This window comes from Schistocerca serialis, chromosome 6 (genome assembly GCF_023864345.2).
Source record: "Schistocerca serialis cubense isolate TAMUIC-IGC-003099 chromosome 6, iqSchSeri2.2, whole genome shotgun sequence".
NCBI lineage: Eukaryota > Metazoa > Arthropoda > Insecta > Orthoptera > Acrididae > Schistocerca > Schistocerca serialis.
Genome location: NC_064643.1, coordinates 596,585,097 through 596,729,275, shown reverse-complemented (window position 1 = coordinate 596,729,275; position 144,179 = coordinate 596,585,097). Strand labels below are relative to the sequence as shown.

At 40.7% G+C, this 144,179-nt stretch overlaps 1 protein-coding gene and 1 long non-coding RNA gene across 2 annotated transcripts; one reads left to right on the top strand and one right to left on the bottom strand.

Moving 5' to 3' along the window:
• Window positions 1-52,445: 52,445 nt before the first annotated feature.
• On the top strand, window positions 52,446-132,130 carry LOC126484371 (tubulin beta chain). The gene is made up of 6 exons (XM_050107848.1): window positions 52,446-52,502; window positions 52,582-52,690; window positions 53,332-53,687; window positions 53,940-54,139; window positions 115,233-115,485; window positions 131,762-132,130. The coding sequence occupies exons 1-6, from the start codon at window positions 52,446-52,448 to the stop codon at window positions 132,128-132,130; spliced, it is 1,344 nt and encodes a 447-aa protein (XP_049963805.1).
• On the bottom strand, window positions 78,807-86,929 carry LOC126484372 (uncharacterized). The gene is made up of 3 exons (XR_007587843.1): window positions 86,816-86,929; window positions 79,603-79,739; window positions 78,807-79,517 (listed from the first exon to the last, which is right to left on the bottom strand). It is a non-coding gene; the product is annotated as an uncharacterized LOC126484372 (long non-coding RNA).
• Window positions 132,131-144,179: the final 12,049 nt, after the last annotated feature.

Below are 144,179 nucleotides of genomic sequence, written 5' to 3'. Positions count from 1 at the left end.
ATAAGAGCAGATGCAGCTTTACTAAGGTAAGAATTTCAGTCTAATTAATGAACAGGGCCTAAGATCGACATTTCGATCTGTTTGTGTTTTCATTGTCACTGAGATTTTATTATCACTGAATTGACTTTCATTTTTTTGTGAGGAACTTATACTTGGGTCAGATTGCTAATTTTTGTTTAATTGTCATTGTCATTGAATTTATTTGCTGGGAGGTTACGTTAGGTTGTATTCTTGTTAACATTCAACTATTGTGTTTCAAAATTTCTCTGGGGAGCTTACACTTAGCTCAATGTGCATTAGCACCTTTAATATAATATCATTTTAAAAATTTCGGTGGGGAGGTTACACTTGGCGACACCCAGTCCAGGATCGAATTTCGTTGAGAGTCTTTTGAAAAACAGTCAGATATCTGCTCTTATTTGCTTAGATATAATTAGGATTTGGCGCAACGCTTTTACTAATCTTGTGACTTTCTTTCTACAGGTCAACGGCAATTCGTTGCTCTGTTGTATTTGTGTGTTGTTTTTGCATTGTGCTTATTTGTTTTGTGAATAATTGACTATTGTAAAAATGCCGCGAAAGACTGTGAATAGTGTATCGCGAGGTATTGTGAACGAAATAGGCGAATTAAATAACTTCACCAATAGTACTAGTGACACACAGTGTAATGATGACAATCCTGCGTTCACTGACAATCAATGCGTTCCAACCACTAATGATGACTTTTGCCTTAATGATGAACAAACGAACTCGATTGTGTCTTCTGTTGATTTGACGACAATCGATGACGCGGGACGCTCTATTGTAATGAGCGCTGCCCAGCCTAACACAACCGGTTTACTAAATTTACGTGATGAACACACAAATTTGTCTAATGAGAATGAACAGGATACACAAAGTACGACGGATTTATTTAATTCCGAAATAGTGTCTGACAGCGTACATCCGACTGATAATCCTTTTTGTAAATTGCAGAATGACCAAATGGTCACACAAAGCGCAACAATTGCAGGTACACCACTAAACAGCACTGAGAATAGAAATGCTAATTTTGGCTCGGATCAAATTATGGCACTATTGCTGCAACGAGTTAACCAAATTATTGAAAAACAAGACAACCTTAGTGAGGGTAACAAACAACAGAGTGAAGATCTCAAACAACTTAGTGAACAGATCAAACAACAGAACGAAAAACAAGACAAACTTAGTGAACAGGTCAAACAAGATAACGAAAAACTGAAACAACACTTAAATAAAAAATTAGACGACAATTCCAGACAGCTTAGTGAACAAATTAGAGCCGTTGCCGCGCAGTGCCATGACACTAAGGAACAGTTGCGCGTGGAAATTGAGGCTTGTTCAAAAAAAAGTAGCGAAGAAATTAGGTCTGTTGCTCAGGAATTAAGGGAAATGCAAACAGCCGCAACAGAAACACTTAGAGACGAAATTAATGGAGTCGCTAAAAAATGCTCTGAAAAAGCTACACAATTACGGGACGAGTTTAAAGCAATGACAGCAGAACTTTCGCGCACAATGGATGAAAAGATCGACGCGAAATTCGAACAGCAGAACACTCAGATTGACGAACGCTTTAATCTTCACATACAAAACAGTAATACGCGTTTCCGCAAATTTATTCAGGATCAAAATAAAGTCAAACGTCAAGTCATGGAAACAATCACTGCTCAGAGACAAGAAAACAAACGTAAAATGTTTGCGAAGGCAAAAACGTATGTAGACAATAATATTGCGACAGTGTCCGGTGAAATTAATACCATCAAACAGTCCAACACAGAATTACGTGACGAAATTTCGGATCTTAAATCGAAAACAGACACACACACAACCGATTTTCAAACAGTGACCGACAGACTCGAACAATTAGAACTAACACATGATTCAGATGTCGTCAAAGTTGACGTTAAAAAACTGAGCGAAACTACACGTAAGTTGCAAAAACAGATTAATGCGTCCGATTCTAAAACCGATGATCAGGCAAAAATACTGACTGAAAAATATGATGAATTAGCCAGTCGTATTGATGCTATTGAAAGTAATAATGATAATAAATCAGACGATACTGCATCGATTTCATTTAACCAAACACCTGAATTTCAAAATCTACAGCAGACAATTAATGAGATCGATTCAGCTAACAACACGTTACGTAGGAAGTTTCAAGTTTACAACAAGAAGTAACAGAAATGAAAAGTATTTCAGTTAATAACACATCACAGCAGACGCCACTTTGCGAACATTTGTCAGACTCGCGCAACGCGTTTAATGTGAGCAATTTACAGAGATTACACGACTTAAAATCTGAAAAGCTACGCAACTTGAAATCCGAAATGACACAGACGAACAGATCCTCACACAAACCTGAACGTGTTATCAAATTCAGTGACGAGAACGTTGATTATAAGCAATTTGCATTTGTAAGAAAATGTAAGGAATTTAATAATGGCAGAACACAGATACACGATTTGCACTGTATACGACAATTTATTTTTGTACTTTCACCGCTATTACCTGTAATGGAGAAACTAGCTTTGAACCTGATGCGACAATTTGCTATTGTATTTTCATCAGCATTACCTATTATGCAGAAACTGGAATTAGCAAGAATACAGCGATTTACTTTTGGAATTTTACCGCTATTGCTTGCAACGCAAAAGCTAAAATTTATTTGCAGTGCGTAAAAGACCTCAGGGGATTCATTACGCTTTAATGAATATGTGCCGTAGCGTGCATAGGGCCCCGAGCTGTAGTAGTGCTGTTTCATCTTTAGTTTTCTGCACTGCTGCCTTCTCTTCTACTATCCTTTATATCTATCAAAACTGCTCTTTAACTATTGCTCTATCTAGAACTAAGAAAAATGACTAAAGAAAACCCGATATGACAAATTTTTACCGAAAGTGACAATTTTCATTAGGCACACCAGAACTACCACGAGAATATTAATAACAGGTAAAAATCGTAATCAGTATGTGTAAAATTAACAGCAAATGCATTTTTTGGTAACAATAGACGTTTTTCACTACAACAGCATGAAAGTCAGCCGCTTAGCATACCTAACCAACAATGCAGTCTACAAGGTCAACCAAACTTTAATGTTCCGCCGCGTGCACGTATAGTCCCTGATCCAACAAATAGTAACGCACGGCAGCAAGGAAACAACTACGTACAGAGAAGACAGTATTTCAATTCCTATCGCAATACACCGTATAGGAATGACTATTACGGCAGACGTAAAAATAATGAGAACAATTTTCAGCATACATCTAACAACAGTCGGTCATACCAACAGCAGAATTATCCGCAAGAACCTATTCTCATGAATGAACCCGACAGTAGGTATCATCCAGAGCGTAATACGTCTGGAAGAAGTAATAGAACTGTTCAAATAGTAGAAATGCCACAGCATCCTCCTGATAACAATAACACGTCAGATAGAATCTGACTAGATACTGTACAGGTCGCATCTTCCAGTAACACGAGCACTACTTTAGACACGCAGAATGTTGTTCACGAAAATGTAATTACTTTTGACGACATACGAGACACTCTTTTACAGGAAAGACCAGTCGTTCAGAAAACCATTTCACATCCTGTTATCGAAATTAAAATTGGTTCATCGAAATTCTCAGCAGTAATTGATTCCGGCTCACCTATATCAGTAATAAATGAAGAAACTTTTAACGAGTGCAACAAAGAGAATACGTATCCTACATTACCATTAGGCAAAATGAAAGTAAAAGGAGCAGTGTCGAGTAAAGGTGCAGACGTTATATTACAGACGCATTTATCATTTTGTATTGGAGGTCATACTTTCCACTCAAATTTTTGGATTGTTCCTTTATTGACAACAGACGTCATTTTAGGTACGAATTTTCTCGTACAACACGACGCAGTAGTTGATTTTCGGAATTCTTATTTAATGTTGAAGGATGAAAATATACAATTTGCTATAGAATTTCAGCACTCACTATCTGCGGAAGAGCAAACAATTAATCGCACAGAGGTCATTTCCGTGTCACGTAACATAGACTGTAATCCCACATTGTTCACGGATACGTATGTGCACAACTATAACACTCCAGACGAAGCTGACTACAACGTAATACAGATGATTTCTGATAAGGTTAAAGAGAGCAGTGCAAATACAGACGACGAACGCACGCAGCTACACGAAATTCTTTTACAGCAAGCTCCAGTTTTCGACAACATTCCTGGTACTATGTCCGGCTTTATGTATGAATTTCAAGTGAAACAGCACGACACATTTAAAGCAAAGCATTATCCCATTCCATACATCCACAGAGAACAGGTTAAAAAAGAATTGCAGGATATGCTTGATCAAGGAAACATATTGTTAAGAAAAAAGATGGCTCACTTCGCCTTGTACTTGATTCACGTCACATTAATGACATTATTATTAATGAAACAGATCGACCACAGACACTAGAGGAACTTCTACAGAAATTTCACGGTACAGCTATTTATTCCACATTAGATTTGAAATCGGGATGTTGGCAAATTCAGCTTCATCCGAACTGTAGAAAATATACAGCTTTTCTCTGTTTTGGCGACTGTTATCAATTTTGTAAATTACCATTCGGCTTAACTATTTCTTCTGCAGCTTTTATTCGCGGTTTGAACACAATACTTCCGACAGAACTTAAAGACAGAATTACTACGTACGTAGACGATATTCTTATTGCAGAAGCTAACTGGTCTGAACACAATCTGATTCTTGAACAACTGTTACAAACTTTTCGTGCACAAGGACTTACAGTTAATCTTAGTAAATCGCACTTTGGGAAAACTTCTATAAAATTTCTTGGACACGTAATTTCAGCAGAAGGCATTGCGCCAGATCCGGAAAAACTTCAAGCTCTACGTGACATTACTATTCCTACGACGAAGAAGCAATTACGCAGTTTTTTGGGCTTAATTAACTTTTTTCGTAAATTTATTCATCACTCTACTTTAGACACACCCAGATTATGCCAATTAACAGGTAAAAACACTATTTGGTCATGGGATAAGCAAGCACATTCTGAATTCATGAACCTGAAACATGCTTTGTTGAATGCTCCACTTTTATCGCACCCAGATCTTACTAGAAATTTTTCCATTGCCACCGACAGTTCCAATACCGCTTTAGGCGTACACATTTTCCAGGAAATTGAAGAAGATGGCTCAACAGTAATTAAAAACATCGCATTTGCAAGTCGCATTTTGTCACCTGCTGAACGAAATTATTCCGTTACAGAATTGGGAACATTATGTGTTGTATGGGCTTTTACGAGATTTCGGCACTTTCTTTATGGCAGACATACTACCGTTTACACAGACCATAGAGCCATACAATTTTTGCTTTCAGCTAAATTTACTCACGACAGATTAAGCAGATGGAAACTTTATTTACAGGAAATTAATTTTACAATAGTTCACATTCCCGGCACACAAAATGTTATAGCAGACGCACTATCGCGTTCTCTCAGCAACAATCAGCAAGACGTAGCAACCAACTTCTGCAAAGCAAATTTCAGTGTCATGTACATTCAACAAGTTGCATTTGAAAACTTTATTTCGTCGGCATTACAGGACATAGCACAAGAACAAAATAAAGACAACGTGTGGAAAGAAATTAAACACCTTTGGCAAGATAGGAATAATGTTACGATTAGAAACCATTACACTGTGCGCAATGACATTCTGTTTCGCCGCTCTTATCCTGACAGCAACAACTGGTTATTATGCATTCCTGACGAACTGGTTAACAAATTAATCTGGTACACTCATTTAAGTTACGCACATTACGGAGCAAGAAAATGTTTTCTTATACTGAGGCAGAACTGTTATTTTACCAACATGGAGAAACGTATACGACGAGTTTTAGCGTCTTGTAAAATTTGCCAGAAAGCTAAGTCAGACACCACTTCACATATTCCTCCTTTATATCCCATTGTACCTGTTAAATTAAGACATATGGCCGCAGTAGACATTTTTGGTCCAATTCCGAGAACTAACAGAGGTTTTTGCTACATATTTGTCGCTGTTGAGCTCACTTCAAAATTTGTTACTTTCACTCCGTTACGCAAAGCTACTGCTAAGGCCGTTTCGAAAGCATTTGTAAAACATTTTCTATTTCATGTAGGGCATGTGTTGAAAGTAATTTCTGACAATGGATCACAATTTCGTTCTGCTACATGGACGCGTATGTTACCAGCTAGAAAAATTTCTCCGATTTATATATCCAAGTACCATGCTTCTTCGAACCCCTGTGAAAGATTAATGAAAGAAATTGGCAAGCTGTGTAGAATATACTGCCACAAAAGACATATTGATTGGGACACACACATATTCTCATTCCAAGATGTAATTAATTCCATTCCAAATGAATCCACTATGCTATCTCCGTCTGTTATACTGAAAAACGTTGAACCACCAAACAAAATTAAAGAGTTAGTAAACTTCCCTACCTGTCGTCGACTAAGACACCACGAAATAATTGACATTGCGCTGAACAACATCAAACGTGCCGCAGAGCGCCGGAGAAGACAGCAAAAACACGTTTGTACACGCCGCGACTTTCACGTTGGACAGAAGATATTAGTGCGTACACACTATTTATCCAGCAGAATAAAAGGTAAGTGCAGTAAATTTGAACTTCTATACGCAGGACCATATCGGATTCGCAGCATTCCTCATCCCAATGTGGTACACGTCGAAACTTTGAGAACCAGAAAATCGAAAGGCAGCCACCATTGGTCAAATATTAAACCCTTTATTGAATGAAGACACTTTATGATTCAACACACTATGATGCCATTTACTAATCTTTATGACCACTTATGCAATTATATTCACATGACTAATTACTGATGATTATCGTCTTTTTTTCTTGGCAAGTGCCCGGCAAGGTAAGGCTAGCAGGTCGCTCTTCTTGTCGTTACACATCAGGCCGTGCACATTTTCCATTTTTTTTGTGTGTATGATTGTATTCCAGTTTTGTTTGTATGCACTGTGAAATAGTTAAGATATAACACACACCAGCTGACTTTGACATTTTTGTTGCCCTATGACATCTCAAGATCGTGACTGTTTTACATTTTTTGCTGCTGCATTGTATTATTCTCTGTACATTTTTGCCTTTGAACACTGTCTATGCTTTTGACATATTACGTTTTCTGTCATGTTATGCTGTATGGTTAATTGTGTCACCATTAACCAGTCATTATTTAATGGGTATATGATTTAAATGTAATACATTAATCTCTGTTCATCAATTTCAGAAAGAAATGATGCGTGTAAGAAATAAATTCAACAGAAATGGGAATTTCACTTACAGAATGATCAAAAGAAGATGCAATAACTTTATGAGGAAGAGTAAATGGATCAGGATTAACAAGCATTAACAAGAATATACTATACTCATCGTAGAATAGCAGTCTTAACTAATTTTTTCTTTCAGAATACAAGGTGATTGATGCAGGCTGTCAGACAGAACTACACATCTTAGTTTTAGTGATGAAATATGCTAGAGATAAGGAATAGTTGTGTAATGAGTAATGAAGTGATTTTTTGCAGATGATAATGAATGCTGATGAATAATGATGAAGAATATGCTACTATGAATAATGAAGTTTTTCTTTACAGGTGATGATGATAATGGAGTTTTGATGATATGGATAATGAAGTTTTCTTTGCAGATGAGGATAATGTTGAAGTTATATTTAGGCTATGTAGTTATTTAAGCATTTGTTGCAGTTCGTTTTGACAGCAGGTGTTATATTGCACAGTATAATGACTGAAGATTTTGGAAAGGACAGCTATGGAACACATTTTTATACACATTTCACTACCTGTTAATTCGAAGTTCACTACTTTTAAGCATAAAATGCATTTCTCTTTTCAGCTTAATAATCCATTTTTATATATTTTTTGCAGGAGAAATTATTTATGAGATTAATGTGCTATAAGCATTTGTTCATTAAATCTATGAATGTGGTTACATATACTCTACTTGTTTCATAATCTTGCCACAGCTGACTTATGAGGAATGACGTTACACATTTTTCATTTATACCAATAACCCAGAAGCAAATTCTTCTCTCTTGCTTTCCCCTATAATTACCCTAAGCAATGCATTGCTAACAAAAAAAATGTAATACCAGTCCCAAATAATGTTACTAGTTTAAGATAATTCTGAATAATACTGATCAGCTCTGAATAGTATGTCACTTCAGTAATGACTTCTTAATGATATAAAAAAAATATATAAAATAATGCTTTGTAACGGGCAAATAACTGCCACTGTTTATTGTAATGACACTACTTATAATGCCCATGATTATTAATGCTATGACTGTAATTAACTGATTTTTAATCATGACTTCTTAATGGTGTGTATCACCAGTTTCAAATAATGCTACTCATTTAAGAAAGTTCTGAATAATACTGAATGATGAACAATGTTTTATACTATTCAATACTTACTGGCCACTGAGTGCCAATAATTAATCTAATTAAATGAATTATGACCTTTCATGTTTTGGTAACTGGCCAATGAGTGCCAGTAATTAATGTCACTAAATGAATTATGTTAATAATTATGCCATTAATTAGCTCCTGTTTTCAATTATGACTTTTCATGTTCTATAACTGGCCACTGAGTGCCAATAATTAATGTCACTAAATGACTTATGTTATTAATTATGCCATTAATTAGCTCTTGTTTTCAATGTTGACTTTTCATGTTTTGGTAAATGGCCAATGAGTGCCAATAATTTGTATCACTCAATGTATTATGTTAATGCTAGGCCAATAATTGACTCTCCTTTACAATTAAGACTTCTGATGAACATTATTCTGTCATACTAAATATGCTTTGTAACTGGCCAAGGACTGCCACTGTTTATTGTAATACGATTACCCATGATGCCAATAATTTAATTTTATGAACATTATTCTGTAATACTACATACTTGGTACAGAAATGTTCAATAACTGGGCTATGAATGCCGCAAACTACTACTGTAATTCTCAATGAAGCCTATTATGTGACTTAATGTCCTTCACCTTATGAGCTAACTACCCTGAATTACTGCAATGTCCATTTGTCCTGTCCATCCTCATGATCATGGAGCACTATATTTGGTTTTTGCACTAATTATGCGTTGGTGTGCCTTGTAAGAGCGTCGTGTTGACACGACATGCTGTCCACCGCCGTGAGCGATGAAGACGTTATTATGGTCCCACTGTTTGGTGTACCTAATGTATTGCCAAAATGAAAACATGGAATATTACTACGACAGTTCAGCGTCTTGGCTACGCTGATAAATTCTGATGGGAAAAGAACTTCAAATTGTGTCACTTGGTGTTGTACTTCTGTGGAAAGATATGGACTTTCAGAACAGCTGTGTGCTATCTAAAGTGCTACAACCATGATGCAATCCTTCCCTTTCCTATCCTAATAGTGAAAATCATTTTTTTGCTAACATCATTTATGTTCATGGGCTATACATTTTTTTTCGATTTGCTGAACTCCAGTGCGAGTACACTTATGTCACTTGTCGACATGATTTTTTTGCCATTATGTTTATTTGTTGTGAAAATGCTAAAGACATTTTTTCGATTTGTTCTGAAGTACAGTATATGTGCACTCTTGTCTTTTATATTGTATATACATTTTTATTTTGATGATATGTTGTGAACTACAGTGCATGTGCACTTATGTTATGTGTTAATATGTTTTCTACTGAACTTCAGTGCCTGTGCACTTTTCTCATCTTTCAATATGATTTGTACTCATTCTGTATGTTCAATACTTCAGTGCGTATGCACTTATGTCATTTGTTACTCATTGTATATACATTTCGTCATTTGCTGATATGTTCTGAACTGCAGTGCATGTGCACTCATGTCACTTGTCAACATGATTTTCTGCCATTCTGTTTATTTGTTCTGAAAATGCTAAAGAATTTTTTCAGTGTGTGTGCACTTTGTTATCTGTCAAATAATTTGTATATACATTTTTCTGATCTGCGAATATGTTTTGTACTCACATTTTGTCTTTGTCTGAAATGTTTTGTACTCGGTGCATGTGCACAACATTTGATTCATGTACTACATCCAAATATTCTGTAAATTGTCGAAGTTGATTAATTAAAGAAAAAAATTTTGCCGCGCTTGGCAAGTCCAAATGACTCACCATCGCTGCCAAATTTTTGCCCCCCCAGTGGAGGGTTATGAAACACGTATGTTGTGTGGCGGCGATGGCGAGGCATTGCAGAGTCTCTGACCAAAGAGCCATTTATCAAGGCTAGCCTGCGCTTGACCGCACGAGAGTTGCGAGCGGTACTCTGTGAGTAGTAGTCGTGCAGTACAGTTGCGAGCAGTAGCAGTAGGGCAGTGCAGTCTGTCGGTAGTAGCAGCCCAGTGCAGTTGTGTGTGACGAGTCGGTGAGCATCGACGTGGCACTCTGGTCAAGATTCAGGATGAGGTATATTATTTTTAAATGCGCTCAGCTAATAATGTAAATTAACTGTAACTAATTTGTGCAACAATCGCCCCAATAATAATTTTGGTTTTCAAAGCAATTTTTTTACAAAGAATTCTTTAATGAAACAAATATTCCCTTGATATTCCTTAAAGAAAAGCTTCCCTTAAATTCAAAATTTTTGCAATCAATTTCCTCCAAGCTATGGCAAAAATAAATAAGAGCAGATGCAGCTTTACTAAGGTAAGAATTTCAGTCTAATTAATGAACAGGGCCTAAGATCGACATTTCGATCTGTTTGTGTTTTCATTGTCACTGAGATTTTATTATCACTTAATTGACTTTCATTTTTTTGTGAGGAACTTATACTTGGGTCAGATTGCTAATTTTTGTTTAATTGTCATTGTCATTGAATTTATTTGCTGGGAGGTTACGTTAGGTTGTATTCTTGTTAACATTCAACTATTGTGTTTCAAAATTTCTCTGGGGAGCTTACACTTAGCTCAATGTGCATTAGCACATTTAATGTAATATCATTTTAAAAATTTCGGTGGGGAGGTTACAGGAGTACATCATCGTATGGTAGTGAAACATAGACTGTGGGAAAACCGGAACAGAAGAGAATCTAAATTTATGAGATGCGGTGCTACAGACTAATGTTGAAAACTGGGTGCATCAATGAGGTAAGGAATGAGGAGATGCTCTGCAGGATCGGCGAGGAATGAATATATCACAAACACTGACGGGACAGGATGGTAGGACACCTGATACGACATCAGGGAATAACTTCCATGGTACTGGAGAGAGCTGTAAAGGATAAAAACTGTAGAGGAAGACAAAGATTGGAATACACCCAACAAATAATTGAGGATGTAGGTTTGCAAGTGCTACTCTGAGATGAAGAGATTGGCATAGAGAAATTCATGATGGCTCACATCAAACCAGTCAGTTGACAGATGGCTCAGAAAACGTAAATCATGTTGTGAATTCTGTGGTCACTGCAGAAAATCTATTTGAAACCTCATCGGCGTAGGACGTTGCCTAGTTGTCCACTGACGCCCTTCACATGTGGCAGGTGCACTAACAGAACCTTCTCTTTCTTTATTTTTTTTTTGCCCTTAGTCGCCTATCTTGTAATGTTGTTGTTATAACCATTGATGGGAAATTTGTGGTATAACTCCCAGGCCAAGAGACTCATCACTAATGTTCCCATGCCTCCTAGTATTTATGGAGTACCTGAGCTACGTAAGGAGGGTTACACACTGAGGCCTATAGTGAACGGAATCGACCCACCTACCTATTATGCAGACATCTAGCATCTGAATTGCGCCGTCTTGTGGGACAAACAGACTTCTATCTCAAAGGTTCTTCCTGCTTTGTTCAACTGATGAAGGAAGAGCAACGGATACAGCCAACTGACATTATGGATAGTTTCAATATCAAGTCTCTCTTTACCAATACACCTACAGAAGAGACCAGTCAATCCTACAGGAACAGATCCCACCTGAGATTTGTGATTTGGTGCTCATATGCCCGTCAACATTGCACTTCACCTGGCTGGGAAAATACGAGGGTTTTTCAGAAAGTAATGCACCGCATTTTTTTCTGAGCCGTAAACAATGCTATGAATGCGAAACGTTACATATGTATTATTTGAAGTCTCCTGAGTGAGCGCGCCAAGTTTCCGTCACTTCCGACAGATAGCGCAGCTGCAGGACAGTTTCAAAATAGCGTCTGTAGGTGATGTACATTACTAGCAACGTGCTGTCATTGAATTTTTCACTGCAGAGAAAGAAACTGAGGGCAATATTCACAAACCCTTGTGCAAAGTCTATGGAGCATGTGCTGTCGACAGACGTTCAGTTAGTTGCTGGGCACGGAGGGTGAGAACATTAGATGGCGGTTCTGTGGAGCTCCACAATTTGCAGCGGTTGAGACCATCCATGGTCGTCACGCCTGTCACATCTGATCTAGCCCACTCGGACTTCCACTTGTTTGGGCCATTAAAGGATTCCATTCGTGGAGGAAATTTTAAGGATGATGAGGAGATGATTCACGCAGTGAAGCACAGGTTCCGCCACCAGGACAAGGATTGGTACCTACAGGGTGTACTTGTTTTGCGCTGGAGGAAAACCATAGAATGGGATAGAGATTACGTGGAAAAATAGAGGATGTAGATAAAACACAATTTTTCGTGTGTGTAATTCTCATTAAGTTCAATAAAGATCTGTTGAAGAAAAAAATTTGGGGCATTACTTTCTGGGCAGCCCTCATATTACAAGAAAGTAGATGGAGTGGCAATGGTCTCCACCCTTTCCCCAGTCGCTGAAGACAACTTCATGGAAGCTTTTGGACAAACGGCCGTAGCTTCTGTACCCCTATACTCCTGTTGCTGGCTACAGTATGTAGGCGACATATTCGTTGTCTGGCAACATGGGGAGACAGGGCTGGGATGCTTCCTTCAGCATTTAAACAGTCTGCTTAAGAAAATACAGTTCATCCTCGAAAGTGAAAACAACAATTTTTTTTCATTTTTGACATTGAGGTATAGAGAACTGGTGATGTTACACTGGGATACAAAGTGTACCAGAAGCCAACCCACACAAATCGATACCTGTTCATGGGGAACTACCATCACCCAACTCAGAAGTATTCAGTTTTGCACACACTGACAGCCCATTCCTACTGGGCACTAACAATATCAAAGAACAATTGAGGGAAGTGCACCACACATTTCGCGCCAACGTTTATGGCAACAACATTACAAGAAAGCCGACCGAGCTCAACCGAAATGAAAGAGAAAAGAGGACAAGGAAGAGAAGCTTCTGCTAGTGCACTTACCATATGCGAAGTGCGTCAGTGAACTGCTGAGAGGTTTCAAATCGGTTTTCCGCAGCAGCTACAGGATCCACAACATGATAGGTCCCACGAAGGGTGCAGTCAGCAAAGTAAACACTGCAAGAGCATATGAACTGCATTGTGAGTGTGGACCTACTTACAGATGGGGACTGGAAGACCGGTTAGCACACGAGTAGCAGAACATGAATGTTATATGCGATTAGCACAGCGTTATAAATCGGCGGCAGCAGAGCACTATCTTATTCCAGGAAGCCCATGTGCTAGTGGGAGAGGCGTTGAGGTCCTTATTGCCGAGAGTACCATGCAACAGCCAAATCCACATCCGGGGCAAAATTCCTTGCAAAGCGGCTTCCAATTGCCTCCCTTGGCACCGTCGATGTGTTCCGTGCAACGGCTAGCCACTGATTGCGGGCGCTAAAGACTACACTGTTGAGCGCCCATAACACCATATCCATCCATCCACTGACTGCGTACTGTTCCCACCAAGTAGCCGCCCAGTTCGACCGCCAAAACCACCTTTTACATCGCGCCGAGCCACTTCCGTTGCGGAGGGACTTCCCCACAGCTTTCACGTTTTACAATGCAAGTGCCCTAAGCATGAACCAGCTTCCCATATACAATGCTTTCCTTCTAAATATACACATATTATAAAATTTCATTATTTTAAACATAATTTAGCTTTTTCCATATATACATTACAATACTTTAAATTTTCTGTGACAAATCAATGACCTTAATCAACAAAGAATACACACTTTGTAATTACAGATGCACAGTTACATAATATAAACCTACTTCTAATCGATATAAGTGTTACAACACCAATGTGAATAGTCATTTTGTCACCATTTCTCCCGACAATTTTGGAACTTCTGATGGAATGATATCTGTCCCTTCTGCCTTATTTAACAGCACATCTCCCAAAGCTCTTCTGAATTGTGATTCTAATACTTGATCCTATATCTCTTCTATATCGTTTCCTGTTTCTTCTTCTATCACGTTATCAGACAAGTTTTCCCCTCATAGAGGCCTACAATGTACTCTTTTCACCCATCTTCTCTCTCCTCTGCTGGCCGCTGGTGGTCGAGCAGTTCTAGGCGCTTCAGTCTGGAACGTGGCGACCGCTACGGTCGCAGGTTCGAATCCTGCCTCAGGTATGTATGTGTGTGATGTCCTTAGGTTAGTTAGGTTTAAGTAGTTCTAAGTTCTTGGGGACTGATGACCTGAGATGTTAAGTCCCATTGTGCTCAGAGCCATTTGAACCATTTTTTTCCTCTCTCCTCTGAATGTAACTGTGGAGTTCCCATGGCAATCTTAATGGTACCGCCCTTGCTTTTAATTTGACCGAAGGTTGTTTTGACTTTTCTATATGCCTCTGAGTCAATCCTTCCGACCATCACTACTTCTTTTTCGATTTCTTCATCTCTTTCATGGAGCCATTTCGCCTTCGCTTCCCTGCAGCTCTTATTTATTCCATTCCTGAGCGTCTTGTATTTCTACATCTACATCAATACTCTGCAAATCACGTTTAAGTGCCTGGCAGAGGGTTCATCGAACCACATCACAATTCTCTATTATTCCAATCTTGTATAGTGCGCGGAAAGAATGAATACCTACATCTTTCCATACGAGCTCTGATTTCCCTCATTTTATCGTGGTGATCGTTCCTCCCTATGTAGGTCGGTGTCAACAAAACATTTTCGCATTCGGCGGAGAAAGTTGGTGATTGGAATTTCGTGAGAAGATTCCGTCGCAACGAAAAACGCCGTATGTCCAGCCCAAATTCTGTATCATTTCTGTGACACTCTCTCCCATATTTCGCGATAGTACAAAACGTGCTCCCTTTCTTTGAAGTTTTTCGATGTACTCCGTCAGTTGTATCTGGTAAGGATTCCACACCGCGCAGCAGTAATCAAAAAGAGGACGAAAAAGCGTAGTCTAGGCAGTCTCTACAGTGGGTCTGTTACATTTTCTAAGTGTCCTGCAAATAAAAAGCAATCTTTGGTTAGCCTCCCCCACAACTTTTTCTATGTGTTCTTTCCAATTTAAGTTGTTCGTAAATGTCACACCTAGGTATTTAGATGAATCTAAAAAGATTAGACTGATTTATCGTGTTACCGAAGTTTAACGAGTTCCTTTTAGCACTCATGTGGATGACCTCACTCTTTTCGTTATTTAGGGTCAACTGCCACTTTTCGCACCATTCAGATATTTTTTCTAAATCGTTGTGCAGTTTGTTTTGATCTTCTGATGACTTTATTAGTCGATAAACGACAGCATCATCTGCAAACAACCGAAGACAGCTGCTCACATTGTTTCCCAAATTGTTTATATAGATAAGGAACAGCAAAGGACCTATAACACTACCTTGGGGAATGCCAGAAATCACTTCTGTTTTACTCGATGACTTTCCGTCAATTACTACGAACTGTGACCTCTCTGACAGGAAATCACAAATCCAGTCACAAAACTGAGACGATATTCCATAAACACACAATTTCACTACGAGCCGCTTGTGCGGTACAGTGTTAAAAACCTTCCGGAAATCCAGAAATACGGAATCGATCAGAAGCCCTCGTCAATAGCACTCAGCACTTCACGTAAATAAAGAGCTAGTTGTGTTTTACAGGAACGATATTTTCTAAACCCATGCTGACTGTGTCTCAATAGACAGTTTTCTTGAGGTAATTCATAATGTTCGAACACAATAGATGTTCCAAAATCCTGCTGCATATCGACGTTAACGATATGGGCCTGTAATTTTGTGGATTACTCCTACTACCTTTCTTGAATACTGGTGTGACCTGTGCAACTTTCCAGTCTTTGGGTACGGATCTGTCGTCGAGCGAACGGTTGTATATGTTTGTTAAGTATGGAGCTAATGCATCAGCATACTCCGAAAGGAAGCTAATTGGTATACAGTCTGGACCAGAAGACTTACTTTTATTAAGTGATTTAAGTTGCTTCACTACTTCGAGGATATTTACTTCTATGTTGCTCATGTTGGCAGCTGTTCTCGATTCAAATTCTCGAATATTTACTTCCTCTTCTTTTTTGAAGACATTTCGGAAGGCTGTGTTTAGTAACTCTGTTTTGCAAGCACTGTCTTCGATAGTATCTCCATTGCTGTCGCGCAGAGAAGACATTGATTGTTTCTTGCCGCTAACATACTTCACATACGACCAGAATATCTTTGGATTTTCTGCCAGGATTCGAGACAAAGTTTCGTTGTAGAAACTGTTACAGCATATCACATTGAAGTCCGCGCCAAATTTTGAGCTTCTGTAAAAGATCGCCAATCTTGGAATGTTTGTTTCGTTGTTTCTGCAACACTGTTCTAACCCATTTTGTGTACCAAGGAGGATCAGCTCCGTCGTTTGTTAATTTATTTGGTATAAATCTCTCAGTTGCTGCCGATACCATTTCTTTGAATTGAAGCCACACCTGGTCTGCACTTATATTATTAATTAGGAATGAGTGGAGACTGTCTCTCAGGAATGCGTCAAGTGAATTTTTATCTGCTTTTTTGAATAGGTGTATTTTCGCTTATTTTTCGAGGATTTGGGGATTACAATATTCAGTCTTACTACGACAACCCTGTGTTCACTAGTCCTTGAATCGGTATTGATGTTCGTTATTAACTCAGGATTATTTGTTGCTAAGAGCTCAAGTGTGTTTTCACAACCGTTTACTATTCGCGTGGGCTCATGAACTAACTGCTCGAAATAATTTTCAGAGAATGCGTTTAGCACTATTTCGGATGATTTTTTATGCGTACCTCCGGAATTGAACATGTATTTTCGCCAACATATCGAGGGTAAATTAACGTCACCACCAACTATTATCGTTTGAAATCAAACTCAAGTTTTCTTTGAACCTTTCAGCAACTGTATCATCTGAATCGGGAGGTCGGTAAAAGGATCCAATTATTATTTTATTCCGTTGCCAACAATGACCTCTACCCATACTAACTCACAAGAAGTATCTACTTCAATTTCGCGACAAGTTAAACTACTTCTGACAGCAGTAAACACGCCACCGCCAACCGTGTTTAGCCTATCCTTTCGGAACACACCAGGAACCGCGGTGTTGGCCGTCGAATGGCGCTAGCTGCGCAGCATTTGTGCACCGCCGCCGTCAGTGTCAGCCAGTTTGCCGTGGCATACGGAGCTCCATCGCAGTCTTTAACACTGGTAGCATGCCGCGACAGTGCCGCGACAGTGTGAACCGTATGTGCAGTTGACGGACTTTGAGCGAGGGCGTATAGTGGGCATGCGGGAGGCCGGGTGGACGTACCGCCGAATTGCTCAACACGTGGGGCGTGAGGTCTCCACAGTACATCGATATTGTCGCCAGTGGTCGGCGGAAGGTGCACGTGCCCGTCGACCTTGGACCGGACCGCAGCGACGCACGGATGCACGCCAAGACCGTAGGATCCTACGCAGTGCCGTAGGGGACCGCACCGCCACTTCCCAGCAAATTAGGGACACTGTTACTCCTGGGGTATCGGCGAGGACCATTCGCAACCGTCTCCATGAAGCTGGGCTATGGTCCCGCACACCGTTAGGCCGTCTTCCGCTCACGCCCCAACATCGTGCAGCCCGCCTCCAGTGGTGTCGCGACAGGCGTGAATGGAGGGACGAATGGAGACGTGTCGTCTTCAGCGATGAGAGTCGCTTCTGCCTTGGTGCCAATGTTGGTCGTATGCGTGTTTGGCGCCGTGCAGGTGAGCGCCGAAATCAGGACTGCATACGACCGAGGCACACAGGGCCAACACCCGGCATCATGGTGTGGGGAACGATCTCCTACACTGGCCGTACACCGCTGGTGATCGTCGAGGGGACACTGAATAGTGCACGGTACATCCAAACCGTCATCGAACCCATCGTTCTACCATTCCTAGACCGGCAAGGGAACTTGCTGTTCCAACAGGGCAATGCACGTCCGCATGTATCCCGTGCCACCCAACGTGCTCTAGAAGGTGTAAGTCAACTACCCTGGCCAGCAAGATCTCCGGATCTGTCCCCCATTGAGCATGTTTGGGACTGGATGAAGCGGCGTCTCACGCGGTCTGCACGTCCAGCACGAACGCTGGTCCAACTGAGGCGCCAGGTGGAAATGGTATGGCAAGCCGTTCCACAGGACTACATCCAGCATCTCTACGATCGTCTCCATGGAGAATAGCAGCCTGCATTGCTGCGAAAGGTGGATATACACTGTACTAGTGCCGACATTGTGCATGCTCAGTTGCCTGTGTCTATGTGCCTGTGGTTCTGTCAGTGTGATCATGTGATGTATCTGACCCCAGGAATGTGTCAATAAAGTTTCCCATTCCTGGGACAATGAATTCACGGTGTTCTTATTTCAATTTCCAGGAGTGTATTTACAGCTCGTACAAAATAGATACGTGTTGGAAAGTTTTACTGACCTTCATAGTAGTCACCAGCATTGTGTATAACCCGTTGCCAGCGATGCGGAAGCTGTAGGATACTCTTAGCAGAGTCAGTTGTGTTGACAGTTCGAGCGGTGCGATCCATTGCCCAACGAATTTGTAGCAGTTCTGAAGGGAATGCCGTGAACTGTGCAGTAGGTGGAGTGCAGTGCAGTAGGTGGTATTGCACTTAGCAGCCCCATCAGTCAAACAAATCAGTAACAGCTTGCACTGTACGTGCTTGAGCATTGTCCTGCATGCTGGTCATGGGTTGTGTTCCAAAAATGAACAGCATAGAGACAAAAGTGATGACACTTTCTGCTGGACCTGATCATTTTGCAGGACAATGCTCAAGCCCATACAGCTCAAACTGTTACTGATTTGTTTGACTGAATGGGCTGCGAAGTGCTATACTACCTACTGCACTCCCCTGACTTAAGCCGTCGTGAGCTCCACTCGATTTCTAAAATAAAGGAAACACTTCACGACATTTGCTTCAGAACTACTACAAATTCATCGGACAATAACCGCGCAGCTGGAACTGTCAACACAACTGACACTGCTATGAGTTTCCGACGACTTCCGCATCGCTGGCAACGGGTTATACGCAATGCTGGTGACTACTTTGAAGGTCAGTAAGACTTTGAAACACGTATCTATTTTATACGAGCTGTAAATAAATAGTTGCCACTATTAATGTTCCAACCCTCGTATTAGCTCTTCATGTCCCTTTACGTACTGAATTACCCGTTCAATATCCTCATTTATTTTCTCTATCCCTTCATCTCCTTGCGACGGCATGTGTACCTGAACTATCATTGACGGAGTTGATTTGCGGTTGATTCTGAAGACAACAACTGTATCGCTAAACTGTACACAGTAAAACGCTCTCTGCCCTACCTTCCTATTCATAACGAATCCTATTCCCATTATACCTTTTTCTGCTGTTGTTGATATTACCCTGAACTCGTCTGACCAGAAATCGTTCGCTTCACTGACCCTCATTATATCTAGATTGGACCTTAGCATTTCCTTTTTACGATTTTCTAGCTTCCCCAACACGTTCAGGCTTCTGACATTCCACGCCCCGACTGTCTTTAATGCAGTGACTTCCATTGCTTCAGCATCCTCATGCCATTGATCGTTGCTGATTCTTCCGCCTTTAGCGGCAGTTACCCACCCCAACGGCAAGAGAGTGCTGGCCGCGCCTGCGCCCTCTCTGACAAGGCCCTTCGCTGAATGAGGATAACTTCTTATCCTGGAACTGTTCGATCACCACTGCTGATGATTTGTATTCAAAATTTAAGCAGTGGCACGGTTCGAATCTGGGGCGAGAACGTTTTAATCACTAATCAAAGATACTACCCCTAAACCTCGGGTTCCACAAAATGATAGGTTTTATCAAGGTTGCAGTCAACAAATTAAACACAGCAGGAGTATATGAATTGCACTGCGAGAGCGGAGCTTCCTACAGAGGGGAGACAGAGTGGCGAGTTAGCATACGAGTAGCAAAACATAACCGCTAAGAATAAATCGGCGACAGCGGAACTCTACGGTGACTGTGGGCAACCCATCTTATTCTAGGAAGGCCGTCTGGTCGAGCCAACGCAAAGTTCGAGAGGCGATTGAAATTATTAAGCAGCCGGACAACATGAATAGAGAGGTAGGCTACAAACTTCGGCGTCCTGGCTGCCGGCTACTCTGTTGGACGGGGTCCGAGCGGTCGCGGGGCAGATGCCTCACTGGGCACGGAGACGACAGCCTGATCAAACAGCTGCAGGGGAACTGTCAGTGCATTTCCGCGCACACCAGGCAGCAGACGTGCCCACCGCAACCCGTGTACTGATCTGCAGATGGTCGCCAATTACTATCAAGTCGGCTAGCCCACAAATAGCTTCTTTCCCACCCTCTCCCTTTCCTTATGACTAGTCTTTTATATTCTATGACCAGGAAAGTTTCACAAATATGATCGTCGGCAATAAACAGAGCCACCTGCCCTCCACCAAAATAAGTCTTTCCGTAAGAAAGGGCATTGTAATACGGTCGAAACGTTGGTCTTACAGCTTATAGTTAAAGTATTTTATACAATGAAGAGGTACTACACACAGGAGAATTTTAATCATCATGACACCAGCCGCAGAAGAGTACGTAGTTAGGTTTTAATACTCTTTCCGATATAGCGCCTATGTATTTAATCTAATTTTGCTAGTAATTTCACTTTCGACTTCGTCATGTGCCAAGAGGCGTCTTTTGAACGTCTTGTGTTCATAAATGCTCTAAAGAGACAAAGGAACTGGTACACATGCCTAACATCGTGTAGGACCCCGGCGAGCACGCAGAAGTGCCACCAGACGACGTGACATGGACTTGACTAAAGTCTGAAGTAGTGTTGGAGAGAATTGACACCATGGACCGTGCAGGGCTGTCCATAAATCTGTTATAGTACGAGGGGGTCGAGATCTCTTCTGAACAGCACGTTACAAGGCATCCCAGATATGCTCAATAATGTTTTTGTTTGGGGAATTTGGTGGGCAGCGGAAGTGTTTAAACTCAGAAGAGTGTTTCTGGAGCCTCTCTGTAGCAATTCTGCAAGTGTGGGGTGTCGAATTGTCCTACTGGAATTGCCCAAGTCCATTGGAACGCACAATGGACATGAATGGATGCAGGTGACCAGAGAGGATGCTTACGTACGTGTCACTTGCCAGAGTCGTATCTAGACGTATCAGGGGTCCCATATCACTCCAACTGCACACGCCCCACACCATTACAGAGCCTACACCAGCTACAATAGTCCCCTGCTTATATGTAGGATCCATGGATTCTTGAAGTTGTCTCCATACCCGTACGCGTCCATCCGCTCGATACAATTTGAAACGAGACTAGTCCGACCACGCAACATGTTTCCAGTCATCAGCAGTTCAATGTCGGTGTTGATGGGCCCAGGCGAGGTGTAAAGCTTTGTGTGGTGCAGTCATCAAGGGTACACGAGTGGGTCTTCGGCTCCGAAAGCCCATATCAATGATGTATCGTTGAATGGTTCGCACGCTGACACTCTTTGATGGCTCAACACTGAAATCTGCAGCAATCTCCTGTCACGTTGAACGATTCTCTTCAGTCTTTGTTGGTCCCGTTCTTGCAAGATATGTTTCCGGCCGCAGCGATGTCGGAGATTTGATGTTTTACCCGATTCCTGATATTCACGGTACACTCGTGAAATGGTCGCACGGGAAAATCCCCCCTTCATCGCTACCTCGGACATACTGTATCCCACCACTCGTGCGCCGACTATAGCCCCGCGTTCAAACTTACTTAAATCCTGATAGCCTGCCATTGTAGGAGCAGTAACCGATCTAACAATTGCGCCAGACACTAGTTGTCTTATATAGGCATTACCGACCGCAGTGCCATATTCCGCCTGTTTACATATCTCTGTATTTGAATATGCATGCCTATACAAGTTTCTTTGGCGCTTCAGTGTACGTCTGATTAGTGTTTATTCTCTCTTAAATATGTCGCAAAAGTGTGATAATATTCTTTCCAATACATCGCTTGTTTAATTAACTGTACCTGGTCAATGTTTTCGTTATCTACCTGGACACGTAATGGCAGGTGATTATAGTGGGACACGTGTACCTGTATGTGCTAGCTTTGGGCTGTCACATGAGGCGAGAACAGGTCACTAGCTACTCTTGCGTGTGTAATACCTTCAGTTCTCTCCATCATGTTTGCCATCCGTATAGGACAGAATAAGTCATTTCTCCGCGAACATGTGAGGTAATTAAGTAATGCGTCTGTCCCTCATTATATTCTTTCTCGTGTCCCCACATGGGATGTTTGGTCACTTCCTGATAATAATATTGTGTTCTCTGCTGTTTAATTAATCATTTTAAGACTAATAATTAAGATGGAAATTTGATGGCGCCGCACAAGAGGCGCAACAATAATGAGTCCGCTCGGGAGCGTGTATCTCAGCTAATCAACGTACAGCGACGCGCGCTCCAGACAGTCAGGCTTACTGTTTTTCGTTTGCACGAATAATCTGTAACATATAATACTGGATTATTAGATGATAGTTCTTCGAGCCTTGAAGTTGTTTACCTCCTCTTCTTCTTTGAAGACAATTTTACGGCGTCCGGCTTGTTCTGCTTAAATTTATTGCTTCTCCGAAGTATTACAGATACCGGTGATACAGACAGATAGATCAGGTGAAATAAGGAACTAGTAAATGAAGTTGAGTTCGTACTATGAGAATTAATGTATTTCATGTTATTAGTGAACTAAACAGAAATCCACGACCTCTCTCTATCTTCGACAGGAAAAGACAGACGGTACAAGATCGATGAAATAACAGATAGGAGTTTTTGCAAAACGTAAGATAATTAATGTTCTTCTTCTTTTCCCGCTAGCTCCGCAGGCTTGATGCTGCAGGTATACCGCGTTTTAATCTTTGTCGTATACTACTTAGGCGAATAAATGGATAAAAATAGATAGAAAAAATAAAACATATACTCATATAAGTGAACCAGCATAAGTTCCAACAAAGTTCCTTTCCAATATGTCGCTAACTGATGAATCAATTTCCTGTATGTCTCTATGTCGCGTTTGAATTACAGTTCATGTAAATCGAATTATAGTGCCGAAGTGTGCATCATCAGTTAAAATAAACGTTAATATGAATTCATCCCTGTTTTATTGCGAATTCTAACAACAACATTCCCCTTCTTAATCGTCTTTGGGTTCGGCCCCGGTAGCTGAGTGGTCAGCGTGACGGAATGTCAATCCCAAGGTTCCGGGTTCGATTCCCGGCTGGGTCGGAGATTTTCTCTGCTCAGGGACTGGCTGTTGTGTTGTCCTAATCATCATCATTTCATCCCCATCGACGGGCAGGTCGCCGAAATGGCGTCAAATCGAAAGACCTGCACCAGGCGAACGGTCTACCCGACGGGAGGCCTTAGCCACACGGCATTTCATTTCATCGACTTTGGGAATAAGACTACTGTGGTTTGCTTCCTACTGGCGCAAGTCAGGGCTTCTAATTAAAACAAACAGCAAGCAGGCTGCTTGCAAATTATAACAAGAGTTCATGCTACTGCGCATTATTAATGAGTTGTCACGAAGCAGTTCTCGATCATTGTTGCCACCAGCCAAACCTCCCCATAAGATTACGATTTTTGACGAGGCCAGCCAGCATCATGTGACCGTAAGATTTGTACTTGAAGTGATCAGTGACTTAAATTGTAAACCACAATGACTCTTGAAAACAATAATTTTCCTATACAATACTGTTTTTTATCAGTGCATACTGTATGTAATATTATTGACCTACATCATTATTACTTGGGATATAATCCTGATTCCATGATTTCTAGTTGACATGGCTAAGTATCATAAATATGTAACAAAATTTAATTGAATTTTTCAAATCTTGTTCCGTTGAAAAATTCATGAATAAGTGAGGCCCAGATTTTAATGCCCTAAAAACAGCGAAATATGTAAGCATTTATGACGTAATACGCATATAAAATGTGATTTTACATATTTTTTAAAAAACATTCTTGTTAATTTTTTATGTATTGTAATGCAAAATTCACTTCTGAACAAATTCTGAGTGTAGTTCTTACTTTTGGCAGTATTTAAAACTAACTAACTACTACTTATTTTTTAATGGTTTTGCAAACGTCTGCATGTGTCTGAAATTAACACGAATTACAATGAAAACAATAACACCTATCAAAACAATAAAACCATATTTTTACTACTGTTCTCCACTTGTTTAAGGTATTCCAGATCAGTTAACATGTCCTGGTAGTCTTTAGTTTCTTCAGAGTTGCATTGAGTCACAAGGTATATTTTCAGGGTTTCCGTCTTCAAATTCTACGATTGTCTCTGAGGATAGTTTTGTGCCTGGAAAAGCTCCTTTCCAAGTCACAGGAACATACTTGAAGGTGGCGAGGCCTCTGCATGCCAGCACTGGTTGTCTTCAAGTGTTGTGGCATTCCCAGAATGACTGTCACTAACTTTGCACATTGTAGAATATCCAGGATTCCGCTGGAGAACACTTTGCACTTTGTTGTTCATTTTCTCGGATATATGACAACGAGCTCGAGATAACTCACTCTACGCATATTGCACAGTATTCAGGGCATCACACAGTTGAGTTCCAGCAGCTTCTAGTTCTGTGCTGGCTTTTAATACCAGTGAAAAGCTGGCGTTGATGTACACCAAGTTTCCAGAGAAGGTGTATGTAATGACTTCTTTCAAGGGGTTAGCACACTGGACTCGCATTCGGGAGGACGACGGTTCAATCCCGCGTCCGGCCATCCTGATTTAGGTTTTCCGTGATTTCCCTAAATCGCTCCAGGCAAATGCCGGGATGGCTCCTTTGAAAGGGCACGGCCGACTTCCTTCCCCGTCCTTCCCTAAGCCAGTGATTTCTTTCATAGTTTTGATAGCATTTGATTCATCGCTTTCAAGTTCACAAAAGATTGCCTTGATTTTGGTTTAGTTGATGCAGTAATACTCAGTAGCATTAAGCTAAGAAACCCATCATGTAAGAAATGTAAGAACAGGCTGAGGAGAGGAGAGAGAGACAGAGAACATGCTTGTTTGCTGAACTACTGCACACGCAGCGGAGGTTTCACGTAGATGCTCTTGCCACAGGAAATTAATTTTTCCACATCAGTGTAGTCTGATTGTACCTCTTCTGCAACTCAATGTAACGCATGTGCAAGCGAGTGACGTACACCATAGTGGGGTAGAGAGTCTGATTTAGCCATGTGTGAGCACCATTTGTTACTTCCAGAAAAACGTTATCTCCATTCACAGCATCTCGCCACAGTAGCTTCATAGAGTTGTGAAACAAAATGACAGTTGTCGAGTTGTTTACTCTCTCGAAAACTTCACACGTAAGGAGGAACGTTTCTCCAGTTCCGTCTACTTTTAGAACACCAACAACATTTGCAATATGATGCCCATCCACATCGTCGGTTTCATCTATGGACACCCAGACATTATGGTCAGCAACACCAATTCGTATTTTGTTGAGCACCTCCTCGTGGGATGAATATTTCTTTCTCAATGTAGATTCTTCACGCAACTGGTTGTGTCGTGTTGTGTCCTCCAAGAACAGTCTTAAGTGTGGATTCTTCTGCTTCTCCAAAGTGGTGCTGCGAGACACCACCGTCTCACACAACTCCTCGAAGGATGATTGCATAGTTGAAGAGGGACGTATCTGCTCAAATAACAGCCTTTGTCGGCTGTAATTTTCAGCACTTCTCTTCACACAGTTGCTGTGTTTCGGTATTACAGTGTTATTGCATATTAAAGCGCTTTCTTGCACTAACTTCAAAAAACACATAGTTCACAAAATAATATTTACCCGTCTGCGAACTGCTCTGCAAAATCATGATTAATGATTATGCTGTTGGAGCACTTTGCTTTCGGAATATTGAACCAGTTTGTATTAAAACTGAACAGTATGACGACTTATGCGATGTTTATTGCGTTGGAAGCCGCCTTTATTGGCTTTGAGAGCGTTTCCTCGACACCGCACAACATTGTCTTACGTCATGGAAACGACTAATGTGTTATTCTGCTTGTCTACTGTAGGTCTGATAAATAAAGCTTTGCAGTAATTGTTGTGTTTATTTGGGACAATCTCATTAGAGACAGTGTCGTGTGAGCAACATTCTCGCGTTTTTATTCTTGTGTCCTTAAAGATGAGGCAAATACGTGCATTTCTGTCAAAAGTTGCCTGAAATATGACTTATTCGTAAAAATATATAAATATGACTTCATATGCACAAAAAAATACTTTTTCTACATTACAATACCTAGATTTGTGCATAAATTGTCGTAATATTCCCCCTGACGCTCAAGAGAGAAATATGAGTTGTTAAAACCTGGGCGCTAGTAATAAGTTAACTAACAGCCAGATTGCTAGTAACAAGACTTTATCCGAATATTATTTTATTTGAAAGTAATTACTCGTATTTTATTTTATTTGAATTGTGGCACTAGATAAGTTAAATATTAAAAGAAGGTTGCATTTGCTCCTGTATCATTATGTGTTGATTGCTTTGTGTACAGTATTTCAGCAATGTTTCAACTGTTGCTATTTCATAGCTATTTTCAGTGCTTTGAGAGTTTTATTTTTCTTTTCTGCTTAATTCATCCAAAATAAATTTGTCACATTACGTGCCAGTATAATGTAGTGTATATGTGTTGTAGTGTTCAAGGGCATTTCGATGTTCCAGTTCTCAGTATGTTTTGTGTTTCGGAATGTTCTGTCAAAATAATTGAACAGAGTGATTCAGGCATACTAAATTCGTTAATCTCAGGAAATATTTGCATCAGCAATTTTGATATGAAGTCATGCAATCGAATTATAGCAAAATCTTAGATTACACACGCCACTGCAGTAATGAACAGAATTTGCAATGAAGTTTGCTCATGTGGACTGGCAATCATATTATTTCAAAATTATCCAAGTTCATCTCAAACAATGAAATTATTCAGCCACCGCAAATATTTATTTCCATGAAATATCAGTACCAACGTTAACTGTTTTATTCATTAATAATTCCTCAACAAAAGCTTTGTAGGTGGGTGAGCTGTTAATGCCATTCTCATCAGTGAGTTGCATATATTTCACCATTTCGATCTGACGTTGTTCAGAAGCAACAGTGGTTCTAAAACTGTTTGTACGCGATCACATGGCAAGTGGTTTAACCGATCAGAATGTGGGGATATTACAGTTCTTTTCCAAGACTAACAATTATGCAAAGAGGAATTGCAGTTGAATTTAACAGTATGAGCACTGCAATAATACGTTTCTTCCAAATCACGTTTTCATCAGCACGTACACCAAAAAACTGTGAGCATTCTACCCTGTTTTCTGACTCTCGTTTAGGTGCTACGTCAATATTGTTGATGTGACTATATTCCTCGTACTGAACTGAAGCTAGTTTGTTTTTCTTAAAATTTAGGGTGAGTCAATTTTCAGGGAAGCGCTTAATAATTCTTCGATAAATATCATTAACTATATTCTTCCTTTGATTCATCGCTAAAAGGGTTTATTATAACGCTGGTTTCATCTGCAAAAAGTACCGATTCTGCTGGATAAGTGGAAATTCATTCACATAAATTTGTGGCTTAATGCAACAACAACGAATGTCAGTTTTCATGAATTTGAGGTACATTATGTAATCGTCTAAGAAAGTTATCAAGTTTTAGGTCTAATTGTAGGAATAACCAAAATATAACATGGCTTCCAGAAAACCAATGTCACATCATAACCACGGAAGTACTCATGCAATAATAACGAATGTATACGTTGGTGAAGGTTTCTTCTATGTTTTTCACTGTCAACTTTTCTTAATGTAACTCTACAATGCCCTCAGTGATGAGGTTTTGACTTGCCATTGCTTATACTTTGACTTCAGCTTGTCATTGTTTAGTCCCTGACTGACAGTACAATAATGGTACAGTTTTATTTAGAGGAAGACATATTGGAGAGGTTATCAGACATTCTTTAAGTAAACAACGTGGTAAGGGCATAATTTTCAATCTTGTATGAGGTAAATTATCGGTGTTATGAGTTAGATTGTAATAACCTCATTAACTATGAGTCTCTTCAGTTCTGTTTTACTATATGTTGGACATCTGGTTTGAAAATGACTCATTACTTTAAAGGTTTTGATATTCCTGGTGATTTTTTCTATAAGCACTCCTTACAGCAAATTACCACTGTTGATACGAATTACCATCTATGTCTGAAAATGATGCAACTAATCTAACAAAAGAAAAAGAATTAAAGCCCAAGTCAAATGCAAAACAATTGCACAACACAACTTCATCAGAAGCTGCTAGTTCTGCTTGTTCACTGTCAACAGACATTGTGTCTGAATATAGTCCAACAGCAAGTTCTGATCCTCCTGATTTTGCGATTTTAGCGTGCAGCAGTAAATAACGTAAGAGAAATCGATGTATACCGAAACTAATGGCAATGCTGAGGGTAAGTTACCAGCTGATGGAACAGCAGGGTAAAATCTTCAAGTTTACAGGGAAGAGAGCGTCTAAATCAGCAAAATGGGCCTCTACTATTCGAGAAACGCCCAGAGTATAGGGAAAGAAATACATTTCGACAGCAGGAGTACAACAGCCAGATAAGGGATAGAAACTACTGTGTAAATGTTGAAGACAATGCTTTGAGAAATTTTATGAACAAGAACAGGAAAACATTTTTATGGAATTGTATAAAGCACCAAGCGGGGAGCCAATTCAACAAATAACATGATCCACACAAGAATACTCTAAGAGAACTGTTTGGTTAAGAGAAAGGAATACAGCATGTACCAGCAGAACCCACTTTCCAAGTAAATACTTGTTGCAAAAATATAGCATGGAAACAATATATTAAAACACATAAGCATTGACCTTTACATAAGTTCATTGTTGAATACAAGTGCAGTAGTAATTGTGATATTCCTCATGAAGACACTAGAGGCAGACATGGAAAACAAATATGTATGTCAAGGAAGGAAAACAAAGAATTGTGAATCACGTAGCCATGTTTCCTGTTTGCTGTAATTATTATTCAGAATCACATGTAGAAAAGAAATACTTAAATTGTGACTTATCTTAATCTAAGAACTTGTTATCAGTCAATTCAGGTTGCAACGGTACTTTCGCGTTCTCGTCAATACGGTACCAGAACGTTTAAGTTCTACCACTGTAAAGACGGAAGATCCGCGATTCGGAATGTCAGAACTATGCAGTAAGTAGTGGCAGGAACACCACCACAAAATCACGCAGAACTAACACTCCAAACCATCGACTCTCGGAGAGAGATTTTAACCGTGTTCAACCTAATGGTAAAGTATCGAACAATTTTTCTCCGAATCATACAGTTTGGGGAAAAGCAATGAGAATAACTGCTTTTGGAAACCTTTTATCAGACAAAGCCTGTTATAACAATAAACTCTTTCGCTTAATAAAACGGCCGCCAGAGCAAATCGGGCACAGTGTCTACACGAAAAGATGAAGTCAATTTTCGACACTGAATAAATAACTACTTTCACTTACTATGGTCACTTGGGAGTAAGTAATATTAATCCCACTTTCTGTTACTTATGGAATTTATCACTATACTTCAGTAACTATTTAAAGAAGACACACATATGTTTCAACAAGAATACAAAAAAAATATTAAACTTATAGCTATGATTCATATGACCAAAACTATTATTTAACTAGACTAAATTTCATTTATTCAGGACTGTTATTTGTTAACGTTTTACTAACACCAATATTTCTCTGGGTTTCTTTGAAATGGAGAAGCAACATGAACAGTTACTGTTAAGATTGTTTTAGTTAAACAATTATGTTACTTTACTTTCAGAAATGCTATTGAAAACTTATCCTCATGGCCACGCAAAGGGCAGTGGGCGAACAAGCGTACTGTAACCTACTTCCTTTGTTTTCGGATTGCATTTCGTTAGGATTCTTCCAATGAATCTCAGTCTGGCATCTGCTTTACCAACGATCAACTTTATATGATCATTCCATTTTAAATCACCCCTAATGCGTACTCCCAGATAATTTATGGAATTAACTGCTTCCAGTTGCTGACCTGCTATTTTGTAGCTAAATGATAAGGGATCTATCTTTCTATGTATTCGCAGCACATTACACTTGTCTACATTGAGATTCAGTTGCCATTCCCTGCACCATGCGTCAACTCGTTGTAGATCCTCCTGCACTTCAGTACAATTTCCCATTGTTACAACCTCTCGATATACCACAACATCATCCGCAAAAAGCCTCAGTGAACTTCCGACGTCATCCACCAGGTCATTTATGTATATTGTGAATAGCAACGGTCCTACGACACTCCCCTGCGGGACACCTGAAATCACTCTTACTTCGGAAGACTTCTCTCCATTGAGAATGACGAGCTGCGTTCTGTTATCTAGGAACTCTTCAATCCAATCACACAATTGGTCTGATAGTACATATGCTCTTACTTTGTTCATTAAACGACTGTGGGGAATAGTATCGAACGCCTTGCGGAAGTCAAGAAACACGGAATCTACCTGTGAACCCGTGTCTATGGCCCTCTGAGTGTCGTGGACGAATAGCGAGCACGAGCTGGGTTTCACACGACCGTCTTTTTCGAAACCCATGCTGATTCCTACAGAGTAGATTTCTAGTCTCCAGAAAAGTTATTATACTCGAACATAATACGTGTTCCAAAATTCTGCAACTGATCGACGTTAGAGATATAGGTCTATAGTTCTGCACATCTGTTCGACGTCCCTTCTTGAAAACGGGGATGACCTGTGCCCTTTTCCAATCCTTTGGAACGCTAAGCTCTTCTAGAGACCTACGGTACACCGCTGCAAGAAGGGGGGCAAGTTCCTTCGCGTACTCGGTGTAAAATCGAACTGGTATCCCATTAGGTCCAGCAGCGTTTCCTCTTTTGAGCGATTTTAATTGTTTCTCTATCCCTCTGTCGTCTATTTCGATATCTACCATTTTGTCATCTGTGCGACAATCTAGAGAAGGAACTATAGTGTAGTCTTCATCTGTGAAACAGCTTTGGGAAAAGACATTTAGTATTCCGGCCTTTAGTCTGTCATCCTCTGTTTCAGTACCATTTTGGTCACAGAGTGTCTGGACATTTTGTTTTGATCCACCTACCGCTTTGACATAAGACCAACATTTCTTAGGATTTTCTGCCAAGTCAGGGTGCGCCGGAAAGACTTGGAAGCAGCGCCGGCTCGCCGAACTGCTGTCAGTTGGTTGTCGGCTGCCAACTCAAGTGGTGACGTCGTGTTTCTGCGTGCATGGCCAAACCTGTAGGATACCACCACACGCGATATACGCCTTCCTTTCAAAGCAAATACATGACAGGGAATCGATCCTCAAATACTGCTGATGTTAATAAATAATTAATTTCCAGTCATGTTATTGTGATGTAGGGAATATAAGGTGGATGAGGTAGCTACACTCCTGGAAATTGAAATAAGAACACCGTGAATTCATTGTCCCAGGAAGGGGAAACTTTATTGACACATTCCTGGGGTCAGATACATCACATGATCACACTGACAGAACCACAGGCACATAGACACAGGCAACAGAGCATGCACAATGTCGGCACTAGTACAGTGTATATCCACCTTTCGCAGCAATGCAGGCTGCTATTCTCTCATGGAGACGATCGTAGAGATGCTGGATGTAGTCCTGTGGAACGGCTTGCCATGCCATTTCCACCTGGCGCTTCAGTTGGACCAGCGTTCGTGCTGGACGTGCAGACCGCGTGAGACGACGCTTCATCCAGTCCCAAACATGCTCAATGGGGGACAGATCCGGAGATCTTGCTGGCCAGGGTAGTTGACTTACACCTTCTAGAGCACGTTGGGTGGCACGGGATACATGCGGACGTGCATTGTCCTGTTGGAACAGCAAGTTCCCTTGCCGGTCTAGGAATGGTAGAACGATGGGTTCGATGACGGTTTGGATGTACCGTGCACTTTTCAGTGTCCCCTCGACGATCACCAGTGGTGTACGGCCAGTGTAGGAAATCGCTCCCCACACCATGATGCCGGGTGTTGGCCCTGTGTGCCCCGTCGTATGCAGTCCTGATTGTGGCGCTCACCTGCACGGCGCCAAACACGCATACGACCATCATTGGCACCAAGGCAGAAGCGACTCTCATCGCTGAAGACGACACGTCTCCATTCGTCCCTCCATTCACGCTTGTCGCGACACCACTGGAGGCGGGCTGCACGATGTTGGGGCGTGAGCGGAAGACGGCCTAACGGTGTGCGGGACCGTAGCCCAGCTTCATGGAGACGGTTGCGAATGGTCCTCGCCGATACCCCAGGAGTAACAGTGTCCCTAATTTGCTGGGAAGTGGCGGTGCGGTCCCCTATGGCACTGCGTAGGATCCTACGGTCTTGGCGTGCATCCGTGCGTCGCTGCGGTCCGGTCCCAGGTCGACGGGCACGTGCACCTTCCGCCGACCACTGGCGACAACATCGATGTACTGTGGAGACCTCACGCCCCACGTGTTGAGCAATTCGGCGGTACGTCCACCCGGCCTCCCGCATGCCCACTATACGCCCTCGCTCAAAGTCCGTCAACTGCACATACGGTTCACGTCCACGCTGTCGCGGCATGCTACCAGTGTTAAAGACTGCGATGGAGCTCCGTAGGCCACGGCAAACTGGCTGACACTGACGGCGGCGGTGCACAAATGCTGCGCAGCTAGCGCCATTCGACGGCCAACACTGCGGTTCCTGGTGTGTCCGCTGTGCCGTGCGTGTGATCATTGCTTGTACAGCCCTCTCGCAGTGTCCGGAGCAAGTATGGTGGGTCTGACACACCGGTGTCAATGTGTTCTTTTTTCCATTTCCAGGAGTGTATTTCACACACTTACAAATTGACGATGTCACAAAACTAATTGCAGGTTGAATCGAAATATACTTTAAAGAGGATCACTGCATGCAAAGAAAGAGAGAGAGAGTGGGTGCGGGAGCTATAGTTTGCTTTGCAGATGACACAGGAACTAGCATGGGATATTTCATTAGGTCATGAACTCTAAACTGCCCTAGACTTCCTGATACACTTTCTTGAGGTACACTTCACGAACTACATCAGGAGTTATTAAATCTGGTGTGGAATATCGCATCTTGAAGATGTCACAAATGTTGCTTCAGGAGATGTGCCACAGGAAATATTAATTAAATCGTTAATATAGGCGTTTAAACAATTTGCTTGACACAGTTTAAAACTACTCGAAATAAAAAAGATTGACACAGCACAGTAGTGTGCTTGCATTAACAACAGTGTTATGTTTTTGACGAGAAATTTCTCTCAATAATCCAAACATAATATTATTCGACGTCACGAATGGAAGCAGAGATGTGTGAAATGATATTTGGAATTCCAAATTTCGACATGAATTTATACCGTCATGGTTATGGAAATTCCGACCACTGTAAGTCAGCTAAGAGTATTTTCTTTTTTTTAGGGCCATAGAATTTATAATTGGTTCTCTCCACTGTATCAGGAAGAAGAAGGAGGGAAGGAAGGGTCCATCGCATGACAGGATAGTAACAATACAACGACAAATACCTCTACAAGTCAGAGCCCACTGTAATGTATTGAAGAGCACTAAACACGACGCACTTAAATCGTGGTCCAGTCCGTAGTACACTACTGGCCATTAAAATTGCCACAACACGAAGATGACGTGCTACAGACGCGAAATTTAACCGACAGGAAGAAGATGCTGTGACATGCAAATGATTAGCTTTTCAGAGCATTCACACTAGGCTGGCGCCGGTGGCGACACCTAAAACGTGCTGACATGAAAGTTTGCAACCGATTTCTCATACACAAACAGCAGTTGACCGGCGTTGCCTGGTGAAACGTTGTTGTTTTGCCTCGTGTAAGGAGGAGAAATGTGTACCATCACGTTTCTGACTTTGATAATTTTTTTTGGGTTGTTTGGGGAAGGAGACCAGACAGCGAGGTCATCGGTCTCATCGAATTAGGGAAGGATGGGGAAGGAAGTCGGCCGTGCCCTTTCAAAGGAACCATCCCAGCATTTGCCTGGAGCGACTTAGGGAAATCACGGAAAACCTAAATAAGGATGGCCGGACGCGGGATTGAACCGTCGTCCTCCCGAATGCGAGTCCAGTGTCTAACCACTGCACCTCCTCGCTCGGTGACTTTGATAAAGGTCGGATTGTAGCCTATCGCGACTGCGGTTTATCGTATAGCGACACTGCTGCTCGCGTTGGTCGAGATCCAATGACTGTTAGTAGAATATGGAATCTGTGGGTTCAGGAGGGTAATACGAAAAGCCATGCTGGATCCCAACGGCCTCGTATCACTAGCAGTCGAGATGAGAGGGATCTTATCCGCATGGCTGTAAAGGATCGTGCAGCCACGTCTCGACCCCTGAGTCAACAAATGGAGACGTTTGCAAGACAAGAACCATCTGCACGAACAGTTCGACGACGTTTGCAGCAGCATGGACTATCAGCTCGGAGACCATGGCTGCGGTTACCCCTGACGCTGCATCACAGACAGGAGCGCCTGCGATGGTGTACTCAACAACGAACCTGGGTGCACGAATGGCAAAACGTCACTTTTTCGGATGAATCCAGGTTCTGTTTACAGCATCATGATGGTCGCATCTGTGAACGCACATTGGAAACGTGTATTCGTCCTCGCCATACTGGTCTATCACCTGGGGTAATGGTATGGGGTGCCATTGGTTACACGTCTCCGTCACCTCTTGTTCGCATTGACGGCACTTTGAACAGTGGACGTTACGTTTTAGATGTGTTACGACCCGTGACTCTACACTTCGTTCGATCCCTGCGAAACCCTACATTTCAGCAGGATAATGGACGATCGCATGTTGCAGGTCCTGTATGGGCCTTTCTGGAGACAGAAAATGTTCGACTGCTGCCCTGGCCAGCACATTCTCCAGAACTCTCACCAATTGAAAACGTCTGGTCAATGGTGGCCGAGCAACTGGCTCGTCACAATACGCCTGTCACTACTCTTGACGAACTGTGGTATCGTATTGAAGCTGCATGGGCAGCTGTACCTGTACACGTCATCCAAGCTCTGTTTGACTCAATGCCCAGGCGTATCAAGGCCGTTATTACGGCCAGAGGTGGTTGTTGTGGGTACTGATATCTCAGGATCTATGCACCCAAATTGCGTGAAAATGTAATCACATGTCAGTTCTAGTATACTATATTTATCCAACGAATACCCGTTTATCATCTGTATTTCTTCTTGGTGTAGCAATTTTAATGGCCAGTAGTGTAATAAGTTGTCATAGCTACATGTCAGAGGTCTCTATCAATGGAGAATTTGACGTTGCGATTGAGTTTTTAAAGCACTATAGGCTTCCTAAATTGCTTCTCTCCACTACATTCGGAAGGAGGAAGGCCTGTTGCATGATGGGATAGAGACAACAGCATATACCACTGCAAGACAGAGTCCTCTGTGATGTATTGAGAAGCACTAATCGCGACACACTTTAACCACGATCCAGTCCACAGCAGTAGTTGCCAACGTCGGAGAAACAATCGCACATCCCACTCACTTATGTCCCGAGGTCAACTTGCAGTGCACCAACCACCTCATACGCCGCCAGGGCCAACGCTCAGAGATGGGTGAAAACTACTGCCATGATCACAGCCGCATGGTTGGACGCACATGTATGCCAGGCCAGAGTGCCCACCTGCAGCCATGGAGGGGATCCAGAGAAGATTGGGGTGGTAGGAATTCGGATGTTATCAATATGTCCAGCGCAACCACCCAACATTTTGAACTTTCTCTCAGATGACACACACGTCACTTCTGTTGCACTCGCCCAGGACATTGGTCACTCAGATAGCCCCTGCTGCCATGGGCAAGATTAGACACGTGAGTACATTCTTTGCACCTAACCGTCTGCCACAGACAGAGCTAATACAGCAACTGTTGGTTAGCTGACACCGCAAGGATGCGGTTGGCAGAGAATACAGAGAAGTACATTGTAAATACCGTTTGTTACGGTTTAAAACACCTAAACTGTCCTGCACAGTTTCAAACAAGCGATCCATTCTGTAGTTGTATACTGCAGTCACCCCAGCTAGGACACTTTATAAAAATTTGTAAGGCGATTACCGATAGCTTCGGGGGTTACTCTTGGGCCTGTGATACGACATATACAGGGTGTATCATAATTAATGACGTGAACGCATACAGTTCAAAGTACCCGATACTAGAAGCAAAAAAGTCTCAGTAAACATAGGGTCGAAAATGCAGAGCTACGAGCGATTTTTGATATTCGATGCTGTGAAACAGATCTTTTCTACTGCAAGCTCTTCGCTTTCCATATTTTGTGAAGTGGCAGTAAGGACCAAAAAAAGAATAAAATGTTCAGTTAAAATGTACTCTAAAATCATACCTTAAAAGTTATGAGCATTTGTTCATTAGAAGAGTTATGTTTCAAAGTAGCGAAGATAAAAAAGTGCTCATAGCTCTTAACCTATGCGTTTAGAGCACATGTTAGCTGGACATTTTTTTCTTTTTTTGGTCCATACTGCCACTTCCTAAAACATGGAAAGCAAAGAGCTTTCAGTAGAAGAGATTTGTTTCACAATATTGAAGATGAAAAATTGCTTGTAGCTCTTAAGGTACGCATTCTCGAGCCTTTGTTTACTGAGATTTTTTTGCTTCTAGAGTTTGTGTACTTTCAACTGCATACGTTTACGCCATTAATTATGATACATACTGTATAAATCTATTACTCTACATTTGGTGGTCATCCACGTTAAACATTGCTGTTGGCAAAAAAAAATTGTTTGCCTGGTTCCCAGTGCTTCCATGTGAACTTTTTCTCATATTCCTCTTGCTGTCATATACTCGTTCCCATTTACAAGAACTGTCCTGCACCAGGCAGAAGACCTGTAATGACTCCCTCAATTTCCCCGCATTTCTGCGTATTTTCCCTCAACTTAAACGTATTTTCCCTCAACTTAAACGTATTTTCTGTCATTTTTCGTAATTTTGTTGATTTTATGTCACTTTTGCCCATGCGATCATGACACCGCTTATTCTAAAATTGCTTGTACTAAATCTAGTACAGTTGCCAACACCTAGGGAAAATCCACTATTTTCCTGGTTGGACGGGAGAGTATAGCACTCTACTCGAATGCATCCAGTCACCTCCAACCACATATTCTACAGTTGCAGTGCAACTGTGGATATGAACTTAGTGTTCAGGTATGAATCTGCCATGCATTATATCTGGAATGATGTTGGGATGCGGGTCCACAAAATACCACAAGCAGGATAGGGTTCGAAAGGGGATCAACAATGCATTACGTCCAGAGATGTGTTCTGTGATCGAGCTGGATCCTCCAGTGGGAAGACTGGGTCATGGGAGCAGTCCGAAACAACATTTTACTGTATGTCTACTGAGGTAATAGTGATACATGCAGGTTGACTGCTGCCTTTGATGCTTTCCTGGAAAAGAGAGCCATCTGCCTCTAAACTTAAGATGATCAGCGTTAAAGGACGATAGAAAGTAGCTGGAGTGATCGGTTGAGATGGAGAGAGAGGGAGATGATGCTGCAGGTCATTTATCATACATTTAAGCATTGTTCTCTCGGGTTATATCAGTTTTGCAGTATAACCTGCGATCAAGTAGTACACAACTGCTTGTTCTGTGCGTGACTTCGAGCAATGTCATATACACACCTTAAGAGTAGGCGAAATAGCAATACTATCCCGCACATGAGCAGTACAGCCTAATATCAGACCATGACTTCTGTGTGCAAGAGAAAGGTTGCCAGAGTAAGCTATGGTAAAATCCTTACATCTCCTTTGGCCACTGATCGTGGTGTTTATTTCCTTGTAAGATATTGCTGTTTCTTTGTATGCACTTTCATCTGTCGACGATCATTTTATTGGGCTGTTGTGAACATATCATAATTTACGAACCGTAATCGGGCTTGAACTTCGTAAACAGCAGGCGTCATGCACCTCTGGAAGCCTATGTAGTGCTTGTGTTACAAAGAATCGACGTTTCCTTTCGTGTGCAAGGTAGAATTTTTGTCACTTTACAGTTTGTGACCACAGTTTATCATAGAGAAACTTGCATGGAGAATGTATGCCATGCGCTGGGAATATGTTTCTTAGAATGGAATATTAGAACCATGTAGCCTTAGGAATGCATGTGTTCATGTTCCACGATCATCTCTCTCTTACTATTACCTTCTTGGTTCTGACCCCAGGCACTAGATCAACACTTCTGAATTGAAAACGCAGTTGATTTTCGTAAAATGCTTCAAACTACGTCTGTCTGGATTCCCATCATGCATAAACCACACCTGTTACATGATCACAACACTCTCATATCTACTATACACCGATGAGAGGTGCTAACCTCCTTAAGATGCCCACAATCGGAGAGAACTTGTGTACCTAGATGGGCGCCGTGAGTAAGACTGGTGCAGAACCGTCTTAGCTGAACAGCAGTTATGGACTCGGCTCGCTCTGTTCCTTCATCAGATATCGAATGTAGCACGTATAGTAGCCTCCTACTTGTGATCAGCTGCAAATTAAATCGATAACGGTGTTGTGGGAAGAGTTGGTCAAAGACAAGGCGATCTTTCAATCTCTAACTTCATCCTAAGAATCCGAGAATGCTCTGTGACTCCCATCCGCATAGGGAAAGATAGGCAATCCTAATCGTAAATTACGCACTAAGATAGAAGTCCTAGAAATATGTAGATCAGTATGCTGCCTGATACACTTTGGTGTATATATATATTCGATAATTAACCATGAATGGTTGTACTGCGCAGTCATCTACATTCGCAATTTAGTACACGGTGCTCGCAAAGTAGTGGAGGGAGTACGTATGTGTTTGGATAGGGTCCGCCTTTGGCAAAACACAATTTTGTTTTTTAACCCAAACATGTTTCACTGCAGTTGCAGCATCTTCAGTGGGTTTTTATTTTATGGCTGTTAAAGATAAACAATGTTCTTTACTGTTTGTATACATCTAACTATTAGTTTTTAAATCGTAATTACATATATGTGAAAAAACACATAAAATTATGAATTCATACCTTTTTACCACAGGGTGTGGTTTTACTGATGTGTTGTGTTTCTACAGTGACTGTTTTGTTCCACAGTTTGGGTTAAAAAACAAAATTGTATTTTGCTAAAGGCAGACCCTATCCAAAAACATACGTATTGTTAAAACAAACACGGAAAAAAAGAGCTTCAACCCCAAGATGATTAGTGGAGGGACGTTTAGCGGTGATACAGAAATTGGCAATCATGCTGCCGCATCATTTGTTGGTGTTGAAATTACGGAAAAACTGGTAAAATTTCTAAAATTGATCGCATTGTCAATTTTGGTGCTTATTACGGTACATCAGTGGTGTCTTTTCCATCTCATCCGTCCATTGGTACACTGTTGATTACCACATAATGATCGGACTGACATCACTTGTTTGAGATGGAGAGATAGTCTTAGTGGGAGCAAAACCCTCCTGGGATGGCCTGCATCGAAACAGCGATTTGTGCACGACTGCAGTTGACGGATCAATCGAAATGAGATACCTAGACAGAATACCTAGACACCGGCTACCACGTCACTGTGAAAGATGGCTTTAAATGTAGAGGTCATCAATCATACTCGGACAGCTTTTTGGAAATGCCCCACAATGCCGCAAACCTCTTCCAGTTTCCATATGTCGCGAAATCTTCCAAATCTTTTATCAATGATAAATACCGCCTCTGTCTTTTATTTTAATCGTCCTGCGTGTTGTGGAAGCAGTAGTAGCATTATTTACACCATGCAATGTCTAGTTTTCTGTGAGAGTCCATGGGTCGAGATGTGTTAATGTCGATTTAGCAGCTTGACACAGACCTCGAAGTCATGGTGGAAAAAACAAAATGATGACAGTGTATGCAGCTGTAGTCATACACCGCTTGAATGTCTTACAACAGAAAAAACGATGTATCCAGCAACAACACAGGGACTCTCTCTTGCGATTGATAGGCTATGGGATATGGTCCTCCTACAGTAAAGGTGATGAAATTTTACACTGGTCTGTGGAAACGACTTTGATCATGAGCCACCTGCTCCAATGAAGCACTTACCTGTATATTTAGTAGGATCACCACATATAGTCAATGCCGACACGCAGCTGGTATTTGTTTTCGACATTTCGGAAGACAGGGACATGGTACTATCTTATGAAATTCTCTAGCAGATAATTTTTCCGCTATCAGTGACTCTTGTGTGTGCCTGTAGAACCAAGACCGCCTTTTGTGCAGGGTAACGTTAACATAATCGTTGTGATTGTGTTTTTAATAGCCACTGTCCTTACGCAAAATGCATGTTGCCAGCGGTAGAAACCTTCTGTGGTCAGCTTCAAATGTCTGTTCTCAATAGCGTTCCTTGAAAAGAACATTGTCACCCCCAGGGATTCCGATTTGAGCTATCTGCTGAGTGTAACCCGACTGCTGGAAAAAAAATTACTCGCCACGCAAAGGGTCTCTCGTGATCAATTTAATTAATTAGTAGTCTATTAATTTGATATCAATAATGTGTTGCCTGGCGGGTGGAAGTGATGGCTAGGGTACAACAGAAATGATTCTTGACTGGGATTCGTAATCAGGCGCTGTTTTTTTTTTTTTTTTTTTTTCGTTGCAGCGATATCTTTAGAAGAAATTTCAATCTCTCGTCTACGCAGGGGAGACGACGATCGTAATAAAATCAGATGTATTACCGAATTCATAAAGTGATATTTGCAACTGCTCTGTACTGTTACCTTAAGGGACTTCGTATGTGACGAGACATTTGATTACCTTAAGGGAGTTCCAAAGCACTCCGCCATGAGCCAAAAATGAGTTTAATATTCTAGTCCTGTGATGCAGGACATAATAGATATTAAGTTGATTAGAACATACTTTTTTACATGATGAGAAAATACTTAGAGGAAATGTAGCCTGTATCATATTGTTACAGGATTTTCACAAAAAATGTGTTCAAATGTGTGTGAAATCCTATGGGACTTAACTGCTAAGGTTATCAGTCCCTAAGCTTACACACGACTTAACCCTAAATTATCCTAAAGACAAACACACACACCCATGCCCGAGGGAGGACTCGAACCTCCTCCGGGACCAGCCGCACAGTCCATGACTGCAGCGCCTTAGATCGCTTGGCTGTTGTTCGGAAAGAATAGTCTAAGGGACAATCGAAGAATGACTAAAGTAATGAGAAGTAACAGAAATGAGGCAAGCGAGAAACTTAACATCTGAATAGGGGATCACAAAGTAGGCGACGTCAAGAATTTCTGCTACCTAGACAGCAAAATAACGCGTCATGGTCGCAGCAAGGACATAAAAATCAGACTAGCACTAGCAAAAAGGGCATTCCTGGCCAAGAGAAGTCTATTGGTATTAAACATAGGCCTTAATTTGAGGAATAAATTTCTGAGAATGTACGTTTGGAGTACAGCATTGTATGGCGGTGAATCATTGACTATGGGCAAATCGAAACAAGAGAATCGAAGCTACAGAAGAATATTGAAAATTAGGTAAGGAATGAGGAGGTTCTCCGCAGAATTGGCGGGGAAAGGAATATATGGAAAACACTGACAAGAAGAAGGGACATGATGGTAGAACGTCTGTTAAGACATTGGAGAATAACCTCTAAGGTACTGGATGGAGCTGTAGAGGGTAACAACTAAAGACGAAGGCAGAGATTGGAATACATTCAGCAAATAATTGAGGACGTAGGTTGCAAATGCTGCTCTGAGTTAAAGAGGTGGCGCAGGAGAAGAATTCGTGGCAGGCCGCATCAAACTATAATCCGTTCATCATAAGAATAAACCTGATGTAAACACACAAACGCGATGATTGGTCAGAAGCCGTAGCACACATACACTGGTGTCGTTACGCCCATGGAAGTAGGTCCTACTTATGTATTAGATATCTTATTACTAAGTTACGTTAAATAAAACTTTAAGATATTCAAATGTATTAACAGCTATCAATGTTTTTCTTAATCACGCTTTAGCCACGTATTTTATATTTCAAAAATCGTATGCAGTCACAGCCTCTGCAGCGTTGTACTCTGATTGTCGCGCTGTTAATGTGCAGTATGAAAATGGCTGAGGCTGCTTTCTGTTTCGTAGTGAAACACGCGCGTGCAACACAGTTAAAAAGTGCCGAGAAACAGGCTGTTCTTATCGTTTCTCATAAATTTATGGAGATCATCGATTTTGAAGTTTTCCTGGTGGTGTATACACTGAAATTAATTTTGAAAACCACATTGAAGTTGTAGCGCAGTTGGTAGTGTAATGGACGGTAACTTTCACGTGGGTATTCGCGCGTTGATTCAAATCCCTCCCGTATCACTTCTACATCTACATCCATACTCCGCAAGCCACCTGACGGTGTGTGGCGGAGGGTACCCTGAGTACCTCTATCGGTTCTCCCTTCTATTCCAGTCTCGTATTGTACGTGGAAAGAAGGATTGTCGGTGTGCTTCTGTGTGGGCTCTAATCTCTCTGATTTTATCCTCATGGTATCTTCGCGAGATATACGTAGGAGGGAGCAATATACTGCTTGGCTCTTCGGTGAAGGTGTGTTCTCGAAACTTTAACAAAAGCCCGTACCGAGCTACTGAGCGTCTCTCCTGCAGAGTCTTCCTCTGGAGTTTATCTATCATCTCCGTAACGCTTTCGCGATTACTAAATGATCCTGTAACGAAGCGCGCTGCTCTCTGTGTTGGATCTTCTCTATCTCTTCTATCAACCCTATCTGGTACGGATCCCACACTGCTGAGCAGTATTCAAGCAGTGGGCGAACAAGCGTACTGTAACCTACTTCCTTTGTTTTCGGATTGCATTTCCTTAGGACTCTTCCAATGAATCTCAGTCTGGCATCTGCTTTACCGACGATCAACTTTATATGATCATTCCATCTTAAATCACTCCTAATGCGTACTCCCAGACAATTTATGGAATTAACTGCTTCCAGTTGCTGACCTGCTACTTTGTAGCTAAATGATAAGGGATCTATCTTTCTATGTATTCGCAGCACATTACACTTGTCTACATTGCGATTCAATTGCCATTCCCTGCACCATGCGTCAATTCGCTGCAGATCCTCCTGCATTTCAGTACAATTTTCCATTGTTACAACCTCTCGATACACCACAGCATCATCTGCAAAAAGCCTCAGTGAACTTCCGATGTCATCCACCAGGTCATTTATGTATATTGTGAATAGCAACGGTCCTACGACACTCCCCTGCGGGACACCTGAAATCACTCTTACTTCGGAAGACTTCTCTCCATTGAGAATGACATGCTGCGTTCTGTTATCTATGAACTCCTCAATCCAATCACACAATTGGTCTGATAGTCCATATGCTCTTACTTTGTTCATTAAACGACTGTAAGGAACTGTATCGAACGCCTTGCGGAAGTCAAGAAACACGGCATCTACCTGTGAACCCGTGTCTATGGCCCTCTGAGTCTCGTGGACGAATAGCGCGAGCTGGGTTTCACACGACCGTCTTTTTCGTAACCCATGCTGATTCCTACAGAGTAAATTTCTAGTCTCCAGAAAAGTCATTATACTCGAACATAATACATGTTCCAAAATTCTACAACTGATCGACGTTAGAGATATACGTCTATAGTTCTGCATATCTGTTCGACGTCCCTTATTGAAACGAGGATGATCTGTGCACTTTTCCAATCCTTTGAAACGCTACGCTCTTCTAGAGACCTACGGTACACCGCTGCAAGAAGGGGGGCCAGTTCCTTCGCGTACTCGGTGTAAAATCGAACTGGTATCTCATCAGGTCCAGCGGCCTTTCCTCTTTTGAGCGATTTTTATTGTTTCTCTATCCCTCTGTCGTCTATTTCGATATCTACCATTTTGTCGTCTGTGCGACAATCTAGACAAGGAACTACAGTGCAGTCTTCCTCTGTGAAACAGCTTTGGAAAAAGACATTTAGTATTTCGGCCTTTAGTCTGTCATCCTCTGTTTCAGTACCATTTTGGTCACAGAGTGTCTGGACATTTTGTTTTGATCCACCTACCGCTTTGACATAAGACCAAAATTTCTTAGGACTTTCTGCCAAGTCAGTACATAGAACTTTACTTTCGAATTCATTGAACGCCTCTCGCATAGCCCTCCTCACACTACATTTCGCTTCGCGTAATTTTTGTTTATCTGCAAGGCTTTGGCTATGTTTATGTTTGCTGTGAAGTTCCCTTTGCTTCCGCAGCAGTTTTCTAACTCAGTTGTTGTACCACGGTGGCTCTTTTCCATATCTTACGATCTTGCTTGGCACATACTCATCTAACGCATATTGTACGATGGTTTTGAACTTTGTCCACTGATCCTCAACACTATCTGTACTTGAGACAAAACTTTTGTGTTGAGCCGTCAGGTACTCTGTAATCTGCTTTTTGTCACTTTTGCTAAACAGAAAAATCTTCCTACCTTTTTTAATATTTCTATTTACTGTTGAAATCATCGATGCCGTAACCGCTTCATGATCGCTGATTCCCTGTTCTGCGTTAACTGTTTCAAACAGTTCGGGTCTGTTTGTCACCAGAAGGTCTAATATGTTATCGCCACGAGTCGGTTCTCTGTTTAACTGCTCAAGGTAGTTTTCAGATAAAGCACTTAAAAAAATTTCACTGGATTCTTTGTCCCTGCCACCCATTATGAACGTTTGAGTCTCCCAGTCTATATCTGGCAAATTAAAATCTCCAACCAGAACTATAACATCTACTCGAAATATTTTCCAAATTATCCTTCAGGTGCTCAGCCACAACTGCTGCTGAGCCAGGGGGCCTATACAGACATCTAATTACCATGTCTGAGCCTGCTTTAACCGTGACCTTCACCCAAATCATTTCACATTTCGGATCTCCGTCAATTTCCTTTGATACTATTGCACTTCTTATCGCTATAAACACACCTCCCCCTTCACTGTCCAGCCTGTCTCTGCGGTATACATTCCAATCTGAGTTTAGGATTTCATTACGTTTACGTCTGGTTTTAGCCAACTTTCTGTCCCTAGTACTGTACGGGCGTTGTGACCGTTTATTAATGAGAGCAGTTCTGGGACCTTTCTATAGACGCTCCTGCAGTTTACTATTAGCACATTAATATTGTTATTCCCTGTTGCATTTTGTCTACTCCTATCCCGCCGCGTCTCAGGAGGCGTCTTGTCGGGCCTAGGGAGGGAATTCCGATAGCGGAGGTCGAGAAATTTGCACCCCAGCTCTCTGCAGAATCGTCTGAGCCTCTGGTTTAAGCCTTCCACTCGGCTCCAAACCAGAGGACCGCGATCGGTTCTGGGAACGATACTACAAATAGTTAGCTCTGATTCCACCCCGCGAGCGAGGCTTTCCGCCTTCACCAATTCCACCAACCGCCTGTACGAACTGAGGATGACCTCTGAACCCAGACGGCAGGAGTCATTGGTACCGACATGAGCAACAATTTGCAGTCGGGTGCACCCAGTGCTCTCTATCGCCGCCGGTAGTGCCTCCTCCACATCTCGGATGAGACCCCCCGGCAAGCAGACAGAGTGAACACTGGCCTTCTTCCCCGACCTTTCCGCTATTTCCCTAAGGGGCTCCATCACTCGCCTAACGTTGGAGCTCCCAATAACTAATAAACCCCTCCCCCCGTGTGCCTGCTCGGACCTTGCTGAAGGAGCGGCCACATGTCCACTCACAGGCAGAGCGGGCGATGCCACACGGCCAGCCTCCACATTTACCCTCCGTCTCGTGCGCCGCGAACGCCGCTGAACCCGCCACTCCCCTTGGGGAGAGGGTGGCCCAACCGCGGCCGGTACCCGCGAAGATGTCTCGACAGCAGGGACAGTGGGTGAAGCATGTAACACCTGGGATGTACCTTACGACGCACCAGACCCCCCACTGCCGCTACACTCCGAGGCAGCAGCCTTAAGACGGCTGACCGCGGCCATCAACACGCTCAGCTGTTCGCGAACAGTGGCCAGCTCCTCCTGCGTCCGTACACAGCAGTCACACATCCTATCCATCCTAAGGAATCAATTTACTGAACAGAGTTAATCAACTTTTAACTAGACTGCTAATTCACTAAAGGCGGCTGATTATTGACTAAACTGCGATTGCTAGCCACTTCTTGTAGAAAACAATGAAAATAGCAAAAAATGGTTCAAATGGCTCTGAGCACTATGGGACTTAACAGCTGTGGTCATCAGTCCCCTAGAACTTAGAACTACTTAAACCTAACTAACCTAAGGACATCACACACATCCATGCCCGAGGCAGGATTCGAACCTGCGACCGTAGCAGTCGCGCGGTTCCGGACTGCGCGCCTAGAACCGCGAGACCACCGCGGCCGGCTGAAAATAGCACTACCTGTCTCTGGACTGTATTGAAAACAAACACTAGCACTACTGGCACTATGGTTGACTAAAGGGACTCTCTCTGACTGTATTCAAAAAAACACGAAATCTATGGAACACTATTAATAGCTCTCGACAGTTAAAGCTTCCTAAAAGCAAAAACACAGGGAAGAAGAAGTGACAAGTAAGAAAAATACAGTTAATACTTAAATTAAGGTAGCTCGCTGCACAGCAGACGTGAAGCAGACGGCGGTTAGGACGACACTGACACTTGAAATACCTACATCTCGTAATTATAAAACTCACCATCATTATTATGAATAATGCACATCTTCTTGTATCTAATTACATGTTGGATGCTAAATTCCTGTTTCCATTTCAAATACAAATTCTTAATTATCCATGGTGTATGAAAGTTGTTTAATCTAAGGAAACATAACAATTTAATTTTTGAGGCAAAAATGAAAAACCAAATCTTCTTTGTCTGGACTATGTCCATCGTCTTATACCACAGAGGTAGATAAATATCGTAGAAACATGGAAAACAATCATTTTCACAGCATCGAGCACATCATGCAAATGCTACATTTTTACATTTGCTACTGTACCATTATAATATGAACCCAACAGAACTGCTCTGGAGCCAAGCTACTGGATTTGGCCCGAGAGGTAAACAGACTTAAACTGCCAGACGTACTGGATCTAACGCGCGCAACTTTTTCACACGTCACTGCCGAACGCTGGCGTGGTATAGAACGGCTCGTCATAAAAGAAGAGAAAATGCTGCGCCTGGTTGGCTTCATGGATTCTCTTGTTGATAGGCTCGTTATCAACGTAGCAGGTGACACTTCCAGAGCTGCAATGTATTTCTCGGATTCGGATAAGGACGTAGCTAAGAGGTTACCAGACGACTGACTGAAAGTAATACCTTCAGTGGGTTCAATATTTAACTATTCGGTGAAATCCTTGAATACTCTCTTACGTAACACACGGCTTATGCAGAAAAATTACACTGAGGTTAAGTCAGGAATTTTCATCGTTCTTGTTTTTAGTCACAATAGTACGTTAGCTAAAACCGATAACGTGTTGCGGTTTTCGTCTAGTCGTCTAAGGAGCGTATTGTGGGAGATTTGCCGTGTATTATTTCATGCTGCTTAAAAATTAAATGATATTCGAAGCTGTATTGCTCCTCTGTTCGTCTCGTTTTTCGTGTGAACTGCAGCTGGCCACGCCATTGAGGGTAGCTATATCAGCTAACCGGCCAGTGCTAAGTTAAATGTGCCGGAAATGCGGTACCCCATATTATCGCTAAGTCGATGTGCTCGTAACGCACTGCACAAAACGTACCATTATTATCGTACTTGACAGTACATGCGACAGATTTGCTGCAGTCCCACTTGAATATGAAATCCAATGAGGATCCAGCAAACGCTGAAGAATAAATAGTGCAATGTTTTCATCATGTTTATTCTTATGATGAACGGATTATAGTCAGAAGACGGATGCAAACTAGTAATAATATTACCCAGGCCTTTACCTCATCGTCTGAAGCACGGCCACGAACATCGTAGTGCCATGCTCTTCAGGGCGATTTGCAAGTATGCAGATGTCGATGTAAACGGTGTCTATAAAATATGTCATTACTTTCTACCTTCTTCGGAGGGATGTAATTAATGCAGATTGCTTTCGTGTAGGGCTAATATTGTTCCAGATTCTTCCTTAAGCACATGTTGGTATTGCTTTCACAAGGGGGGGCATTCTTCCCTCAACAGTAATACTGTAAAATACAGAAAAATTTGTACTTCTAATAATTAGAAACACTCATATGCACCAATGGCGTCCCCTCTTTACTGGCCTCAGGAAGTGATAATTGTATTGTCTGTGATTCTGTACCAAGACCTTCCCCAAGAAACCAGGAGTCAGGGAGCAAATTCAGTTCCAGATGCAGGAAAGTTTAGATATCTTAAAATAAAGACTATCTAGCAAGAACGAAACTCAGTTAAAGTGATCCTCTTCAGTTTTTTAAATTCTTTGCATTGTTCACACTGTTAAAAAAAACGTTAATAGTAAAGCTCTACAACCAAGCTTAAAACTAAAACCACACACTCAATGTTGATATCTGTTGCAAAGATTCTGGTAGTACGTGTCCTCCATGGAGCTGTAATAGTATTTTCTTGGTTACTTTAACGCTAATTATCGCTGACGAAGCCTACTTTATTGTAAGTAACCGGTGGTGTACAAAGACACTTTATTCTCGACTGCTGGCACAGAACCATAGGCTTGACTCATGGGAGACCTTCTGCTGCCTCTAGTTTGACAAATTGTATCATGAGTGACAATGTCCTGCTGTCGCATATGTGAAGGCTCCTTTAAAAGGTACAACACACGTAACTGCAGACTTGACAAGCACGAATGATCTAATGTTTTACGCCAAGTCTGCTTGAGCATGTAGACGATAAATTTGCGCAAATTCAGGCCTTGTAGATGTTTGGTGGTAGGTTTGACTCCTAGTAGCTATTAAATAATCACGTAAAGCAAGGGTCGTATTTATTACTTTGTCAATGTGCCCTAGTTCCAAATGTAGAACGATCTGAAAAATCCTAAAGATAATTGTAAATATCCCAAAAACCTTCTCAATAATAAGCCTCAAATGAAAAGCATCATCTCCTATGCCTACACAGTTGTCGTGAGCTTTTGACGACTTCTGTCTCTCTGAAATGTTCAATGACACAAATGTCACCTAAAAAACTCTGTATTCTAAAAAGGACGTCCATCCGGTATCCTGTCATTTATACCGAAATCGAAAACAATAAATCTATCATTTACGTCTACAATTACTAGTAGAACCGTACTGCAACACGTGTGTAATTAAAATAAAATGAGCCACTAGCAGCTGGAGGAACTCATCATCATCATCATTAATCGATTTATCAGGGCCGAATGACGTCATCTCGTTTCTTCATTTATTTCTTAACTAACTGAACCTTCGAACAGACGTCTCCATCCACAGGGATCTTCAGTTCATCTACTTGCTGCTCTTCCTTGTGGCCTTCTGTTTTCAACTTCATCTTGCAAGTTGGTCTTTTCTAAAGTATCCCCTTCTCTTCTCAAAATGTGCCCAAGTTACTGGAAGTAGCTTTGACTGACGCGGGAAGATAAATTGTTGTGGTGCTACGTTATTCTACAACTGAAGCATTGGTTCTTCTTGCTGACCACGGTAAACGTAACATCTTCCTCCAAGACCACATCCAAATGACATCTATTCTGCTCTTGTCAATGGCTTTCATCGTCCAGGTCTCGCTGCCATATAAGCACACCGGGAACACCAATGACTCCACCAAGCGCGTCATCTGTCATTTTGGCTATTGCCCACTTCTGCCAAATCTTACTGAGCTTAACCATTGCAACTCGGCCAAGGACGATTCGTCGTTTGTTTTATATTATTTATCGCAATGCCCTTTTTCAATGATCAGAGTGCCTAGATAGGGCTATACACAATCATTCACTACCTTCAGATCCTTTAAGCAACTTGTAAGTTGGATTTCAACTAAACCTTGTCAATCAATAGCCATTAGTTTGGTCGTTCTTTTTCATGCTTATACCTAGACCGAAATTGAAACTGATAATTCTTCACTCCGGAGAACACATTACTAAGTTCGTCCTCAATTCTTGCAATGGGAGAGGTATCACCAGCAAAGCGTAAACTGCTGATTTTCCTGCCGTCGATTGAATTTCTACCATTCCAACAGTTCAATGTGGCATTATGAGATACTACGCATAGATGTTACAGACCTGATGTGACAGTGTATTGACTCCATTTGTCACATCGGAAACTCCTAGCATTCATCATCCATCTTTACGGTTGCAATATGACTGTTTTTAAGACCGTTTAGTAATGATGCTAGGTGTTTCGGAACGCAGACACATTGACCACAAGACACAGTCAAAGGACATTTCATAATATAGGAAACAAATGAAGGCACGGACACAGATTTTACGATCTTTTTCAGACATCTACCTCAAATTCATGATTGTTTCTCGCGTATCTTTACCTACCACAAAACCTGCCTGTTCCATAGAAATCGTAGAATACAGGAATTTCTTTAGGCGTTGATTAATTATGTGCAGGAGAACTTCGCTTGCATGCGATACTAATGCTGCAGTCCGATAACTGGAGCAGTTCCTAATTGACCGTTTTTTGTGATGAAGAATTAGAAAATATGCATCTCTTACATATTAAATGTAAATCGCGCGTACGTTCCTCTCCCATCACAGTCAGCATTTCTATGGAAATATCATCTATAGCTGGGGCTTCGTTGTTTTTCAAATTCTTGATGACATTCTCTTGAGGGACTCTCTATGTATATCTTCGCAAAACCTATAGCTATCTTAGATCAGTAATGTGAACGCATTGTGGTATGAACTGCACATATTTCAGGTACGTACTGATGCTTGTAGAAGCATACTTGAGCTATGTGGAGGCATGAAGGATTCGTGCATGCTTGTGCAAAACGCTTGCTCATGCCTGCTTGTCAAGCATGGGGTTACGTGAATAGCCACCTTAACGCATAGTAGTGCTGGAAGCAACTGTCCGGAAGAAGCTACTCTGCACGCAGTAGTACAATTTCCGAGAAAAAGACGAAAACGTTTCAACTAACACAGTGACACTTCTAAGTTTGTGGCGCCTTTTTCTGTTGTGTGAGGTCAACCAGTACTAATCGAGAGCTACTAGGCAATGGGCACTGCAACTGTAATTTTTCCCATGGAGAGAAATCACTGTTCAATCAGCGGACACGGAATTTTGTGTTTCTTCGTGTGAACTTAAAATCGGAAATCAATGCCCCAATATGCACTATATATCAGAAGTTTGTGGCCTGCTCGACTTCACCCGCTCTTGGAGGCAACATTTCTGACAGGGGCATCCCCTTAAACGTACTTTTCTAGCCGGTTTCCATTCATCTGTGTTTATGAAATAAACACTGAATTAATAGTTTAAAACAGTAAAGAAAAATACAGTAAAATGTCTTCAAAGACCTAAAGTGGCACTGAATGCTCTTTCATTGTATCTGTGTTTGTAGGAAGCAGATAAAAGGGGAGAGCCGACATACATGTTTGCATAAAAAAATTCTATTTCGTAGTGTGATTATAGTGTAGTAAATGCCAAGAAGGGGACAGATGTCTCGCAAAATAAAAACAAAACTAAGAATTCGTAGCTTGAATGTTCCTTCGCTGCATATTTTTATAAAAAACTAATGTAAAAAATCACAAAAAGTTAGAAAGCTGTGTTCCTGATTTTAGATTCTTCTTAGATGGATATTCTTTGCTTTTTCAACAAAGCATAAAATAAACCTTATTTAACCGCGTTTTATAGCTACAGAAAGTAGTTCCGATACCATTTAGGTAAATAAACGTCAGTTGCGGCTTTGTAATGGTAAAATGACAGTAGACGCTTTCAGAACAGGATAAAGTACGTTCTGGCGGTATAATTTCCGCAAGAAAAGTTTTTAACTTCATATCGGATTTTCCTGTTTACTAACTATTCCGCAGTCTATTGTTGTAACACGCACATTTCTAAATTTCGCACAGCAGTCAACACATACTCCAACGCTAAAAGATAGGTAATGCGAGTGGTTTGCGATAGCAAGTGGTAATTTAAGACCAATTAAATATGCGCGAGATAGCACATATTCAAGCTGGACAATGTGGAAATCAAATAGGGGCGAAGGTATTCAAGTAATTTTTGTTGCAAGTTATCTCACAAGCTTCGTACTTTAGTGATACAAATAATAATATTCTTTTTTCAGTTCTGGGAGGTAATTTCCGATGAACATGGCATAGATCCGACTGGAACGTACCATGGTGATTCTGATTTACAACTGGAGCGCATAAATGTGTACTACAACGAAGCAACAGGTAATTCACTGTAAATTATAGTTATTTGTGACACTTTACTTGTAGTATCTCTTATTAATTACTGAAAATTTTACATCGATGAATATATGGCTATTTACGCAGATAACATACCTCATTTGAGATTACCATTGACTATCACTTTGAAATGACACTGTTTCATTTCTTTCGTTGTTTCTACTTGCTTATAAATTTGTTCTGTGAACTGTGGGAAACAGTTGCTCTAAATATTTAAATAAATCATTTTATCGAATTTGGAGCGTAACAAATAACATGACTTTGGTGAGATTCATGATCTGGGGTAAATTTATTTAGGTTTTATTCGACTGATTTTTGTGGAGGGAGATACATAATCCTTTGCGACAAAATTCATAGTTCGAAAAGCCATCAGAATATCTTGATTTAGAGTTTTAAAATTGTGGCAAGCTAAATTCATGGTATTTCTTTCCAAAGGCATTTCTTTCCACAGTACTGTAGAGAACATTGCATTTAATGGTCATTCTGGCTGTCTTCTCACATAAAATAAACATACATGTGATTAAGATCTCATACTTCAAATATAATTATACTTGACCGTTTCGGTTTTAGTCACTGACAGCTATGTTTCCAATTCTGAATACCAACAGACAGTTTCTTTCTCATAGGAGGGAAATATGTGCCACGAGCCATTCTCGTGGACCTGGAGCCTGGTACTATGGACTCAGTCAGGTCTGGGCCGTTTGGACAACTGTTTCGCCCCGATAATTTCGTTTTTGGGCAGAGTGGAGCAGGCAACAATTGGGCGAAGGGACACTACACGGAAGGTGCTGAATTGATGGATTCGGTGCTTGACGTTGTGAGGAAAGAAGCAGAAAGTTGTGACTGTCTTCAGGGATTCCAGCTAACTCACTCGCTGGGCGGTGGAACTGGTTCTGGCATGGGAACGCTGCTGATATCGAAAATAAGGGAGGAGTACCCTGACCGTATTATGAACACCTTCAGTGTTGTGCCATCACCTAAGGTAAGGGCGAGAGTTGTATTAATGTAGACATGTACTGAGTTAAATACGCTGCAAGCAATGAAGATGTGTGCCAATTAAAGTATGTGCCAGGCTTGGAGGCGTGCTCACGTATCCTAGTGGTTAAGACGAATGCTCGTAATAAGCAGGAATTCCCGGTTCGAGTCTTGGTCTGGCACAACCTTTCAGTTGTCACTACATATCCTTTAACATGTACTGTTGTACCATTCAGTGATTGATGATATTATTTCACAGGTCTCTGACACAGTTGTTGAACCATATAACGCCACTCTCTCCGTCCATCAGCTAGTTGAGAACTCCGACGAGACATACTGCATCGACAATGAAGCTCTGTATGATATCTGCTTCCGGACATTAAAACTCACTACTCCGACTTATGGAGATCTGAATCACCTAGTGTCTGCAGCAATGTCTGGAGTAACAACATGTCTCAGGTACGTGTTCTATTGAAGGAAATGAATGTCGTTAACGCCAACAGCAGTTGCCTAAATTGCAGAGCTTGTGTTATGCTTAGAACGTTCAAATGTAAACATGGACGTGTGCATCAGTTTCGCTAGGAAAGGAGACTTAGAATTTTTGAGCTTCTTGTTGGGTCATGTACTGTTGTCACACATTTTACGATCACTGCACTTTCATTTAAAGAAGTTTTATTTTTCGTTTTTAACACTGAGAATATTTATAGTGATGTGCTAAGCACTTTCGATACAGTGATACTCAAACAGAATTCTTCCAGCAATTCTACGTCTGTGGCCTGACACTACGTGTAAACATAAAAGCAAATACTGCATGTGTTTTTATTTGGCCACTTTTAATTTCATTACTGTATTTACTCGAATACCTATCAAAATACCATTTCTTGTGAGAAGTCTAGTTTGGTGTGTTGGTTAAAGATGAGTGCCAATGTGCTACCGGTAAGTAAAATTGTATCTGAATGCATTCATTAACATCCTTCTTTTGCTTTTGGAGCATCCACCACACTTTTTTCCGTGTTCCATAAAGGTCTCGTTGCGTACATTTTGTATATCGTTCCTGATAATACTCTTTTATTTTTCAAACATCTGAATTCACCCGATTACAAATGATCTTACACTCGCTATAATCGTCTCGACTTTGACTGTCTTTGTATTTTAAGAATGCTTTCTTCTTGTGAACAGCCAATTCCGAAACATCTTGGCGAAACCATGCTGCTCTGTTCGTAGTAATGCCTCCTGCCAGATTTACTCTAGTATATTCTGTCTAAGAGTAGCTCGCCTAGCTACTACATCTTGTTCTTTTAGACAATGATTGAAATTTAAGTCGAACAAACTCAAATAGCTTCACAGCTTGGATTTTTCAACTAAATAGGTCTGGTGACCAGGAACATCGTCGTTCGTTTAAGTGGAGTCGGTTGTCAACGTAATGACGGAATTTTTGTAGTTTCAGAACAGTTACCAATAGTATATATGCCAATAAGAGATTATTGTTGTGTTCAGCCACTTTTTCGCATTTACTTTCGTTCCCCATAGTGTGCAGCATTGTGTGGGCCTAGCATAAGAAATACGCAGAAGCATACAGGTAGTAATTTTTCCCTGGTGTCTTTTTCTAGTGGAACGGGAAAGGGAGCTGTACTATGTAGAAGTTAGCAATCAAGATGCAGTGTCGTTTGGTAGGTCTGGTAAATCAGAGAATTTTGTCAAATGCTGTTGTTGACAAGCGTAATTCTTGTACCGATTTCAAATAAACCTTGCGTTAGGACTTCAGGAATGTAACTGTTGATAGCTGTCTAAAGTGGTTACTTAACAGCTGCTGCGAAACATGGGAAAAATTAATCTCATTCTAGGTTTGGGTTAATCAGTTTTTCAGTTTAAGGCTTAGGCTGCAAGACTGATCAAAACAGTTTAAAATGCATGGGGTTCTACACAAATACTTTTAGATTAATGAGTTTCTATGTGGCAGTATAAGCTATAAGGATGAAAGATGCTCTCTGACTGCCAAGTTAAGGTCACTACAACGAAGGTCGTTGACAAAACACATAACATTGTGACGCAAGATTGCCGAAAGTTCGCAAGATAATCGGAATTATAGACATCTCAACTGAATGAGGACACGGCATCCTGCACAAAAAATGTGTGTGACTGGTGTCAGGATTGCCAATTGTGGACCCAGAACGCATCCAGAAATAGTCTTACAACAGCGCTGTTTAGTCACAATCGACAGGACCTTTTGTGTCGTTTCGGAACCATAAGCGAAACTTGCATCCGTTATTGTACATCAGTCAAGACTACACTTATGTTCAGAGAAACAGAACACCTTGAACGAATAGAGAATGGACGTTCGTATTCACAGGTTATGTACATTAATATATTCTGCAGAAATGATTGGCATTTCAGTCACATCAATTCAGCATGTGTCTCATTGCCTAGTAGGCACAAGGTCCGCCATGGGCCCTGACAGCTTGTTCCACACATGACAGCATCGACACGCATAAAGGCGTGAATAGCTTCCTGTGGTATAGCCATCCATCCTGCATTCTCCTTGTTCCAAAGTTCATCTGTGGTGACTGACATTGGGTCACAGCACCGCACCCATCGTTTCGCCACATCCCACACATTGTAATTTGTGGTTGTACTCAATAGCACCCCACATCACAAGGCCTTGAGGTGGCACTGCATGTCTCATGTGAATGCACTCACTGTGATGCCGCTCCTCCTGTCTGTGGCTAACCAAAATGCGCCCATCGTTTACAAACAAACACAACGTAAATTCGTCCGAAAACGCTATCTAGTGCCATTCCTGTTCCCAGTGACGACGTTCCATACACCCTTGTCGTCTAGCATGTTTCTGCACATTAGGCAAATATAGGCGGTGAGGTGGACGACGTACACATAACCCATGCTGTAATAAACGGCGACGGACTGTCACCTCTGATAGTGTACGGTGTGTTCCACTGTTGCGCCAGAGCCGAGGTGGACGCTGAGCTGGCCTGCAGTACCATTCGGATGAGGTGTCGACCTTCTCGGGTGGTGGTATGGTGATGCAACCTGACCTATCTCGTCGTGTTCTAACGCCTTCTGTGAACGTTCTGCACACTCCCGTTTGCACTGCCAAAATACTTCATCCCACACGAGCAGCATTTTCCGGTATGGATGCATCACATTCTCTCATGCCAATAACATGTCCTCTTTCAAACTCACTGATTTGACAGTACGGATCGTGAGGCATCCTGCACGCCTGCTCAAGTCACATTGACTCACTTCGGCTCATAGCGACGACAGCCGCGGGTAGCATTCATCTCACGCTAGGTGAGGGGAACCCTACGTCATAATGACGTAACGCTACGTCATCGTGATGTAATTAACCTAAATCCACTAAATGAGTACGTATATCGATCTTTGCAATTGTACCGATAACGTCAAAGCTAAATGTAAATACATGTGTACAAATGAAGTGGCAGGAGTTGTGTGATATGCTCATCCCAGCTGAATGAATTGCTAAATGTAATCCCAACAATTTGCGATGTTGTTGTGTATTTCATGAACACAATGTCTGAGCGAAGGAGCCATAACGAAATAAAAAAAGCCTTGTAATTCTTTTTAATTCCGATGGATCCTGCATACATCGTGTGGACAGAAAAGTGAAGTAATTAATTATTAAGCTGCAATCCAAAGGATGTAGGATGTTATTGTGTGTTTCGTGAACGTTACGAATATCTGAATGAAGGAATCATAAACCTAACGAAAGTTGAAAAAGTGTCTAGTCATGTTTTCAGTCCGATTAATATTGAATAAATCATGTGGATAAAAACGTGAAATAGGAAGAAATTAAAGTGTTTCGTATTTTTATAAAATCCAATGAATTGTACATAATTCATGTGGGCAGAAACGTTAAACTGAGAAACTGAAGTGGTTCCGAAGATAATTCCGAATGTTGCTAGAAACATTAAACCATCTAGTTCCATTTAATTTTGCCTTCGTGTTGTAAATCAACTAAGAAAGATACTGAAATCTTTCAGACTATCTTCATGGATCTGCTCGAAAGTTCTCTCATCTCCGTTACAGGCCATGTTCAGAACGACGTACACGCTAGCAACACAGTACAATAGGACAATGAAAGCACATAAACAAATAACAATGCAGATTCAAGACGCACACAACAGTCGATATATACAGAATGCACACAACAGTCGATATATACAGAATGCACGCAACAGTCGATAGGACAACTCGTGAATCTCATGATGACGCGTGCCTACGTCACTATGACGTAGCGCTCTCCTCACCTAGCGTGAGGTGAATGCTACCCGACAGCCGCAGGCACTAAACGGCAGGTGGTGTTGTGCCGCAGTATCGATGTTGACCTCGAACTCGCTCTTTAGATGGCGCCGTGTGTAGGTAGTGAACTATATACCTCTGAAAGTAAATCGAAAAATAAAGTAGAAAAGTGTACAAAATGCGTTAATTTTGCTATATGTTGTGATGATAAGTGTATTTCATGCTTCTTTGTATCAAAAGTTACTGAAAACATCGGGGGTGAAACAAATAGAAAAGCGAATTCCTCGTGTGATGCAAGCACGTCTTCACATGAGTACAACTGCCATGTAGTTTCTGAAAATTTAAACGCGGAACTATGCTCCAGAAAAAGAGAACAAATAAAGGTATGGCGTGTTTTAATTGTAAGACCATTTATCGTCTCAGAAATGTGAATGCTAATCTAAGTCAGAAAATCTGTTTCTGCTCGAAATGTGAAAGAAAAGAATTAGGGCCTACAGCTAAACGAATGCAGATCCAGTGCCGAAATTATTTCAGTGCTACTTCAGGAAATACGCACTTAAAACAAAAAGTAATACAGCATGGAGCATTTAGTGCATCGGAAGAAATTAATATCGATAAAACCCAAAGTAAATCGAATGAAAACGAAAATGTTTGTGCAAATCTTTGCAAAAAGTGTTCAAAAAAGACAAATGGTGTCATATGTGTGTGCTACAAAAGCACGTTTCATTATCGATATGGCCAACTAGATGTACAAGTGTGGAAGTGTGAATTATGCAGACTCGATAAGAACAGCAGTCCAGATCTCTCTGAGATTTCTCATATAAAAATCGCAAATAAGTGCTCGTCAGGCATACAAGTGAAAAACAGTTCTAAGGATTATAGTATTTAAAGTGACGAAAACCTTTCATCACAATTTATAGGCGAAGACACACTTAATTGGCGTACAACACACATTCATATAAGTGGTGCTAAGGTGAATAACAGCTCTGGAGATAATCAGTCCTATCAACACGCAACTACTCCCCAACACCATCACCCATTATCTCAGAGCTCCAAGGAAGAAGAGTCAATAAGAAAACTGATGTTTATTGCCGACAGCCATGGGCGCGGAATCACATCTCATATACTAAATGAGACATCTACAACGATTGCTGCTACGGGATTCATCAAACCAGGTCCAGGTTGAGTAAACATACAAACACGGCAGAAGTCGGTAAGTTATCCACAAATGATTACGTTGTGCTAGTTGGAGGATCTAACGATATCTTTAAAAACGAAACATCAAATGCCTGTCAGGGGCTAAAAGAATGTTTGAGTGACTTAACTCATACTAATGTTGTTCTCTACATCCCACATCTTCATGATCTACCACAATGAATCATGAAATAAATGCAACTAATGACAATATGAATCAACTGCTAAATACTTCAAAAACGTTACTATAGTGAATATAAACAATATTGGCCGCCGATTTCACACTGCTCATGGACTGCATCTAAACGGCCTGGGAAAACGACTTGTAGCGAATAAAGTGCTGAGTGTAATAGGAAATAAGCCTCAAGAGATAATCACGTGGTCAGTATTGTTAGACAAACATCGGCAATCTGTTTCTAAAGGCTTTTTTAGGCCAAATGTTAAGACTGGTGATAATCTGAGGTGTAATAATTTACCAAACAGTCCGAGTTTATGGGGAAATGCTAAGCTATCGAAGTGTAGCTACGAACCAAGAAATAACGGTATCAGTAAACTCTGTGTGTTCCACTAAAACATCAATGGTCTCAGAAACAAACTGGAGCTTCTAAATCTCGACATTATTGATGCTGAATCTGTAGACTATGCACAAGTAATATGTCTTACAGATCACCATATGACAAATGGAACTGAAATACCTCAAATTGATGGATGATCATTAGCAGCCAGCTATTGTAGAACTATAAAGGAGAAAGGAGGGACTGCAAACTATGTTAAAACTAATGTAAAATATAAATCCCTAGACACAAGTACTTACAGTGCAGATTCTCACTTTGAAGACTGTGGAACCGAAATAACTACAAATAATAAGTCGTTTATAATTTTGGCAGTTTTTATGGCCCCTGCAGGGAAAACATGTATCTTTTTAAACCAAATTGAACAACTTCTGAACCAATTATATTCAAATCACAAGTATTTAAGTATCATGGGTGATTTTAATGTTAAGCTCTTAACTACAAATAGCAGCAGAAGAGAACTAGAACACCTGATGGAATCATTTAACCTAATTTCTGTAGTTAACTTTCCCACTAGAGTAAGTAGTACTTGTAAGAGCCTAATTGATAATATATTCCTGGGCAGATGCAGAAGTCTAATTCTCAGTGGTCTGTCAGATCGTGATGGTAAGCTGCTTACAGTAAATGATGTCAAACTCTGTGATAAACCTAAACACTCTTTTAAAACTGTCAGGCCAGTCAATAATGATAACTTAGAAATCTTTAACCGTCTCTAACAGCATATCGACTGGACCCCTGTATTTATGGAGAGGAATATTAATGAAAAATTTAAACTGTTCTCTAATGTGTTTGTGTCATTATTTGATACTGTAGTTCCAAAAATAGTCTTGAGAAACAATTCCAGGCCGCAAAATGGAAACCCTGGGTTACTAAAGGGATCAGAACTTCCTGTAGAACAAAAAGAAGTTTATATGAATCCCTAAGGCTATCTAATGATCCCATCAAAAAGGATGACTATAGATTGTTGTACTGTAATATTTTAAAAAGAGTAAAAAATCCAAAACTATGTACATAACAGCTGAAATTGTTAACTCAAACAGCAAATCAAAAACCATCTGGCAAGTTATAAAAAGAGAGAGTGTTAAAAAAATAGAGTACATGATATACATAGAATTAATTCAGGATGGAAATATTGTAAAAAATACTGAGGAAGTTGCGAATATCTTCAATAAACATTTTTAACAGCTGCAGAAAAGATTGGCTGTGAAGGCTCAGTGGTTGATGCGATAGCCCTTCTGCACAAAGCTAACAACGCCAGAGTTTGCCAGATGCAGATAACCCCCATAAAAATTAGTGAGATCAATGAGACAATCAGAGAGATGCAGTCAAAAAACTCTTGTGGGGTTGATAATATTTCAACTAAGATACTCAAGCACTGTCATGGCTATATAAATGCACCCTTGTGTCACATTTTTAATGAATCCCTAAAACAAGGTATTGTTCCACTTAGATTGAAATATGCCTGTGTGAAACCACTTTTCAAGAAAGGTGAAAAAACTGATCTATAACAAACTACCACTCAATATCGCTGCTAACAGGTTTTTCAAAGGCCCTCGATAAACTGGCATACAGGAAAATTTTTAATCACCTTAACACCCATAACATTCTCAGTCAATGTCCGTTTGGTTTCCGGCAAGGCCTCTCAATTGATGATGTTATTTTCTCTTTCACCAATCAAACTCTCGGATCTCTTGACAGAAAACTGGCACCAGTTGGAATCCTATGTGACTTATCCAAAGCTTTTGTCTGTGTCAACCACGAAATTCTGTTAAATAAAGCAGACTACTATGAGTTAAGTGGAATAATGTTGACATGGATTAAATCTTACCTTACAGATAGGAAACAAAGGTTAATAATTACTGACGGTAATGGAATCCCAGCTTTATCCAAGTGGGGCACAGTCAACACTGGAGTGCCTCAAGGCTCGGTATTGGGACCCTTATTATTTCTTATCTTTATAAATAACGTGCCACACTGCACCACATCAGTGAGCAAGTTCACCCTATTCGCTCACGATACTTCTCTTCTAGTTGACAAAGCACCAGGGAACAACTGGGAAACATCTGCAAACAATACATTTGATAGCATCCTGAAATGGTTTAACTGTAATGGACTCTCTCTAAATATAAAAAAAACCTCATTATGCACAGTTTCACATGGCACATAAAGAACCAGGACAACAAATTAAGCAAGTCGACTCAGCTAGGTTCCTGGGTGTGTACACAGACTGCAAGCTAAATTGGTCCAACCATATCCGAGATCTAGAAAAAAGGCTACATTCTGCAACATTTGCCTCACGCATAACTGCATCAACTGCGTATAAGGAGGCCATAAGAGCTGCTTATTTCGGATATTTCCATGCACTTTTGGCTTACAGAATCATCTTTTGGGGCATTCAGCCCTGGGCAAAAAACGTTTTTATTACTCAGAAGAGAGCTATACATATCACGAGTGGTGTGCAAGCAAGGCACTCATGCAGGAATCTGCTTAGGAAATTACAGGTATTTTCAATGATATCTCAGTATGTATACTCTCCCTTTTATGTTTAATTAATAAAAACCACTCTCTCTTCAAAACCAATAGTGAATATCACGGTCACAACACAAAGTCAAAAGAGGAGTTTCATAGTAACCAGTCAAAGTAAACCTTGTACAGAAAGGAGTAAATTATACAGGCATCAAACTTTACAATGCTCTACCCAGTGTCATGAAAAGTCTTGCTCCTGAAACATCAAAGTTCAAGAGCAATCTGAAGGAATACATAGTACAAAAGTCATTCTATTCAATTAATGAATTGTTTAGTACATAGGAGCAAGTTTTTATTATACAACCAAGTTACCCACGCAATGTAAGCATAAATGAAACTGTTTATTGCTGTAATGTTATATTGTTTCTGAAATACTTTGATATTGTTAATATGAATGTGTACACATAAGTGTTAATTCTGATGTATGTATTATGTTTGTATTTCTCCTAGTGTCCCATGCTGTTACAATGAGTTCTGTCATGAATTAACATTATTGTGTGCTGCTGTATTGTTAACATCGTAAAAATATTGGCTTGTTCCATATCGTTGCAACTCCATTGTTATCAGGATCAATGGAACTCGCAATAAAATACGTAAAATATAAATAAATTGAAATGCTAATAATTTCTGCTGAACATACTAATGTACATGTCTTGTGGTACAAACGTCCTGTCTCTAGCCGTTCAAGGTGTTCTGTTTCTTCTGAACATGAATGTATGAACCAGGACCAGTGTAATTTTACTGTAGAATGCGAAAACCAATTTATCAGCTAATAAGCAGATGGACAATGTTCTTTTTTTAGGTTCTCAAGGAATGGCCCTGATAGATTATGTAAAAAAAGGGCAGACCCATAATTGGGCCCTGATAGACTTCTTTGTTGGATAGTATGGCATATGGTGGTTGAAATACAGCTATGTTTGGTACGAAAAGGGTGATCTTTCACAAGAACAGTCCATAGTTGCACACTGTAATATTATATTGTTGCTCAAATACTTTGATCAATTTTTCCAGCGATATGAAGAAATTGCAAACTGGCTGCAGCAAAGGCACAGCGTCGTCGCACTTAATCAAACGATTCTCGCACTTTCAACTTTGAGATTTTCCGACTGTGTGTGACCCATTTTAAAACGTATTCGAGGTATTTGCCAAAGAAAAGAGCACACCTTGCGACACAGTGGTAAAACTCTTTCTGATTGAATAGTATTGTATGAACACATTTTCCTACAAAATAATATCCAACATACATACTTTTCTCTTTTACAGCTCATGCTCAAAAATACCATTGCCAAATTTAATTCGTTTGCGCGTTGATAGATGCTGTATTTCTTATCGTAGATGGGCCTATTCTTTGCTTTAAATTTTTTAATATGCCATGGACTTCGCAAATGGGGAGGGGGAGCAAGAAGAGGCACTAGTCACCCCCTCCTCTCACCCTGCCTTGGAAACTGGAGTACAACTTTTTACTAACTAGAGAACTCTCAGACACTTCTAGAAATGACTGTCTATTATTCTGATAAGCTGAAGGTTTGGGCAATTTTAGCATAATGTTGACGACCTGAATGAAGAATATTGCTTTATTAATCGTTGCATAATTTCTGTTTGTTTGGTTGTCACACTGTTGAAGGGATATTAGCCGTTTCGTTCGGCGAAGCTTTATTTTTGTACTGACATGAACTTAGGGTTCATGCGAACCTTTGCAGACTCGCCCCCCAGCCTTTATTTCTGTCGATCCCTTGTATCCGCTATTGCTTTATTCAGACGTGGCGCATGGAAATCACTCAGTTTGACGCAGTGGACCGCTGCACACTTGCCCCTGCTGGACACGACGGAGTTCAGGGTCTGTTTAAGGCACAAACGACACAAGCCGACGTTTGGGACACAAGCTGAGAAGAGCGCGAGATGCGCCACAACTGCCAGATTTATGTACAAGACGTATCACAATTATTAGTAGCGGCCGCTTGGGACGCCAAGGTGAGAGGGGCACCCAAGTACAAGATTTGTATACAGTGCATTTCACAATTAGCAGCTAAAACTGACACGGATGAAAGTGTAGAAGTGAAAGAGGGGAGTGCTCCAAATGATAAGTATTTTGTGTCGGAAAATATTCTCGAAACTGTCTTGACAGTGTTATACAGTACATGTGCTTGTTTCAATTGCAGCAAAAATCGAATGTGTGAAATGTAAGACATACTTTCTGAAATACACAATTAATACAAACATTTTCATTTGGCTAATACTCCATAGTATGCACAACATTGTCAATTTTGTCCGAAAACTTCAGTTTCCCTATGTTTTCCAAAATAGCCATCATTAAATCTTGCTGTAATTTATTAAATTTTGTATGTTTTTCCTTTTTTAACGGTGTGATCAATTGTCTTTTATACGCTGTGTGACATGTAGCAATTTATATTAGCTTGTGCGAGCCAGGACCGGCTTGGCGGTGGGTCTCATCATGGCTTCTGACTTGAGTATAAAACGTACGCCACGCCTTCGTTAATTCTGTTAGTATGGGGGTATACAGAAATTTATGGAGAGGATGGAGAGGGGGGTAAGACTAAAATTGGCACATTTTATACAAATGAGATGGTCAGTTTCGAGACGTCGCAAACCACAAGAACTAAATTTTATAGGTAACAAAAACTTATTAAATTTCATAGAATTTATAATGTATAATGTATGAATCAAAACTCTATACGCCAGATTACTTGGGGAGGAATGAGGCACAGAAGATTAGGACTTTAACGTCCAGTCGACATCGAGGTCATTAGAGACGGACGAAAATGTCGGATTGTTTCAAGGATGGGAAAGGAAATCGGCCGCGCCCTCTTTAAGGAACCGTCCCAGCATTTGCCAGGAACGATTTAGGGAAATGACGGTTAACCAAAGTCAGGATGATTGGATGGCAGTTTGAACTCTTGGCCTTCTGACTGTGAGTCAGTGTGACAACCACTTCGCCACCTCGCTCGGCGAGGGTGGGGGGAGGAGAGGTAAGTTCAACATCTTGCCCCTTCCCCTACCCCTGCGGACGTCTACGCCTGTAAATAAGCATGAAATAATAATTTCGACTAAAGAAGCTCAACTTTTTGGATACGTTATAATTTGAGTATAATAATATTATATGCTATCCCCAAAAAGACACTCAGCAAGGTTATTGATGCGATAAAATCGAATGCCGACAGTGTGTACAACAAACAACATTGTGTTCAATGAGACTAACATGTCACACTTAACACGATTCCAAAATCTGTTACATATAACATCGTTAATTCCGCCTATCACTCCTGCTCTCACACATCTAGATGCACTGAACAGTGTTTTGTTAGTTTACGTTCGCAGCAGTCAGAAATCAACCAATACCAGATGGTGTCATTTAGGTCCTCTCGATTCAAATAGTCACTTCATCTAGCTCCCGCAGCAACGAACTCCCTTTAAAAAAGCAAGTAGGATGTAGGACTTAGACTATATTTAAGTTGGCCATATTTTTGAAACAAGAAAAAAGGACATTTTGAAAGTGAAAAGGGATAAAACAGAAAGCGTAAAATTGTTTCATCATAAATACCATGGATTCGAAATTAATAATAAATAAATAAAAATGTGTAACTTGTACAACAGTTCTGAAGTGTAGAACTATTACAGCAGGATTCATCCTCGCTGATATTTTGCTGATGAACGTATTTTCTTCAGTAAGTTCACTTTACCACTCGACATTTTGTAAAAATTTATGCAAGTATAATTAAAGCCCACCTTGTTAATCAACATAGCTTTCAGAGTCTTCACTGAAAGAGTGTTCTTGTCAGTCGTTCATAAACCATTCATATGAGAAAACATTCGGTCGGTGATGGTGTTAGTCCCAGGTAAACAAAGAAGAAATTCCAATATTTTGAGAAAATTGGTATAAGGCACATTGTTCATGTTACAGTGTGAAATAATTTCTACCCAAGAATTGCTACGTGATGATTTTTCCATTTTCCACTTTTGTAATATTTTTGGAGATCACAGGCGCTCAACGGCGACGTTATCAGCTCAAATATTTTCAGTGATATGTATTGTTCAATGTAGACATACTCGTAATACTGGTCAGTATCGTCAGTTACAGCTAAAGGAACCATTTCACGAATGAAATCTTCATTGGGGTACTCCTGCCTTAAGTGCTACCCAACTGATGTCCCACAATCTCTCAGTGGGTCCCAGCCACTTATTTAAACATTCAGCTGCGGTCTGATAAAATACATGGGCATATTGTTCAAAATTTGCAACCTCTGATGATAATCCCTCATTTTCCAATTTACCAAGAATTGTTCTGACAGCTGATGTTATGAAACAGCCTTCATCCTTGGAAACTAAATTAGCCTTTAAATCATTAAACACAGAGATTACTTCCAAAACTATAATTGTTTCACCTCAACTCTTTGCAGTGTATTGTGAAAAGTTGATGTTTGTGAAGAAAGCTTTTTTAAGAAGAATTTTTGCAGAATTTTTTCAAAGAATGATTTTTATAGACTGATTTAATAAGAAACGGACATTTATTTTGAGATTCAAATACTATTTCAGAGGAGCAAACATTGTCAAAAGACGTCTGACCATAGTGAGTAAAGCAAGCCACTTTTTTTATGCTGCTGGTCTACAAATTCACAGTATACTTTAAGATTTTCAACTCATGCAGTATACACAAAGAAGTACAAACATATTTTAGAAATAACGCCTCCAATATGAATAGGAAGGACATCATATGGATAGTATTGTGGATCATATTAGCAGAACCCCAACCCCAAGTAAGTTATGACTAAATTTCCTCTCAGTTTTGTGAAGATGTTGATGCCTTTTCTGGAAGCACACCACCAAATCTGCATTTCGTGTCACTTGCACAAAGAGCGGTTTTTTAAAGTTATTATTTTTCAAACACTCGCTCAGAAATGTGGCAATGATTTCTGAAGTTTCTCCAGGAAAGGATTTCAGATCCAGTATTTCAACTTGAATCCCCTCAGTAGGATTAATGTACCTAACAAGCTATGTAAATACTTTTACTTCGTTATGGTATGATGCATCCATCGTCACTTAAATAAAATTAGCTTTCTGCAGATTAGATTCTTGTTGAGAACTGACAAATGGGGTTAACACATTGGATATAACTGCCTCGGTTTTGTTACAGCTGCAAGTAAATTTTTGATCAAAATTACGTTGGATAAGTTTAGCATTACAGTCCATTGATCTGAAAGACTGGTTTTGTTGGACAGTATGGTAACTGAACGCTCCTTCAACAGCTACTAATTTCATCTTTATCACGAAAACTTTCAATTTTGAAAAAAAGGTCAATATGGTTCTAGAAGAAGCATTTGCATGCACCATTCTTTTATGTTTTTCACTTTTAACATATATTGTGATGTATACGATCGCCCCCCATGGCTTATAATGAAAGCAGATGCACGCTTATTGCACCTAATATCTGAGTCAGAATTTTTTTTTTTTTTAATGTATTGGCATTCCTTTTATAGATCACTATTAAAAACACACTTCATTTCGAAGGTGATATATTATAATCAAGTGTTTTAGCACTCGCTGTTTACAAAAGCTCACAGTATTTTATTATTTCAAAATGCAGAACACAGTTTTGTCTCCTACCACAGTCCCTACTATAATGAATTTATTTTGACTCGCTTTTCAGCGATGTACAACAAGAGAGATTGCATTACCCCAACAGTCAGGCCACGCCTCGTAGTTAACTTGACAACAATACTCCAAAGAAAGCAATAATAAAGGCGGTATGGCACAGAAGAGCGACTATCTCCTCACGTCTCTCCTCCCTTTGTCTGAAGAGTACATGAGCAATTTCAAAACAACGGAAAGGGGAGACACATTCACAAAGGAACAAGACATGGCATTCTTCGAGCCAAAACGGACAGATCTATTAACTTACTCAATTCACTCTTCAAAAAAAGTAACAAATGCATGATGATCGGACCTTGGAGCAGTCTGAGACTCAATGCTACTACCTATCACTTCTCTAAGTTTTCTTTGTCTTCTATAAAAGTTAGTTCTTGTGGTACGACGCATACCGAAACTGGGCAATTGTAGAGTCTTACACTGCCACCTTCCGCCTTTTCAGCAAAATTTTTTCAGACGCTAGCAATGTATGCACATGTACTTACGCAGCAGGCAAATAATTCCTCCCACATTTTACCGGTAAGCTTTTGTATTTTCCCAGTCCAAAAAAATAATAACATAGTGACGTAGTTGGTAATGGAACAACACCACTGCAAACGATAGTTTTCATTGGGGGAACTTATGGTGCAGTACTCGTTCGCACAATCACAATCTCCAAGTTCCCTGGCAACAGACTTTCTAAAAACTATTTTTAATATCTGTGGTCTGCAAGAATTACGCCCATGATTTGGCTATCAATGATACAGCATCAATCGTTTTATGTGAAACGGTGCTGACCCGCAGTAGAACAGGGCCAGCTTCTGTATCATGTGCTGCCCTTTTAATTTTGGTACCCCTGTCGTTGTGTCGAAAAGCAGTCCTGGGGGTTGAAACCCAGAATAATAACCGCTAGATGTCACGAGAAGTGGACCTACCATTATAAAAAGACGCAGGGAGTATTGCGTTGTCAGTAGAGAAGTCAGGAGAGCTCAGTGGCTTCGAACGTGGACTAGTGATTGGGTGTCGCCTGAGTAACAAACCCATTAGGAATGTAGGAAGGATCGCTCACAGTACAGTAGGAACTACTTCCAATCATACACGACGTGGTTAACGTAATGTGTACTTTATTCTCAAGAGCAACTCTACACAGTTCTTCTCAGTCTATGCAAAGATCGTCCACTCTGTGCCGGCCAGAGATGTTCGAACCTTGCGTAGAGGTCGATATCCCATGGAGGTAAGAATAAGGGGAGATGGCGCTACGTATCCCAGCCGTACTACGTTTTGAAGCCATGGGGGCGTGGCTCGCTGCCATGACACTCTGACCAAAACATTGCCAGTGTGCTATAGCGCTGCGTGTATTACGGTTGCTAATTGCACCATATACGCATGTAACGTCATCAGATTGGTTGTTTCAAAGTTTTTGTTTAAAATAAAATCTCGTAAAGGCGAAATTCCGTGTTTTTTCTGATTAAAAATAGTTTTCAATGTAATATTACGAATAGCTAACCTTCAATGTAAACGATACAATTTTGTTAATTCAGTAATAAACGTGTATCACAAACTAAATAATAGAAACTGAAAACTAAGTTAGCTATACCCTACCTCCAAAGCTCCATAAATACACCTTGTTTGTAATACGTACTGGGACATTTCAGTTACGTTACACTAATGGGAAACACTGTTCATTACCATAAATATTTACTGAAATACCGTACATAGAATGGCAAATCTACACAGTGTCCTGTTTAGGCCTATACTTTACGCCAGTTAATGTAGTGTTAGCTTTTAATTTGGTACATGATGAAGACAAAGTGAGTTACTCAACACTTCGATTATCGACGATACGTACGTATTATACTGAAACGTGAACTTGAAAACTAAGAATTTAATTCTTTGAATTAACATACCTTTTGCAAATGTTTTGGGTGTGTAGGGAAAACTGATGGTACAGCATTTTCTCGGAGCCTTACTGTTCGGTCTATGTCCTCTTCTCGGAAATGCTGAGAACATATAGTGCTCCATTTAGACGCACGCCAATTCTTCCTCCTCACGGCATTCTCCCACAGAGCTTTCCGACTTTCATTTTTAGGAAATCTAAAATCATACAGGAGAAAAATACGCTGTAGTACAAGTACCGAGGTAGCACACGTTCATTCACAATGAAGTTGTAAAATCACACTTAACGAGACAACTTACACACGAAATGTTATTCCCTTCGATTTCGCATCACAATCAGAACGATTCATACATCCGAACACCACACAAGTCACCATAATAGCGCAAAATCCTTCCAAAAGCGAGCGACAAGCCCATGCACACAAGCTTACAGCAGCAATGTTTTGGTCGAACTGAGATGGCTACCCTCGGCTTCACATAGCTTCACAGCTGTGACGTCACGGCGTCTCCCTCTATTCTTACCTCCATGCGATATCCCCACAGAGACCACCGCTGGGACTACAGAGTACTGCGGAAAGCAGCAGTTGGCGGACGCTGGTGTGCGCAGAAGCACGCAGGGGAAGCCCAAATAGCATGCGCTGATCGCTGAACATTTTGTCGTTCTGTGTAGGTCGACATCACAAGAGCACATAGGGACATGCAGCTCCATTCAGCTCATAACAGAGTTGTGTAGTTTGCTTTAGTTTGTGATGTTTTGCGATGCTTGATACAAGTTTTGCCTTAAAATGCTTGACTGTGATGTAATGGCGTGCCTATCGCACAGTTGGAAGACAAGACTTGGGTATAATTTATCATTCGATCCCAAAAGACTGTCATTGCAGGAAGTCTGGATAACAAAGTGCCACCAAAAACATTGCTTCAGTGTTATGACATCAACAGTGTGTTTGTTGCATTTCACACTTGATGATTACATCCATGACTTACAAGCAAAAGTTTTTATCTACCACCTTTGAAAGTACTTAAACCAAATTACTGTAAATATATCAGCAAGTGTTCCCAGTATAGTGGTAATTCAAGTGCAGTGATGCAGTTTTTCTAAATAGGACAGAAAGATAGCAGGCAAGGAAGACAATGCAAAGTGCAGTTGAGCACCTCGCTAATGTGTTTATAAAAATTAAAATGCTGGACAACAGCTACAGATGAATGTCAGATTGACAGTAAGCAAATCAATGAACTTAGTAGACCCAACACGAATAAGAATATAGGAACCACAGTCTGAGAGCTATATGTGCAAAACCGAGGTATAATGAGAACTGCATGAAAATAAAAGTGAAAGCTTGTGTTGAGAAAATAAAAAATCGGCACAAGTATCAAAAGATGTGAGTGCAGAAGACAGTGATAATTATCGGGCAAACTGTTTTCAAGAATGCAGATAAACTACTTGCTGAATAGAAATGAACAAGTGAAATGGCAAAGAGAAGATACTTACAAAGGAGTTATTCTTAGTGCTGTACCAGTGAAGCATTACTTATTTTTAAGAAATCAGGTTGGTTTTCCATTTCCAGGACGATCAACACATTGTTTCCTGGTGCGCTTTCAGATGTTTTGCAGCTAATTAAAGTTCATTATTGTCAAAAGCTGAATGTATATGTGTGCTCTCATTCGACGAAGTGACTGTAGACAGCAGTGTTTCATACGATTCTGTTGAAGATCGTGTTGTAGGACTGCACTGTTACTTGTTCTGAGATGTGTTTTTTTTTCAGTGTGGAGGCAGCCAGCCTACTATGATTTTGTCTCACAGATAAAAGGTGATCGGTTAAACACTACCATGTGCGCCATACAGGATGTTGGCTACAATATTGTTGCGGCGGTGTGCGACCTCGGGGCAAGAAATCGAATTGTGTGTAAGGGTTTTAATGTAACAGATACAAATTCCTGCTTTCCAAATCCGCAGTATGAAAACAAAACATCTGGGTGTTCTTAGATATTCTACATTTGTTTAAATTAAAGAGGAACCACATTCTAGATGATGGAATAAGGCTTCCAGGTGGGAAAATTGTTAATAAATCTGTTGTAGGAAGACTGCTCGGAATAGATACTAATGAAACAAAGTTGAGTACTAAACTGTCACAGATTCACCTCACTGTGAAGGGCAGAGAACTTCAAAGTGTTTATTTAGTAATGTAACTATTTTAGAGTATCACGGCTGAACCCACTAAGTACCTGTGCCCAAAGAAGAGAAGTTTTCTTAACTTGTAAATGAGACATTTGACACCCTCAATGCTCGCAGATTCAATGACAAGAGCACGTTATCCTGTGGTTACGGGATGCACAAAAATGTTCAGGAATAAATATTAAGGGAACGCTGCACGTGTGGCGAAAAAATGCTCGTAAACAGTACAAATCGTTTGCTCCCATTTCAGAAAGACATAATGACAACTGTTCGCTCGTTATTTGGACTGTCTTCAGACCTTCAGCCACTGCAGATATAATGTATTCAAACTGCATGATAGAACCAAGATGGACTGGAAAATATCTTCTCACACTTAAGACGACTTGTCATTGCCACTTGAATCGTCCTCCAACAGAAAAATTGGTTCAAATGGCTCTGAGCACTATGGGACCTAACTTCTGAGGTTATCAGTCCTCTAGAACTTAGAACTACTAAAACCTAACTAACCTAAGGACATCACACACACCCATGCCCGAGGCAGGATTCGAACCTGCGACCGTAGCGGTCGCGCGGTTCCAGACTGTAGCGCCTAGAAACGCTCGTCCACCCTGGTCGGCAATCCCTCCAACAGAAGTTAAATATTGATTATGGCTGCTACTATTCGGGCACAATGCTCACGATATTCCTTTATCAAATGAAACTTCGGTAGAAGCAGCTGACTGCGACTTTCGATGACACATCTGTCCAGAGGAATTTTGTCCGACGTGAGTGAAGCACTGGAAACGGTAGATGGTGAAAGAGAACTGCAAGATATTAACTTTCGTCTTCAACTTACAGCAGAAGAGTCAGCTGTCAGGGAGGGACCTGACTGCTTCTCAGGAGGAATCAGATACCTGGCTGGGTACAACGTGTTTTGTGCAAAGAAATATGACGACGCACTGGGAACACCATCTAGTCATATCTCAAGATTTTTTGCTAGTTGAGGGGCATATCAGCTGGATTGATGTCCTATCTCGCGGTGGGCTTGGCTACATAATGTGCCGCATTTTGAATTAATTTTTTATGAATTTACCAATTTGGAAAGTGTTACGAAAGAAAGAAATATAGTGAAAACAATATGCGCTCCTGTCCAAACCACTTGTGCCGATTTTTCACTAGGAATTATCAAATAATATTTTAAAACAAGGTTTTTCATTTGCATTGGCTTCCTCGATATGAAACTGAAAATGCAGAAGCAACAACACAAAGACGAAAATTCCGGCAGTGGTGCTCTCCATGAATTGCCAACAGCTAAACAGATAAATTGACTGCTTTAAACAATTTCCTGATAACTTATTGCAGTTATAAGCAGTTATTTGTGCTTGAGAGCCGCTCGCTGCGCCAGCCACTGCCTCACTTTGCTCCTATAGTGACGTCACTGCGCTAGCCAATCGCAGTCCGTTTCGCTACTCAGGCCCAATTTCCTTTTTAATAACACTGGATGTGCGTGACTGATCGTATCAAGTCGGAGGCCATTTCTCGTGGTGCTGTAAGACATGCTGCTGCTTTTCATGTGCTACTGTACCAGATGCTATGGAATGGGTCTGACACAACTCAGATGTTGCGATGGATGGAGAAGGTGGCAGTGGAAACTCGTCAAAGTCCTGCCCATCTCGCATCGAATCTGAGGACGGTGGTGACGTGAGCAATCTATGTTAATCGTCTTTCTCGTTGACCAGGATGTCGACTTGTCAGTAGGTTGAGGTGGAGTTATCCTGGAGCACCCAAGCAGGTTTAAATCGAGTGAGTGAGACAGTCATAGGTTTGCTGCGCTCTAAAATGTCGAATATCTGTGGGCCATGTTTGAGCACCCTGTGTGGGCCTGATTATGGGCTGTAGAGCTGCTCGTACAGCATCGTCTCGCAACATCACAATGTTGCAGGAGGCAAGGTTCTTTTTGTATAAATACTTCTGGGGTCAAATGAGCTGGCGGTGGCAGGACATGCATGTTTCGGATATGTTGCTTAACATGACAAACTAGAGTAGGCAAGTCCATCTCATCTTTATCGGCCGTAGGCTAGGAAAGTCTGCAGGCAAGACCATCGGCTCTGTGTAGACCACCTCTGCCTGAGACATCCTTGTACGCTGAGCAAATGCCAAGCGGGACCCTTGGGAGTGCCTCAGCCCAGGAAATGCTGTGGCACATAAGGACCACCTTAACGGCCTATGCCACCTCTCGACAAGGCCATTACTTTGCTGTTGATATGTGGCAGTCCAAGTGTGGGTGATCTCGCAGAGGTGGCACAGGGTGCTGAAGAGGGCCAATTCAAATTGGTGGTCCTAATGAGTTGTAAATAGTTCAGGTATGCTGAAGTAGATAATCCATAGCTCAATGAATGCACATACAGCTAATTCGGCTGTAATGTGACACACAGATATGATTTGCACATATTGTGACGTCCTGTAGATCATGGATAGGAGCTATCGACATCCTTCTGACTCTGGCAGAGGTCCTTGTACGGCCCAAATAAGGTGGCGATCGCCGTTTTCAGCTGCAACAGTATTTGTAAATACGATATCTTACAATCGGTAACAATGAATACTATTGCACCAGCGAGCAAGTGTGTAAGTCTTGAATGTTAGCTATAGGTAAACTATCATGTACAGTTCTGGAGTTGAGTATCCTGTAGCCTGCACAGAGTCAGACTAAACCATCTTTCTTAACTACGAACTTAATGCGTGAAGCCCATGCGCTGTCTGAGAGTCAGACAATGTCCACTTGCAGAAGTTCCTGTATTTCGTTTTTAGCAGTATGTGGGTCTGATTGGCACAAGCTGCTAGGTTTGAGACGATTTGCAGGACCACCAGTGGTCAATATTCAGTGTGCTGTTCCATCTTTCACTGCACACACGTGGGTCCAAGTGCAGGAGGTAGGTAAGTCAGGTTCACTGTTCACAAACACTGTGTGCTGCAGTGTACTTACCTTGTTGTGAGTGTTGTTGGGCATTATCGGTGTGTGCTCCAGTGAGGTGACTGTTGTGTGTGGAACGTGGCTGGGCATAGGGGGTGTGGTGGTAGGCAGTTCCCCATGTGCTGCAGCCAGCTGTTGAGAGCATAGGACACGTAAGTGTTCGTGCAGCAATGGAAGTGCTGCCTATGTCTCCATAATGCAGTGCTGGAGGTCTGTTTTGTCGATGCATAGTGCCTGTGCTTGTGTGTTGTAGTCGATGTGCCATTGGTGGGTATCAAAAATATCATCTATCAATCATCCGCATTCAAGGAGTGTTCCGGAAGAAGAGTCTTTGGTGGTGAGACGTGAGAGCGAATGTCACCCAGTAGGCATGCTTATAGCAAAAAGTCCCTCGATGCACTGCTTAGTAGTATGGCGTGTCAGTGCTACGTGTATTACACTGGGCGAGAACTGGTAGAACTGTAGAAAGTCCATGCCAATGATTAGTTCACTGATGTGTGTCACATAAAATGCACAGGTGCATTGAAGGTTTGTCACAAGGGGTATGGTGCAAGTAGTAGTGCTGTGGACTGGTCTCTCCAAGGTGTTTGCCAAGTGAAGTAGGAGTGCTGATGTCAGTTCAAAGCTTGATGTGCTGCTGTGTGGTAAAGAGCTGATTTTGAAGCCCATGTCCACTAAAAAGTATTGTTGAGTAGTGAGGTCTGGCACAAAGAGGCATCCTTGCATCGCTGTTGTGGTGACGACACGAGCTTTCCACCATACATGAGTGGGGTAGACGATTTTCCTCATAAGGTGGGATGAAGCGTCTACTTTGGTCCACCGCCATCGTTTGGGAACTTGCAGGGAACAACACATTTGTGAGCAGTGTGTCCGAATTGACAGTGGGACCGGTGGATTAATGTCCATGGGCCAGATGTAATGGCAGGTGCTTCGTTGCTCTGCAATGCAGGCGAGTTGGTCGTGTTATGGCGTGCTATCAGTTGCCGGTGAGGTGTGACATCATCCTCAAGTTGTGTCAAGCTGGCTTGAATGGGACCTGGTGGTGTGCAAGACGTTGTCAGTGCAGTGCTATGTGAGGGGCCACCTGTCGCTGGTGACATATAACCAAGAACATGTGATCTGCTACTGCAAGTCATTTTTCTAGAAGTGCGGACTTGAGTATGATCATCGCCAGCTGCAACTCGGTCGGTAACTTGACGATCAGTAGTGTCCACAAGGTCGTATCCAGCATAAGCAGTAGCTGTATACAGACGATACCAAAGTTTTGTGTACGCATTGTCGTGGAAATACTGGTCATAGATAGCGTCTTTCAGCTGTTGTTTGGTGTTTGAGGAAGTCTCTGCGCTGTATTTGTTTGCATCTGGCAGTGACAGGATAAGGTCGCTGATTAGTTCAGCCTGTCCTGTCAGAAGGGAGAGCAGGTTAACGTATTTTGAACTATCGTCTAAAATTCTAGTTTCTGCGAAAATTGTTCACTGCAACAAACTACAAACCAGGATGACTTGGTCAAACTATTGTAGTTTGTGGTGCAGGCTGAACCTCTGAGCCGTGGCTGAAGACATGATTGTAGCATTGCTCAGTGTAGTAGGCAACGTGGCTGCTGATTATTCATGGCACACTATTGGTTGTGATGACACGGTAAGCAGTTGCTTATATCCAATTTATGGTTCAGAAGCTGCAGAAGACACGAAAGCGGCGCTAAGTTTATGTTGTTGGTTGAAAGCACTGTCTGTGGCAGCATTGCTTTCTAAAGTCCAAAAGCAGCGTCAGTGTTGACCACCATTCTTGAGATATAGTTAGGCCAGTGAATGTCCATACGTAAGAGGCGCGAATTGTCAATGCTCTCGGTTTTCACGACTGTATTTGCACAACGACACTGCACATTAACCCAGGTCAGGTGTGATGGGCACTGCATTGCGCAATGGGCACACTGTCGTGATGTAATACACCATTCCATGCTATATTCTTACATTGCTCATTAATTGCTGGTTCTTGAAAGTTTGTCTATCTTCAGTTAATGGGGTAGCCATTTTATTGTGTATTTTATGACAGACACGAGGTTACCAGTGTAGGAAGGATCGGTCATGGTACAGTAGGAACTACTTCCAGTCACACAAAGCACAGTTAATGTAACGTACACTTCATTCTCAAGAGCAACTTTACATACATCTGCACCAAACACTACTGCAGAATGGACTGTCTTTCCTCTCACTCTGTCCAAATATCGTTCACTCCACGCCATCAAGATATATTTGAGCGTCATATAGAGATCAAAATCCCCCCAGGGATATATCAGCCCTTCTAAAGCTGCCCAAACCGACTTTTGAAGTGGACACATGAAGGAACAAGCATTGCTAAATGGAGACCAGGCACTCCTCATATACCAATGGACGCAGACCATTGAGCCTTGTGAATGATGACTGTAAAAAAACCTCATGAAATCAAGGAAGGAATAACTGCTACCAGCAGTCCAGAAAGCATAATGTACATGGGGAGTTTAAAGGATGGGGTACAATAGTCAAGCACCTCCTCATAATTGACATATCGCTGTAGTCCACTTTTCATAGATCCCAACAAATTTCTAAGTGCAAAGTGTCTTGCTAAAGATGGTCTACATCTGAATGGGTTGGGTTCAAAAATATTCAGTAAGATGTTTGTAGATACTTGCCAGATCATAAAAAATAAGGGAAACTTATAAGTAGTGATGAGGGTGAAAAAAATTGTGTAGCATGAAGAAAGACAGAACCAAATCATTATCTGGCATGAAATGTGCTAACCCTTTCAGACCCAAATTAATCTCAGCCATGAAAAAAAATATCTATTCATTGTAATAGGTAAAAATGGGTATAAAAAACATAATAAATCCAACAAAATCACTGAAAACATTTTTATTTACATTTTACAGAATGTCCATTGTAATGGACAAAGAGTATCAATGGTTGTTACATCCTGCATTGTGGAACATTCTGAAACAATTCCTTCCTTTGACAAAACATAGATGAACATTACATTTCTCACAAAATACATGAGTTTTATTCTTACAACTAGGCATTTTACACCTTGAAGCTTCTGTATTATCATGGTACTCAGGAAAATGTCCAGTAAGATCATTCCGAATCTCAGTTCTTGCCCTTTTTGCTTTTATGTCCTGTAAATCACTACTGGGTCTGCCACGTTTCACTTTGGTACTAGTGCCCATTTTTACAAGAGCCTCTCCTATTCTCATCTTAAAATGAAGCAAATCCATTGTCTCTTTCTCTCCGAGTGATTCAGTATTTCTTTTGTATTCCAACCAACTGTTCACACACGCTAAATCTACAGCGTGGAACAACATTCTCAATGTCCATTTTCTAGATTTAATAAAAATCCTATACAGGCTAATTAACATATCTATTTTTTCAACACCACCCATAGCATGGTTGTAACGACGTACAACTTCAGGCCGTGAGACAGAAACATATGTCTTTCTTGATTTTTCCCAGCGCTGTACTTCATCTTGACTACCACATCCTACAAAATTTGATGCCAGAACTACTGGTCTGTTGTCAAACCATTTACACATTATCACTGCTTCATTCATGCTCACCGCTTCTTCAGAAAAACCACGCCCTTTCTTTTTCAAATCCTTATCACTGGTGAAAGGTACATTTGGCATGCGACATAGTCTTGCTGTTCCTGCTGCATATATATTTTTTATTTTTAATATTTCTAGTAAGTTGAATGGTGTGAAGAAATTATCAAAATATAAATAAGCATGTTCCCTGTTAACTCTCTCAACAAGTTTTAGAACAATAGATGCTCCTAAACCAAACTTTTCTACAAAAGTGTTTGAGATTTCTGGAGTATCTCCTTGGTACAACAGAAAGTCATAGCACGGACCACTTCTTCCACATAATAAAAACAGTTTTAGACCCCAAGGTTTAGGCTTTCCCTTACAATACTGCTTTACTCCTAAATGACCTTTGAAAGGAATCATTTGCTCGTCAACACATAATTCTTCCTCAATCTGTAGTTCCAAACATCTACGTCTAATACAATCATAAATGGGTCTCACTTTGTAAAATTTGTCTTTGCAATTTTCTGGTCTTGCCAAATTGTCAACTACATGGAAATTTGATCTCAGTTGGAAAAATCTCTCTCTTGACATACTTTCCACAAAGAGATCTAAATGCAATGCTGAATCCCAATACATTCTAACTCTGGGGTATTTCAAGCATCCCATTATTATATGAAGTCCTAGGAAAGCCTTTATTTCCGTTACATTTGTCGGTGTAAATGTTTTCCCATGTTGCAATGCATACATGTTGGTTTTTTCAACCATATTTTCTAAGCAAGCATGAGAAATGTACTCTGAAAAATATTCAATGGGTGTCATATCACACTCTGATGGCTGCACTGAATACTGGTCTTCACCTATAGGTGTGCTTTGGAGTGGAGGCGATTTTCTTCTCCATCTAATATCACTATTTTCAGTAAACACCCACTCGTATGGAATAATAGAGTCTTCAACATTTGAGTCCTGTGCATAAGTATGATTTTGGTCATCTTCTTCTGTGCTGCAACTATCGTCCTCCAGTTGTTCCTCTTCGTAGTTTGTGACTACATCAGCACCTAAAAATGACAATGCAGTACAGCAACAACCAGGTCAAAATATATATAAAAGTCAGGTGAGATTGATAGTTTTATTATTACATACCAGGTCTAGTGCATTGTGGAATAGATTCTGCATCATCAGGGCCACTTTCATCATTTTCTGAGAGCTCTAAGTCAGAAACCTCACGTGACACCAGCAAATTCAGTATTTGGGAAGCATCCCTCTCATATGATAAAATTCTGAAAATCAATACGTCAGATGTAAGCAATTTCATGAACAGTGTTGAAACAAGACGTAAATACCAAGTCTGAAGCAATAACATCAAATACAACTACTGCAATATTGTACATAAATGCTTGGAATTTTATCTACTGAACCTTTGGTAACATAAAATAAATTAGTTTCGTCCCCTACGTTACAAAAAAGGGGCAGTTGCATCACAGAAGTTATTTTCATATAGCAGAGATACATTACAAGCACACATGTAAAAACAACCATTGGGGCTAAATGTCCATTTCAATGGACATAAGTTTTGTAACGTCGATAATACAGTGATTTTCCGAAGCATGTATCTAATTTTGCTATAGAAAGTATCCAAAACCTTACTAAAACAAATAAAACTTAAAAACAAGGGGAACTCTAACCTTTAAACACGTAAAATTGGTCTAAATATGTACCCACCTTTTACATGCTTCCTCTGTGCGGCCATCTTGTCTCAAACAACGTCCAAATACTTCGTGACTTCACCACTAGATGGCAGGATCGCCCATCAGATTGAACCACAAGACTTCCATTGCGACGTACAAGCAATCCTAAAAACATCTGTGCTCTCAGATATGAGATATTACTCTCGATAAGTAGTGTCCATTGAAATGGACAAGGGGTCTGAAAGGGCTAAACCCCGTAAGTGATAGTCAAAGTAGGTATGTTATCCACTGGAATATAAATGGCTTAAACACTGATGCTTCTAACAATAAAAGCTCCAAAATAGATGAATTGGGAATCATTCTGTCAGAATGTGCAAATATTAAAGTTGTTTGTTTAAATGAGCTCTGGTTTACTGAAGACACAATTAAAATTCTGAACAAAAAAACTTCAGATTAGCAAGTAGCTTTTGGAGAACAAAGTCATGTGGAGACTCATGTATACGTCTACATAGTGATATAAATTATGAGACCAGAAACTGTTTTAATAATTTTGTAGGGGTAATTTCACTACATAAAGGAAAACACTTCTGTGGAATTTATACTGTGAATGACCACCTTTATTGTACCGCACAAACACACTTGATACATACGTTAACGCGGGAAAACGAACACTCATCGTGTCCTCCAAAGAACCCCGCTCGTAGAGAGAATCTCTCAGTGTCTTGTCGACTATCGACTTGTCACTCCCACACAGCCCCCCCCCCTGAAGTGCGGAGCACCCGGTATGGTGGGGTACTTAAACTTCACCTCTCGGCCTGCCCGATAGTGCGGCTGTGGGTGCTGCTTGCTGATTCTGTTGCTGCATTAGGCCCCCTGGTGTGGGACACAGCTGTCTGGTTCTGCGGAAGGTGTGGGTTCGTTGCAAGTTGTGTTTGAAGTCGTCTGTGAGACTGTCGTCGGTGCTGTCATTGTCCAAGCGGGTTTTACTCGCTCAATGGAAACTTTGGTCGACTTTTCCTGGAGGAGGATATCCATTGTGTGTGTGTCCCATCCTAGCACTTGGTATGGTCTAGTGTACGGTGGCTGTAATGAATGACGTACCAGGTCTGTGCGGAGCATGATGTGGGAACAAGTATCGAGGGACTTGTGTATGAACACTGGATGCGTGCCGTGCTGAGACGTCGGGGCTGCACGTAGTGTCTCTGCCTGCTTCCTCATTTGTTGCAAGAGGTGGGGTAGTTGTGTGTCATCTGGGAGAGGAACTGGTGCAAGGAATTCTGCTGGAACTTGGAGTGGTTCTCCGTATACCAACTCTGCCGAGGAACAATTGATGTCTGTTTTTAATGCGGTCCATAACCCCAACAAAACCAATGGCAACGCTTGAGTCCATGAGTCCTCGTGGCACATCAGGGCAGCCTTTAAGGTCCGGTGCCACCTTTCCACCAAACCATTGCTGGCCGGGTGGTAGCTAGTAGTACGGTTTCGTTGGAAGCCGCAGAGTTTTGACAGTTGTTGGAACAGCGTTGACTCGAACTGGCGTCCTTGGTCGGTGGTAACGAAAAATGGGCACCCAAAACGAGCCATCCAAGTTTCATAGAATGCGCGTGCAGTAGTCTCTGCAGAAATGTCCCTGATTGGTGTAGCCTCTGCCCACCGCGTGCAACGATCCACTGCCGTAAACAAGTACCTGTAACCTTCTGAAGGGGGGAGGGGTCCAAACAAGTCAATGTGTACATGCCCAAAACGTGCCGTTGGGTTTGGGAATTGTCCTACTGGAGTGTGAACATGGCGTCCCACTTTGCTACATTGACACTGATAGCAGCTGCGGGCCCACTCCCGTGTATCTTTCTTGATTGAAGGCCACACAAAACAGTCAGTCACTAATTTCACTGAGGCATTGGTTCCCGGGTGTGCCAGGTTGTGAATGCTGTCGAATACCTTTCGTCGGAACTGGGGGGTGATGTATGGGCGTGGTCTAACCGTGGAGGTGTCGCACCATACCTTACATGGGCTGCAGGGGACGTCCACAAGTTGTAAACGTAGGCCAGTGGACGGGTCCACCAACAAGGATTGCAGCTGCGTATCTGAAGCCTGAGCCCTTGCCAATTTGGAATAATCTAACATTGGACTTATCCCATTATTACGTGAGAAATAGTCTGCCACAATGTTTTCGGCACCATGGATGTGATGCACGTCTGTCGAAAACTGGCATATAAACTCTATATGACGGGCCTGGCGGGGGGAACATGAATCGCTGACTTTATAGAAAGCTGCCACAAGAGGTTTGTGGTCGGTGTATATGGTGAATTGCCTGCCCTCAACTAAGGGGCGGAAGTGCCTGACGCTTTCATACATTGCGAGGAGTTCCCTTTCATATGCACTCCAACGAGTTTGACTCATCTGTAGTTTTTGTGAGAAGAAACTTAGTGGCTGCCAATGACCCTTCACTCTCTGGTGCAGTGCTGCCCCGATTGCGACTTGGCTTGCGTCCACTACTATGGCTAGCTGAGCTCCTGGTGCAGGGTGTGCAAGCCCCACTGCGTTGTGAAGGCTGTTTTGCAGTGCCTTGAAAGCCGAGTCCATCTCGGGTGTCCATGGGAATGGGCGCTTGCCAATTTTGTTGTGTCCGGCCAAGGCATTGTTCAGTGGCATCTGGATTGCTGCTGTTCCGGGGAGGTGGCGACGATAGAAATTTATCATCCCTAGGAACCGTCGGAGATCGTGGTAGGTTTGAGGCCGTGGTAGGGTACGAAACAACTCCAGCTTCTCTGGCAGTGGGAAAATGCCCTGAGCTGACACTTTATAACACAGGAAGGTTACAATGGGTTCCCCAAACACGCACTTGTACTTGTTAAGTGTAATTCCATGAGCACTAAGCCTGCTTTGCCCCTCGCTTACGTGTTTCTGATGGTCAGAAACATTCTCCGAAAACACCAGAATATCGTCTAAATAGGCGAAACAATATGGTAGTCCTCTTAGTACGCTGTCTAGGAACCGTTGCCATGTCTGGGCCGCATTTTTCAGCCCAAATGGCATCACCAAAAATTCAAACAGCCGGAATGGGGTTGTCACTGCAGTCTTTGGTATGTCCTGCTCTGCCATTGGGATCTGATTATAAGCCTTACGGCAATCCGAAACACTGAATATGGATGCCCCGGCCAGTGAATGGGTGAAATCCTGTATATGTGGCACAGGGTATCTGTCTGGAACAGTTCGGGCGTTCAAAGCTCGATAATCACCGCACGGGCGCCATGACCCATTCTTTTTATGGGCGAGATGCAGAGGAGAGGACCACGGACTGTTGGATGGCTGTACAGTTCCTTCCTGTAGCATCTCGTTGAAAATGGCCTTGGTTTCCCGCAAGCGATCAGGTGCAAGCCTGCGAACACATGAGGAGACTGGTGAGCCTGGAGTTGTACGGATGTGGTGCACCGTCTCATGCTTCGCCCTTCTCTTTCTTGTTCCCTGTTGTGGTTTGGGTGTCGCCTTTGTGGTTGAAACAGCAGGAGCCTGTTGTTGTGTCGTTAACTGTTTTGATGTCGTTTGAGCCATGTGCCGGTCAGCTTCCTTCGTTGCTATGGTGTCCTCCCAGGTGGTTGCACTGAGGTTATCTACCCTTTGGCATGCATGAGAAGTCGGACGTCCTTGTATTCCCGGAATAACAAATCCATTGACAGAATGGACGAGTTGTGACTTGTGTAAATCCACGGACAATGCATGTTTTGCCAGGAAATCAGCACCTAGTATAGGGTGGTTGATATCGGCCATAACGAAGGTCCAGTTGCATTCTTCTGGTAGCCCAATGTCCACTGGCAGTGTTTTCTGTCCATATGTGTGGATGACTGAGTCGTTGACTGCTATCAAATTGGTCTCTTCAGTGCGTTTGTCTGAAGGGAAGAAATTTACAGGCAGAGTGCTGACATCTGAGCCGGTGTCGACCAAGAACATCCATCCTGTAGAGTGATCAGGAACGAAAAGTCTTTGTGAAGCAACATACCTTACAGCTGTGGGAGAAGTCGATCCACATAACGTAGGCTCGTGCTGAAATGGGGGTGTTCCCCTTCCATGGGTCTGTGAGTTTAGGCGCAGTTGCTTGTTGTCACGGTCGGCTGCGCCTAAAGCAGGCCGTGGGATGTGTTTGGGTGCGAGCACGGCGTCTTACACTTCGTAGCTTGCGCGACGAAGCGCTGGTGGACCCAGCAATAACCGGTGCCGTTGTTTGCGTGATGCGGCGGTCGCGTCAGCTGGCGATGACGCGTGTGTGTGTCAGCCGCCGCAACGTCGCATGGCTCTAGCCGCTGCAGCTGGGCGGTCAGCTGATCGATGGCTGCCCGGAGAGATCGGAAATCTTCGGTCACGTCCGGCGCTCGTCATGCGGTCTGCCAGCACAAGCTGGAGGCACCGCGTCGACCGGCTCCGGCCGTGCTCGGCTGGTGTCATTGGCCGAGGTGGTTGCGGCGGCAGCCACTGTGGCGCGCGAGTCGAACAGGAAGTGCGCTCTATCGGCTACTTGCAGCAACTCGCTTAATGGCCAGCCCTCGTAAGCAATTAAGGTTAAGCCCACCTTCGGAGGTAACTGCTGTTGCCATATGTGCAAAAGTAATGTGTCTGAGAACACGGAAGAGTCCACCATAGCACGTAAATGCCGGTAAAAGTCTGAAGGCGACCTGTCACCGCGTTTCTCGTGGTACAGGAGCTGTGATATCCGCTGATCCACAGGTTTTGTACAACGCGAAATTAAAGCCGTCTTGAGAGTGGCGTAGGCTTGTTGTGGTGGGGGTTGCATAATTATATCCGATACCACTGACGATGCACGTTGGTCCAGGTTGCATATCACTAACGTGAACTGTTCAAAATCGTTGACTATTTGTTGCCGCACGAAAATGTTCTCCATAATAGCGAACCAAATTTCGGGACGCTCGGGAACGAAAGGTGGTTGTCGAATTTGTAACCGCAACGCGGGTGGCCCACGATCACTGGCGAATGGAAAGTGCGAAACTCGTGGGAGCGGTACCGACGCGGGTGATGAAAACGGGAGCACTTTGGGTCTGATATCGGCGTGTCCTGCACGCTGGTTGTGCGAGGCAATGTCCTGTGGCTGCGGCGCGGGACCCGCCGGCACACGCGGCGCGGTTGGAAACGTAACGTCGTGGGCGAAGTCGGTTTGAGATGTAGGTGTCCGTGGCACTGTGAACTGAGGGTTTTGCTGCATCGTGTCGAGCTCCTTTTTGATGTTTTGGATGACGCCGTCGATGTCACGGAAGAGGTTCTGTGCAGACGACATGTCGATACGAGACGTCGCGGAAAATATCTCAAGAAACTTGCCTACTGTCACACTGCTTAGTTACGGGGTCACCACTTATGTAGGGGTAATTTCACTACATAAAGGAAAACACTTGTGTGGAATTTATACTGTGAACGACCACCTCTATTGTACCGCACAAACACACTTGATACATACGTTAACGCGGGAAAACGAACACTCATCGTGTCCTCCAAAGAACCCCGCTCGTAGAGAGAATCTCTCAGTGTCTTGTTGACTATCGACTTGTCACTCCCACAATTTAAATGAAGAATGTGTGTTTGAGGGCTGTTGTGTAGAAATAGTGGACTCACTAGCAAATGTTATAATAATCTCAATATACAGAATTCCAGGGACGTCAACAACAGAACTATTCTTATCTAAGCTTCAAATTATGCTAGAAGACCTTTCCAGAGAAAAAAGAAAAAAGTTGGAATAGCTGCTGATTTTAATATTGATATCACATGTAATAGTAGTCACGCTTCAAGTTTCACTGGCTTAGTAAAGAAACATGGTTTCAAATTGAATTTATTTGAATCTACCAGAGACAATAGGTAATCAGCAACATGCATTGAAAATGTTCTAACTATTTATTTATTTATTATCATCCCAATGATCACATTTGTGATATAGGATTTGTCAGGGTACATTTTAACAACTATATAATATCTTTACAAAATTTGTATCCGTGCTGAATTCATATTAATCTATCTTATGTTTAATACAATATACAACTAATAAGTGTTTTTATAACATAATTTATTATGCACTGATGTAATTTCATTTGTCACATTAACTTAAACATATATTTTATACAGTTGTGCAGAGATATTCACTTATGCTGTAATAGCATTTGTCAAGCATGTGGTTTTATAGCAGTTTTAAATTTATCCTCATTTTCCAGCTCTTTGATATGTTTTGGTAGTGCATTAAAAAGTTTGATGCCTTGATTACATACATGTTTCTGGCTTCGGGTCCTTGTTACAGCTTGTATGTGGAGATCTTTACATTGCCGTGTATTGTAATTATGGAAGTCTGTATTGGTTTTCATTTTGTCCTGATTTCTTTTGATCATCAACAGACATTTCAGAATGTATACTGATGGAATTGTTAAAATTTTCAATGCTTTAAAAAGGGGCCTACAATGTGTTTGAGGTGGGCTGTGGGTCATTATCCGAATAGCACGTTTTTGTAATTTGAAAATCTCATTTAGACGACAATTTGTTTTTCCCCAGAATACTATGCCATAGGATGCAATGGACTGAAAATAGCCAAAATATACTAATCTGGTACAGTTATTGCTACAAACTCTTGAAATTATTCCAAGCACAAAACATGCTGAATTTAGTTTTAGTGCTAGGCTCACCACATGGTCCTTCCAATTAATCTTCTCATCAATGTGCATACCCAGGAATTTTGCACACTGTACTCTTTCAAGTTGTTTGCCCTCCATGGCGGGATTTAGGTCGTCCTGTTCACTTATTTTTCCATATTGCACATAATTAGTATTATGTATATGAAGATGTGTATAAATTTTGTCTAGATCTAGGTATTTCAGATCATTGTGCATTGTTCATTGAGCTGAGCTGCCACAGACAGACAGGAACATTTCATGTATGAGAATCCATATGAGCAGGAACTGTAGCAAAGAAAACTTGCTAACATTTAGTGAGAAGCTAAGAGATAAAACATTACCTTTGATTATTGTAACTCAAGTGACGAAAACTTTGAGAAATTCCTAAACAGTTTTCTTGGAGACTTAAATGAAACATTTCCACCTAGACTCTGCAGCAGTAAAATAACAAATACAGTAAAATGGATTACCCAGGGCATAAAAATTTCCAGTGTAAGGAAATGGCAACTGCACAGAGAACTAAAATATAATATAGATATTGATTTCATTAAATATGTTAGACTCTATAACACCATATTTAAAAGAGTTGTCAAGGCAGCAAAACAACTGGCAAATAACAGGTTACTTTTAAATCATAAAAATAAGAGAAAAGCTGTGTGGTCAGTCATTAAATCTGAGTTAGGTGTTAAAGCCTGTAACCAAGAAATTCCAAAAGTTGACATTGAAGGAAATACTATTGTAAATCCAACTCAAAGACCAGAGTACTTTAATGAATTCTTTATAAATGTAGCAAAGTCTGATGTACTTGTAACAGATTATCACAGCAAAGTAAATCCCTTTGGCCTAGGTAAACACTCTGAAAACTTCATAAATTTCTCAAAAGTTTCTGTGGAGGATGTACAAAATGCTATTCTAACATTAAGAAACAAAAAATCTGCAGGTTAGGATGGAATACCCATCAAAGTTATTAAAGTGGTACACAATAGAATTGAAAACCCACTAGATCAGATAATAAATCAATGTTTTGAAGAGGGCTGTTTCCCAGAGGTACTGAAATGTGCTGAAGTCAAACCACTTTTCAAGAAGGGATGAAGAGAGATCGTGGGAAATTATCATCCTATCACGATTCTCCCAGCCTATCTAAAATATTTGAATAACTTGCTGTTGCACAAATCCAAAACTTCATTGCAAAATATTCTGTTATTCTAAACAATCAATTTGGTTTTCAGCAGGGTAAAAACACCATCGATGGAGTAAACAGTTACATTGAGAAAATAAGTACATCATTAGACAAGAGAAATAAGGTGGCAGCAATTTTCTGCAACCTCACAAAAGGGATTTGATTCCGCAAACCATGCATTGGTTGTTTACAAACTTGAAAAGTATGGCATCAGCGGCAGTGCCCTACAATGGCTTAAATCCTACTTATCGAACAGAAAGCAAAGAGTTAGCATTTCTTCAAACGGCACATATTATTTTTCTGACTGGAAAAAATATCACAGGGTGTTCCACAAGGCTCTATATTAGGCCCAGTCCTATTTCTCTTTTATATTAATGACTTACTATTAAATATCAGCTTCCCATCAGTTCTGTTTGCAGATGATACTTCTGTCTTAGTTGAGGATCAGGACTCGAAAAAAATTCCCAAATCTGTGATCAGTACCCTCACTACCTTAGAAACTTGGTTTCAGTTAAATGGGTTGAATCTTAACATATTTAAGACTCATGTGATGCAGTTCAGAACCAAACAGTCAAAATGTGAGCAGATTAAGATTGTACACAACAACCAAGGTATAGAAGAAGTTGACTCAGTCAAATTCTTAAGTTTAAATGTAGATAAAAATTTGAGTTGGTAGGCACACATCGAAAACCTAGCAAACAAACTGAACAGCTTTCCATTTGCAATGCAAATATTGTCAACTGTAACTGACATGGACACATGAAAAGTAGCATATACAAGCTACTTCTAATCCATTATTAGGTATGGTATTGTTTTTTGGGGTAACTCAACAAACATAGTGCGGATATTAAAAATACAGAAAAAAATCATATGAAATATGTGTACCGCAAATCACAAAGGAACATGTTGACCATTATTTAGAAAACTTAAAATATTAACTCTGCCATCCTTATGCATATATGAGAGTATTATATTTTTGTGCACCAGACATAAATTATTTGAGGGAAACCATTTTGTCCACTCACATGATACCAGAAACAAAGAAAATTTTATGCTCCCCACCCACCTCCTCAGACTGTATGCCCACGGACCTCTCAGTACATGGGAATGAAAATTTGTAATAAATTAAAAGGGAACAAGTTGGTGCAGATGAATTTAGGTTTACTTAAAAGAAAGCTATATGAGGTACTGGCACTGAAGTGTTATTACTCAGTGGATGAATTCATGTGGGACAAACTGGATATTTGAGCTGGGTACAATGTACTATCCTTATAGTGTCATTATTTATTATAGTGCTATTATTTATTAATGTAAAAATCATTGTAATTGTTTTATAAATTTTTGACATGTCTCCTGTATGCAAACCAAATGGATCGCAAATGAACGTCATGAGATGAATAAAACACAATTCACAATAAGCGATGGTGGTTTAAAGGGTGACACCACTGGATGGTGGATGACTCGGGGATTCATCTTCACTGCTACTGATTTTATTTGTGTATACCATTCATACTGCTTCTCACTGTTACACTCAATGCCTCTGTTAGCTTTACACTGATAGGACAAAAGTCGTGGGATAGCAATATGCACATATGCAGATGCAGGTAGTATTACATACACAACATATAAAAGCAAAGTGCACTGGTGAAGCTGTCATTTGTAATTAGCTGATTCATTTAGAAAGGTTTGTGACGTGATTATAGTCATATGATGAGAATTAACAGACTCTGAATGCAAACTGGTAGCGGGAGCTAGCTTAAAATATTTTACTTGAAAAGAAGCGTAGTGGTTGAATCTTATCCCTTACAACATGTTGCAGTACAGCCATGGTACCGGTGTCACTGGTGTCTGTGGTGATAGGGAGCTGCGTATTCAGAATGGGACGAGCCAACATAATTCCTCATCTTAGACAGTCCTTAGCAAGTTCTAATGCATTGTTCATTTTAGTGGTCAAACTACTCGTCTTTTCCCCCTGCTTGTTCAACTGAGCAAGGGCGTCATTTACTGGTGCCTGGGTTGCTACTGCTTGCAGTAGGTGATGCTGATAGAAGTTCTCTAAGAAGTGTCAAAGCTTGTGGTAGTTTAGAGGGAGGGGGAGTTGTTTGCTGAGCTTCATTAATGACCATGCCTAGGTCCTGTAAGGCACTGAACACTTTTTTGAGGAGCTGGTTGTGTTGCTGGGCTGTGGCTGAAAAAAATGAAGATAGGTCAAAGTAGACACAACAGAAATCAAATTTAAAAAGTATGTCTATGAAATACAGCCACATTTGGATGGATTCATCAGATCATAAGGCATGAGGACACATTCAAACAAGCCAAATGGTGTGATATTGCTGTTTTTGCAATACCATCAGTGTACATGAGAATTTGGAGGTGTGCCTTTTTACAGTCAACTCTGAAGATGGTAGCACCTTCAACTGAGCAATTTAACACAAAATGTGCTGTTTAGCCCCAGCAACCTGCATGCTATAAAGGCAGCAGTCACCAATAAAACTCATGCGGAAGAAAGATTGTGTGGGGACTACAGAGTTCTCAGCTCCTGTACATTTATGATAGCTACCTGATACCGAATATCCAGAACTTTACAATCTCAGCAGACAAGACTTGACACAAGCTAATGCTGGATGCAGGTCTGTCAACAACATATGTAGTGAAACTTACATCACACATCTTGAGGCAGAGCCTGCTGAAAAAAAAAATATTCTGGCTGATAGGATGTTTACCATGATGCAACACCATCAATGAATAAATGTCACAGCTAATTCCATTCCATACACCACATGGCCACAGACGAATGCCAAAATCACTGACACACTACTTGCAACACAGGTTAGTACAGCGCATTTCATGTCAGCATGCAGCATAATGAATGTAGGCACCTCTGCCACAGCAAATTTCACACATTCCAAGGCGCAACTATACACGACCTACAATGGCATGGTGCAACCCATTTTAACACTTGCAGGGTCAGTATTTGTGAAAATGGGTTGCACTGTGCCATTGCAGATCATGTATAATTGCCCTTTGGACTGTGTGAAATTTGCTGTGGCAGAGGAGCTTACGTTTTTTGTACTGCATGGCGACATGGAATGCACTGTACTAGCTTGTGTTGCAAGAAGCATGTCAGTGATTTTGGTGTTCGAGTGTGACCATGTGCTGTGTGGAGTGGAATTAGCTGTGAAATTTATTCGCTGATGGTGTTGCATCATGGTAAACGTCCTATCAGCCAGAATATTATTTTTTCAGCAGGCTCTGCCTCAAGAGTGATAATTGCCACTTGTATCTGTGATGTATGTTACACCACCCACAGTGTCCACAGAGCTGCATCCAGCATTAGATCGCATCAGGTGTTGTCTGCTGACACCTAAGCTGGGATGGCATCCTGTCAGCGAGATCTCCTCATATATTGCTTGTTGTAACTGCTGTTCCAATGTCTGCTACAGGCCCTACAGAAGGTCTGATTTTGCCCATTGTATTTGTTTTGAGTGGATGGTGTGAGTAAGTCATCACTGATGAGATCAACATGCTCTGCCAGATGGCAAATTAGTGTCACAAATTTGGTATCATCACCCAGGATGCCTACAATACCAAAAATACACTCTTGAGTTACGAAGCAGAGAGAGGGCTGTTCTCAGCAAAATGGCAGTAGTTTGGGTTGAGGGCCAGTCTGTGCATATCATGTGGTAGTGGTATAACAGTGGCTGTGTGAAATGGCCTCAGATGTGAGGTCATCTGAAGTACTCATGTCACAGTTGTGAACTGGCTAACAATAGTGTAGTGGGTGGCCAACTGTAGTGCCACGTTTGAAGTAATTGTATTTCCAGCCACTATTCGTGGCACAGTTGATGTGGGTGTCTTGTGAAATGCACCACAGTTCGAAAGTTGTACTGTTAATTGCACTGGTTCACACACTGACGCACTTGGAGGCAGTTCATGTCCAAAGTCTAACAGAAGTACATCTGACCCTTACCTTTGTTGAAGAGGGTTTGGGCTGGACCTGTTACGTAATACAGAATCCAGAGTCACTGTGCAAGTGTTCATGGTCTAACAGAAGAATATCCAGCTGTTGTCATTGTTGAGGAGGGTATGGGCTGGGCCTGTTATAGGAAACAGTACCCAGAGCCATTGTACTCTCAGTTCTTTAATCGTATTTTCTATGTTTTGACCACATTCACTCTAATGAATGTGGTTAAAACATAGAAAATGTGATTAAAGAACTGAAAGGTAAACTGAGACACTCACTCTCTCCCAGTCTCACTCATGATCACCCACTCAGTCACTCTAGTTCACAACATGAAAAATGACACCACAAATGAAGAGATGTTTGAAAACTATCAATTAAAACACAATGAAGACTGGAATAACTAAAACAGATTCACAGCAATATGTGGCTGACTGATCATTTACCAAAAACAGGGATGAACCAGTCAGCCTAAAATTTCAGAGAAAAAGTTAGAAAACTTACAAAATTTTAAAAGTCGTACCACATTTGTTTGATTGTCAGCTAAAATAGTCGGCAAATGAGCCACCGCACTGTGGTTCAAAAATAAAATGCAGCGTAATAAAATGTATGTCACAAGCACTACACGTGGCACAGAAAGAAACCATGCATCATAGAGCTGTGGCCTATGTGAAGACCTGTGAGGGGGACTCCATGCTGCCCACGTGGCTGGAAGGAGGTACGCCATGGCCACGTTGCTGACTTAACTGTCACTTCCAGCCATTCTTCTTCCCATCAACACATGTCTCTGTACCTCAACAGTGAGGTGGGAGCATGTAGAGAGGTGGCGGACTGAACTAATTGAGGATCGTGGCACACCTCCTTGGTTGGTACATCTTTCCTTTCATTCCCTACAATACCCATGTGCCCCAGCACCCAGCACAAAGATATTTCCTTTCCCAGCCTTTGTAGTCAGAGGAGGGCATCCTTGATATTCTGGACTACTTTAGCTGCTGAGTCCATGTGAAGTAGAGAGTGAAGGGCATTCAAGGAACCGGAACAGACAAGGAATTTAGCACTGAAAACACATCTGTTCCAGTGCCTGCAAGATCGCATATAATTCCACATTGAGGACAGTAAAGTCTTGAGACAGTTGGATCTTGAGAATATAATCAGGGAAAAACAACAGAGCAATCAAAGGGGTCTGCTGTTGAAACCTATCCTGAAATACAGCTGCAGAGTTGTAGCGCTCAGTTACGTCATAAAACAATGTACTGAAAACATATGCAGGAGTGAAATCTCTCCTTTACTGCACAAAACCTAAAATCACTCTGGGCCTCTGCAATAACCAGGGTGGCAGCCAGTTAAAACCCTGCAGTTGAGGTTGTACTTGCTCCACACCAAGTGACTCCAGCACATACTGTACACAGCTCCCAAATGGCATTGTTGCTTGCGGACAACTGGAGAAAAGATGTTCCAGACACTGACGAACAACAGTATGGTGTGCAGGTGAATTTGAAGCAGCAAGGAGCTTAACATGACTGACACACCATGAGGAGCTTTTGCTGGATGGTGAGTGGCAATTCCCCGGCCTCAGCACAGAGACTGGGTATGAGGCTTGTCACATAATCACCTGTGGCCAGCCTAATCTGCTCATAGTGATTAGTGTCAATAATCTTTGGGTAGGAAGGCTTTGCTGACCTGTACACCATGCACCCACAGTCCCACAATAAATGCACAAAAGCCCTATAAAACTGGAACAGCTGTGCCTCACCTGATCCCTAAGACCTGTGGCTAAAAGCACTTTAAGATATACGGTTTCTTCTGGGTTCTGGTTTTTAGGTCTCTCAGATGAGGTAATCATGACAATTTGGAGTAAAAAATGAGGCCCAGAAACCTCACTGAAATTTTAAAATGTAGAATGGTGTCCCTCATATGTAAGTCAGGTGAATTAAATATACAATGAGAATGATTAAAATGAACACATTCACACTTATCTGCAGAAAACTGAAAACTCATTTTTGTAGCACATTCCTCTAACCTCTGCACTGTAAGCTGTAACTGATGAGTCATTGTGGCAACATTTGAAGAAGAACAGAAAACAGAAAAATCATCCACAAACAAGGAGCATTGTACAGGATTCTGTACAGGAAACATGATACTGTTTATGACAATGGCAAAGAGGGTAACACTTAAAACACTGCCCTGAGGGACACCATTCTCCTGCTCAAATCGATCTGATAGCATATCACCAACTCAGGACATAAAGCAAAAATATGAAGATGGGGAGGTGGCCGCAAAAGCCCCATTGGAGAGTTGCTCTAAAATACTGTGTCTCCAAGCAATGTCATTTGCCTAACTGATGCCATACAATATACCAAGACAGTTTTGTTTACATAGGAAAGCCTGCTGAATAGCCACCTATAGGAGCTTCATGCTGTCGAAGGTGAATTGAAATCTCTGGGATCCACACTGAGAGTAGCTAAGGAGTTGCCTATTCTCTGACACCAGACCAGATGATGACCAGACCAGATGATGGTTAACCATTTGCTACAGGGTCTTTCCTACACAGCTCATTAAGGTGATGCTCCGGTAACTACTATGGCATGTCCAGTCCTTTCCTGGTTTGATGATAGGTATCAAAACTGCCTCTCTCCATGAACTGGGAAACTAGCCTGTCTGCCATATCAAATTAAAATAGTTGAGGAGGACTTCCTGCGACACTGTTGGCAAATGTTGAAGCATGCAGTACCGGGTTTGTTCATGATGGGGTTATACTATCACGAGTCTCAGACAGTGCGCTGAATCCAGTTTCCACATGGAGAAAGGGTAGCTGTAAGATTCGGAATTGTTGCATCTGAATTCCACAGTAACAGCGGAACATTAGATCTGGGCTGGCATTGGCCATAGTCATTGCAAAATGCTCTGCCATCATATGAGCAATGCTTCCAGGCCATTTCAGCACTGCTGCTATTGGAGAACGACTGTGTTTACTGGAAATCCTCCTGGTGGCTTACCAGACTTTCATAGAACAAGTGGAATGGTTGGTGGAATCCAGGAACATTTGCCATGGCCTTTTCTCACCCTCCTTAAAACGTGTTTATCCTTGGCTCTCTTGACTTAAGTCTGTGAGCTTGTCTTCTGTTGGGTTGTATTTAAACTGTTGAAGAGCTGCACACCTGTCCCAGTTTTCTGGGCAGCACTCATCAGGTACAGGTTACCTCCTCAGTGACATGAGGATGGATAAGTCAGCAGCATGATGGATCACTTGTGTGATGTGGTACACCTATTCCTGGATGCTGCCACGGTATTCAAACATGGCCAGCTCACTTAAAAATGTCCAGTCAGCTCTTATGACCATCCTTTTCGGTGGTTTCTGTTCATGTAATGCTCCACTAGGTACATCCAGAGTGGGAAGTGTTCATTGGAATGAAGTTGATTTGCTTCCCACTGAGCAGAGTCTACAAAGGATGGAGAGCAGAAAGAGAGGTCTTTGGCTGAGGATAATCCAGCAGGAGCCAAGAAATGAATGGGACTGCCTGTGTTGAGGATGCACAGCTTCTGAGGAATCACAAAGTCTTCCAAGACTCGACCCCTAGGGCAAGTATAGTTCGAGCCCCATAATACATTCTGGGCACTGAAATCAACCAGCAGGAGAAATAGGCAGGGGAGTTGTTATAAAGGTCTGTGAGAGTCTCAGCTTTGAGCACAGGGGGCGTTGCAGTGTTAAGATTTTCAGTTCCTCCATGTGTGTCCTGAACCCATTAACATTATACTGTAGTATGGGAGACATTTATCACAGGGATGTACTTTCACTCTGTCTTTCTGCTGGCAACGGGACCTCATAGTGGGCAGAGATTCAGTCTTGGTGTGAGACGAGTGCTCTAAGCCAATATCAGGATGATTTAGCTCTGAAGACAATTTCATGATAGATGTCTGAGAGAGGGACATCCACATCATCAGACTGTTTGCTTCCTGTTTCCAACAGTGGCTACTAATGCTGAAACTAGCAGCCTGTGTTTGTGTAGTAGCAGCAGTCTTCTGAACTGGTTGTTTAAGAATAGAAGGAAAAGAGGTAGCAAATGTGGAGGGCTGCATAGCTATATAGATCTTTTTGGTCTCATCATGCCGGATGCACTTTTTTGTTTAAATTTCCAGTATCTCCCTTTCCTCAAGGCAGTCCCTACTCCAGACTGAATGATCCCTAGAGCAATTTACGGTGTACAGAACTGCTGCTAACAAACCTGATGGTTAAGGACCTAAGAAGAATAAGGTTGTTACTATAGAACGTGAACAGCAAGGTCCCAATTCCCTTTTCTGTGGCTTAACTCCTACATCTGTTGATGGTTCTCCATCCATGAGTATTTGCTGCATCCTCCCAACCTAGAAAACCGCAGTCCACTGACAAACTTCACTTCATACCTCATATGACCACACCTTCCATAATAAGTGTTGATGTGATCCTTTTTGGAACTCTAGGAATGCTACAGCCACATGAATGCCTTGATCCATTGCTTTCAGAATGTCATATGAGAAAAGTGTGATTGGGGTTTCACATAACTGATGTTTTTTGCAACCATATTGGAATGGAGGAGATCATTCTGTTCTAGGTATCTTATTATTTTCAAGATTCTACTACACATATATGTCAATGATATTGGATGATAGCTTTGTAATTTATTTCTACTGCCTTTCTTGTAGATGGATATGATTTGTGCCTTCTTCCAATTACTGAGCACAATAGGGGGGGGGGGGGGGGGGGGGAGATCTACAGCACTGAGTACAGAATCTGATAGGGATTCTGTCCAGACCTTATGACCTTGATTGATTTTAGTGGCTTCAGCTGCTTCATCATCAGTCTGACAGCCAGTGCAATCGGCGAGTTTAATATAATTTACCAAATGAAGTTGATTTGTTTCATGCTAATAGGCTCCTAATAATTTAAAATGTTTCTTCTTTGTTTTTGGAATTTGATTTGTGTGTGTGTGTGTGTGTATACGTTGGAGTACATTTAGTCCTACCATCATTTAAATTGCCAACCCCAGAGAAGAACTTCAAAAACCCTGGTCATTTAGGTCAAATGGGATTATTCTCCCAGACACATACAGTCTATTGGTGATAAGCTGGTGGGCAGGACAGCGTGTTTCATGTGATCATTGGTTGTTGGTGGCTTCTCATTGTTCACAGTAAATAATTATGGAAATATATGTGTAGGAGAGCATCTAAGAGTGCTTTCCACTGGTTTTCTAACATAACAAAAATAACCATGCATCAGTTCTCATTTAATGAATTTTAACTAGGATTTACTAAAATCTATTTATCTTCAATGAGTCGAATATCTCCAGGCACAGGAAAAGATCCAGGTTTCCCTCAGGACACACACACACATCCTTGGACAAATCAGTGGAAATCCACATGCATGGCCGCCCTAGGTGTGAGCCATCATGATCAGAAAAGACAGAAATGTAATAATTTTGCAGAGATTATTCAGCTGAATTTTCCAGTGGGTAGCTGATATGAATTAAAACCGGGTTTCCACAGACATGAATTACTTACTCGTTCATTCTCCCACCAACACTCATGTAAGTTAACTTATATGTGGAAACATTCTATGTGCACATTGTCATGACAGCTTACCCATAAGTTACAAAAGCTGAAAGTTGTTTAACTACCTTGTATGATGTTGCATCACCTACCATCACCTATGAGCTTCACCAGCAGCCAGTAGGTGCATCTGCTCTCATTCTGCTCTCATTTGTTTGACAGCACATGTGATGAAGTAAGCTCGGATAATTTTAATTCCCCTCTTGTTTTGCCATCTGCCTCCTTAAATTCTTTTTTCTTGTTTAAATAATTACCATTAACATACGTTAATATAATCTGCATTTTCATAAAAGAGAAAGATTGGCGACTCAGTTTTAAAGGATAGAACATCAGATCTAATTTTGTGCTTAGTTTTATGTATGTAGTGGATTTTCTAATTTATTTCAACTATTCCTAATTAGTAGCTTTCATTATAGGGCAAAATCTGTAATTGTTTTGTAACTTAAACTCTGTTGTTGACATATAAACAAATGTAAATTCTGCACAAAGTATAAACATTTGGAGGAACAACTAATAGTCATTTTAAAGGATCTACTTGGATCTATTTGAAAACATATTAGCAAAGTCAGCCCTTAATTAATTCCAAAGTAATTAACAGTTTTGTCAAAAGTATTGTTTGCATGACTATATTTGTTAATTTCACAATTCAAACAAATACTTTGGCCTAACTCTTGTAGTAGAAGAAACTGTTAAAAAGATGGAATTTTTAAAGTATTCAGTTAATTTAATGAGTTAAGTTTTAATTGTAATTTCTGTAAATTTAACTTTGAACAATGTGTAATTTCAGTACCTATTATTTTGGTGATACATAAGGGACCAATTTTTGGTCATGAGACAGTCAGTCCATGGCCGAGTTTCAGACGAGGAACCTGTGTTGGTTAGAATGACAACAATGCTTCAACTTAACTGTGGAATAGGTGTTAAACAATCAGACCATGTGTAAAAACAATGGCAGTGACTGTTCTCATACATATGTGATTATTCTTCAAGAACTGTGAACTTTGCAGTTAGGTTTTACTGCTCGTAGATGTTCAACAGTAAACTGTTGTAGCAGTATGTGGAGGTTTGCCCGCAAACTATTAATGAGGCTTATGGAAAGTTTAAACAATAGTGCACTGGCCATATACATAAATGTGTATATAGGGGGGGGGGGGGGGGGGGGGTGAAAAAGTGAAATTAAAGTACTGTGAAACGCAATTGTGTATCTGTCGGCTACATTATTTACAGTAGTCAGTGTCCAAATTACAAACCCCATTTTTCAGCCAGTGTATCAGCGCAGTATGTCGACACCGAGAGCAACAAATGAAGAAATAATAAAGCAGGTGGAACTGCTACACACAGACCTAAAATTGTTTGTTTATTTATGTGAAAAGTTAGTGTCATGCCAGAGTAATGGGCTAAGTCTTGACCAAAGGAAATAAATACTTTCTAAAGTGGCAACATATTCTTAAACGGTGTGATATGAATATCACGCTAGCAGTTAGCAACTCCTTACAATCACTTATTTGTAATATAGAAACATAACATTGTTTGAAGTGAAGTGATGCCTTGGTTTAAAAAGTATTGTAACTGAGAATGTAAACTGATATTTGTTTGTTAATGTCACTATAAACTCTTCGGCTAAAAGCTGCAAAACTCCAGTACAAATAATTTAACTTGTCACAATCTGAAAGTCATGTAAGTAGCATTTCCAGCTTTGGCATGTGTAAATGCTAACTTGTGTAAAAGCTAACTTGCATGTAAGTGTAGCGATGGAGGGGATGCATATGTAAGAAATTGATGCCTGTGGAAATCTGGCTTAGGTCAGCATTCACCTCCTGGAGCCTGGGCTGCTCCATAGCACCAAATCCTCACTGGTGCCCCATCATACTCATAGCACTTACATTGACAGAACTGCCAAGACTTAAGAGAATAGTTAGTGGAATTTTGGTAGTCTGAAGTGAGTTTGAGTTTGTGGACACCATATTTCTTCTATACTTTAGTCCATCTAAATCAAAATAAGTTTTGCCTCTCAAGCCTGATGTGGCTGCTTGAGGTCTTGAAGGTGGGGAAAACAATTTTCACAAAACTTTATTCATACATGGGATACTGTAGGAAATGTACAACTTCTTGAGCTCTTGAAGCTGGGGAAAGCAATCTTCAGAAAACTTATTCATACCTGGGATATTGTAGGAAGTGTACAATATGTCTTAAGATCCATAACATTAGGGAAATAAGCTTACTGACTTGTGACAGCATAGCAAGGTTACAGGGCTACTGTGAGCACTCTAGCAAAAATTTCAAACACCAATTAACAAATGTATTCAAAAAATATAAATTTACTTTTACAAAAAAATAGTTTTTACTTTTTCAAATCCTTGTACCAATTGGAAAGAATTCAGTCAACATCAGTATTACACCATTGTGATGGCTGTAGTGCAATAGACAAAACTTCCATCATGGCTTGATGTGTCAGTGTAAGCACTTAACAACAAAGTAACAGAAAAGTAAAGCTATCTTTCTAATGAGACTTTTCTTTGTAAATTCTCTGTATTCTGTTATTAATGGCTGTCATAAAATACAAACTAAACTTCATATAAAGAAAAATGAAAATCCTTTTCATTTTTTAATTTCATTATATCACTAAATCATAATTGTACACTACTGGCCATTAAAATTGCTACACCAAGAAGAAATGCAGATGACAAACGGGTATTCATTGGACAAATATATTATACTGGAACTGACATGTTATTACATTTTTATGCAATTTGGATGCATAGATCCTGAGAAATCAGTACCCAGAACAACCACCTCTGGCTGTAATAGCGGCCTTGAGGCGCCTGGGCATTGAGTCAAACAGAGCTTGGATGGCGTGTACAGGTACAGCTGCCCATGCAGCTTCAACACGATACCACAATTCATCAAGAGTAGTGACTGGCGTATTGTGACGAGCCAGTTGCTTGGCCACCATTGACCAGACATTTTCAATTGGTGGGAGATCTGGAGAATGTGCTGGCCAGGGCAGCAGTCGAACATTTTCTGTATCCAGAAAGGCCCATACAGGACCTGCAACATGCGGTTGTGCATTATCCTGCTGAAATGTAGGGTTTTGCAGGGATCGAATGAAGGGTAGAGCCACGGCTTGTAACACATCTGAAATGTAACGCCCACTGTTCAAAGTGCCATCAATGCAAACAAGAGGTGACCGAGACGTGTAAGCAATGGCACCCCATACCATCACACTTCCAATGAGCGTTCACCGCAATGTCGTCAAACACGGATGCGACCATCATGATGTTGTAAACAGAACCTGGATTAATCCGAAAAAATGACGTTTTGCCATTCGTGCACCCAGGTTTGTCGTTGAGTACACCATCACAGGTGCTCCTGTTTGTGATGCAGCGTCAAGGGTAACCACAGCCATGGTCTCCGAGCTGATAGTCCATGCTTCTGCAAATGTCGTCGAACTGTCCTTGCAGATTGTTGTTGTCTTGCAAACGTCCCTATCTCTTGACTCAGGGATCGAGACGTGGCTACATGATCCATTACAGCCATGCGGATAAGATGCCTGTCATCTCGACTGCTAGTGATCCAAGGCCGTTGGGATCCAACACAGCGTTCCGTATTACCCTCCTGAACCCATATTCTGCTAAATCATTGGATCTCAACCAATGCGAGCAGCAATGTCGTGATACGATAAACTGCAGTTGCGATAGGCTAGAATTTGACCTGTATCAAAGTCGGAAATGTGATGGTATGCATTTCTCCTCCTTACATGAGGCATCACAACAGCGTTTCATCTGGCAACACTGGTCAACTGCTGTTTGTGTACGAGAAATCGGTTGGAAACTTTCCTCATGTCAGCACGCTGTAGGTGTTGCCACCGGTGCCAACCTTGTGTGAATGCTCTGAAAAGCTAATCATTTGCATATCACAGCATCTTCTTCCTGTTGGTTAAATTTCGCGTCTGTAGCATGTCATCTTCGTGGTGTAGCAATTTTAATGGCCAGTAATGTATATTCAGTTTTTATACAATAAAACATTAAACCTTAAATGCAGAGTGGTAGCCTTTTACATAAACTCTGCTTTAAATTGCTGTTTTTGTGGGTTAGTTATCAAGTCATTCTGTGTGGAATCAGTCAATTAGAAAAATAGATCTGAGCCTTGATGGTTTAGAATTTTATAATTTTTTGTCATTTTATTCTTCCTATCAGAACAAGATATAATTTAAACATTAAGATTTGTTTTGGATATTTAGTTTTTGAGTTAGGCCTACGAATTTTTAAAGTTTCAAAAATTGTGTGATTTTTGCATGTTTTGAGATCTTAGAATGGTCATATCTCAAAACCATTTGACTTACAGACCTCCACGTCATTCATTTTCTTATAAACTTTAAAAATATGTATCACTTTATTCATAAAAGACAACATTTTCTTAAACTAAACTTTTCTTAATTTCTTAAAATTTCAAAATAATGTATGTTAGTCATACAGTATTTGTTAAATATATGTGGCAAACTTCATAATGGTATTCCAATGGGAACATATTTAAAAAAAGCCAATTTACTGTGCAGCATCCATTCTGTATGACTTTGAACTTAGTAATAAGCTGCAATGGTTACCTGGACTATCAAACACTAAATAAATTCCATTTTACTACAATCTGTATTGTTGACTGTACAGTTTGCAACCTGATTTGTAAAACTAAAGTTAAAATGAAACTCCTGTGAATTATCAGGGTTATTTTGTTTTCAAGGTCTGATTGGCTGTAAAATGAAACCACAGTGAAAATCAAAAAAATTTATTTGTAAATTTAGCTGCACCTACCACCTTGCATTGATGCTGCTTGGACTTCAAGAAATGTCACAGTGTGGTACCAACTTTCCAATACCCTTTTCATAGAAGGGCATGCTTCCAGCCAGTTCTCTAAGACTGGCCTGCGGCTCACTGTCTATGCTAATATGCTGTCCTCATAGCCAGTGGTTCATATGAGCAAAGACATGAAGAGTAGAGGGAGCCAAGTCTGAGATGTATGGCAGAGGATCAAACACTTCCCATCACAAGTGCTGCAGGAGTGTCACTGTAAAAGTTGCAAGAAGAAGGACAGTGCCTGGTGACAACATTCCTCTCTGCTTGTTCTGAATTTTTCTTTGCAGAAGTTGAAGAGGCATGCTGTATGAAGCTGCAATGATAGTTGTGCCAAATTTTATGAATTGTACCAACAAAACAGAACACAGTAACCATACACTTCCTGATGAAGAAGGTTTTTTAGTTTACTTGGGAAAGAGAATGCATCCATTATTTCGATTGCTCTTTTGTTTCTTCAATTTCAAAATGGTCTCATGCCCCATCTCCTTGACAATTTTGTTTAAATAAAAATCTTCTTCATCATGGCAATGCTGGCGAAACCAAGGTGGCAGGCCCATTCACTGTGTTTTGCAGTGGTCAGACACCATCTTGGGGGCCTATCTCACACAGAATTTGCAGTAAGTACTGAAGTCTCTCAACATGGTATAGAGACCTGACTTTGAAAACTCAGGAAATGAATCACTCAACGCATAAACTATAAACTGACAATTTTCTCAAATAACCTGGTCCACTTTCTGAACAGGATTGTCAGTTTACACTTGCTTCCATCACTGATGGCCTGTGTATCATGAATATATGTACATCTTTCCTGAAAATTCCTGCACCATTGTTGCACTTTGCTGTCATTCCTGAAAGTTTTACCATCCACATTACTCATTTGTTGATGATCTTCACCCTTGGTGGGAGACACTCTATTCTAGAGTTGTTTATATGCTGACAGCATGCTCAGAACGACTGTGACATGATGTGATCAATAGGCATACTAGAAACATCTGTTCTAAGCTGTGGTTTTAATTTTGCAACTGATCGCAATTTTTTTTTTTTTTTTTTTTTTTTTTTTTTTTTTTTTTTTTAAAGAAAACGAACAAACAAACTCATAATTAAGTTCACTTTGATTTATCATTTTACAAATGTGGTAAAGCATTCCAAACCATCCCATATAACAATTTTGTTAAAAAAACTCATATTCCTTTCTAATTACTTTAATTTTCACTCACAAAATAATATGAAATACAATAGACAGCCATAATTATGTTCAAAACAGCATATTTATTTTCAAAAATAAATTGGACAGATTACATTTGCAGTCTTGAGTGTGTTTTTTAAAGTTAAGTTCACATGGGGAGCAGCTTACATAGCGTCTTCAAGGTGGGTGGCCGGTGGCCATTGATCTTGAGCAGTACTGGTTTTTCAAAATATTCATTTATGGAATCAAATACTGCATCCAGTAAATGGCTAACTTTTTGCAATTTCCATATTTTTTTGGCACATGTTTACTCCAAAATTCTTCAGCAGATGGCAGTTTTAACATTTGCAAGGAAATGTCTTCCTGCAAGTCTATTATCTCCATTTGGAGTAAGGGTTCTGAAAGGCAGAACAACTTCACAGCCACATCAGTCCATTCTGCCCCTGGGGAAATACGAAAAAGGCAGTTTTGAAGAATTGCAACATCCCCATCTGTACAAAGTCTCAGAATCATACTGTCAATTCCTTCCTGAGATCTGACAAAAAATTTGAAAATCCTGCAATGTCTGTTTCATAATTATTTTTGTATTCAAGAATTTTTGGAAAAGTAATAAATTTTTGACTTGCAGTGGCTTCTTCAAAGATATCCAGCTTGCAATGGAAAGAAGAGACTTTTGTATCAGAACACATATTAATTTCTTATTTCCTTGTAGCTTTGTATTGAGTGCATTTAAATGTTTCAGAATGTCATTCACGAGATCCACAGCCAGCACATTGCATTCCTTTGTTAGGAACTGCAAATGCTTTCTTGCTTCTTACATATCCAAGCTGTCTGAGGAGTAGGTTACTACTTCTTTTACATGCCAAAAGATTCAATCATTTGACCTTTAATTTCACAACAAATATTGTGCTGCAGTAAGTCAGAATGTGCCAAGTCACATTCAGATAGAAACTCTTTCAACTCTCTGTACTGAAGGGTAGAATGAGACCTCATAATATTAATCAACTTGATCAAATGGTGCATTGTTTCTTTAAGAGTGGCACTAAGTTTTCCATAAAGAATTACCAGGTGTACCGGTATGAAATGAGCGTTAAGATACAAACATGTCGATAGGAAACATTTGTTGTGAACAAGCCTTAATTTTTGTTTGTTTGGTTGGTATGATATCTGTCAAAGATATTTAGTATACATCAAGTCATGGAACAAACAACATCATATGTTTTCATCGTGTTAACAATGTCAAATTTTGTACCAGAAAGTGATGATTTGCGGAAAGCATTAATTTTTTGTTTTGATTTGAAAAAAAGTGCTGCCAGAGTGGCATCGAATGCTTGTCGAGGCATATGGTGATCATGCTCTATCAGAAGCAACATGCAAAAGATGGTTTCAACAGTTCAGAAATAATGATTTTGATGTAAGAAATGAAGAATGTGGAAGGCCACCAAAAAAGTTCGAAGATTCCGAATTGCTAGCAATATTGGATGAAGATGATACTTTGAGTCAGAAGCAAATGGCAGCAATGCTAAATGTTGCACAACAAACGATGTCTGACTGTTTTAAAGCTATGGGAAAGATCCAAAAATGTGGAAAATGGGTGCAACATGAATTGAATGAAAGACTGATGGAAAACCGTAAAACCATTTGTCAAATTTTGCTTCAAAGACATGAAATAAAATCAATTTGGCATTGAATTGTTACTGGAAATGAAAAATGGATTTATTTTAAAAATCCTAAACGGGAAAAATCATGGGTTAATCCGGGACAACCATCAACTTCGACTGCAAAACCAGATCGATTCGGCAAGAAGACAATGCTCTGTGTTTGGTGGGACCAGAAAGGTGTGGTGTATCATGAGCTTCTAAAACCTGGTGAAACTGTGAATACTAATCGCTACAACAAATGATCAATATGAACTATGCATTGATTGAAAAAAGAACAGAATGGGCCAGAAGACATGGCAAAGTAATTTCTTTTACACGACAATGCACCTGCACACAAAGCAAAACTGGTTCAGGATACAATCAAAGCACTTGGCTGGGAGATGCTATCCTACCCGCCGTATTCACCAGACTTGGCCCCTTCCAACTACCATTTGTTTTCATCAACGGGACACGCATTGGCTGAGGAACACTTCGATTCCTACGAAGAAGTCGAAAATTGGGTGTCTGATTGGTTTGCTTCAAAAGACGAACATTTCTATTGGCGTGGTGTCCACAAATTGCCAGAAAGGTGGTCAAAATGCATAGAAAGCAATGGTCAGTACTTTGAATAAAATGTTTTTACTTTTCAGTTCAAAATTAGTGTTTCATTTTTCACAAAAAAAACGCTCATTTCATACCGGTACACCTGGTATGCACTGACAACATAGCAGCCCAGCATTCTTATCCTTGATTCTCTTTACTAGTTCCTTTTATTTGCCAATCATCACTGAGGCGCTGTTATTGAAAGAGACACCATTTTATGTTAACTAATGTTTGATTTTACCATGAAGTCAACGAAAGTCTTGAATAAATCTTCCCCATGAGTTTCGCTTTTAAATGGCAATATTTCTGGCAGTTCTTCCCTAAGTGCTTTACTTTCAGTATTCAAAAATTACACAGAAGTAGACATTTGTTCATCATCAACAATGTCACATGATTCATCAAGTGCTGTGGCTTAGCCAAGTGTCTTCTGGAGAAGTTTGAGCAAACTACTTTTATTGTCAGCAATCAAAATTTTGGTTCTTCTGGCATTGCTACTTACTGACAATGGAATACCTTGAAATGCAGCAACATCATCCTTTTTCTCTTCAGTTGGTGCCTTGGCTGTTCCAACATACAATTTTTATTGTCAAAGGGTCTGAAAATGGCTATTGCTGTTTATTAAACATCCAACACATATGCAGTACTGCTTCAGCAGATTTTTCTAGCCCGCTCATAGAGTGACTTAATAAGGCAATGAATTTTTTTTGTAAGAACCTATATATGCCTGTATTTTCTCTTCATGAGCTTCAGTACCCCAAGGAAATTTTTATGGAACTGCTGATGAGTTGTTTCATTGTATCACTTTAAATTAGCACTTTTAACAAGAGCATCAGTTTTGTTGTACATGAGGGAAACTGGAACAGCTCTAGGCCTGTCAGACAGCATAAAACAATATTTTTCAGTCCACTCAGTTAAAAACTTCCTTCTTTCACTATCAACTTCACACTTTTTAGGATCCATATTGAAACAATAAATAGTTATAAGACTTGACAATGAGAAAATAGACTAATAAGTGCTTCATATGGTACTGCAACCATTACTGATGAAGTAACAATGAAATATGTCTGTTTTATTTAAATTTTCTCTTTATAAAAATACTACCTCCTGGCCCAAAGTGTGTGCCAATGCACCACAGCTGGACTGCTTCTATGTCAAAGTGTATGTCGACATACCACAAATGAACTGCTTCAATTTCACAGGTTGCCATCATTGTGAAATGTACCTAAAAGATAAAATTGTAAATTCACATTAAAGTTTCTTGAAGTGGTGTTAAGCTTTCATCTATGAGCACAAAAACTGTGTTAAAAATAATATGCATGCTCCAATTAAAATAGGCTTGATTGGTTGCCATAGTCAGAGACTGGTTTAAAAAATTTCCTATTGCATTAAATAAATAATTAAATAAATAAAATATTGTATTGCCTTCACACGTACAGAGCTTTTATGTGAATCGACACAACACGCTGTGCTGGCCATCCAGCTTGCTCCCTTCCATCCATGCTCACCAACACTTTGTCCAGTGCTACACAGTATAGCAGCTACGTATTTAATTTTTGTACTAAACATTAAGAACTCAGATCAGTCACACAATTAAAGCTCATAAAATACTATAATAATGAAAAGGGTGGTGCTCAAACATATTGTTACCTATAGAAAAATTGTTTTAATAATTTACTTGAGTAATTTATACTTTCAAAAAATTTTGGAAGTCCGTTTTTGACCTACCAATGTCCAGAGCAGCACCATAGTCCATCAGTTGCCACCTGTGGATATAGAATGAAAGCAGTTGTGGCTTAATAAGTGTACCAAAAATTGCAGTTAAGGTGCTGTTCTTAACATTCATATTAATCAGCTGTGGCAGCAGTATGATCAAGTATTTTCCTAACAATTGTGTGAGTAATTTAAACAAATATACAATCAGTCACTTTTTTCTATGTGACAAATGGTGAACTTGCAGCAGAATAAAGGAGCTTGCCAAAAATATTTTATTAAGCTGTGTCACAGGGACTTAGAAGTATCATGTATTTAGTCCTCTGAGCAAAGCCAAAGTCAAGACAAAAGTTTTTTCTCATTTTAAGGATTTTGATCCTCACACAAATCAAGTGGCTCCAGGTGTAGATGCCATGCTTAGAATTTGTTGCTTATTATTACAACAAATGATGGAGGCCTTGTGTGAGATCAAGAGATGCAAAAGAAGGAGTAAAGCTTTTATTTATGAATCATTTTTGGACCAGCTCCCTCTACTTCATACCCAAGAATACCAGGTAAATTGACAGCTCCAAGAAAATTAAATCCCACAACTGTAACTGGAAGAGCACACAGAATATCAGAGGAAAAGATGTGAAAAGGTTCATAGATTACATTGGAAAAGAACACATTGTTGTATCAATAATCTATCACTATTTCTTGAGAGGACAAAGTTATATCCTTTAAAAGATGAGTGCAGTAAATAACGTTAGATTCTAATAAGATTACATTTTTCTTGCATACCTTGAGGGACTAGCACTCCTGGAGAAAGAATATGGCTTGGAGAGCTGAGTTGGTAGAACACTTGGACATGAAAGGCGATGATCCCAGGTTTGGTACCTGTCTAGCAAAAAGTTTTAATCTAGCAAGTTTGTCATTCCAAGGCACTCAAATAACGCATTTTTAAGTACACCAGTATGCATAACTGAAGGACAGTTGTGCATGTTGTGTCACTGCCAAGTAACAACTGGATGAAAGTTGGATCATAGGTACCGAGAATTGATACAGTATGTACAGCAGGTAACTGAAAGAAACATACAATGAGACAAACAGAAAATGACTCTTTTATTAAAAAATAAGGATTACATTGAAGTCAGCACAATTCATGATGTTCCCCTGGACATTACAAAAGGTGTGCACTGTTCTTATTGGTGTGTGATTGCCATGAATGGTAATCTATGCTCTGCAACATGTTATCATGCTTCCCATGAAATTGGTAAGGAGTTCTTATGGCAGGACATTTTTTTCCTCCACCTGCACAGTTGACAGCTGTTGGATGGCGTGGTGGACATGGACATGGCTGAAATATGTCTCACCATTGAGATGTGTGCTCGATGGGATTTTAGTCAGGGAACAGGCAGGCCACTCAATTCACCTAGTATCTTCTTATTCCAAGAACTGCTCCACCTGCACTGTTTGGTGCACATGATGAAGAAGTATTTATCTGGTTTTTGACATTTCAGGTTCCATTACAACTTATTACTAAGTCAAAGACATAAGAGACTATGCACTGGAGGTTACACTTACTACTAAATTTGTTCCAGTATGTTCCCAATGGAGTACCATCAACAAATTTGGCACACACATTAATAAATAATGTGCGACTAATATACATTTCTTTCAAAGAAGTAATAAATTCTGATTTTGAAATTAAAAAAAAAAATGTTCAGGAAAATTTCTCACTTTTATTTGAATATGACCAAGTAGCACAGATTTTTAAAGCTTACAGGAAACTGAATGAAATAGTACAAATTTAAGGTCTTTAAGTCAAATAGTTTTTGTGATATGATCATTTTAAACTTTCAAAATGTGACAAAAAATTGAAAGACCCAAAAATTTTTAATTTTGATATTAATGATAAATGAGGGGAAAGGCAGTCATTTACCTGCAGAGGGCTGCTTTGTGGTGCATAGAAACACATAATAGAAAACAATTAACATTAGCTTTTGAGCTCTTGCTCTTTTTCTAGTGAGAGTACACACAAGTGGTTGCCTTTCACTTATTTTATGTACTCTTTCACCCAGGAATTTCCAGAATTTTTGTTTTGTCGTTATTCATGTAAACAACTGCTACTGTCAGCATACAAAAAAACTATCAAAATCTGAGGTGGCAAGAACCAGACTGTTGGTTGAATTCACATCATAAAATTTCCCTGGTTGGGGAGATTCAACAGAGGTAGCTAGATAGATAAATTAAATACAGCCCTGCTAAGAAATTGTGATCAGTTCTGATTTACACTTATTGACAGTCATAAAAATTATTTGTAGAGTACTTTATGTATATAGCTGTAGTATAATGGGAGGAGAACAAGTACTGTGGGAAAATCCATTGCTCTTTCAGACAAAGCATTTACATAACTTTCCACAGAACACTATAATCTGTACATGTAGTGGAAAAGTCAAGATCCATTTAATACAAAGACTGGAGTTAAACACAGTAATGGAAAATTCTGAGTGGAATATAAATATTGTAAAGAGTAAAAGTAATATATAAGCACTGCAGCTTGGATGGGGTGAGGGGTCATGTCGAAGGAGTTGGTGAGAGGAGAAAAGAGGTGGGCAAGGGAAGGGAGGGGTAGGCTGATGGCTGGAAGTGAGAGGGAGCAAAGAGAAGCATTGGCTAGGGCTTTGCCTTCCTGTCATCTTTGCAACTGCTATCTGTGTAGGATTTTCATCTGTGGCAGCCTCCATATATGGTCAGCTCATTAAGTTTTCCAGATTTCGCTGCTGGGCAAATGGCTGGAATCTGTGTATAGTGATCAGAAATGACTGTGATGCACTGAAGAGCAAGCTCAGTTATGGTGCAGCAATGGTTATCAACACAAAGGTCAGAGATGACTCTATTCCTCAATGTTGGCAAACATTCTAGAGATTGGTGCCTACGATTGATGAATCTCTTTGAGAATTACCTATGATACCACTTCCTGGCTGGGTATGGCATTGAATGCTGCTACTTCCAGCCATCTGGGTATTACGTTAACAGGCACCATAACCCACATATTTCTCTATTACTATTTGCCATATGGCAATGTGACACTGTGATGGTCTTCCATGATGGTCAACAGTATGAAATTTGGAAGTCTTTCAGGCATAACTTGGCTTACTCCCATATCATACAGTGCCTAGATGTACTGACACCACTTAATGAAATCCTTTGTTGAAGTTCTTGAAAGGAGTCCTCTAACAAACCCTTCACTGGGTGTGAAAATTGTTGACCTTCATCACATTCAGATTCAAAGTGTGACATTGTGCTTAAATAGTCTGTGTTGACAACTGTGTCATTTGTCTTTGGTGTTGGGCTCCTTACTTCAGTTGTTCTTCAGCTGTGTGAACTTTCTGCTGCTTGTTGCTGAATGTTTTCTTAATTTTCACTTCTTTATTGTAATTAAACCACCGTTGGGTTGTACCATCCAAGTAAATGTACACATCAGTGAGACGCATCATGTCATGCCACTACTTGTGCTTCGTGACACAACTGAATGCCTTCAAACATTTTGTTGGATACTGGTCAGCATCTCCCACATATATTGTTAGATGTCTGGTGGACATATCACTTGGCAATTCTTTTGTTTTCATTAGTGCCTTGACAATGCAGACCATAGGGGGAATGTACTATTTGTATTTGGGTTCCTGCCCATCAAGATGACTGGTTTTATATAACCTTATTGCAGCCACTATGGTTTTAATGTTTGAGATAACTGGATATCTCCACCAATCTGCATCACACACAATCCAGAATCAAATACATTATGAGAACTGGGTCATCAACAAGAACTTACACTTCATGCTGAAAGCACCTTTATTGTGTGAGCAGAGAGTGGTCTTATTGATACATACATAGAACATTCTAGCAAATTCTCATATTCCATATAGAAGTCCTGTGACATTCCATAAACCACAATGATAAATAATTGTTTGAGTTGTGAATCACACTAGTAGCACACACGTAATCAGTCTGTGAGTTTAAACACATACACTACAGGAGACAACCCACAGCACGTGGTAATACTCTACATCAGTGGTCTTTGAGACAATTAGTTGTATCCAAGCTGCAGCATTCTGTGTTGTTACTAGCTGTTTCAGCTGTATATTCATCTGCAGCTCAACTGTTGAGAAGAAATTGGTTTAGAAATGGCCAAGGAGAGACAATGGAATGAAGGAAGATTAAGCTTTAATGTGCTCTTGATGATGTCATTAGTGGTGGAGCACACTCTCTGAGAGTGAAAAGGGTAGAAAAGGAAATCAGCGAAAATCTTTTTCTAAGGATCCATCCTCGAATTCACCTTAATTGCTTCAGGGAAATGGCAGGAAACCTAAGTCAAGATACCTGCACAGGAACTTACAGCCCCATCCTCCTGAATGCAAGTCCATTATATTGGTGATTGTCATTCCTCAAATGGTGAAAAAGTATTGGATATCCTTGTGCATGGGCAGATGCTGAATTGGCCAGACACTGCTTTTGGCAGTTACCTGTGCAAGCAGTGTATTAACAGAAATATTCCAATTTAAATAAAGTGAAATCTGATGCAACTGAATTAATGGAAATTCATCAGTCATGCAACACATGAACACTTCCCTCTGTTGAACACATTTATGATCTATACATTATCATCTTCACAGCAGGATGGGTTGTGAGTCATGCTCCATTGCTCAGTTGGCAAGAAAATTTCCCATGAAAAACAAGGTTCCAGGTTTGAGTCTCCGTCCAGAACACAGTCTTAATCCAACAGGAAGTTTCAAAACAACACATACTCTGCTGCAGACTAAAGGATTCATTCTAAAATCAATCTCACAGGCTGTGGCTGAGAGCTTTTTCAACTGTACCCATTCTCCTTCAAGTGCTAGTCTAGACGTGCATGCAGGATAGTTTCTGTCAAGTTTGGAAAGTATTAGAGAAGTATTTCCTGGCAGCAGTAAAGCTATGGGACTGTAATGTGACAATATTATGAAAAGGAAAGTTGCTATTCACCATATAGTGTAGATGCCAAGTCACAGATAAGCACAACACAAAGACTGTCACAAATAAAGCTTTCGGCCATTAAGACTTCGTCAACAATACACACACACACACACACACGGATACCATGCATGCAAATGCAACTGACACTCATGACTGCAGTCTCAGGCAACTGAAACCACACTGAGAGCAGCAGCACCAGTGCATCATGATGGGATTGATGGCTGGGGGGGGGGGGGGGGTAAGGAGGAGGCTGGGGTAGGGAGGGGGAGGGATAGTATGGTGGGGATGGTGTACAGTGAAAGTGAAGTGCTGCAGGTTAGCTGGAGGGCATGGAGAGGTGGGGAGCAGGGGGGGGGGGGGGGGGATTAGTGGCAACAGACTGAATATCATGGTGGGCTGTGTAGTGTTGGTATGCGAACAGGGAAGGGGCTGGATAGGTGAGGACAGTGACTACCGAAGGTTGAGGCCAGGAGGGTTACAGGAACATAAGTGTATTGCAGGAAGAGTTCCCACCTGCGCAATTCAGAAAAGCTGGTGTTGGCGGTAAGGATCCATATGGCACAGGATGTGAATCAGTCATTGAAATGAAGGATGTCATGGTTGGCAGTGTGTTCAGCTACAGGGTGGTCCACTTGTTTCTTGGCCACAGTTCGTCGGTGGCCATTCATGTGGACAGACAGCTTTTTGGTTGTCATGCCCACATAGAATGCAGCACAGTGGTTGCAGTTTAGCTTGTAGATCACATGACTGGTTTCACAGGTAGCCTTGCCTTTGATGGGATAGGTGATGTTCATGACTGGACTGGAATAGGTAATGGTGGGAGGATGTATGGGACAGGTCTTGCATCTAGGTCTATTACTGGGATATGAGCCATGAGATGAGGTGTTGGAAGCAGGGGTTGTGTACAGATGGACAAGTATATTGTGTAACTTTGATGGACGGTGGAATACCACTGTGGGAGGGGTGGGAAGGATAGTGGGCAAGACATTTCTCATTTCAGGGCACAACAAAGGTAGTCAAAACCCTGGCGGAGAATGTAATTCAGTTGCTCTAGTCCTAGATGGTACTCAGTTATGAAGGGAATGCTCCTCTGTGGCCAGACGGTGAGAAACTGGAAAGATAAGGCTCGGGAGATTTGTTTTTGTACAAGGTTGGGAGGATAATTATGTTCTGTGAAGCCTTCAGTAAGACCTTCAGTATATTTCAAGAGGGGGCGCTCGTCACTGCAGATGCAGCGACCACAGGTGGCTAGGCTGTATGGAAGGGACTTCTTGGTATGGAACGAGTGGCAGGTGTCGAAGTGGAGGTATTGCTGGTGGTTAGTAGGTTTGACATGGACAGAGGTACTTCTGTAGGTGAGGTGGAAGTCAACATCTAGGAAGGTGGCTTGTTCGGTTGAGTAGGACCAGGTGAAGCAAATGGGGGAGAAGTTGTTGAGGTTGTGGAGGAGTGTGGATAGGGTATCCTCACCCTCAGTCCAGATTGCAGAGATGTCATCAATGAATCTGTACCAGGTGAGGGGTTTAGGATTCTGGCTTTTTAAGAAGGATTCCTCTAAATGGCCCATGAATAGGTTGGCATAGGATGGTGCCATGTGGGTGCCCATAGCCGTACCCAGATCTGTTTGTAGGTAATGCCTTCAAAGGAGAAGTAATTGTGGGTGAGGACACACTTGGTCATGGCAACTAGGAAAGAGGTTGTTGGTTTGGAATCCGTCGGGCATTGGGAAAGGTAGTGTTCAATAGCGGTAAGGCCATGGACATTAGGAACATTAGTGTAAAGGGAGGTGGCACCAATAGTAATGAACAGGGCACTGTGTGGTAAAGGGATAGGAACTGTGGAGAGTCAGTGGAGGAAATGGTTGGTATCTTTTATATAGGATGGAAGGTTCCAGGTAATATGTTGAAGGTGTTGGTCTATGAGAGCAGAGATTCTCTCAGTGGGGGCGCAGTAACCAGCCACAATGGGGCATCATGGGTGGTTAGGTTTATGGACTTTAGGAAGCGTATAGAAGGTAGGAATGTGGGGAATGGCAGGGGTGAGTAGAGAAATGGGCTCTGGGGAGAGGTTCTGGGATGGCCTAAGGATTTGAGTAGTGACTGGAGATCCTGCTAGATTTCCGGAATGGGGTCACTGTGGCAAGGTTTGTAGGTGGAAGTATCTGAGAGTTGGTGGAGTCCTTTCACCAGGTAATCCTTGTAGTTCAAAACAACAGTGATGAAGCCTTTGTCTGCAAGTAAGATTATAAGGTCTGGATCAGTTTATAGATGGTGGACTGCAGTTTTTTCTGCAGATGTAAGGTTAGTTTGCATGTTGAGGGCAGTACTTCTCTATCCACCATCCCCATCATAATATCCCTCCCCTCCCAGCCCCAGCCTAACTCCTTAGCCCCACCCAGTCGCCACTCCCATCATGCACTGGTGCTGCTGCTCGCAGTGTGGTTTCAGTTTCCTGAGACTGCAGTCGTGTGTGTGTGTGTGTGTGTGTGTGTGTGTGTGTGTGTGTGTATTGTTGACGAAGGCATTATCTGCGACTCAGCGTCTCCTCTATAAGGTGAGTAGCAACTTTCCTTTTCATAATATTGTTACATTCAATCCTGGATTTTCCATTGTATTTTCTTTAGCTTTTTAAACATATAACATTTTTTTATTTCTGCTAGAAAAAGAAGAAGTTATTTAGATTACAAATACAAAATACTATATGTTTACTTTTAAATTTCAGGTTCCCTGGACAGTTAAATGCTGATCTTCGCAAGCTTGCTGTAAATATGGTCCCATTTCCCCGTTTACATTTTTTCATGCCTGGATTTGCTCCCTTGACATCACGTGGGTCCCAGCAGTACAGAGCTTTAACTGTACCGGAACTCACACAGCAGATGTTTGATGCAAAAAATATGATGACAGCTTGTGACCCCAGACATGGTCGATATCTCACTGTGGCAGCCATCTTCAGAGGGCGCATGTCTATGAAAGAGGTGATGTTTATTTAATTAATTAACTTGCTTTTACATATAACAAGCAGACTACTTTGTGTGTGTGTCTCCATTACAGTAAGTCAACAGAATGGTATCTGTCACTTATATCACATTAAGAGTACAATTTCCCTTTTTAAACTGTAGCCAGAACTTATATCACAGGTGACTGCCAAAAATTGATAGGACTGAGATAGGTCTGTAACTAGAAGTTGATTTCATAGTCCCAGACCAGATCTATAATGTAACACCTTCAGCCCACGGATCTGGGTTAGAGACTGCCTGCAAAGACGTCTCATGTAAAATTAGATTGAATCAACATGGGATTCTCACTTGATGAGGGATGCACTGTCATACCTAGAGTTACTGTTTTTTATTATTTAGTGGTTTGTATAATTACAACGTTGGTTTATTGGTAGCATAATATTTTCATTGGTATAGTTACCTTCATCTGTAACAACAGATACATGTTTATAATGCATTGATACTTGTCACGCACCTTTAAAATGAACACACATACTTCTATTGTAGCTATCAGAACTTCCAATCATGTAATCTAAATAAAATGGAAATTTGTAAAAAGAGTGGCTAATGAGAGGAGTTTTTGATTTTGTTTTTAAGTGATAGGATTTCCGAGTTTCTTGCTTTGTGTTTAATGGGAGCGTAAGAAGACCTTTGCACTAGAGAACATAAATCCAATTTGAACTCTAGATAAGGTAGCAAAGTCTACATGAAAATTATTTTTGTCTCTTCTATTGTTATTTTGTTGATCACAGTTCATTTGAAACTGACTTTTTTGATCAGCAACAAAAATCAGAAGGAGTAAATGTATTGAGAAGTTAGTGTTAGAACTTCAAGATCATTATAAATTCTCTGGCTGGTTCTCAAATTGACTAACTTGTATTTAAAGAGCTTTTATCTGCAGCATACAACCTATTACCTTCTTACAAGTCAAACATCCTCAGGAAGCATAAGGAATAAAAATAAACAAAATGTGTGTCCTGGATTCAATCAATGTTCTCACTACTCACTCCTTTTGTTGAATAAACACTTTTTTGCACTACCGCAGAGGATAATTCTGTAAGACAACCAGTAATGAAAATATACAAAATAAGACAATACATTTGTCTTTAGCTGAACCCAGTGAGTTTATCTATATGTTGACTCCCTTTTCAAGAGTTATCCAACTAGACCCCAAGGAAATTTGTTCACAGTATTTCATGCAGAGTACAATTAGTAAGGTGCACTTTGGGTGCTAAAGAAAGGTCATTTTTGGTTGTTTGAAATAGTGTATGCATCTTTGTGAAATTAAGATTTAAAGTGATTTTTTTTGGGAATCAGTTATCATTACTAGAAAAAGAGCAGCTAATCATGAAGCTTCAGGCCTGATTTGGCAGTAGCACAAGAAGAATTACCACAATTGTGACCTAGAGTTTGCAGTGTAATGTTAAGAATGGTTCAGAAGACTGGATTACACTCAAGCTTTCCAAGTCAGTGAAATAATATAGGTGGTGCTACAATGCTAATAACTTCAGTGCTTTGGAGACTGTAGACAAACCATTCGAACTACCTAATAAGTTCAGAAGTACACATATAGGCACAGGTACACTTGCAGAGAGAGATAGAGATAAATGGACTGTGGTGTTATTAACCACATGCCCCATGCTAGAAGTGTCACTTCATAATTCATAGGTTGGCACCAAACATTCCGCACGCTGCTGCCAGAGGCACCTACATAGCGACCATGGCCACTGGCTGACACCTGCCCTCCTCACCTGAGGCGATGCCGCAAGTTATCATCAGTCCACTAAATATTGTGTTATACGCCTCTCTCTGTCAGTGATTTCAGCGTATTATGGACTTGGCTAAGGACTTGAATCTATCTGGATTGTACTTAGGAACTGCCTGCAACTGTGGACTGATGCAACAGATATTAAGGTGCAAACTAAAGACTACTTCTACATCTACATCTACATGGATACTCTGCAAATTACACTCAAGTGTCCAGGAGAGAGTTCATCAAACCACCCTCATAATAATTCTCTATTATTCCACTGTCAAACAACATGCGGAAAAACAAACATTTATATCTTTCTGTGCAAGCTCTGATTTCCCATACTTTATTATGATGATCATTTCTCCCTATGTAGGTTGACATCAACAAAATATTTTTGCATTCAGAGGAGAAAGTTGGAGATTGAAATTTCATGAGAAGATCCTGCTGCACTGAGAAATGTCTTTGCTTTAATGATGTCCACCCCAAATCTTGTATCATGTCCTTGGCACCTTCTCTCCTGTTTCTCAATAATGCAAAATGTGCCTTCCTCCTTTGAACCTCCTCAATGTAGTCTGTTCATTCTTTCTGGTAAGGATCCCCCAATGTGCAGCAGTACTCCAAAAGTGGACAGAGAACACAGTGTAAGAAGTCTCTTTTGTAGATCTGTTACATTTTCTAAGTTTTCTGCCAATAAAATGCAGTCATTGGTTTGCCTTCCACACATAATTTTCTATGTATTCTCTCCAATTTAAGTTGTTTGTAATCGTAATTCCTAGGTATTTAACTCAATTTATCATCTTTAGATTTGATTGATTTATTGTGTAACAGAAGTTTTACATATTTCTTTTAGCACTCATCACAGATGATCTCTCAACTTTCGTTATTTAGGATCAACTGCCAATTAGACAAATAATTCAGCCTAACTCTTCTAGTAGAAGAAACTGTTAAAAAGATGGAATTTTTCGATGTATTCAGTTAATTTAATGAGTTAAGTTCTAACTGTAATCTCTGTAAATTAAACATCAAACAATGTGGAATTTCAGTGCCTATTATTGTGATGAAATATAAGGGCCTAAATTTTGGTCTCGAGACAGTCAGTCCACAGCCAAGTTTCAGATGAGGAACCTGTATTGGTTAGACCAACAACAATGCATCAACTTAACAGTGAAATAAGTGTAACACAATTAGGCCATGTGTTAAAACAATGACAGTGTCTGTTCAATACATACTGTATTATGCGGCAAGAACTGTGTGGTTAGGCTTTTTCTGCTCATAGATGTTCAACAGTAAACTATTGTAGCATTATGTGGATGTTTGCGTGCAACCTATTAATTAGGCCTATCGAAAGTTAAACAATAGTGCACTGGCCGTATAACTGTGCATTATTGGGGGAGGGGGGGGAGGGGGGGGGAGTTGTGAACAGTGAAAGTAAAGAACTATAGTCAGCGTTGAACTTCCACTCCCCATTGTTCAGCCAGTATCACAACGCAGTACATCAATACTGAGGACTATCAAAGAAGAAATAAAGTAGGCAAATGCCACAGGCTGTCTTTATGAGAACTGGCAGACAAGCCAAGCACCAGTTTCCCCAAGTACCAAGAACACACGGTTTTTAAAAAATGGAGGGGGCTAATGTGGTTCCATCATGGATTGACCTCACTGGTACTATCACAACAAGTGAGCACACTTGTCATTGACAATAAAGAACAGCCTTTGCTTCAGTCTGCATGTTTATCTCTCTCTGCAAAAGTACATAGTGCAAGTGTGAATAGATGTTATTCATTGTTAACTACACATTTATCTATGAGAAAATTACCTATCCTATGGAATTTACCAAAGTGTTACTCTCTGAGCTTTGTGATAAATCCTGGGTGAAGTATTCTCTGAAACGTGTTACAACAAAGCTCAGAATATTTGAAGGATACAAAAACATTCTCACATGAGTGTGACTGATGCATGACCCCTCACTCTTTTACATCTGAATGCTTTTGGTAAGAGGCTGCTTGCACAGATAATTGCCAAAAGCATTCAATCTGACCAAAGTAGTAGTCATCTTAGCTCAGTGATATCCATCATGTTTCCTATGACATTTTTTTAGTAAATTTGTCCAAATGACAAGGGATTCAGTGTAGAAATTGTTGTGATTGAAACAGATACTAGCAAAACTAAGTACTGCACATTGGACAAAGCCATGAGTATTAAAGAAAGCATATTTAGTGCCTTTTAACCAAGTATAAGAAGTCTCATTAATAAAAAGGATTGATTTGCAATATCTATACAGGAAAACAAAAGAGCAGATGTAATATTAGAGATGTATTATGCTTATCAGCAGATTACGTAGAAGTCACTAAATTGAGCAGATATATACTGATGGATGCAAGATGATGTTATGCTTCTGTATAACCAGTAAGAAGAAAGTGAGAATGGCTATGAGTTTAAAAAAATTAAATTTAAAAAAAGGTCCTTCATCTAGATGACTATGCTGTGCTGCAATGATGGATTAAGAAACACTGACAGTTTACAAGCCGCCAGCAAACACCTCTGCGTAACAATTGCAACCTGCATCCATTTTAACCTACATCTACATGAGTATCCTACAATTCACAATTAAGTGCCTGGCCAGAGGGGACATCGAACCACTTTCAAGCAATTTCTCTACCGTTCCACTCTCAAACACATACTTGATAAACAAAAAACTAAATCTTTTTGTGTGAGCTTTGATTTCTCTTATTTTATTATGATTATTATTTTCCCTTTGTAGGTGGGTGCCAACAAACACTGAGGAGAAAGTTGGTGACTCAAACTTCATGAGATCATGTCACAACAAAATATGCCTTTGTTTTAATTATCATCACCCCAATTTGTGTATCATATCCGTGACACTCTCTCCCCTGTTTCATGATAGTACAAAACAAGCTGTCTTTCTTTGAATTTTTTCAATGTCCTCCATTAATCCTATCCCACACAGCACAGCAGTACAGCAGAAGAGGGTGGCCAACCATAGTGTAAACAGTCTCTTCAGTGAACCTGTTGCATTTTTGAAGTGTTCTGCCAATAAATCACAGTCTTTGGTTCACCCTCACCACAACATAATCTATGTGATCATTCCAATTTAAGTTATTCGTAATTGTAATAACTAAATATTTAGTTGTAATAGAGGGAAACATTCCACGTAGGAAAAATATATCTAAAAACAAAGATGATATATAAAAACAAAGATGAGGTGACTTACCGAACAAAAGCGCTGGCAGGTCGATAGACACACAAACAAACACAAACATACACACACAATTCAAGCTTTCGCAACAAACTGTTGCCTCATCAGGAAAGAGGGAAGGAGAGGGGAAGACGAAAGGAAGTGGGTTTAAAAGGAGAGGGTAAGGAGTCATTCCAATCCCGGGAGCGGATTAAAGACAAAGAGTTTGGGCAAACTCTTTGTCTTTAAATATGTCTGCTTGTGTCTGTATATGTGTGGATGGATACGTGTGTGTGTGCGAGTGTATACCCGTCCTTTTTTTCCTCCTAAGGTAAGTCTTTCCACTCCCGGGATTGGAATGGCTCCTTACCCTCTCCCTTAAAACCCACATCCTTTCGTCTTTCCCTCTCCTTCCTTCTTTCCTGATGAGGCAACAGTTTGTTGCGAAAGCTTGAATTTTGTGTGTATGTTTGTGTTTGTTTGTGTGTCTGTCGACCTGCCAGCACTTTCATTTGGTAAGTCACATCATCTTTGTTTTTAGATATATAAATATTTAGTTGAATTTACAGCCTTTACAGTTGTTTGATTTGCTGTGTAATTGAAATTTAATGGATTCCTTTTTGTGTTATGACTTCACTTTTCTCATTATTTAGAGTCAATTCCCAGTTTTCATGGCATACAGATACCTTATCTAAATCATTCTGCAACTGACCTCTGATGACTTTACTAGACAGTAAATGACAGCATCATCTGCACAGAATACAGCTGGCCTTACTTCTTGACAAAGAAATGAGACGGTTTTGAATAATGTGGTACTGTGGAAGATTCATCTGACCTATCAACTCACTCACAGAATGCATACTTCAAATATTGCAATGCTTATTTAATTTTATTAATTAATTTGTTTCATATTCGAGTGATCTGTTTGTGAATACATCATAGAATATGGAACACATCACTGGGAGTTCTGGTGGAAGAGTAATTTTCATTCCTATCATAAACCATCTGCACTTCATACAGGGATTAACAAGTTCCTGTCCTGTTGCATTCTTACAAGGACAAGGAAAAACAGACTGGCTCTATGCTTCAGTACATGCCCTAATTTCACTTATATTATTCTCAAAATGTTTTTATAAACACATTAATGCAACTTGCAACAAGTGGTTGGAGTTAAAGGCCCAAATAGCATCTTAACTTAATTTCAGTGTCAACAGAGCACAGGTTCTCTGAGAAATTTGTGTCCACTTTTGACTTTGCACAATTAGGAAAATAAATAGTTAATGCTATCCCTCCTTCAAAGCTGCCAAAATATGTTGGCAGTACTGTATTGTTTCACTTCAGTATTGTGTGTTTTTCAGTTACGAAGCCATGACTGATGTGAGTGGACACACACTGTTGAGGAGTGATTTGTTACATCTGTGGGGTGCACAAATGTCAACAGACATGCAAAAGTAAGAGAGATAATGAGTAAGTTTAGAGATCGCTTTGGCAAAACTCTGCCTCACAAGGCACTCCTACTTGATTGGCAGAAATGTGGTTTCATTTCAGGCAGCATCAAAAGCAAGCCACATAGTGGATATAAAATAACGTGAGAGGAAATGTGTGCCACTGTGGCTCAATGAACTAAGTGGTCTTTAATAAAATCCATTTGCAAAAGAGCAACTGAACTTAGTTTTGCATGACCACATGAAAAAAGATTTAAGAATGAAAGCATTTAGACCAGTGTTTGTGAATGGATTTAGACCAATGTTTGTGACTGAATTACCTGATGACAGCATGGAGCAATGATGAATGTATAATATGTCATAGTTCACACAGGAGGGAAATTGATTTTTTGTCACATGAAAAATGTCATTATGAGTGTGAGTTGGAAGGGAATGTTATGATATAGACCAGGATGTAATCATGAAACTTCTTTATACCCTATTTTTTTTAAAGGTTACATGAATAGTAAACCACATTTTGACATGTTTCAAATCTGGTTAATACCTCAGCTTAACAGAAAGGGAATCATAGATTTTACATGGTTGCAGCAGGACTGAGCTCTAGTACACACTGACTTTTGGTTATGCAAGTTCTTTGATGAGCAGTTTTGAGACTTCTGGATAGTATGTGGTTCAGAACCATCTCCACCCTCATTGAAATTGCCACCATGATCTTACCATACCATACAACTCATTATGGGGAGTAATTAAATCCTCTGTGCCTCATTGTTGGTACACAGCTGATGACGAATTACTTGGAAGTGTTATGAAGCATAGCTTTGAAGATGTTCTGCAATATGTCAAGGAGGGCATGGAGACACACAGACCCCTGTGTAAAGCACAATAGCACACACACTGATCTATTGGATGTATAGCTCTTATATGTCAGAACTCCAATTCAAGATACTGTTTTGATAAAGAGACATGGGAACATGGGACACACAGTAATTCATGCATCAGTCTAATCCACTTGTGCCCATCTCTCTACCATTGTCTAGTGTTATTGATTACAGAATAAAAGCTTCTCCACTGTTCAATGATGTGTTGTTCATACTGTTCTAAGCAAAAGCTTCTGGGCAACAACATGGCTTGTTAATCCTCTGACTGCCGTTGATGATTTATCTCATCATGCTCTACTGTTCCCCAGGTGCTGTTGATAAGTTTAAGCATGGCCTCTGGATTTTTGGTGAGCACTGTTGATGAGACAACTTGAACCTCCTTGCCATCCCCTGATACTAATGACAGTATGGCCACACCACCACTCAGGTACCTGCACTGTTGATGAGTTCAAGTGTACAGTGAATTTGCTGTCCATTATCTGATTAGTTTTTCATAGTTCTGGTGCCTAAGGTGTATTTGTACACTTTATCTGTTATGATCTCATTGTACTACATTCTATTTCACTTTAGATCTTACTATTCATCAGGCTGGACATCAGAAGGTTTTTATCATCAGCTATTCTATTGAGGAAAAAATCAGGGGAAGGGCAACAGTGAGGATAAATTATTCAGTGTTAATTATACAGCTCCTCTATAGGTTCCAAAACAGCCCTGAGCCATCTACATCAGCAAGTGTAACACTACAGTCTCATGCCTCAACAAGAATGAAATCGACAGTTTATCCAAATCTAAAAGTGATAGCAAAACACAGTTTAGTGACAAATGTGAATGCATCAAAATTATTTTTGTCCACTTAATCACATACTTGATGATTCACCTTTAGGACACAACTGTTAACTAGGGAAAGATCCAATAATTCTGTCATTTTTGAAAGAACATATTGTGCAGACAAATTCACAGACCGGAGGTTTGAAGTGTCATGATCTATTTTGTAAGTGAAATCTACAAAAATAAAAATACTGCATAACCTGTGTCAGATAGACAAATATAGTAAATGATCATCTATGTATGATTTTGAACTATTTTTATATTAATAAAAATGCCCATACACCTTGATTTCCATTGCCTTAAAGACATTATTGCACAAAAAATGTACTGTTTTCATGCATTTCCATAAACTGTTCAGGCTGGTACCCATCTTTCCCTTTGTGGCTGACTTTGGGTGAATTACTGTGCCATAAAACACACATGAAAAGATGAACATTTCAGATTATATATGCCCAGTCTGAAAAGTTACATTCAGGTTATGAAATATTACTGACTGTGAGACAGAAAACCATGTTGCCTGTTTTCAGTGGACAAGTAGTTATCAGAAATATAAGTGACACATTACCAAATTTCCTGTAAGAAGAGAGTTGTTTCATAGATGTATTGCTTGCAGGGTGTACTTATTATAGATAGGCTATCTGTCCACCTCCAATGATTAAGCACTCAATCAGTCTGGTGAAAAATAATTCATGAAGCTACTAAATAAGTCTCATGATATAATAACAATGAAATTAAAAAATCTCATGAAACAATAACAATGGAGTTAAAAAGCTTTCAATGTGGCTCAAAATAAATGCCAATACATGAATGATATTACAGACAATCAGTATATTTCATTCACTGGGCAGTGTATCATGATGCTTTTTAATTACAAAAATACTATAAAGGAAAACAGTATCACTAATGGCTTTCATCCCTCACATGCAATGGAACAGTATTATAATCTGGACAGACAATGTGCAATCCAAAAATATCTACTTATTTAAGATCAAACTTGTTTATTCCTTTATTTAGTAAAATGAAGAATACATGCAGTACATGACATATTATGAATTTATAGCTATGAAGCGATACTGAACTACTGCTATGTACTGAAAGTGACACATACAATCAGAATCGGTTACCAAAATTGCATCATAAACTATTGGAGAATAAGCCGCTTTAAATCTCCGCAGATCTGTATCAAGTATTAATTCACATACAATCCTCAAATTCAGAAACTAGTTTTACATTTGCAGTGTTCCTCATGCCTGTGACAAATCTTAAGCGATAGAAGGAGACGCAATAGAAAGCACTCAAGAAATGCTCAGCACAAGGTGAAGCAGGAAACTGTGGTAGCTCCGGCTCAGGTAGATGCTTAGATACAGGCTGTTAAGCACATTAGGTGACAATGATACACAACTCAGTTAGGGATGTAGTACACATGTCTGAAGCACCCAAAGAGTTAAACTTAAAACAGATATGCCAGCAGATATTTTTTCCAGTCTGTTGTAGCTGAAGTCACATGCTTTAGTTGATTGGTAGTAGAAATGGCCATGGTTCTTTTGAAAGAACTGTTCTGCCATTTGAATGGAGTGCTTTTGGGGAAATATTGGAAAACCTAAATCTAGTTAGTAGGATGAGAATTTCAGTGCTAGTACTTCTGGATACAAGTTCAGTGTATTAAACACTATACCACCTTACACAGTAAAATTTTGACCTTCATTGTGACTGGTTTTAGTACTTTCATGACACTTTAATTTCATAGTTACATAATTAGTAGCATATCTGATCATGTGTGACTGCTTTGCTGAAATCTCTCTGTTGGAATAACCAAACTAGTTGTCCTTTTGCAATGTGTTGCAAGATACAGAATTGCTACAATGTGAATTCTCCTTCTGGTGTGTGTGTGTGTGTGTGTGTGTGTGTGTGTGTGTGTGTGTGTGTTTTCAAGGCAAACATCATCATGTATTTTGCTGACTGCAGCAGCTGTGCTTTCATCGTTTGGATTCATACGTAATTATATTTGTTCTTCTTTTATTTTCTTGATTTAGTCAAATAATCAGTTTCTCACATAAATATGAGGGCTGTTCAGAAAGTATCTACTTTTATTTCTAAAGTTAATCTTTGCTCAGATACAATTGTTTGGCACTATTCATCTTCAAAGTAGTCCCCTTTAGCTTCTACACACCTCTCATAATGCTGCTAACATTGCTGGAAAGCCTCCTTTGATATGGTGCACAGCTGCTCCATCAAATTCTGAATAATGTCTTCCCTGTTCTGAAATCTGGCCCCTTTCAGAGTCTTTTTGATTTTAGTGAAAAGCCAGGAGTCACTCAGTGCAAAGTCAGGAGAATAGGGAGGCTGACAAACCATAGTCGTGCTGCATTTGGTCAAAAAATTAACTTAGAATGGTGAGTGGGTGCATTATTGTGATGAAGGTGCCAACTGCCTGGTCCCCACAAATCCAGCCTTTGCACCTCACTACTTACTGCTTCATGAAGGCAACACAGAACCTTTTGACAGTACTCTTTGTTGACAAGAGTACCTTCTGCGGTGTACTCGAAATGGGCCACACCATCTGAGTCAAAAAAGATGGTCAGGATGACTTTCACATTGCTGTGGACCTGTCTTGTTTTTTTAGGTCTCAGGGATGATACATGTTTCCATTATAATGACTGAAACTTTGTTTCTGGGCTGTACCCATTAACACAGGACTCATCTCAGTTATCACTGTGTTAAGACAGTTGGGATGGCTGTTCACAGTATCCAGCATGTCCTGTGTGATCTTTGAATAAAGGTACTTCTGCTTGCGTGTTAGCAGCTTTGGCACAAATTTTGGTATGATCCTTCTGAGGTTCAAATGTCCTGTTAAAATGGAATGAATGGAGCCAATACTAATTTTAACCTCATCTGCGAGTTCTCTGATCTTGCTCTGTAAATCCTGCATCACTAGGATCCTTACACGATTAATAACAACCTCACTTTCAAATGTTGAAGGCCTACCTGAATGTGCTTCACTTGCCATTGATGAGTGGCCATCTTTGAAGTGTATAAGTGTTTGTACTACTCCTTTATCTGTCTAGTACACATTGCTTTGTCCCTAGCACTTGTCAAATCTTGCAGACTGTTTCAATGTGAGAAAAGCCACGCTTAAAACAAAGTTTGGTGCAGTAATGTTGTTCCACTTTTTCTGTCATTTTGACCACACCACAAAATTCGAAAAATACCACTTACATGTTTTCATTTGTCAATGGCTACTCAGCAAACAGTTGTTTCCACTGTAAAAAATCAGGCATGCTCACTACATATGCCTACAAACATAGATAGTGCATGCACCCCGATACCATTGTTGGTTTCAACAAAAATAATGAGGTCAGACACTTTTTGAAAAGCTGTCATACGTTTGTTTATTTGGACAAACATGTAATGGTTTATAATTTCCTGTCAAAAGCTTTCCATTTCACACTCAATATGTACAAGTATGTAATTGTTGTCTTCAATATCCATGAACATACAATGGAATGATATAGGAGAGTAATCCCAAAAGTAAGGTCTCCTATTTCTTTAGAAGTACATAGACCTGTTTATTTCTACAATGGTTTACATCAGTTTACAGCTTGAACATTTAGCTATTTTTCAACATAATCACTATTAATGTTGATGCATTTTTGTAGATGTTGTGGCAGTTTTTGTATGCCCATGTCATAGCAGCTCGCCGCCATGCTGTTCAGAAAGTTATGAACCTCTTCTTTCACCTCGTAGTCGAAGCTGAATCGCTTTCCGGCCAAATGTTCTTTTAACCTAGGGAACAGGTGATAGTCACTGGGCGCCAAGTCAGGACTATAGGGTGGGTGGGTGATTACACTCCACTGAAACTGTTGCAGGAGAGCAACGGTTTGCCGAGCGATGTGTGGGCGAGTGTTGTCATGGAGAATGTGTATGCCCTTGCTCAACATTCCTCTTCTCTGGTTCTGAATTGCCCGTCTGAGTTTTTTTAGAGTCTCACAGTACCTGTCAGCATTAATTGTGGTCCCAGCGATTCAGCTCCGACAAGAAGGTGAAAGAAGAAGTTCATAACTTTCTGAACAGCATGGTGGCGAGCTGGTATGACATGGGCATACAAAAACTGCCACAGCATCTACAAAAATGCATCAAGAGAAATGGTGATTATGTCGAAAAATAACTAAATGTTCAAGCTGTAAACTGATGTAAACCATTGTAGAAATAAACAGGTTTATGTCTTATAAAAAAAGGAGACCTTACTTTTGGGATTATCCTCGTAGTTACCAGGTCTCCCTTAGCACTGTGCAGTATATTGGTAACCCTGTGCAGCACCTGTTGTGGTGTCAGGATTTCTGATGAGTTACTCCTCCTGCCATACATCACACAAGGAGTATCTCAAACAAAATACTAAAATACGAAATGAGTATCAGAATACATTTAAAAAAGAATATTACCCAGGTATAAGTAACGTAGCTCTCTGGGTTACTAGCACATTTTTATTCCTTTCAATTATTACAAAATGGTCAATACAATTACTTAACACAAGATTTCTGATTTATTGATAACTAGGTACAAAAATTTTTGCACCACCTTCAACGGATATGCGAAATTTCCCCAAAGTTAATTTTGCCAAATTCCATACCATGTCACTCTGCAATTATATTCCATTCAGATTCATTCTATTCCTTCTTTTGACACAACCTGACAGAAGTTAGGTCCATAATGTTTATACATTGGGCCTGTATATACATTTTACTATATATATAGCTCGAGATCACACATGGTGTATTCAGCAGGTGGTTTGGAGGCTTTTGGTTAAATAGCAGTACTTATTTCAGAACTTGTTATATCCCACAGTACTCATCATGAATACACAACAGTTTTATTTATTTATTTATTCATCATACCCATAGACAAAACACATTGTATCTATCAGGTGCAGTTAGGTCTATATTACACACACACTGATGAGTATAAACTTTTACTAAGCATTTAGCAAATTATGGTTTTTCACAATAATATTCTAGGTCTATTTCATGGTAAATTATAATTGCCTTTTATATCATTTATGTTAAGTGACATTTCTTTTGATACAGTAATTGCATTGCAATTTGTCCTACAATTTAACAGTAGTGCATGTAAAATCTTTAATGATTTCTATTAAATAAGTTCTGAGAGATGTTTTAAAAATATTCTTATTGTTTATCACTCTCAAGTTTGAAAGTAGTTTTTCTGGGGCCTTTGGACCTGCATATGATGGCATTGTTTTGCATTTCATGGAATTTTGAATGGGCTCATGGAAGAGGTCCCATTTCTTTGTGTTGTGGTTGTGTGGGTCTTGTTATTTTGAGTACCAGGAGAATATTTTAATTGTGTCCAACGCAGGAGCTCGTGTAGGTCAGTGATGGCCATGGTGTGCCAAACTTCACACAGCTGAGTGTGCAAGTGAAGGCTGTGCATGAAATGCCTTTGCTCAATCCTTCCCGGAAGTACTTGGTACAACATGCCATTTAATTTAGTTGTATGAATACATGGGGTCCGGTCTTTTGGATATGTCCAAAAGGCCAGACATCACACATTCATATAATGAATTTGCCTCAATAGGCAATGAATCCACAACCTTCAGTGCAGATGCAGATTTATGTTTGACCTCCACCAGGAATCTAAAATTAGTGAGCAAGGAGGACATGGATGGAGACTGTGGATAGGTAGTGCTATGTGGGAGTGAGTCAGCAGGGGAGCATGCTGGGATAGTCCATGTACTTGTGATAAACTCTGTGTCTAGGCAGCACAACAGTTAATGGAATTGCTTTGTAAGCAGAAGATCCTGGGCTTGAGTCCTGGTCCAACGTATATTTTCACTCATCAGTGCTGGTTCTGCATAAAGCCCTAATGCAACTGATATCATTAGTTCCTTCCATTTTATTCCTCCACCTCCACCTTCAGTTTACATAATTTCATTCAATATTGTGGGGTAGCATTTTCGGTTGGTGCAGCACTCTTCAGTTCAGCAGAATCGTGGTGTCAGCACTGTTTACCCTTCACTATTTGTTTATGGTATGAAGGACAGTCACAGGTCCAGGGAGTGTTTGCACAAAAAGAAGCAGCCTACCATCACAAGTGTTTAAACTTGAATGGGCATGACAGAAGAGAGGGATGAGAATTCTCAGTATGTATTATGCAGTCACACAAGTAAGGGGTATCCCAAATTTGCTAGGAAGCTATATTACAATACCATGCAGAAAGAATTTAGGGGTTTAATTGACAATGAAAGAGCAAAGAATTAAAATGATTGAAAGATGGGATTCATTGTTCAGTACATTAAGGAGTACTTTGTGCTAAATTTGCAGCCCTGCAGCATGTGAAGATATTGGTAGTATAAATAGCAAAATACCTGAAGTGCACCTACTGCTCCACTGTCAGTTTCAACTACTTTCAATGAAACTGAATGAAGAGTATGAATATTTTATATATTACTGCAAAGTACGTTGGTTAAATCAAGGGGTAAGCCTGGAATGATATTTCAATTTAAAACTCACTTTTGTTGCATTTATGAAGGAAAAGGTGCATTTTAAGTGGACTTGATTGCACACATCCAATAGTAAGACACTGAAAGATGAGGAACAACTTCCGGATTTGGTGGAGATACAGCTGAAAAGAAAATAATATTATACAAGAGGAACATTTTGACAAACACGATTCAGTTCCATAAGCTCACTGTCATTATAAAAGCACATGATGTTTGAAGAATTCATTGTGGCCTTGAAAGAATTACAAAGATAGTTTCCCAAATATTTTGAGGACACTGTCAGTCTTACATCTGTTTTTGAACTGTTTTTGAGACCATTTGTTGTTTCAGATAAAAGCACCCCTGTGCATGTGCAGATGTAAATGATTGATCTGCAAGGTAATTCCCAATTTAATGACAAATCCTTTTACAGTACAACTGTCCAGGATATCTACATTACATCCCTCAGATAGAGTTTCTACATCTCTGTAATGAGATGATCAACTAAACAAGTCACAATTACGTGACAATGTAAGTGTGAAACTCTTTGAAATTGTCTGTGACTGTCTGTGTACCAATGGTCTGTATCACATAAAAAATACATTACTTCTTCAGCATGTCAAAAATAAATAATACTGAAAATTTGTTCTGTTTGTGGTCTACATTGTTGGGAAACCTGAAATATAAAACCAAGTTATATGTAGTGCAATTTAAGTATGGCACATTCACAGTTTCCCCCTCTGCCCCTGCTCCTGCTCACGGTGTGTGGCATTGCAGTGGGGGAAATGTGCTGTGAAGGCAAGTGCTGTGGCACTCTTGCCAGTGCCCGGCCTGCAAGCAGAAATCTTGGCTGCTTCTGATAAAGGTATATGCTAAACAATGTTAGTATCTTACGAAATTTAACAGCTGGCCTATATTATCCTCTACATTTAAGATTGGCTATCATCCTTATTCCCCGTTTTTGTGGTTTGAATATTCTATTGATGTTTGTTTTTGAGGTGTCTCTCAAAAAACTAAATCATAACTTAATGTTGAATGGATTAGTGTGTAGCTCATCATTTTCACAATATTTGTGTCTTTGAGTTAGCTAATTTTACCACTTATATGTTCAATGTGTTTATCCTAGCCGGCCGAAGTGGCCGTGCGGTTAAAGGCGCTGCAGTCTGGAACCGCGAGACCGCTGCGGTCGCAGGTTCAAATCCTGCATCGGGCATGGATGTTTGTGATGTCCTTAGGTTAGTTAGGTTTAACTAGTTCTAAGTTCTAGGGGACTAATGACCTCAGCAGTTGAGTCCCATAGTGCTCAGAGCCATTTGAACCATTTTTTTGTTTATCCTAATTTACATTTTCATTATTTATTTTCCAACTAATTTAGCATAGTTGTAGTTTTCTGCTATACACTCATATATGCAAATATTGATTAACTCACGGTGAAGGTTTTTTTGTTTTAAATGGCATGTTTTCCATAGGTTGACTTCTCATTGTCTTTCATCGATATTCATTAGTAATAGGCATCAACTTGAATATTTGAGAAAGCTATCAGTACATAATACAAGATCTCTGTTCATAGTACACAACACAACTGACCTCAATAAAACAGTGTTTATTAAAATAGTACCTGATGTAAGACGAAGCAGATAATATGCATGACGGTGTTTGCAGGTGGATGAACAAATGCTGAATGTCCAGAACAAGAACAGCAGTTATTTTGCAGAGTGGATTCCAAACAATGTTAAGACTGCAGTGTGTGACATACCGCCTCGTGGACTTAAAATGTCAGCAACATTCATTGGGAATTCCACAGCTATACAAGAACTCTTCAAACGTTTAGGGGAACAGTTTTCAACAATGTTCAAACGCAAAGCTTTCCTTCATTGGTACACAGGTGAAGGTATGGATGAGATGGAATTTACTGAGGCTGAATCAAACATGAATGATTTGATTAGTGAATATCAGCAGTATCAGGAAGCAACAGCTGAAGAAGAGGGAGAATTTGATGAAGAGGAGGAAGGAGAAGGAGAAGAAGCATAAATCTAAATTTTCATGGCAGTAAATGCTGCATTTAATTAATTCTGAGTTTTTAGTGTTGCTCAAAGAAATTAAAACCTGTTAACTTGTTACTGAAGATCTGGAGAAATAAACACTGAACTTTTTACCATAGAATTTCATTTGTATCTTTGTGTGTTTTAGACACAATAATGCAGTTTCACCATTCAAAGTGTGTGTCTGGAGAGTTAATGGTGTATTTATGATTTAGGTGTTGCATTGCAGCATATAAAGCTTTTTGTGCTCAACAATTAGAATCTTCTGCATAAAACAGACAACACACAGAGCAACCACAACAAGGCAGTTCATTTTTCTATTTATGTTTACATGTTTTTTGGCAGTAACTATTTTTGTTTTCAGCAGTCCCCACCCAGACATCCTTGTTCCTGCAGTCCATCCATCTCTGTGAAAGGGAATACTACTGACTGCTCCATTTTCACTTTGTACCAGAGCTGCTCCATCCCCATCTCAGCACAATATAGTACAGTAGTGACCTTGTCATCAGGCAGACACTACACTAAGCCAGGTAATAGGCAGAAATACAAGCAAATAGAGATACATAAATTAAGACATATGTTGTTATGTAACTTTCCTCTCATAAAAAAACAACATTGCAAATACTGTTGTTACTCATATAGTAGTATTTTTAATTCCACAATAACAGTGCAGATCAATGAGTTCCTGATCACTTTACAAGAAAAACTGTTGGAACCAACTACAAGTTACTATCATCAATAATGATGAAAACATAAGATGGAAGTCAGCATACTAGGGAGCAGCTACTAGTTAACTGGAAAAAACCAATCACTCATAAGATTCATATGTATTCAAAAGTTTTGAGTTATGGAAATACAGACAACTACTCACCAAATTGAAGAGGGCCAGAATGACAATCAAGCTTATAAAAAGTATGATAAACTACTTAGATTCTTCAGAGGGAAGGAATCGATGTGAGTATAAGGGGAAGGCAAACGAAAATGGGACACATGGGAAAAAATTAAACTGTTTATTATTTCTAAAGTAATCGTCAGAATTATTAATACATGGATCCCAATCTGAGACAAGATGGTCAATGCCTTCATGGAAAAAGACTTGCAGTTGCCAACAGAACTGTGATTGTACCAAGGCACATATCTCTTTGTCTGAAGAAAATTGATGGTCACAGAGTCTTTCTTTAGGGTTCCAAAGATATGGAAACGGCATGGGGAGAGATAGGGACTGTGTGGAAGATGTGTAAGGACTTTCAAGTGAAACTTCTGCAGCAAACCCAAAACAACTTTGGCAACATATGGGCAGGCATTTTGCTGGCAAGTCTGACTAAACTGAAGACGTTTTGCTGGGAATCCCTTACACATCCTTCATACAGTTTTGGAAAACCGTGTTTAATGACAGTGCTGCTAAAGCAGTCATTAAACATGGTTTTCCTGAATTTCAATCAAGAACAACTGCCAAGATGAGAAACATAAAAGTAGATATCCTCGATGTCGCAAAGCAGCTTAAATCACTTAATAAAGGCAAGGTTTCGGGTCCAGATTGTATACCAGTCAGGTTCCTCTCAGAGTATCCTGATACTATAGCTCCATATTTATCTGCTTGCTCACAAAAAGATCCACACCTAAACACTGGAAAATTACTTAAGTCACACCAATACCTAAAAAGGGAAGTAAGAGTATTCCACTGAATTACAAGCCCATATCACTAATGTCCTTCCCCATGAACCATGGACCTTGCCATTGGTGGGGAGGCTTGCGTGCCTCAATGATACAGATAGCCGTACCATAGGTGCAACCACAATGGAGGGGTATCTGTTGAGAGGCCAGACAAACATGTGGTTCCTGAAGAGGGACAGCAGCCTTTTCAGTAGTTGCAGGGACAACAGTCTGGATCATTGACTGACCTGGCCCTGCCAACACTAACCAAAATGGCCTTGCTGTGCTGGTACTGCGAACGGCTGAAAGCAAGGGGAAACTACAGCCGTAATTTTTCCCGAGGGCATGCAGCTTTACTGTATGATTAAATGATGATGGCGTCCTCTTGGGTAAAATATTCCGGAGGTAAAATAGTCCCCCATTCGGATCTCCGGGCGGGGACTACTCAAGAGGATGTCGTTATCAGGGGAAAGAAAACTGGCTTTCTACAGGTCGGAGCGTGGAATGTCAGATCCCTTAATTGGGCAGGTAATTTGAAAATTTAAAAAGAGAAATGGATAGGTTAAAGTTAGATATAATGGGAATTAGTGAAGTTTGGTGGCAGAAGGAACAAGACTTTTGGTCAGGTGAATACAGGGTTATAAATACAAAATCAAATAGGGGTAACGCAGGAGTAGGTTTAATAATGAATAAAAAAAATAGGAGTGCAGGTAAGCTACTACAAACAACATAGTGAACGCATTATTATGGCCAAGACAGACACGAAGCCCAAACCTACTACAGTAGTACAAGTTTATATGCCAAATATCTCTGCAGATGATGAAGAAATTGATGAAATGTATGATGAGATAAAAGAAACTATTCAGGTAGTGAAGGGAGACGAAAATTTCATAGTCATGGGTGACTGGAATTCGACAGTAGGAAAAGGAAGAGAATGAAACATAGTAGGTGAATATGGATTGGGGCTAAGAAATGAAAGAGGAAGCCGCCTGGTAGAATTTGGCACAGAGCATAACTTAACCATAGCTAACACTTGATTCAAGAATCATGAAAGAAGGTTGTATACATGGAAGAACCCTGGAGATACTAAAAGGTTTCAGATAGATTATATAATGGTAAGACAGAGATTTAGGAACCAGATTTTAAATTGTAAGACATTTCCAGCGGCAGATGTGGACTCTGACCACAATCTATTGGTTATGAACTGTAGATTAAAACTGAAGAAACTGCAAAAAGGTGGGAATTTAAGGTGATGGGACCTGGATTAACTGAAGGAACCAGAGGTTGTACAGAGTTTCAGGAAGAGCATAAGGGAAGAAGTGACAGGAATGGGGGAAAGAAATACAGTAGAAGAAGAATGGGTAGCTTTGAGGAATGAAATAGTGAAGGCAGCAGAGGATCAAGTAGGTAAAAAGACGAGGGCTAGTAGAAATCCTTGGGTAACAGAAGAGATATTGAATTTAATTGATGAAAGGAGAAAATACAAAAATGCAGTAAGTAAAGCAGGCAAAAAGGAATACAAACGTCTCAAAAATGAGATCGACAGGAAGTGCAAAATGGCTAAGCAGGGATGGCTAGAGGACAAATGTAAGGATGTAGAGACTTATCTCACGTGGGGTAAGATAGATACTGCCTACAGGAAAATGAAAGAGACCTTTGGAGAAAAGAGAATCACTTGCATGAATATCAAGAGCTTTGTTGGAAACACAGTTCTAAGCAAAGAAGGAAAAGCAGAAAGGTGGAAGGAGTAGATCGAGGGTCTATACAGGGGCGATGTTCTTAAGGACAATATTATGGAAATGGAAGACGAGGTAGATGAGATGAAATGGGAGATATGATACTGTGTGAAGAGTTTGACAGAGCACTGAAAGACCTGAGTCGAAACAAGGCGCCGGGAGTAGACAACATTCCATTAGAACTCCTGACAGCATTGGGAGAGCCTGTCCTTACAAAACTCCACCATCTGGTGAGCAAGATGTATGAGACAGGCGAAATTCCCTCAGACTTCAAGAAGAATATAATAATTCCAATCCCAAAGAAAGCAGGTGTTGACAGATGTGAAAATTACCGAACTATCAGTTTAATAAGTTACAGCTGCAAAATACTAACGCAAATTCTTTACAGACGAATGGAAAAACTGGTAGAAGCCGACCTCGGGGAAGATCAGTTTGGATTCCGTAGAAATGTTGGAACACGTGAGGCAACACCGACCCTACGACTTATCTTAGAAGAAAGGTTAAGGAAAGGAAAACCTACATTTCTAGCATTTGGAGACTTAGAGAAAGCTTTTGACAATGTTGACTGGAATACTCTCTTTCAAATTCTGAAGGTGGCGGGGGTAAAATACTGGAAACGAAAGGCTATTTACAATTTGTATAGAAATCAGATGGCAGTTATAAGAGTCGAGGGACATGAAAGGGAAGCAGTGGTTGGAAAGGGAGTGAGACAGTGTTGTAGCCTCTCCCCGATGCTATTCAATCTGTATATTGAGCAAGCAGTAAAGGAAACAAAAGAAAAATTCAGAGTAGGAATTAAAATCCAAGGAGAAGAAATAAAAACGTTGAGGTTCGCCGATGACATTGTAATTCTGTCAGAGACAGCAAATGACTTGGAAGAGCAGTTGAATGGAATGGACAGTGTCTTGAAAGGAGGGTATAAGATGAACATAAACAAAAGCAAAATGAGGATAATGGAATGCAGTGGAATTAAGTCGGGTGATGCTGAGGGAATTAGATTAGGAAATGAGACACTTAAAGTAGTAAAGGAGTTTTGTTATTTGGGGAGCAAAATAACTGATGATGGTCGAACCAGAGAGGATATAAAATGTAGTCTGGCAATGGCAAGGAAAGCGTTTCTGAAGAAGAGAAATTTGTTAACATCGAGTATTGATTTAAGTGTCAGGAAGTCGTTTCTGAAAGTATTTGTATGGAGTGTAGCCATGTATGGAAGTGATGGTTCAAATGGCTCTGAGCACTATGGGACTTAACTGCTGTGGTCATCAGTCCCCTAGAACTTAGAACTACTTAAACCTAACTAACCTAAGGACATCACACACATCCATGCCCGAGGCAGGATTCGAACCTGCGACTGTAGCGGTCACGTGGTTCCAGACTGAAGCGCCTTTAACCGCACGGCCACACCGGCCGGCTATGGAAGTGAAACATGGACTATAAATAGTTTAGACAAGAAGAGAATAGAAGCTTTCGAAATGTGGTGCTACAGAAGAATGCTGAAGGTTAGATGGGTAGATCACATAACTAATGATGAGGTATTGAATAGAGTTGGGGAGAAGAGGAGTTTGTGGCACAGCTTGACTAGAAGAAGGGATCGGTTGGTAGGACTTGTTCTGAGGCATCAAGGGATCACCAATTTGGTACTGGAGGGCAGCGTGGAGGGTAAAAATCATAGATGGAGACCAAGAGATGGATACACTAAGCAGATTCAGAAGGATGTAGGCTGCAGCAGGTACTGGGAGATGAAGCTTGCACAGGATAGAGTAGCATGGAGATCTGCATCAAACCAGTCCCAGGACTGAAGACCACAACAACAACATCCCTAATGTCAATTTGCAGTAGGGTTTTGAAACGTATATTGTATTCAAACATTAAGAAAACAATTTATTGACACATAGTCAGCACGGATTCAGTAAATATCATTCTTGCAAAACACAACTACTTCTTTATACTCGTGAATTAATGAGTGTTATCGACAGCAGATGTCAAATTGATTCCATATTTTTAGATTTCCAGAAGGCTTTCAACACCGTTCCTCACAAGCGTCTTCTAACCAAATTGCGTGCCTATGGAATATCACGTCAGTTGTGGGACTGGATTTGTGATTTCCTGTCAGAAAGGTCACAGTTCATAGTAATAGATGGAAAGTAATTGAATATAACAGAAGTAATATCCGGCATTTGCCAAGGAAGTGTTATAGGCCCTCTACTGTTCCTGATCTATATTAATGATATAGGAGACAATCTTAGTAGCCGTCTTCAATTGTTTGCAGATGATGCTGTCATTTACCGTCCTGTAACGTCATCAGATGACCAAAACGAATTGCAAAATGATTTAGATATCTGTATGGTGCAAAATGTAGCAAATGAACCTGAATAAAGAAAAATGTGAAGTTATTCACATGAGTACTAAAAGAAATGCACTAAATTTCGATTATGTGAAAAGTCATACAAATCTAAAGGCTGTAAATTCAACAAAATACTTGGGGATTACAATTACAAATAACCTAAATTGGAATGAACACGTAGATAATGTTGTGGGTAGAGCAAACCAAAGACTGTGATTCATTGGCAGAACACTTAGAAGGTACAACAGGTCTACTAAAGAGATTGCTTACACCATGCTTGTCCACCCTATTCTGGAGTATTGCTGTGTGGTGTGGGATCCACTTCAGGTGGGACTGATGGATGACATCGAAAAAGTACAAATAAGTGCGGCTCATTTTGTATTATCGCAAAATAGGGGAGATAGTGCCACAGACTCAATATGTGAGTCGAAATGGCAATAATTAAAACAAATGTGTTTCTTGTTGCAATGGGATCTTCTCATGAAATTTCAGTCACCAGTTTTCTCCTGATTGTGAAAACATTCTGTTGACACGCACCTACATAGGGAGGGATGATCATCACAATAAAATAAAAGAAATCAGGGCTCGCACAGAAAAATTTAAGTGCTCATTTTTCCCATGCACCGTTCGAGAGTGGAACGGTAGAGAGACAGCTTGAAGGTGGTTCACAGAACCCTCTGCAAGGCAGTTTATTGTGAATAGCACAGTAATCATGCAGATGTAGATGTAGATGTACAGTCCTGATCTCTACCCATGTAATTTTGACATTTTTGGACCTCCAAACAAAGACATTCGTGGCTGTCAGTTTGATACAGACAAAGAGGGGCACACCTGGGACAGTCAAGGTTTTTCAGGTACAGTAGGATAAATGTATTAACAGTTGCATCGATTACTTTAGATATAATAAACAGTTTACTTACTTTTCTTCCAATTGTCTCATTTTCATTTGACTGCCTCTTATAAATTTGTTGATCAATATTACCTAAACTTTGATAGTGCACACTCAGAATCATTGTGAAATATTGTAGAGACAATATGGAATTCCTGAACATCTCAAACAATGGAAACTCCAGGTTGCAGTATCAACAATAGAAGGAAAAGGAGAGATTGCTACTCACCATAAAGATGACACGTTGAGTTGCAGACAGGCACAATGAAAAGACTGTTACACGTTTAGCTTTTCAGCAAAGGCTTCTTCAGAAAAGGAAACACATGCACTTTCATTCACAAAGGCAAGCACACCTTACGCACACATGATCATCTCCAGCAGCTCAGACCAGAAAGCACCTGTCATTTGACCAAAACTAGCAATCTGGAGGGGACAGGGAATGGTCAGGATAGTGGGATTGGTTCAAGGTAGAGAAGAGTGCCGTCTGTCCAAGTGTGCAGGGACTATGGGGAGACATGACAAGACTACCATAAGGTGCAGTATCAAGAGGCTGTGAGGCAAGGAGGTGGGGAGGGGGAAACGGAGAGTGAAAAAGGAAAGGAGCAGGAAATGGGAAAGAGGGTGGCACACAGTGAGGGTGGGGCATGAGAATAGGAAGAAGATGATAGGAAAGACAGGGTGGAAACTGTAGGGTGGGGCTGTGGGGACAATAGGTTACTGTAGGTTGAGGCAATGATAATTTTGGGAGCGGAGAATGTTTTGTAAGGATAATTCCCATCTGCAAATTTCAGAAGAGGTGGTGGTGGTGGAGGAGAGGATTCAGATGGTACTGGTTGTAAAGTAGCCATTGAAATCAAGCATGTGATATTGAGCTGCACGTTGTGCCATAGGGTGGTCAATTTGCTCTTGCCCGCAGTTAGGCAGTGGCTGTCCATCCTGGTGGACAGCTGGCTGGTAGCCATACCGATATAACAATCTGTGCAATCATTGCAGTGACATGGCCACTTTCACAAGTGGCCTGGCCTCTGATTGAGTAGGATAAACCTATGACAGGACTGGAATAAGAAGTGATGGGTGGATGTATTGGACAGGTTCTGAACCTGCGTCTTCCACAGGACATGATCCCTGTGGCAAGGGTTGGGATTGGGAGTGGCATAGGGATGGAATAGGATGGTTGTGGAGGTTGCATGGGTGATGGAACACCACTTTAGGAGGAGTGAGAAGGATCTTGGGTAAGGAAGGGTCTTGGGTATGATGTCCATAATTTCAGGACATGATGACAGGTAATGAAAGTCCTGACGAAGCAAGTGGTTGAGCTGTTCCAGTCTGGGATGGTACTGTGTGACAAAGACGGCTCTCCTTTGTAGCTGTTTCTTGGGGTGGTGGGGCGATTGAAGGTGTGTGGGGAAATGGAATGGAAGATCTGTTTCCAGATTAGGCCTGGAAGTAGTGCAATGCATCTGTGTGAATAATTTGGAGAGACCTTGAGCTTACTGCACAAGGGAGTTATTCTCACTGCATATACTCCATCCCCAGATGGCCAAGTGTTTGTCAGTGATTTATTGCTGTGCCTGTTCCAGAGGTTGCCCCTCAGTCTGCAAGATCCGGGCAGTCGCAGAGGGTGGGCTTACTGGTAGTTGGGAGCTCCAACGTCAGGCGCGTAATGGGGCCCCTTAGGGAAATGGCAGCAAGAGAGGGGAAGAAAACCAATGTGCACTCCGTGTGCATACCGGGGGGAGTCATTCCAGATGTGGAAAGGGTCCTTCCGGATGCCATGAAGGGTACAGGGTGCACCCATCTGCAGGTGGTCGCTCATGTCGGCACCAATGATGTGTGTCGCTATGGATCGGAGGAAATCCTCTCCGGCTTCCGGCGGCTATCTGATTTGGTGAAGACTGCCAGTCTCGCTAGCGGGATGAAAGCAGAGCTCACCATCTGCAGCATCGTCGACAGGACTGACTGTGGACCTTTGGTACAGAGCCGAGTGGAGGGTCTGAATCAGAGGCTGAGACGGTTCTGCGACCGTGTGGGCTGCAGATTCCTCGACTTGCGCCATAGGGTGGTGGGGTTTCGGGTTCCGCTGGATAGGTCAGGAGTCCACTACACGCAACAAGCGGCTACACGGGTAGCAGGGGTTGTGTGGCGTGGGCTGGGCGGTTTTTTAGGTTAGATGGCCTTGGGCAAGTACAGAAAGGGCAACAGCCTCAACGGGTGCGGGGCAAAGTCAGGACATGCGGGGACCGAGCAGCAATCGGTATCGTAATTGTCAACTGTCGAAGCTGCGTTGGTAAAGTACCGGAACTTCAAGCGCTGATAGAAGGCACCGAAGCTGAAATCGTTATAGGTACAGAAAGCTGGCTTAAGCCAGAGATAGATTCTGCCGAAATTTTTACAAAGGTACAGACGGTGTTTAGAAAGGATAGATTGCATGCAACCGGTGGTGGAGTGTTCATCGCTGTTAGTAGTAGTTTATCCTGTAGTGAAGTAGAAGTGGATAGTTCCTGTGAATTATTATGGGTGGAGGTTACACTAAACAACCGAACTAGGTTAATAATTGGCTCCTTTTACCGACCTCCCGACTCAGCAGCATTAGTGGCAGAACAACTGAGAGAAAATTTGGAATACATTTCACATAAATTTTCTCAGCATGTTATAGTCTTAGGTGGAGATTTCAATTTACCAGATATAGACTGGGACACTCAGATGTTTAGGACGGGTGGTAGGGACAGAGCATCGAGTGACATTATACTGAGTGCACTATCCGAAAATTACCTCGAGCAATTAAACAGAGAACCGACTCGTGGAGATAACATATTGGACCTACTGATAACAAACAGACCCGAACTTTTCGAATCTGTATGTACAGAACAGGGAATCAGTGATCATAAGGCCGTTGCAGCATCCCTGAATATGGAAGTTAATAGGAATATAAAAAAAGGGAGGAAGGTTTATCTGTTTAGCAAGAGTAATAGAAGGCAGATTTCAGACTACCTAACAGATCAAAACGAAAATTTCTGTTCCGACACTGACAATGTTGAGTGTTTATGGAAAAAGTTCAAGGCAATCGTAAAATGCGTTTTAGACAGGTACGTGCCGAGTAAAACTGTGAGGGACGGGAAAAACCCACCGTGGTACAACAACAAAGTTAGGAAACTACTGCGAAAGCAAAGAGAGCTCCACTCCAAGTTTAAACGCAGCCAAAACCTCTCAGACAAACAGAAGCTAAACGATGTCAAAGTTAGCGTAAGGAGGGCTATGCGTGAAGCGTTCATTGAATTCGAAAGTAAAATTCTATGTACCAACTTGACAGAAAATCCTAGGAAGTTCTGGTCTTACGTTAAATCAGTAAGTGGCTCGAAACAGCATATCCAGACACTACGGGATGATGATGGCATTGAAACAGAGGATGACACGCGTAAAGCTGAAATACTAAACACCTTTTTCCAAAGCTGTTTCACAGAGGAAGACCGCACTGCAGTTCCTTCTCTAAATCCTCGCACAAACGAAAAAATGGCTGACATCGAAATAAGTGTCCAAGGAATAGAAAAGCAACTGGAATCACTCAATAGAGGAAAGTCCACTGGACCTGACGGGATACCAATTCGATTCTACACAGAGTACGCGAAAGAACTTGCCCCCCTTCTAACAGCCGTGTACCGCAAGTCTCTAGAGGAACGGAGGGTTCCAAATGATTGGAAAAGAGCACAGATAGTCCCAGTCTTCAAGAAGGGTCGTCGAGCAGATGCGCAAAACTATAGACCTATATCTCTTACGTCGATCTCTTGTAGAATTTTAGAACATGTTTTTTGCTCGCGTATCATGTCATTTCTGGAAACCCAGAATCTACTATGTAGGAATCAACATGGATTCCGGAAACAGCGATCGTGTGAGACCCAACTCGCCTTATTTGTTCATGAGACCCAGAAAATATTAGATACAGGCTCCCAGATAGATGCTATTTTTCTTGACTTCCGGAAGGCGTTCGATACAGTTCCGCACTGTCGCCTGATAAGCAAAGTAAGAGCCTACGGAATATCAGACCAGCTGTGTGGCTGGATTGAGGAGTTTTTGGCAAACAGAACACAGCATGTTGTTATCAATGGAGAGACGTCTACAGACGTTAAAGTAACCTCTGGCGTGCCACAGGGGAGTGTTATGGGACCATTGCTTTTCACAATATATATAAATGACTTAGTAGATAGTGTTGGAAGTTCCATGCGGCTTTTCGCGGATGATGCTGTAGTATACAGAGAAGTTGCTGCATTAGAAAATTGTAGCGAAATACAGGAAGATCTGCAGCGGATAGGCACTTGGTGCAGGGAGTGGCAACTGACCCTTAACATAGACAAATGTAATGTATTGCGAATACATAGAAAGAAGGATCCTTTATTGTATGATTATATGATAGCGGAACAAACACTGGTAGCAGTTACTTCTGTAAAATATCTGGGAGTATGCGTACGGAACGATTTGAAGTGGAATGATCATATAAAACTAATTGTTGGTAAGGCGGGTACCAGGTTGAGATTCATTGGGAGAGTGCTTAGAAAATGTAGTCCATCAACAAAGGAGGTGGCTTACAAAACACTCGTTCGACCTATACTTGAGTATTGCTCATCAGTGTGGGATCCGTACCAGGTCGGGTTGACGGAGGAGATAGAGAAGATCCAAAGAAGAGCGGCGCGTTTCGTCACTGGGTTATTTGGTAACCGTGATAGCGTTACGGAGATGTTTAATAAACTCAAGTGGCAGACTCTGCAAGAGAGGCGCTCTGCATCGCGGTGTAGCTTGCTCGCCAGGTTTCGAGAGGATGGGTTTCTGGATGAGGTATCGAATATATTGCTTCCCCCTACTTATACTTCCCGAGGAGATCACGAATGTAAAATTAGAGAGATTAGAGCGCGCACGGAGGCTTTCAGACAGTCGTTCTTCCCGCGAACCATACGCGACTGGAACAGGAAAGGGAGGTAATGACAGTGGCACGTAAGGTGCCCTCCGCCACACACCGTTGGGTGGCTTGCGGAGTATCAATGTAGATGTAGATGTAGATGACAGCTGTCAAAATGCAGGTACTGTTGATGGTTGGTGTGGATGGAGCCATCACAGGGGAAGCGGTCAATGACCAGGAAGATGACACCTTGGGTTGAGGAGACGAGAGAGAAGGTGTTGAGGTTGTGAAGGAATGCATGTATAGTGTCTTGGCCCTGAGTCCAGATCAGGAAGATATCTTCAATGAACCTGAGCCAGAAGGGGTGGCATTTGGGAGGTTAGGCAGGTCTCCTCTAGGTGGTGCATAAAGAGGTTGGCATAGGGGGGTGCCATGAGGATCATCATAGCTGTGCTGCAGACTTCTTTGTATACTTTCCCTTCAGAGAAGAAGTGGTTGCTAGTTAGGATAAAGGATTAGGAATGAGAC

Coding starts and splice junctions, on each gene's coding strand:
- LOC126484371 (XM_050107848.1), top strand. CDS start 52,446: ATGCGCGAGATAGCACATATTCAAGCTGGACAATGTGGAAATCAAATA. Junction 54,140..115,232: donor GGAGTAACAACATGTCTCAG/GTACGTGTTCTA, acceptor TTTAAATTTCAG/GTTCCCTGGACAGTTAAATG. Junction 115,486..131,761: donor GGCGCATGTCTATGAAAGAG/GTGATGTTTATT, acceptor CGGTGTTTGCAG/GTGGATGAACAAATGCTGAA.